Source organism: Orbicella franksi, chromosome 6 (assembly GCF_964199315.1).
Source record: "Orbicella franksi chromosome 6, jaOrbFran1.1, whole genome shotgun sequence".
Classification (NCBI taxonomy): Eukaryota; Metazoa; Cnidaria; class Anthozoa; order Scleractinia; family Merulinidae; genus Orbicella; species Orbicella franksi.
Window position 1 is genome coordinate 3296406 of NC_138150.1, and position 143549 is coordinate 3439954.

At 39.8% G+C, this 143549-nt stretch overlaps 8 protein-coding genes and 1 pseudogene across 10 annotated transcripts; 1 reads left to right on the forward strand and 8 right to left on the reverse strand.

The window, feature by feature from the left end:
• Positions 1-344: 344 nt before the first annotated feature.
• Positions 345-10230, reverse strand: LOC145490210 (sodium-coupled monocarboxylate transporter 1-like). The gene is made up of 14 exons (XM_081469327.1): positions 9188-10230; positions 6321-6386; positions 6007-6058; positions 5630-5697; positions 4560-4714; positions 4337-4477; positions 3651-3869; positions 2908-3020; positions 2733-2803; positions 2263-2349; positions 1485-1675; positions 1265-1365; positions 903-1087; positions 345-431 (listed from the first exon to the last, which is right to left on the reverse strand). Exons 1-14 carry the CDS (start codon positions 9515-9517, stop codon positions 384-386), a joined length of 1827 nt encoding a protein of 608 aa, XP_081325453.1. The 5' UTR covers positions 9518-10230; the 3' UTR covers positions 345-383.
• Positions 10231-12845: 2615 nt separating this feature from the next.
• LOC145490205 (sodium-dependent multivitamin transporter-like) lies at positions 12846-25329 on the reverse strand. The gene is made up of 15 exons (XM_081469324.1): positions 24785-25329; positions 23994-24059; positions 23134-23185; positions 21993-22060; positions 20891-21045; positions 20158-20298; positions 19466-19595; positions 18993-19081; positions 18647-18759; positions 18070-18140; positions 17833-17919; positions 16208-16440; positions 14949-15049; positions 14616-14785; positions 12846-13994 (listed from the first exon to the last, which is right to left on the reverse strand). Exons 1-15 carry the CDS (start codon positions 25133-25135, stop codon positions 13881-13883), a joined length of 1941 nt encoding a protein of 646 aa, XP_081325450.1. The 5' UTR covers positions 25136-25329; the 3' UTR covers positions 12846-13880.
• Positions 25330-27331: 2002 nt separating this feature from the next.
• Positions 27332-40345, forward strand: LOC145490203 (ankyrin repeat and BTB/POZ domain-containing protein 2-like). Of its 2 annotated transcripts, none has more exons than XM_081469321.1 (19): positions 27332-29093; positions 30506-30661; positions 30988-31252; positions 31329-31481; positions 31869-32034; positions 32481-32570; positions 33126-33227; positions 33893-33986; positions 34142-34357; positions 34508-34569; positions 34938-35001; positions 35314-35492; positions 36086-36194; positions 36584-36693; positions 37423-37509; positions 38576-38641; positions 38768-38881; positions 39027-39143; positions 39534-40344. In XM_081469321.1, the coding sequence occupies exons 1-19, from the start codon at positions 28484-28486 to the stop codon at positions 39621-39623; spliced, it is 2850 nt and encodes a 949-aa protein (XP_081325447.1). In that variant the 5' UTR covers positions 27332-28483; the 3' UTR covers positions 39624-40344. The 2 variants fall into 2 exon arrangements, with proteins under 2 accessions (XP_081325447.1, XP_081325448.1); XM_081469322.1 differs by having other exon boundaries at positions 29003-29093; positions 31095-31252; positions 39534-40345.
• Positions 40346-40351: 6 nt separating this feature from the next.
• LOC145490206 (sodium-coupled monocarboxylate transporter 1-like) lies at positions 40352-59429 on the reverse strand (annotated as a pseudogene). Its single transcript, XR_014049674.1, has 14 exons — positions 59085-59429; positions 58187-58252; positions 56411-56462; positions 55655-55722; positions 55186-55340; positions 54233-54373; positions 53018-53147; positions 52385-52473; positions 51307-51416; positions 48380-48450; positions 44458-44544; positions 43872-44107; positions 43020-43120; positions 40352-42486 (listed from the first exon to the last, which is right to left on the reverse strand). The product of XR_014049674.1 is annotated as a sodium-coupled monocarboxylate transporter 1-like (transcript).
• A 1191-nt stretch (positions 59430-60620) lies between these two features.
• LOC145490207 (sodium-coupled monocarboxylate transporter 1-like) lies at positions 60621-69554 on the reverse strand. Its single transcript, XM_081469325.1, has 15 exons — positions 69210-69554; positions 68414-68479; positions 68043-68094; positions 67379-67446; positions 66688-66842; positions 66191-66331; positions 65623-65752; positions 65063-65151; positions 64087-64196; positions 63498-63568; positions 62784-62870; positions 62242-62477; positions 61605-61705; positions 60915-61060; positions 60621-60707 (listed from the first exon to the last, which is right to left on the reverse strand). Exons 1-15 carry the CDS (start codon positions 69552-69554, stop codon positions 60642-60644), a joined length of 1863 nt encoding a protein of 620 aa, XP_081325451.1. The 3' UTR covers positions 60621-60641.
• Positions 69555-70969: 1415 nt separating this feature from the next.
• Positions 70970-82389, reverse strand: LOC145490208 (sodium-coupled monocarboxylate transporter 1-like). Its single transcript, XM_081469326.1, has 15 exons — positions 81656-82389; positions 80123-80188; positions 79488-79539; positions 78629-78696; positions 77884-78038; positions 77582-77722; positions 76549-76678; positions 76184-76272; positions 75782-75891; positions 75407-75477; positions 73998-74084; positions 73085-73320; positions 72711-72811; positions 71819-71949; positions 70970-71352 (listed from the first exon to the last, which is right to left on the reverse strand). Exons 1-15 carry the CDS (start codon positions 81998-82000, stop codon positions 71287-71289), a joined length of 1848 nt encoding a protein of 615 aa, XP_081325452.1. The 5' UTR covers positions 82001-82389; the 3' UTR covers positions 70970-71286.
• An 875-nt stretch (positions 82390-83264) lies between these two features.
• On the reverse strand, positions 83265-98686 carry LOC145489725 (sodium-coupled monocarboxylate transporter 1-like). The gene is made up of 15 exons (XM_081468755.1): positions 97291-98686; positions 96155-96220; positions 94050-94101; positions 93203-93270; positions 92579-92733; positions 91575-91715; positions 90779-90908; positions 90551-90639; positions 89925-90037; positions 88559-88629; positions 88021-88107; positions 87106-87356; positions 85319-85422; positions 84399-84541; positions 83265-84177 (listed from the first exon to the last, which is right to left on the reverse strand). Exons 1-15 carry the CDS (start codon positions 97630-97632, stop codon positions 84070-84072), a joined length of 1920 nt encoding a protein of 639 aa, XP_081324881.1. The 5' UTR covers positions 97633-98686; the 3' UTR covers positions 83265-84069.
• Positions 98687-105407: 6721 nt separating this feature from the next.
• LOC145489536 (uncharacterized) lies at positions 105408-106311 on the reverse strand. The gene is made up of 2 exons (XM_081468519.1): positions 106294-106311; positions 105408-105860 (listed from the first exon to the last, which is right to left on the reverse strand). Exons 1-2 carry the CDS (start codon positions 106309-106311, stop codon positions 105408-105410), a joined length of 471 nt encoding a protein of 156 aa, XP_081324645.1.
• Positions 106312-136987: 30676 nt separating this feature from the next.
• Positions 136988-138522, reverse strand: LOC145491421 (uncharacterized). Its single transcript, XM_081470609.1, has one exon. The coding sequence runs from the start codon at positions 138489-138491 to the stop codon at positions 138126-138128; it is 366 nt and encodes a 121-aa protein (XP_081326735.1). The 5' UTR covers positions 138492-138522; the 3' UTR covers positions 136988-138125.
• Between the last annotated feature and the right edge of the window lie 5027 nt (positions 138523-143549).

Sequence of the window (143549 nt, forward strand, 5' to 3'; positions counted from 1 at the left end):
AGTGAAAGTTATTTTTCCACGCGAGACATATCTGACCACAATTCTAGTTAAATACTTTCTATCAAAACTTTATCTACAATAGTAGTCGAGAACGTCTGTAGAAGGTAACCATGCATGTAGATAGTTCTTGCATCTCTTTTGGAGTCGAGAAACTCTTGCATTTATCCCAAGCGTTGTTTCACACAAGTTTCGGTGATCTTAATGGGATAGCTATCAGCATGCGACGAAGACTAAAGCAACCTAAAGCAACCTTTGAAGTGATTCTTGCGTTTTTGGGAATTCCTGGTAAGGTGATTTGACTCGATAACGTGGTGACTTTTTTGAATCGATTTAACCTTTGCCTTTGCTAGCGTGGTTATCTTTAAGATCTTTTTTGTTCTTTTTCAAGCACAACTTGTTCGCCAGGATTCGCTTGTCCCTGTTCTTGGTAACTGAAAATGAAAACATAATGAATACACGGACAAATAAATGCCGCAAAACTAAAGCATGGTTATCTCATCGGACCAATCACAACAGGCAGAAATATATAATGGAATGAGCCAATCAGAACTGGAAGAAAAAAAACCGTGCCAAGCATGTGTAAAGCGCGGGTAAACTTGGGACCGACGCCAAATGAGAGGAAACGTGAGTGGGAAATCATGACACCTATGTCAAACACGGGAAAAAGTAACTAGTGTATAGTGCGAAGGAAACACGAGACCGCCCAGCAAAACGTAGCTAGTGTACAGCGCGGGAAAACATGGGACCGATGCCAAGTGTGGGAAAACCCGCAAAAAACAGCATGCCTGTTTCGATTGGTTAAAACCAATAACCAATTAGGGAGCTAAGAAAAGAGTTCAACGCTTTGATTTTTCTAACTTACAGACGAAAATTCTAAAAAGCTTTCAGAAGTAGCCGTTTACCTGATCTGCAGACCCCGTCCGCTTTCTCTCCCCAAGCTGTACCCAGTCCTCTTTGTCGTCTGACTGAGGGAGGCCTGTACTCGAATTCCATCTTTCGCGTTGGCTTGGTAACCAGCTTAAGAGCCATAACTTGAGTGGAAATACGAGTTTAGGATCTACGCCTGCTTTCTTTTCGTCTTCGGTTTCTGTTGAGAGAAACTTAAAACTCAAGGTGCCATCCACAGAATTATATTTTCAAAAATTTGCTCATGTTTCTGGGATAACACGACATCAGACTACATCATAATGCCATGGTATTAATCCCAATATTTCACTCCTCCTTTGATATCAATTTGCCATGCCAACATCATGGTATCACTCACCTAGCAACAGACTTGTCAATGTGCCTATCACCATGGTGACTGCCCAACCAATAGCGCAGTACCACAAATACGACGTACTGTAGAATGTGGCCAGTGGATTACTGTAAGAAACGTGGCATAATATCGCGTTAAAAAACGCGTTAACGCGTTAAACGTTAAAAAAAAGTAAGTCAATAACTGAATTATTCACCTCAGTTTAAGCTCAAATATTTTGACTTACACATGATGATGCGTGATGGGATAATGTATTCCAGTGTCGTTGTTCATAGCTGCCTGGGTCTTGTTGAATACGTCAGAGGAGCACCCTGAAATGCACACAGGGCCCCGGTAATCATTTGGCGGGTAGAGCTGGGCACCAGTGAAAAGCCACACTGTCATAGCCAGACCGCTGGCTACTCCAAGGTATGCGCCCTATAGGGGGAGTGAAAATTGTCAATGTTTTAATGATTAAAAAATATTTATGCCAGTAGTTTTCAAAAAACTACAAAAGTAAAAATGACCTTTAAGGCATGTATAGTGTATAGTATAACAATCCAGGTGTGGACCTAGGATAAACGGCGACCGATTTCCGAAACAATGAGCGTCGAAGTTGCAAGCTTCTAGAGGGGTCCGAGGCCGTGGTCCGCAGTATCAGTTTTGGATTTAAACTCCCTAAAGTCCCCTTTCCTGGGTTTCTGAGTCATTATGCAAAATCTGACCGATAATTCCGTAAAACGGTGGAAACCGGTATGGATCCCGGCCTGCGATTATTATTCATAGCGGAGGCATGCAGCCCATGAGAGCTTCGTTCCCCTACCGAGCAAATCAGAGCATTCTGACCGCGCGTAAATTAGGGTGAGAGCAAAAGAAATCGGAGTGGGGCTGGTATAGTTTTCGCACATGATTGACCGGCTGAAAACATTTCTTTATTATGATTAGCAGAGATAGGTGACGAGACTGGAAAGTTAAGGTATAAAAAGCATTTTCAGAAAAAAAAAAAAAAATTAATAGATATTCACCTTGCTGTTAGCTCGTGGAATCAGCAGTCCAAGCATGAAGATGCCGAGTAACGGACCGCCCGTAACATACAGCAAACCAGAGAACACCTAAAAAAATATATAAACAGTTACGATGGAGACGTGCTTTTAAATGAGAAGTACTTACGTAGACAAACATAGACTGAATGACTGCGAGGCAGTGTGGAGGCTCATTGTCGTCTGCAGAGCCTTTTGTACTTTTTTTCAGCGATGTATCGTCTAATAGGAGCCCTGGTTAACGAGAATGATATGAATGATGTACCCAGTCCTCGTTCTTAGGCCTCCCTTGTCGCTGAGGGAGGCAAAGGAGAGAGAACCTTGGAACGAGGTTGGATGTACCCAATATCAGCGTCTCCTCTAACTTGTGGTCGCGGACTAAGGGTAACGTGGGGTCTGAGAGCAAGACCTCTTTACAAATCAACTGAACATCCATAAAAGGAACCTTGACTCACCTGCAATACTACGTCACCCGCATGATGAAGAGCGACCGCGCCTCCGATCACCACACAGCCTATTAACACAGCTGGAGGATATACATTAAGAAAGTGAGTTTACAGATTAACATCACGACTTCTTTCACGCTAGAAACACGACTTTCAGTGTAACAATAACGAAACAATAACTAACTTAACAGTTTGCAGCTTTTCGCGGAATCGAAGTCATCCATCTTTCGTGACATCTTCTTGAGAAAATCTTCTAAAATGACCAGGCACAGAGAGTTCAGTCCGGATGAAATGAAGCTGCGAAACAAAGATCTTGATTGGTCAGAAGCTTTGGAAATGTTAGGAAGAAAATTAAGTTAAAGTAACAGTTTTAAAACAAAGAGAATTTAATCCTCTATAACGCTGTTTGAACTTAGTTTGAATTTCATGCCTCCCAAACTAGTTTGGCAAGCCGACATGTCTAAAACGTTAAAAATCAGTTAACTCTTACGTAATAAGAACGGCATGATAACTTGGTGGTCTTAACTAGAAATCGGTCTAAACGCCTCACGTGAGTGAATATGCCCCAGATAAAACTGGGGAATATGCGAGTAATAACAGCTCACAGTTTTCCTCGAGCTACACTCTTGGAAAACTGTTTGCTTCTCGGAACAGATAATGTCCGCGGACAAATATCCGAGCGTATTTTTGCGCCAAATGGAGGCTATTGATTATTTTATTTATTTTATTTTTTTCATCACAATCTATGGTTAAAAGGCCAAATGATAATCTGTAAGGGAGTCCTAAACCCCATATAAAAACAGATCACCTATGAACTAATATAAATACACAAAAAAATAATAAATTCGAAGAGTACATTAAGATATGAAAGGAGAAAAAATACTAAATACTTAAAAATCGCTGCCATCGAGTTTATTTATACGATACCTCAATGATCCGGCAAATATGCAGGCGCTCATGAATCCCGGCATCCCTTTCAGGTGATGAAGTTTATCTGTGACGTAATACAGCAGCACCTGACCGTTGCGTTGAATTTCTCCCGCTGTCAAGGGATCGCAGTTGGCGTACACCGCGTACAGGACGAGACCGTTCACACACGCTAAGCTAGTCATAACTATCAACACTGGTACACTTATCCATACAGCCCTGAGGGGTTAAATCAGTTATACAGTTACATTTACGAATGGTGTGAGAACTGTTTTATCTTAAGTGTCGTAGAACTAAACTAAGGTAACCGCAAAACCAAACACTTAATGTCAGATTGTATAGTCAACCAGTTACAGCTTGGAGCTGAAGATGTTTCTGTCGCGAAGCGCGAGAAAAATTTAAACCTGTGACAAGAGCGGGGAAATGTATAACTGGTGAGAAGCGAGGGTAAACATCGGCCGGTGGCAAGCGCAGGAAAACACGTAGCCAGTAAATCTAAGGCTGGAAGAACATGGAAATCCCCGCTTTGGCCAGTGCGCGAAAAAGACGTAGGCGCCAGAAAGGGCGAGAAAATCTGTAACCACCGGCAAGCGCGGAAAAACATTAACGGTGACAAGCGTGAAATGAGGAGGGCTCACGATTTTTTCCCTTCTTTGTTTCAATCAGAGGATTTTCCGATAGCTCACCTTCTAGCCAGGTTGACATACTTGATGGAGATATACCGCTGGACAGCTGTCTGGCTGACCGTCCACACAGGCATGGTCGTTATGGCTCCTCCGATGGAAAGAGTCCAGAAGGTGTCCCGGACTGTGGGATTTGGATTGAAGCTATGAAAGGGGATACACAAGGTATTTAGCCAAAAAATTGTATTATTCAGCTTCAAGGAATTAAAATCTTCTCATTACTCACTTGAACATTGTCATCCGTTCTCGGTTTTTATTCACTTCAATCACGTGTCCAAAGCCCCCTGCGGTGTCGATACCCATAATGCACAGCGTGATGAGTCCCGTCAGCATGAGAATGAGGTGAAATGCGTTAGTCCATACGACAGCCTTAAGACCTCCCTGTCATTACAAATAAACAACGGAAAATCAGCAAGCGCAAGCGAACAAAACTGTTATCAATTACACCCGAGAAAGGACAGGAAAAAATGCAAGAACAGACTTAAATGTGAACGTGATTCGAATCTATTCGCACCAGTCCCTTACTAAGCCAGCATAAATAAGAGCATCTCATTTCAGCCCAATTCGTGTAAGAATCCTATGGCTGTTAGCAGCGTCAACATGTTGTCTCCCTTTCTCGCTTGCTCCTAAACGCTAACGCGCTTCTCATTTCTTCTCCCTCCATTTCCCTATCCATTCACACTTCCAACTCGCTCCAGCTAGCGCGGTAACATTTCTCGATCTCTTATTCTGCGAGTGTGAAAGGGACTCTAGCGACTAGTATGCTTCTATTTCCTTGAGGATAAATAAATGATTGATTGATTGGATCCTGTGCTATCTTTGCTATTGAGCCAAAAGGCCACTGGGAGTTGGTTTTATAATTGTTAGTCATATTTGATTAATACGAAGAACAGTCGGTTTCCACAGCTAATTCGCCAGGTTAACGAAAAGTTTGCCCTGTATCCTGCATGTGATCAGTCGCGTTACCATCACGTGTTCTTGGCCAGATTTAGAAAAATAAATCAAGCGTGTCTATAGCCACGCGTCTAATAAAGCCGGAACTGTATAAATAGCTAAATGATGACTTTGTATCCGATCGTGGCTGGCTTATTCCTCAGACTGTCTGTAACGCGACTGCATGAGTTTAAGAAAAAAAAATAACACAGAGAAGATTAGTTGGTCTTATCTGGCTCATGGTGTCTGATCACATGGATCTTAGCCTATAGTCTAGACGTTTTCTTATGCATACATCAAATAAACTTTTGTTTTAAGTGGATGTGAAAAACACACTACGAAAGAAAGGTTAGACAAACTTACCAGCGCGGCGTAAAGAGTACAGACGATTCCAGTGGATACAATACCGACTGCTAAAGGAACACCAGCAACTAATGATGGAGAGAGGAAGAACAACAGTTCAATAAATCATGAGACGACATCATCGCAGGTCACTAATTGCTGAATAAGCCACGCGTTTGTTTTCGTTAGCCGCAAATCGCATTTGTGGTTTTTTTTTTAAGTTTTTTTTTACGTTTTTTTTTTTTAACTTGTCATCAGAAACCAAAAAACTGGCCAAGGTTAATAAATGTTAAGGTTATTATAGTTCTTTTTACACGAAGTATTTCCCAAGTCTAAATTATAAAGAAATCGTGTATCGACAAATTTGCCTTAAATCTTACACCCAGTTGGTATCTTACCTGTATTAATGGCATGTGATGGGATGTAAAGGACGAGGCATAGGTAAAGAATCTAAGCGAAAAAAAAAACAAAACAAAACAAAACAAAACAAAACAAAAGAAATTCAAGATATCAATACGTGCTCTTTCAAGTATCAAGAAGTGCGCGTATTTCGCCTTTTTCCGATTGTCGAAGTTATCGTCCGTCCTTAGTGAAACAAATCGCAATTCGTGCTAATATTTCCCGCTTGGCTTTACCCGTGCAGATTAGTCTCGTCAGAGAATGAAAAAGGTTTTGTCACAAAACAAATAAAAACTCACACAGCAATACTTACATAAGTTACAGTGAAGAGGAGTGATCCAATGTATCGGACGCCAACGGAAAACCTCGCCTCCAGATACTGAAGAGAAGAAACAAACGTTCACAGTTATGTTTTCTAGTTTGTTCATATACCTGGGATTTTAGTATTTTGCTCCCGAGTTTCCTTTGGATGAAGCGACATGGAGAATAACCACTCCCCCCCCCCCCCCGATCTCCCTGGATAGGATGCTAGTCTATCCCCGGTCACCCCTCCCAAACTTTTGCAGACGGCCTCCGATAACAATTTAGTAGAGCCTTTAGGCATCTTTAGAGTAAAGTGTCTTGCCAACAAGGAAACAACAAGGAAAACGGGTTGTTGCCGCTAGAAGCATTGTCAGCAAATAATTTTACCACGCCTCTCACGTGAAACTGAGGGACATTGCGGGATAAAGTTCAGTCTGGATTTATAAAAATCAACAACCACTTTATAACTGCAAAGTAAGCATGGCGGAAATTGTCTGGCTACACCCTCAATACAGCAGGAAATGATGTTTTTAAGTGCTTAATATAGCTGATAATGATGCAATTGGAAGGGAAAGTAACAGACATGATTAGAAGACAAAAGAAATGAAATAATTTGGTATTTGGTACAACGTGTATTTGATAAAGTACGCTGAACAGCTCGAGTATCGTTCTGTTATCGAATTGAAACTTCTGAACGTGTTAGCCCTAATAAAAATGATTGGGTAGCATTTTATTCCAACCTTGTTCAATGTTTACTCTGATTCCGGCTTCTTGATTAAATTTCTTTTTTTTTCTTTGCGGTCGTCTTTAGCATTGCCTAGGTTTGCATTCAATTTGGGGACTTATTCGTTTGTGACCTTCGCCCAAATATTGTGAATATCCACACGTGCAGCGAACCACGGCGCTTTGAAGAGGTATTTGCGCAATAAAAGAAGTTGCGCAATAAAAGAAGGAAGTTATTAAAAAAACATTTATGGTGAAACTCTAGTTTCGATAGGTATCCTCCTACGAAGATATCCTTTTGGTCTTGGTCACGCAATCTTCCCTCCCACAAAAACCGGTTCTGCTCACGAGCCAAAGAGTTTTTGCCTCGGGGGCTTGTTAGAATTCCTCTTCTGCGGAATTTAACTCCATAAAAGGGTGAAAAATAAAACGTGCGTATATGTTAGAAGGTAGTAATAACATATTTTTTTCAAGATTCCTCTCTTAACACTCCACAAACAAAGCCACATGCTTCCAATGATGAGATAAGGGATGAGCCCAAATCAAAAATATCGGAGGCCCGATACCGAGCATAAGAGGTAATCTGTTATGACAGTCTGAAGATTGCAGATAAACAATTTTGACTTTTGTATGAGTCATTGAATCGTTAGCTTATTTATTATAGACACAATTATGCATAAGTCACAGTTGAACCCTACTATCTCGAACTCTCAAGGGAAACACACACACACACACACACACACACACACACACACACACACACACACACACACACACACAAAAAAAAAAAAAATAGTTCCAGATAAAGAGGAATCGAGATGGCCGGTAGCAACAGCTTTAAAACGCGTTATCATGCGGATATGATTTATTGAGCTCGAGATAACGGGCAGTTCAAGATAACCAAGTTCAAGATGAAGACGTTCGACAATGCACATAAATAAACTTTCTTTTGGTATAGAGTACTGGACAACATTCTCCAAAAAAAGAACAGAAAGAAAGAAAACGAAACTACAGTTCATGCTAACAAAAGCATGATATTCGATTGATGTAAAAATTTAGAAAGTGGTCAGAAAGAGACACTGTTTTGTTTTCGCATTCTTCGTAGCATACTGCAAGAATTGCTGAAGCATTCTTAGCTTACTCTTTCTTCGAGTGCTTTTCGATTCATGCCTGAAGAAAGACTTGCAAAGAGCTCAAGTTTTCAATCATTAACAGAAACGAGACATCAGGGATGCGTAAAAATATTGAAGATCCGATACCAGGATTCATTATAAAAGAGGTAAAAAACGTTCTCTGGTAAAATTGTTTAAAGTTGTGAGCTTTCAACAGCCAGTCTGCTGTCTTCGACGGACAAAAATGAAATGATAAAATAGACCTAAACGTTTTTGAATACAACAAGCGAATGGCATATATTAAATAGAATACGTGTGAAAGAATGTGAGAATGCCAAAAGTGTAAAATTAGTGTTTGTTTAAAAGAATGTTATATTGTCCCGGCAGAGGGCACGAATTGTCGTCGGCCTCGACCGTTTTCGCTGTGTGCCAGGATTCCAGCGTCTTTCTATTGCGGCTGTTGCCTTTGTCAATTATCTCAGCATTAGGGATGCGAGTGCAGAAAAAAAAAATATCACTCCACCTGGTGTCACGATGCAAACACATGCTCACATTTTACATGAGCACGTGAAAATGATGACCGAACTTTGGGTTCATCAGTTTCGTTATCGAAAGCAAGTCTGCAGTGTAAGTGGGCAATAATTTCTGAAATTTCCAATATTCGTCACTGGGTAACGTTTTTTTTTTTTCAACCATGAGCACGTGACCACCAATCGACCAATAAAGGCACGCGCTGGATTCAACCTTTTAAAACATCTGATATGTAGAAGGCACATGTCAACCTTATGCCATTGGACATGACAACTGTAATTTTGCGAACAGTGCATATTTCTTTGCTCGGAAACTAATGTTTTTGTTTTCGTTTTAAGCTAGAAAAGATGCTTACATTTAGACCAAACAAAGAAAATTTCGGGTTAAGTTCCCTGACTGTAGTCATGAAATTTTCTAAGAGCCCGGCACTAGCATTAAAGGACGTGTTGTTATTAATCAAGTCTAAACAAAAAAATTTAGACGAAACACAATAAAGAAAAACGCAACTTACCTCGTTTACTGAAGTAATCTTTACTCGATGGAACATGGGAATAAAGATAACATGCGCAATAGCTGCCACAATCCAGTAGGAGAACAACGCAAAAATAATATACTGTACACCATATGTGAACACTTCAGCAGTCGCGCCGAGCAAGAGAACCGATGAGAAATAACTAGCTACAAGTGACAGCGCTATCAGCCAGCTCCTCTGGTTCTTATCAGCCAGGAGAAATTCGGTTGTGGTTTTCTGTCTTCCTCCTTGGCAGGCAAAATAGAATCCAACGGTGATTGGAATTAAAAGAGAGAGAACGAAGACCGCGTAATCCTCGGTGAACTTCATGGCTGGATTCCAGGGTCAGATTGAATAATCAATATACTGAATGTAGATAACTGAACGTCTTACTTGTTTATCCTAACGAATACAAGACCAACGTAAGTGCTTTGACCTTGGTATTCACCAGTACGTAGCCTGCTTTTAAAAAGCGATGTGATACGGAAAATTATTGCATGGTCGGTTGATCCGTACAGCTTGAAAACTGGAAAAACGTGAAGTAACAGCGGAGTCCTTTGTAAGTGAATAAGCGCACATCCGACAGTTACATAACTTGAAATTAATAGAACTGCCCGCGGGTAAAACACCGGAATATAACACAGAGCTGTGGTCTGTGGACTGCAAATATTCTAGAACAATAGCTATTAGCCTGCCAAAACTTAACTGTAGACACACAACGTTGTCAACACGATGCCCTTTGTGTGCCCGTCAAAGCCTTACTCAATAGTTGATTGTTTCGTGATCTTTTGACGTGCTCGATTGTTGCGTTTGGAATGAATAGACTACAGCTCTGGCTTGTGGCCAGCATTGATATTTCAGACGTTCCAAAATAAATACCTCACGCCCTCACTGGCGCTGGATGTGATACATAGCGCCTTTTTGTCATTTGACAAGCACGCGATATTAACATGTCACGTCACTCACTTTCTAGTATTTTCAATTTCAGGAATCAGTGTTACCAGAAAACAAGAGAAATAGAAAGAAATATTTTGGCAAAATTGCTTTAACGAATTTTTCTCTTTACCTTGTTGAGTTGACAGTAGAGTTGATAAGCTCGATCACTCTAATGACTCTGTCGAAAACCCTTCTCTCTAGCTCGATAGAAGTAATAATGATTCCTGCTTTCGATGCATATCTTAATTGCCTCAAAAGTGAAACTTGTTGGAGCACTTTCTAAATATATACAAATTTTTCTTATGCTGAGGTCATCGCCCTGCCTTCATTCTAGTAGGTTACTTTCTACTGTTGCCTGCGTCAGTTCCTGACAAGCGGAGGAAAAGATTAGCCTTCGCGCACTTGAACTGACTTCTCGGCTAAGTACTCCTCAAGTTAATGGCTCACAAACCGCCTCAATCTTTTCTAATCTTAATTAGCCTTGTTTCTTTGAATTGTTAATTTATATTACGTGTTTTTTCTACTACAGTATAATTCTGAGGATTCCGGCTTTCTTTTAAGGCGGGGGTTAACATGAAGGCCATATTTTTGCTGGGTATTATGGTTTGAATGCAAATATCTCGTTCACGTTTCAAGCAGTGAAAAATCTCTCTGCTCATTTCACATAGCTACGTTTTGGGCTGTTTTGTAAATTTTTTGGTGAATTTTGGGTATATTTGGGAATAAATAGTTTTTCTCAAAGGATTAGTAAAATTTATGGAAATAGGAAATTTTGAAGATTTGATGTTGTTTTAAAATTAGAATTTGAAGTTAGAAATTGGCAGACGTACACCAAACAGTTGCCCACCATGCAACCCGGGGTGCCCTTTTTGGGGGCAATCAACTGTCTGGTGGTGTTCCAAACCCCTTTTTATCCTTTTAATCCCTCTTTAAACTTCCTAAAATTTCACTTAAATTCATGTGTACCCCTGCCTTAAATACAATTTTACATGAAACCTTCCATTTCCCCTGGCGAAAAAGATCGCGGCAATATATTGTGACATAATTGCAATATGCTTCCGGCTGAAATTTCAGAAACGATCGGTAATCACTTCTCTTAGCTCACCGAGCGCTAGTAAGGGCGTTGGCCAGTGCTGAAAGGTCAATATTTGCAAGAGTCATGGCCTCGGTCACTCCCTTGATGAGCAATGAAAATGCGTGCTGCTTACCTCGACTTGGGGATTAACCAACACAGCGTAAGTCTACAATTGTTGTTTTTGTAACTACATCGTATTTTGTTTCGATCGCTGAACTTAATTTGATGATCTTACGTGTTTTATTTCTCCTCAAGGTATCACGACTATTGACAACAAAAACTGGAAATGTGTTCAGTCGCGATCGATCTTTGTATTTCTTTCCGTACAGTTCCCGATTATCCTTGAATCATCTTTACTTGAGCAGGCAATTTTATCTTTTCAGCAGGCGCGTGAATTCTAATCAGTGACAATCCGAGTTTTCCATTCCTCTTGGCCTAGTTGTCACGGTGTGTTACGCAGAATGTAAGCATGGAAGATGGAACATAAGTGTCCCAAGGGCTGTTTTCAATATCGACGCTTTATCTCTTCGCAGATGTCATCTCCACTTGGGTATCAGGATATTACTATAAAGTGCTGACAGAAATTGTATCTTGAGTATCGTGGGAACTAACAAAACCGCACCAATGGCTGATCTCGAATGCCGGCTGGAAGAGCACTCATCTTCGCTGATGTCCTATGAACGGAGTCCTACAGATAACCTACAGTGATGATTGAAGACAAAAAAAATACATATAGAGAAACAAACCTTTTATCTCTCTTTCAATTTACTTTGAAGTGATAGTCTGGGAGCATATGCTTTCTCAGCCCCTCAGAGCACAGATATCAAACTAAAGCCTGCTTAGCTCTTGGCAAAGCACTTCTTTGACAGGCTCCAGTGTGAGAACGACCACACCTTGGTACAAAAATTTATTTTTTTAACGAGTGATAGCGTAGCCAGAGAGAGTTACAGCAGTTAGTTGGGGAAGAAATAATTCACTCGCTTGAAAAGTCAGTCATTCAGTAGATGGGTTGTAAACTTTTTTGTATAATTACATAAAAAAGATCATCACCGTTTAACGAAAGAGTTCACACCAATGCAAGACAGTATGATCACAAATTTTATTTCGTCGTTAACCTGAAGTTGCGTATCAACATTTCCTTTCTGACAAAGGTCTGTTGAACGTCGATGTTACAAAAATTATGTTAAATTGAGTACAGCAGTCCACTCGGTAGTGCATCAGTTCAAATATACATATGTGCTTTAAAAACTATGGATTAGGGCCTCACTCTAACAATTTCTAGGAAGTCGTTATAAAAAGAAGCTCTGATTAAACTCGGAAAAGCTGGTAGTTAATTAATTCACACATTTTTCTGAAGTAGCTTCGACCCAATCCTTACTTGCTTTTGAAAACTTGCGGGCCTGGGTCCAAAAGACTCCGACTCTCTTGCAATATATAACGAGAGTTAAACCCGCCACTGAGATTAACGATTTTAAATGTATTTACGACGAAAAACAAACTTTTATCTGTACTACACACAACCTAGCCCAGAGCTATTGTCATAAAACCCCTTAACATTCTCAGATTATTTCCATGAATCTTGATACTAGCTACCGTAAACTTCCGCCTATAAGCTCCCCCCCCCCTCCCCCACGCTTATAAGCCCGGATGTAAGCTTCCCTCTAGCTTTCCTTGTTTTGAATTGTTTTAAAGCTTAATTAAAAACCAGTAAATGAAAAATCTATTTCGATCAACACTGCTATAACTCTTTTTTAAACGGTTTTTCTATTCTGGTGATAAGCCCCTTCGGTATAAGTCCCCCCGTTCACAATCCCACTGATCTTAAAGCCCTTACGAAGTTGTATAAGCCCAGCGCTTAAAAGCGGCAGTTTACGGTATTTGTAACAGTCGGACAGGGATAGCTCTAAAACAGATCCAGACAACACCGTGCATACCACTTTAGGGCATATATTTCTGTTTCAGTACCATGTCAAAGTTCCCGGAATACATGTCAGCAGAACATTTAAAAAGTCTTCCAAACAAATTTAGGAAACTGTCATAAAAAACCCCGTTATATTATGTTGGAATACGTTATAAGCTACACTCTACCCTTGCATTACCGCTTGAAATATAAAGGTGGCATAACATGAAGCAGAAAATACTCTGTAATTGTAAGAAAGCGCTAGCTTTGTGTAGTAAAGAGAAATAGAACTCTTATGAGCAGACCTCCTGGGAAAATTAGTTGGTGTTATCTTTTTTCGAAAATAGATTTTGAGATTACAAGGCGAATAAGGATGATTCACACAGATATTATAATCTCTCCAACTCGCAGTTATGATTTAGGTCGTTGTTGTTTGGAGTTTCCGCCAGACCCCCTCCCCTGACTAAAAGACACCTTGGGCTCTGTAGACTAGAGTGAAAAGAGCGTTTTCACACGACGTCATGGCAGCCATATTGGTGTTCCAAAACAATGAAACGGCGGCCATTTTGGTGTACTAAACCACTCCTGTGAGAGAGAAACTCTTTTCTTATGTAAACGTAACACTTCCGTTTGTTCCAATAAATTTGCATGGCTGCTGGCCGGGTGAGTGAAAACGCTCTATAGTGCGAGGCTAAGCGTTAAGTGACCATCAACGACCTAAATAGCCTGCGGAGCTTCTTAACTGGAAACCTAAAACTTGTGTTAGAAAGAAATCGGTTACATTACAGTTTGGAAGACTGAATAAGATTATCCGTGTACAACTTGCCCATTTCATCTTTCTCGGGCTTGTCACTTGGATCCAATGGCGGAGTTTCGTCCCAGTTAATTTTGATTTCCTGCAACGAGATACAGAGTGCGTCAAGTTGATGGCACTGTAGATAAGACCTGAAAATGAGTGCTATGATTGGCTGAAACCTTTCAAAGGGGTTAGGCCATCCAGTTTTAGGCAATTTCAGCTCTTAGAATTCGCTTAACAGTAACGGCTTAAAACTGTTGACTGATAACTCCAAAGAAACACAGTAAAGCCAAAGAGGGGCATGCATGGGCAAAATGTATGAAGAATTTAACGGTTAAACAACGACCTGGGATTTTTCAAGATTATGCCAACGTTGTTTACAATTCTCAGAAATCATCCTTCAGTCTTTGATATGTGGAAAACATTTTGCCAATAAAAGGCTCGTGGTGCTCAGCTAATTTGACCAAAATGATCTCTCTCAGAGAAGTCGAAAAAACGTCCTTTTCATCGCTTGTCCTCACCCTAAAACGTATATCAAAGAAACTGCTTTTAAGGATTGCAAAGAGCACGCGAAAAAAAACAACAAAAAAAAAAAACAATACAGAACAGTTTGTTTTTCTTTAGAGTTGTAATGTCAGCAGCTAAACCTAACCCTAAAATAACAGCCTATAGGGGTAAACTGTGCAAGATCTTTGAAGATTATCTTTTCTTCTTTCCATACCTCTTGATGAATAGGCTTGCTTTCCTCAAGTTCTTCTGCCCTCAGTTTAGCTTCCTCCTCTTCCACAAAATCCCATTTAAAGCTGTGCCCAGGCAGCCAGGAAAGCAGCCATTCCTTTACCGGGAACAACAGCTTAGGATCAATCACTCTTTCCTTGTCCTCCTTCGTTTCTTCAAAAAAAAGAGGAATTTGTGTCAACAGCCGCAGTTCACAAGGACCTTAGAGTGGTTTTCTCTTGAGTTTTTTTAAGCATCGTTCATGTAGTGACAAAATCAAATATGGTGGGACGGAATGAAATAGGTGTGCAAGATAAATTGTCGGTAGTAAACTTACCAAGAATTAAACTCATTATAATTCCAACAACAAACGATGTTAGAACGGACAGACCACTGAACCAAAGATACGACATGCTGTAGAAATCAGCGATGGGGGCGCTAAAGGTAAACAAAAACAAACAGACGAAAAACATGAACGATTCTTTGCATTACTTGTTTCAGTAGCATGAATTTGTTACGAGTACTGCCACCCCACCCAGGATGGGTTGTCCACTGCAGGCTGCAACCTCGTACCCAGAGTGTTCATTACCATTGATCAGCGGTCGGACCATTGAAAGTCCAAAAACATCAGACAACCGGTTAAATTGCGCATGCCTATAAAATTGACAAACACGTGGCTCAATTGAGACACTTTTTCCTACTTCTGCTGATTTCCATTGTTTTTAAAACCAATCAAAATCCAGCCTGTAACGGAAATCTCCAGAGTCTCTTTTTTCGTCAAGCTAACGCTGTAAGGAACGAAGACTCGACGAGATTGCACAGGCTGCTTCTAGCATTTTGTAAAGTTTCGTCAACAATTTGCCGGTATCTGCCCATATCTTTCCTGACTACATTACAAATAACCCACAAAATAAAAAAAAGAATCCATCCCATGATATCTGTGGCGGCTACGAGACTGATTCATCAACTAATAATATACATAAAAAAATTACTCGATTGTGATTGGCTGAGAGCAGTGCAGTTCAAGTATTACACCAGTTCAAAGAGTGTAACACCAGTTGCAAATTACACATCGTAATTCTGGATTATGATTGGGTGAAAGACAATAGGAAATTTTCTAAGCCAATGAAATCACGTAAAATGATGACTTAAATTGCACTTGCCGAAGCGGCCCGTGCAATTTAAGCTTTTTGAAAAACTCACTCGTGCTAATTAATTCCAAATTGAACTCGAAACGGTATGATTACCGACACAAACCAACAGGCTACAGATAATTAATGAAAAAACCGACAAAAAGTTGGTGAAGCCAGATATAGGACATGCTTGCCTTCGTTTGCTCAATTTTCCCGCGCTGAAAAACCATCCGAAATTCGCTCCGAAAATCACGTGCTGATGACGTCACACCCAGAGACTAGTTTGGTGTCCCTGCGAGGGAATAATTAACTGCTCAGCAACCAATCAAAGGCCATTCAACTGCATAATTGCATAATTACGTAATTATATTGGTTTCGGGTCGTTTGTATGTTTGGTGACCGTAGAGGAAGGATTCAGCTATTGAACTAGAAGATCAGTTTCAAACAAAGAAAGAAATGTTACCTGTGTCCTTTGAAAGGATTCTTGATTATGCCATTTCCCCATTTCTCGAAGACTTCAGCAGTTGCGTTATCGTAGGTGCCATTGTAGAGTTCGGCAGTTCGCGTGGCGTTCGCGTAGAAATCACAGCCCTGAACCGAGCGGAGGCCTGGGTACTTATTGGGTGGATACAACACTGATCCAAGGAATACCCAGGTTGTCAAAGCGGCACCGGTGAATACGCCAAAATATGCGCCCTGAAACAACAGGTGTTATTTCAAAATTACCTTCTCAGTTAAGATAAAAACATTCTACCGGTACCTAAGGCCTATTCTACCGGTATAATTGCTAATGGTATAATATAATTTATAATCCATCAAAGATTTTGGCTCGCGCGCGATTGGCCGAAACGCGTCAAGTGACCGAATATTTCCTAGCTAAAACTGGAGAATATCCGAGGATATTCCCCAATTTTCAAAACCACGCTTGTGGCGAAAAATATTTTAAGGATAATAAACACAATAGTCTCCATTTGGCGCGAAAATATGGTCGGAGATTTGTCTTTGGACATTATCTGTTCTTCGAAACTCACAGTTTTCCTCGAGCTTCGCTCTCGGAAAACTGTTCGCGTCTCGGAACGGATAATGTCCGCGGACAAATATCCGAGCATATTTTCGCGCCAAATGGAGACTATTGTTTATATATTCTACCGGTATAATAAGCTATGAGAGGCTGAGGTGAATCTCGGTTAGACTCGAAACTAGACTAAGAGTAGTCGTTTTTTCGCTTAGTCCGTCGTGCGTGACGGGAAAGAAAACCTCGAGGAAAAAATGGCCGCGTTTGCGGAGCCGTACAGGACTACTCGTTGTTTAACTCGAAACTGATATCAGCCAAAGTTTGGAAGATCAATCGGCATGATCTTTTCAAAACAATAAAAGAGCTAAACCAACGAACTTAAAACAAAGAAAACAAACAATCGCCATGTACCAGAGGAAAGAAAAAACGCTGGTTGCTATAAAAAGCAAATTAAAGTGAGCATCCGTATATTTATGACAAAGAGAAAATTTAGAACTTTAACTTGAATGAGTTCACAGCGATAAAATAAGAAAAAAAGTAAATAAATAAAATGTTCAATTGGAACCTGAAACTAGAATGAACTTCCCTTGGCAGGTTACCCCCAAAAAGAGAAACGACTTTATTAGAAGGGTCTTTCAACTAATAGCTAAGATCTGAGATCAGGAATATACAAATCCAAGAATTTTTTCGCTCGCGGGCGACTGTTCTAAACGCGTCACGTTACTAAATACTGGGGAATATCTGAGTGTTATTCCCCAATTTTAAAACTGCGCGTGTTGCGAAAATTTTTGAAGGATGATAAACGAAGCTGACAGTTCCTCAAAGCTCACAGGTTTCCTCGTGCTAAGCTCTCGGAAACTGTTCGCTTCTCGGAACAGGTAATGTTCGCCGGCAAATTTCCGGGCATATTTTCGCGCCAAATGGAGGCTATTGTTTAACTGATAGCTGAGAAGCCGGTTTAAATTTTAACTGACAGATGAGAAATCGCTGAAAATTGAACTGATAATAACAGAAAGTTCTGATCCAGCTCCCAGAACTTTCATTGGAAATCAATTCTATCTGTTGTACATTACCTTAGAGTTAGCTCGAGGGACAAACATTCCAAGAAAGAAGATTCCCAACAAAGGTCCACCGCAGATTCCGAAAATACTGTACGCCAACTAAAATGAAACAGCAACGTACTTAGTATTTACTGATGTAAAACAGTGATATCCACAACGAGTATTCGCACGACACCAGGAAAGTGGCGACACAAATGCAATCTCCGGCTGCGGAAAAGATTAAAATAAAGGCAAAAAACACAGACCAACCTGTAAAACCATGGTACCCACGTACTTTACGACGAAAGCTCCACCGATAACGACAACACCAAACGACAGGGCTAAAGACGAAGGAACATCGATAAGAAATTTGTAAGGTAGTCCCAGCACTATGTTAAAAGTTGGGCCATTTCCGAATTACCTAGAGACATCTTTCTCAAAGCGAGTCTTGGTGCCCATCTTTTCATACGAAAATAAGATTTCTCTCACATGCAAATTAAATTCATTTTCGTATGAATGGTTGTGCACCAGGCCTCGCTTTGATAGAGAGGTTTAGGTCAACTCGGAAATGGGCCATTGAGACACTTTCGGGGGGTAGAGGTGGGTAGGCTGGACATCTCCAATTAGCGGCGGATTCAGAGGTGCTAAATTAAAAAGCCAGCTTAGCGGGAAGGGACGGTGAAGATTTATTTTTGCTAGAAAAAAGGGACATAGCGGAGTGAAAGTTGGCCCATTCTCACTTCAGAACGAGGGCAAGGGGATTCTTGTGTTTTCAAGCCAGAAAACAGGAGGTCCAACCTAGTGGCCTATACCCTAGGTACGCCACTGTCAAGCGAGCACAACTCACCGATGATCTTGCAAAGCTTGGCAGCATCGGAGTCGGAGATATCCGGGACCTTTTTCTTCACGACATCTTCCAGGCTCACAAGAGCCATGGCATTCAGAGCTGAAGAGGCAGTGCTGTAGGACACGTGCATATTATGTCAGACTCAATAAAGAGGGGGAAGGCAGGGGAGGTCATTGCGCGGGAGGGCTACACAGGCTAACTAAAAACAGGAATCTGTCGGTGAGGATGTCGTTTCACGAGTAAAATCACTGATTTCCCATATCACGCATAAAATCATGTAAAATGAAACATGTTTCCGACTTAAAAGGGAAAAAAGAAGAGGAACTAAAAACTATTCTACTGGTACCTGAGGGCTCCAGCGTAAAGACAAGCCGTAAACATTCCCGGCAGTCCCTTCAGATGTCCAAGTTTGTCGATCACGAAAAATGGGAGAGTCTGTATGAAAAGCAAGCAAACGGACACTTTGGGACGTCACATGAAATTACAAAAGACCCTGCTTTCGAAACGTGTCTTGTTTGCTAGTCGTCATGCAACTGATAAACAAGGTCTAGAACCATGGAGTGCTCTTGGTGCCCGATCCAGACCCTGTGATTTTTCGGCCCAAGACTTCGTCACAGATTACTGCGTATTTAAAAGATTAAAATGGCCGCCACGAAAGCGAAGCGTCGATAGAAGAACATTCAGACAGAGAAAGACCGAATGACGCACAAAACAAATTCCAGCTAATTAAGTGGTAGTAACTTTCAGTTTTAATTTCAGTTCAAAATTTAAAATAACAAACGGGAGAATTAGTTTCGTAATATTTCATGAGCAATTTACCTGGTCATTGCTGGTGATAACCTCTCGGACGCGTAGATCGCAATCGGAGTAAACAGCGAAAATAACAAGGCCATCCAAACAGCAGAGAGTGACAATGATGATCAACCCAGGCACGTTCAACCACACCGCTCTGTTGAAATAAACAAAAAGACAGACAAGCAATAAACAAACAATCCAAGAAACAGCCAATGCAACTAAAGAGGCTGCTCCTTTAGAGTGTGGCGAGGGTGGCGAGGTCAACCAGGATGACTAGCATGGCGAGAGTAGCGAGAGTGGCAAGGGTGGGCAGGATGGCCACGGTAGCCAGCTAGGTTGGCCAGGGTAGCGAGGAGGTGAGTGGGTGGCCAGATTGGCGAGGGTAGCGAGGGCGGAAAGGGTGGTCGGGGCGGACAGGGTGGCCAGAATTGCCAGGGTGGCAAGCGTTGCTAGGGTGGCGATGCTGGCAACAGCGGCAAAAGTAACCAGGATGGCGAGGATGCCAAGGGTTGTGGGAGTGGCCTGAAAAGTGTGGCCAGGGTCGCAATAAAATGTTTGATTGCCAAACATTATGTTAAATGACCGAAATATGGAAATGAATGTAGCCTACTCAGGGAAATTCAAGCATTTACAATTTCTTTGGATTGATTGCAATCTGTGAAAGTTACTAACTTTAATATTTTATTATTTATCTTAACAAAGAGAATTTTTGTTACCTTCTAGCATCCTTGTATGATCTTATGGCAAGGAAACGCTGAACAGCTGTCTGGCTGACAGTCCAGACTGGCATGGCAGTGAATGCACCCCCGAGCGTTAGTGTCCAAAATGTATTGCGGACCTTTGGATCAGGATTAAAGCTAGAAAAATGGATCAAAACTACAGTCACTCAAAGAACTTCACGTACCCGTCTTATTATTACAGTCGAACCTCTATTAAGCGACCAGTTATCAAAGTCCCGAAATTATTGTCAGTAAAATACTGTAAATAAAACGCCTATTAACCGGCCACCTCGAAGCGGCCAGACCACCTTTCGGACGTCCCCATGAGCAAGTTCCCTATGGTTCTTACCCCTACTAAGTGGCCACCCAAAATTTAACGAACGTAGTTTGGCTATGTTTTGGATAAGAAGTTGACAGATAAGAGTCTGAAATGGAATTTAAAGACTGATGAAAAAATTCAAACACACGTTTATTATGATGGTCTCAACGTGATCCTATGTTCAGTATAAAGTAATTGGCCGGATCTAAGTATTAAAATATCCAAATTTAACTACCGGCAATTTAGCGATCACCTCACATTTCCCCGAGGGTAGCCGCTTATTAGGAGTTCGACTGTCACAGTATGTCATGGTTACACATTGTATAAACCGTCCCTTCGACACTGACTGCTAAAGCCAAATACTTATATACAATTTTATTGTATAAATATCCATTTTCTAATTAAACTTACTCAAAGAAATTGAGGCGGTCAAATTGTTTGTTGATTCGCCAGACCTCGCTAAAGCCACCAACTTCAATACTGCCAACAATCACAACCACAATAAGTCCAGAGACCATTATCATGGACTGAAACACATCTGTCCAAATGACAGCCTTAAGACCACCCTGATGGCAGAAAAAGAAAAAGGATACATAATGGAACAATTTCTCCTGCTGCCTTAAACAGTGCATTGGTACTCATTTATATTTTAGGATGGGGAAGGGCACTGTGATTATTGCTAAGCAACGTTTCCTATGTTAGAGATGCAATGACCTATCATGGTTACTACATTGAACGTGCGAGTAACTGGTCTGGGCTTTTGGGGCCTTGCTTGGGTCGTGGTGCTTAAATATTCCCAAAGGAAAACATAAATACTTTAAATATTAGGCGCTGTCTTCGTTATCGCCATCGTATATACGTAAAAGGTCCGTACTCTGTCTTTTGGCAGCTCTGAATATTCGCAAAGCCGGCGTTTTCAAATTCCTCTGAGTTGAAGAGCGTTTACGAGAAGTTCCGTTTCGTGACGGATTAGTGTGGCCGGTAGGCCTAACCGTAGAAATAAAGCTGAATTTAACTATTTCTCCTGCGTAGTGTGGAGGGGGTCTTATTAGCCTGTTAGTGTAAATATTCTTACGTACATACTCAAACTTACGTACGTATTTAAGTCTTATGTAAACATTCAGGGCCACACGTTTGGCATTGAAATATGACAAGCACGGAAGAACGCCATCACCTAAGAGGAAGACCAAGGAATTTTACCTGTAACATACCTACTGCATTTCCCGAAACAAATGCGCGTGGTAGAAAAGGTATGGCATATGACGGAGAAACAAACCCGTTGGCAAAAAGTTACTTCTTAGTAATTTATTCTATTCGGGCAAGAGAATCCCTTGATTCAGGCTATTAACTCCGAGAAAAAGAAAATGTTTGCCACGGTAAATTTTACTGATCCGGTCGGACGAGTACTTTATGGGTTTTACTCGTCCGAGCCAAAAAAATCTGCTCTATAAGACATGCGGACGGGTGAAAGTTTTTGCCTTGTGATGGGAAGTTTTCTTTGCCATATACTTACAAGGCTTGTGTAGAAAGTACAAACTATTCCTGTTGTGAGAATAGAAGCTGACAGTGGAATTCCAGCAACTGAGGAAAAAATATTTATGTATCAATTTCAATTTCTCAACCAGACCAGTCAGCCTGTAAAACTGAAATCATAAAATGTTTTTAAAATAAATCAGCCTCTAGTTAGACCTGAGAGATTTACTATAGGAACACAAAATTTATGTGGTTCCAGGAAATTTCCGAACCCACCCCAAGCTAAGCTATTGGAAATTTCGAGGTGGAGAGTGTTCAAAACCCGAAAGTTTTTGAGGAGAAGTATAAAGCTAAACTGCATTTCCTGGATGTTTGGGGAAGGGGGTTTCCGAAACCATAAAAACTACTGTGGGAGGGGTTTGGATATTCTCTGAAATAAGGGCAAATGACACATTATAAGAAATTAAAGAAAAGCAGCAATAAAATGTGCAATGCCTTCTACCATGGCAATTGCTATGACCACATGGGTCAAAACTGGAGGCACCTTAGCCTGGAAACATTTTCCCTTTTGTTCCACACTATTGTGACACATTAACAGACAGAAATCATCTGCGGGATAGGCTTGAGTTTGCACCCTGGTGGGACAAGGGGACTTCAGGCAGCTCTGTATATAAATTACTTAATTGTGCTTAAATTACCGTTCAACCCCTCTTTACGGGCACCTCTTTATTATATGGCTAGCCCCGTGAGCGGGCAAGATGAAGCGAACCCTGCTTTGTGATTGGCTACCCGAGCGAGCAAGTGTGGCGTTATGTTGCCCGCTCGGGTTTCCCCGCTGTGTCCCGCAAGAAAATCGTGTTTTTCATCCACATAATGAATACTTTCTTGACCAAGCTTGTTCGATGGAGATGGCTGGATATTGAACTCGTTCTTTTTCTGCGTGTTTTTATGGAGGTCCTCTAGGTCCAAAAACACTCAAAAAAGAACTTGGCCAATATCCAGCCATCTTGACCTCACGCTTCGTCAATAACCCATATATATCACCAACAGTCCATTTGTCGCAAACAAACCAGATTTCGTATAATCTTTGAAACAGACATCTCCACAATACAGATTTTTGGTGTGTAGCTATTCAACGAGGTTCAGCACTAAATTTATTTTATTTATAGAGTGAGTCTTACCAGCTTCCAAGGCAAGGGACGGAGCGTAGAGGACAACAAAAAGATATAATGTCTGCAAAACAAATGAAAAAAAAAAAAAAAAAGTCTTAAAATCGTCCCAAGTAAAACAGATGGAAAATATTAAACGGCAGTAGAGCAATCTGATTGGTTGGATTTGGTTATCAGGCGCCTGAACAAACTTAGTTGAACAATGATTTTTCACCAATCTATTTGATTTTCATGGAGAAAGTTACTCTGGTTACCGTGTGGCTCAGACTTTTTGCGGGAGTTTAATTTTGCGGATCGGCGATTTTTTGTATTTTACGGGACTGGTTTTTCTTGCTAGGTCTTTATTTTTTCCGATTTTCAGGAAGTCGCGTTTAATTGAAATTACAATATTTTCGTTTTTTTCTTATTTAGCTACATCCAATCGACAAGTGAAACAACATTAAGAAACGCTAAATACGGTACTCACTTACTCCATTACAATTACATTTTGTCCTAGTGTGGCTGATTGCTTCAGCAATAGCTGAGCGAAAACTGCGCTACCACTTGACGAATATCCCTCGACTTTTATTTCTGAGCTAGAGAAACGCTTTAAATAAACGGGATCAAGATTCTACTTGTGATGTTTGCATGTATAATTTCGCCAGTGGAATAAATTGTTGAGGAAAAAATTTTTGAGGAAACTGTTGTTTCGCGGGAACTCATTTTTTGCGGATCGTGGAAAAAAACACAAAAATCGCGACAGTTAGAGTCTGCAAAAATTTCGTGCCACACCGTAGAGACTAGATGTCAGGTAAATAATGACATTCTGCCAGACTTGTCAACAACATGAAAAATAACATTATGATCACAGGTCATCACAAGAAATTACTTACATATTCCAGAATGAAAAACAGACAGCCAACCATCCTGACTCCAACAGAGAAGCGAAGCTCTAAATACTGAGATAAACGTTTGCAGTTACAAAGGAGTTATTTTCTTTCGAAAGTACAGTCTTCAGCTGAGTCTTTGCCGGTCGAATACGGTCATTGATGAAGAAGCCGGGGATAGTGTTTTCTTTCAGGACATAAGTTTTGTCATCATAGTGAACGTACATTAACATGTACCAAGAAGTTGTATTTTAATTGTACTCTTTTAACTATATTTTCCTTTGAATACACCAGTTATACGCGGAAACGTAAACCATTAGTCAATCAGTGACCCGAACTATTTTAAAACTGGGATAAACATCCGTCTAGTTCTCCAACAAAGTACCAGTAGTCGAATTATAAATGATCTTTCGCTTTCGAAGTCCTTCTAAGCCAGCTCGGCGAAGCTCGCTACACGAGACTGGTGGTACATCATTCTGTAATGTTTCCTGTTGTGATGAAAAGTAAAATGTCCGTTCCCTCACCTCCCCCGAATCGCAGGCATATCATGCAAAGTATCCCCCTCCCCCCTTCCAACCGCCGCCGCTCACCGGTGGAGGAAATATTAAATATAAGAACGATTATTTTGCATTGTATTGCGACGAATATCAAGCGTACAATCCCGGGAGGCCACAAGCATGAAGATGAACGGTTGCGTTTTTTGGGGGGGGCTACAAAACGAACATCGTGAGACTGCAATTAAAGTGAAATTCAATTAAAGTATTAAATTCGTCGTTAGAAAGAAAACCTTAACTTACCTCGTTGGCACAAGTGATATTAACGCGCCTAAACATGGGAACGAACACAACCGCTACAGTGCCGCAGATAATGAAGTATGAAACGATCAGGACATAGTATTGAGCTCCATACGTGTAAATTTCCGATGGAACCCCGAGCAAAGTGATCGCCGACAAATATGACACCAGCAGCGAAATGGCCACTGGAAAATGCCTCATTTTGCGATTCGCCAGGAGATACTCGGCGGTTGTTTTCTGTTTTCCTCCGGGTCCGCAACCGTACCATATTCCGATCAGCGCCGAGATCAGCAGCATGATGGAAAAAACGACGTAGTCGACGATGCTGAATTTATCTCGAGTATCAGTAGCCATGTCTCAGTTGTTTGGAGTTGAGTGGGTAGCAACGCCGGTTAAATCCTAGCTTGCTAAATTCACGCGCTTTAGGCAGGGTGCAAGCAACCCAGAGTAATAAGCCGTGATATGCTAATGCACGCGAAGTGGACAATGAACAATCTCACGATCTATTCTTTCAAATTTGCATGAAACTGCGAAGGACCGGCCGCTACCGCATTCCTCGTGCGACTTAACTGTTTTCCGATTTGTCGATTCAGCCGGCTTATTGACAGGAAACAAGCGTGTTTCATTGGATGTCGTGATCAAGTATTAAATATCGATTTCCGTTCAAGTCACGCAATTTCAAATCACTTAAACTAGACAGGACACTCAGTTGTTGTCTCGACATAAGAATTATGATCGTACTTATTGATTATTCATTAGGTCATTTTCTATCAGCTCAGATTATACCTGCAGAGATTAAAAGTAGTAATCGATGCAGCCGAACTGGTGATCACAAGCGATTGTACGTTCTCACTATATCGATGTATCGTGGCCTGGCAATGTTTGATATTAATTCATGTCATCCGGTCTTCATGACTTGAAAAGACGGGGGACGTCTCACAGCCGCGATCTATGATCTAGGAAGGGGTGGGTCATAAGCTTATTTTTGTTACTTTTTTCAATGGGGGTTTTGTTCAACCATGAAATTGCCACGTTTTTTTTTTTTTCTTTACTTTTTACTCCGTGACTGTTTCTATTTACTATTTTAATTCGAGGTTAGCAAAAGTTCGAGAGCTCATAATTTATTTACAATGAATAGTGGCTTTGAGAGCTGTACTTAAGTACACCGACATAACAATGAAGTTAAAGAGAACGTGACTGAAACTTAACTGGCGGTTTTACAAGAATGCGTACCACGCCAGAGTGATTTTTTGTTCAAAGGCATATTTCGTTGTAGCACGTCTTAGAAAATGCGGATGCTCAAACTTAAGTTAAAATACCAGGTTGACGGCAGTGAGGAACGTGGAGACATTTTTACATTTTAACGTTTGTGGTGAAAAAAAAACTTTCACTTTCTGAGATGAGCGCATGGCACGCAAAGAACTCAGTTGGAAAAAGCGTGACCTGCGAACGTGCGGGAAATCACTACGTGAAACGTGACGAGGACCCCGAAACTTAGCTGAGCCTGAGGAGAGGGGGCTTGGAAGACTACAAGCTGGTCCTCTTTCGCTAAGTGCATCGTGTGTGATGCGAAAGAAAACCGTGAGAAAAACCTGGAGCCGAGAAGCGCTCGCTTCTCGCTCCCAAGAATTCACGCGGTCTCGCTCGAAGGACTAAGCGAAGGAGGGACTATGCATGTTTAGCTATTTTTAACGCAAGGTTAACCAGAGTTCAAGAGCTTATAATTCATTGACAATGGCCCGCGAGTTTACGAACTCATTGCCTGCCCTGTACTTCTCGATAGAATTAAAGAGAACGTGACTGAACCTTACTGCGCCTTTCAGTAACATAGGGAGTCTAAAATTCAAAGCTCAACCGACAAATGCGTTTTTCGCTACTGTCGATCAAATGTTCGGCGACTCCTCCCAGCTTCCGACTACTGCCGAACATTGTTTCGTTGTCTGAACTGTGCTCAACAATTTAATTACCTCGCGCTCGGCAGTAGTCGGAAACTGGGCGGAGCCGCCGAACATTTAATTGACAGTAGCGAAAAACGCATTTCTCGGTTGAGCTTTGAATTTTAGAGTCCACATGTTATTGAAAGGCGCAGTAACTAGCGGTTTTATTTACAAGGACGCGTATAGTGTTCATTGTGCACGCGAGGGTGAGTTTTAGTAGTTATACAAAGCTCTCTCGTAATAATAAATAATAATAATAATTAATAATAATAATTAATATTTTAAGAAGAGACCTCCAATCACCTAGAGGTGTTTTTCAGGGGGTCCTCTAAAAAATAAAAGTCTAAAATATGCATTGAATTAATGTCTAAAATACAGAAGTAATAGAAGCTAAAAACTTAAGACTACAACTAAGGTTTAAAACTAGAACTAAGATTAAAAAATATAAGCACCAACTAAGATTAAAAATGGTTCAGTAAAAACTGTTTCAGTTTGTGTCTCTTGGTATACCATGGAATGTACCAAGCCAGTTTGTATTTTCTTGGTTTACACACGAGCCTTTTTACCAAGAATATACAAGTGACAAGTAAGAAATTCCATGGTATACCACGAGAGACCGTTGCATAACTATTTTATACCATGTCATAGAAAATAAAAGGGCCAACACAGTTATTGCGACACACGCGGGGCGCATGATGGGAAGGTTTGATGTAATACTGTCGAATATACGTACAAAGGCTTTGCTGTATTCTGATTGGGAGAGTAACTGCCCGATGGTAACTTCTTGGGCTCACTCTCTTACCGTTTCAAAAATCTGTACCTCAACGGCCACTGTGTCTTAAGTAAAAATTGTCACAGTTCTCAGTCTTGGTAGGAAACAAAATGAGAAATAAAACCACTCCTCCCCAAAGAATCAATGATGAGTTTGCCCTTAAACTGAAACGCGCTGTTTTTCCTTTATTGAAATGAGGGAAGGGGTGTTCTAAAAGGAGCCCAGTCACGTTATTTTGAGTTATTTTGGACAAGTACAAAATTGCCTTTTAAATTGAAGGGAACCTGAAAATAGTAGTTTACTAAGATAGAACTGAAACTGACCAAAACGAAAATGAACAAGGATGGTTTAGGATGGAGAAGATTGGCACGGATTACAAACGACGAACTTGAAAAATTTTGGCTCAACTTCACCAAGATGCGCAAGCCGTGACGTAGCACCTTTAAATTTCATTCAAATTGACCAAGGTTATGTGCGTGTCGAATCGATCTCTACAAATTACCTGGCAAAATGTTTGTGTGTAGTTTGCCTAGGACCAAAAACGAATTACTCCTTGTCCTGCTAGGAGAAACCGTAGTTCTACAAACTACGGAGAAATTAGAGATATTTAACGGCTGCGCGATACTTCACAAGATTTATACGAAGACTTTGCTGGCTTCGTCACTGAATTTTACCGCCTGTCCCCATCGCGCAACCAACCTTGTTACAAGCGTAATTTCACAAAACACATCACAGACGAGTTTATTTTCAACAAATAAAGGTTTTGTGGTTACTGTTGTGTTTACTCTCAGAACAATGTGATATTTCAATCGTATCACAAAACAATGTCAATCCAACTACAGCTGACGGTGATTCGTGGATACATTACTCTGTTTACTGTTTAATTAGCTCAAATCTCGCCAGTTTACAAACTTAGATTTAATACGTGCGTGCAAGACATGAAGGATTGACAACAGCTAGCTAACTTAAGTGAGTTTTTACAACGGCGACACGATGCAGCAAAGTAACCTCCCGGCAAATTCTCAGTTTCTTAGCCCCGGACCAGCAGAGCTGAACAGCGAGTCACCGAAAAATGGCGGCCGGGCTGTAAATGTGGAAAACGACTGGGATGTCTGGCTACCCATGTTACCTCATCTCGATGAATTGCCATGGACGCTACAAGACATTTCAAAAGTCTTACGACTCGGCAGGACACGCGAGAATTTTCGCGCCATTTCACCGCAGGCTGTGGAACGCGTGTCGTTTCTCTTACAAAGACCGCTATTGCGCATTGTTCGCGAAGCAAAAAGACTCTCTGTTCGATACTCCAAGTGCTCTAGGCAAGAACTTCAAACGAGCATCCGCCTGGTGCTGTCCTTGTCAATGGCTAAAACGTGCGTGACGCTGGCTTCTAAAGCGTTCTCCTTATACTCGATGTCAAGCGACAGATTTCGCCGCTCCAAGAGATCGCGTAGCGGATTGATTTTACCCGTTGGTAGAATGTTCCGTTGGCTTGTGAACATGAAGGTGGCTGGTCGTATCTATGACGCGGCAGCAATTTATCTGAGCGCTACTTTAGAATACATTGCTGAAGAGCTTGTCTTCCGAGCTGTCAACAATTTAGGTAACCTTTGTTATCCGTTAATTAACCATGCTAATCACAGCTGTGAGCATAGTGCCAATAATAATTGTGTTTACTTACGGTCGCTCTTGGTGGTAAATTTGTGGAAACCGAGTTTTGTTGAGGCTTATAAAAAAAATCTATCACCAACTTTAAAGAGCTCATACTCGAGGGTGAAATCTTCCGATTGTGGAAAGTGTTCTTTAAAAAAGAAAAAAAAAAGCGTTGTTTCTGAAGTAGAAGGCTTGACAACAAATAATTTTCGCCAGGATTAAATGCACTATGAAAAACTTGGTTTTGCAGGAGGTGGTCAAGGACAATATTGCTACCTCGTGTTTAGGTTCACTGTTATCTGTTTGAGTCAAACGCGAAAATTGTTTTCGATCTGCACAGTGTTTCATCACTTAGAGGCTTTCATCAGAGGAATGTCAGTAATCTTATTAACAGTGGAACAAGGATATTTGTGTGAAGTTCTTTAAGCTCTTTTGTAATTTGTTAACTTCAACCAGAACAGTTGCGACTGCCAAGAGACTTAATGAGCTAGTGTTATGAACCGACTGGGGCCGCAATTTGGACTGCTAAACAAGTCTCGATTCTTCAAAAGTCAGCGATAATTTCAGCAGCCCACAACTCATATAGAAACTATTGTTCCCCAAAGCTAGCGAACAAAAATTAAAATTAAACAAAGCGAGGATTACGACAAATAAAGAAAAGGAACTTCAGAATTGGATAAAGTGGAGATGGCGGATGCACGTGCAGCTAAGTGATCTAGAGAGCTGTTCCGTAATTTCCTCGTAACTTGAATTCAAGGAGTTTCGTTGAAATATTCGTTATTCTTTGTAAGAGCAAATGCTCGAAGAGGATATAAGTCATCTATGGAAATTCTTTTTTTAAATAAAGAATTTACATGCCTTGTCAGTTGAATATTTATATGAAAGGAAACCTTAAAGGAGCTCAGCCACGGTATTTTGAGTTATTTTGGCCGCGTATAAAATCACCTTTAAATTGAACGAAACGATAGAAAAACACCAAAGAGATATTAATAAACCATAAAGGAACAAGGATGGTTAGGGATGGAGAAGATTGACACGGATTACAAACGACAACCTTGAAAAATTTCGGATTAACTCTTCAAGATGCACAATTCATGACGTAGGTACTTTAAAATACTCGACTAAAAGTGAAAACAGCAAGTATATGGTCAAGAGGGACCATAAAAAATGATTGAAAGATCTACAAACTTAAACAGCCCTTGTAATTAAAAGTTTACAAGATGCGCCAGTTAACGTCATCCGTTCAAAAGTCCATATGAGAATTCCAAAACTGAGAAATCATGAACTGTAAGTTACGTCTCTAACGAGTAGCGTATAATTACAATCAAGGACGTTATTAGCAGAGTTTTGTCTTTTTTTCAGAGGGCGTAGACCAAGTAACTCCAGAGGTGCTGGAAGACTGGATCAACACAGATGCGGACTTGTGGGGAATGTTTCAACCTTATTATCATCTGCTATCCGGTAGAACAGCCTTTGGTTTCACTGACTCCATCGAGATGTACGCTCCTTCTAAAAAAGGTAACTGATTTAGTTTTCATGAACCTAGGGATTCTCAACAGCTGAAACTTATTTCAATTGACAGATTAGTTGAGTCGAAAGTACCAAAGAGGTTGTAATCAAACAAAAAGTGAAAAGAACAAATTTATTAACGCTGGAAAAGTTTGATGCCTCGGTCAACTATCACTCGATAGAAACCGAGAGACTAGATTTTTGAAGTCCTGGCTCCCTCAAAAACAAGCCAGTTCCTTCAGCAATCATTCGAAGAGAAGTAACAGGCAAGGGACGATGATCATCGTCTCTTGTCACAGGCTAATCAATCTTGGAATTTATCTCTTTCGGTTTAGCGCCAAGCAGCCCTAAGGCAGGTTCACCAAGGCGCAGAGGATTGGACAAATGCTTAACCACTACATGTGTGACGTCAGTGGCTGAACTGACCGAGCTTGTTTTGCAGGCTCAACAACGTTTCGCTGAGGTGTACCAGAGTAAAGATAACAAGCTGATATCTCAAGTAGACTGGGCATCAAATGCCTTGCAGACTCTGTATTACTTCATGAAGTGTTCGCACCAGATCGACGAGGACATTTCCGACATTTTGGCGGCAACGAGACGGTAAAACAAATCTATTATTTCGTGTTACAACAAATCAAACCGTAATCTTAAACGTTGAAATTTTTTTTTCTTGCAGAGCGCATTCCCATCTTCCCCCGCTGGTTGAGTGGTTAAGGGTGGCTAGTCTGCACGCCGAACACCGTGTCAGCGGTATGGTCGATGATGATGACGTCAGACAAGCAGCCAGGCTGCTCATGCCGTTTAATGACTGTGAGCCACGAGCTTTGTGGTAAGCGGACACAGTGTGTTTGTCGACTTAATAGTTATCTTTATTTGAAAGCTAAGTGCATGAGGCAGAAGAAGAAAACGAAACGTTTTGTCTTGCATTTGGCAAATGCGAGATTCCAGCAGTTTTTTTAATGCTTTTAAGCGTTATGCGCAAGAAGTTTGTGAGATAATCTGCAAAAAGTACAGCAGCAAACTAAAATGTAAAACGGCAGAACAATACATATTCAGCTTGACGTGCAAGTTTAGACTAAGCAGTAAATTTTGTAACCTTTGGTGTGAAAGTAAAGGTTCTCGCAACTTACAAACAAATACATGGCTTTGGCAAGCAACAAAAAGCTCCATCATAAGGTCACTTTTTTATGATTTCTTTTTAATTTTGTGTTTTCAGTCCTCTTGATTCGTTGTCCGTCTCAAGATCTCTCTCGCCCTCAGCTGCAGCCGTCAGTTTTCAACAGGGCCTGGGCCTGCGCATGCTTTTATGCGGTAGAGTGGACATAATTCCTCAGGCTGTAGCAATGTTGGGACCCGAGAAAGTCAACGCTGTCAACATACAGGTATACAGAATTTAGGTGCCGTGAGTTCACAGTAGAGGTAATAAAAGAAATAAGAGATCAACACAGGAGTTCGTCGCTGCTCTTGGTCGCTGTTTTTTCCGTTGTGTATACTGGTGGCATAGCTGTTATTTCAGTTGCGCTAAGAATACCATATATTCTTTTGTAAGGAGGCATACGAACGAAGCGAGAGGCTAAACACAATATATACAAAATGGCCTTGCTGCTTCGTTTGAGTGTCAAACCGCGCAGAACTGCGGCAACAACAGGTGATACACTAAAATCAAATAGACCGCCAACGTAATTTATATCTAAAAACTTTTACACTATAAAAGGAAATGTTTATTTTAAACCATAAAGAAGTTGAAGTCCCGACAATAGCACAGAAAGTTAGAGAATTTTTTAACAGAGAAATAAGAAGATGCTTTGATGCTGTTCTCTTTGACCAGGGAATGACTCCACTCATGTACGCATGTGCAGATGGAAACGAGGCTCTTGTCAAGACACTGATCGAGCACCACGCGCTACTGGACACTCAGGTACAATTCATCGACTGTTACACTACGAATAACTCGTTGAGTTGAGAAGGATTACTTTTGAAATAAGGCCTGTATGGGGGATTAACTCTCTACCCTTCATCTTGTCTTGTCCTTGAACAGTCACGTTTGCTACACTTTATTTTGTGTGCAAAACAACAAAAACACCATTTCCGTCAAGAAGAGAGCCTACTGCATAGCGTTTTCTCAGCCTTGAATTTATTATTAATCTCAGAAGCATAGAAAATGAAAAATAAACTGAGTAAATCACTTTATTAAAGCATTGAACTGTTAAGCATTACTGGACACTGAAACAAACAAGCGAAAACAGTATTGTAAATTGAACAGAAATTGAACAGCTGACAATTTACAAAGCGTAGAGGAGTTGAATTTGGGACCACCAAACACAAATCCATCTAGTGGCAGGGAGTAAGACTTGAGCTTGGGACCTCCAAAGTCCCAAATCCAGCGCCCTTAATCAATAGGCCACGCTGCCTTGACTTACGGCTGCTCCATGGCCATCTAAGACTGTTTTTTGTTTTGTTGTTTTTGACCAAGGTACCTAACAACAAGCAGATTTATCCACTAGTTAACCTGGATCTCATGTCCTGGACCGCGTTGTCTTTTGCGGCAGTGAAAGGTCACGTGCACGTGTGTCAGGTAAATAACAATTTATCTTTGTGACCATGCAGGGTATGTAGGTAATAAAATAACTAAGCCTTCTCTTCAACAATTCTAGCTGGCTTTCCTGGCCTTTACATTCTTAAAATTATCTGCCGAGTATTTGTTTTCTCAGTAGTGAAATTTGGGCGAGTGGGATCGGAGTGGTAAGGTCTTTTTCAGCTGGGAAAATTAGCCGGTAGCTAGCTTCTAGCTACATTGCTGTAAAAAAATATTGACAATCGAAAAACACTACTGCATGGAAATACTGAAAGAGGAGAAAGAGATGTCCAGTATTGTAAAAAAAAAGATTTAAAATAGGGTTACGAGTGGTCGATTTAATTTGAAAAAGTCCTTTGCAGAATTTTGAGTTGAATTAACGTGCAATGATATATTTGGTATCTCTGACCAGTTTCTGTTGTTGCAAACACTTTTCCTTTCTAATAGCGACGAAACAAAAAAGTCGGTTTATACTGCGCAGTATTAGTATTACCGCCCCCATATTTCGTTTCGTCTTTCTTAGTGTTATAATCATCTGCTGCATTCAGAGCAGAAATTTGCTTAAGAAACCACCTGTTCATAATATTTGACAAGTGAATTGCAATTTAATGTTAAGCCAGGTAATTATGATCTGATGAAATTTGTATCCTTCTCTATGCCCTCAGCTTCTGTTGGATGCCGGAGCCAACCCCAATGGTGCAACAGATCATGGGAGAGATAGCCAAGTGGAGACACCATTACAGATGGCTGCTGCCTCAGGTAATAGTCACTTGTCAACGGTAATTTGATGGTAAGGGTTCACTAAGTCCCTTCACCCTGATACATTGTTAAGTTATATCGCTCCTTGTTGCGCATATGACCATTCATTACAATCGTCATTCTCAATTTCTGATTTTGTTTGCACATTGCACTAGGTAATTACGAGCTAGTCGCTATGCTTCTCAGGAAAACCGCGGATCCTTACATCAGCGTGAATACATCATCGTTCAGTCCTGGATCGCGGGGGTTTGGGAACACCTTTGCAGCTGCGGCTGCTCACGGTCACAAAAACATCCTTAGGAAACTGCTGGAGGAGCCTGGTGCCCGACGGGAAAATGACATGTTGTCACTTGTAGAGATACTCTCCGAAGGTTTGCATTTAGTCTTTATTTATTTTCAAACGTTTGTTGAACGGCTATCAGATAAATTTGGTTATACGGACTGAAAGACTCATGACATAGAAAGGCTGTGAAGATTTATGAAGCTTTACCGACATTTCCGTTTTTCAATGATCAACCCAGGGTCACTCTTGGATGGTGGAGGCGAAAGAAAACTAACAAAGAAAAGAAGCAAAGCTCTTGAGGTAAAGGGCAAAAATTTTACAAAAAAGATGGAATCTAGCCGTGAGGATGTTTATAAAATCCACAGTCTTCTTCGTCCGTCCTTCCTTCAATCGGTTCGTTCGTTCGTTCGTTCGTTCGTTCGTTCGTTCATTTGTTCCTTCTTTCGTTCGTTCGTTCGTTCGTTCGTTGTGCATTTGTTAGTGCGTTCGTTCATTCATTCGTTCATTTATTTACACCTGGGACTGTACACTCATGCGCGGCTCTCTTATTCTCATTATTATTAGGAGTTTAGCACTTCTTGCTTTCGACAATGACTTAGGAGAACGTTAAGTGTTCCAAGAAAACTGGCACAGTTGCAGTCATCTTACGTTTTTTTTTTTTATATTAGGAAGCTCTGTACCACAGCTGTGAGCACGGATTTCTTGACATTACCATGGAATTAAGAAGTTTAGGTATGACATGTCGTTAAATTGCGCGTAATTGGCCATTTTCATATCTGCAATGCATAGGCGTTGCTTGAAGCAACCTTTTGTCTGAGACCAGAAAAATGTCTTTATCAGTATTTCTTGCTTCATCTCGGTAGCTAAATTCTCTCTTTTATTTACGAAGTAAAATTATCGAGTAAGATGTCAACCACTTTTGAAGGGTTAGGAGAGGGGTAAAAAAGAGTTCAGTTCCTCCATCTTTCTTCACCCACCTTTTCAAAGGCAGGCCGGATACCACCTCAAAAACTGTTGTTTGGAAATGAATGTTTCTCCGACCAGGTGTGCCGTGGAATATTCATTGCTGGAGTCAAACTGTAGGTCACGCGTTTGAGCGAGGTCAGAAGTCATTTCTAAGATGCCTGTTGCGTGACTTTCAGTCCATGTCAACCGATGAGTACACAAATGACTTCTGTGACGACGGGCTTGTCATCTTGTTCAATATCTTCAAGGAATGCGAGGTAACTTGTTTCTTTTAATGTTGTTAAAAAAGAGAAATTAGGTTAAAATGTTACATTACCTCACAGCCCCAACGCTTACATTGCATTACATTGTGCGCAGGTGCAGTGTAGCCTCGAATATATTAAAATCAACAAGTACGGGATGTTTTAGTCTTGCGCTCGGAGAGGGCAACAAGGACTGATCTTATTTTTAAAATGACGATTTCCGAGACCAAGGCTTCGTATGTTGGAGGCCAAGTGCCAGCCCTGACTTTTTGGCATCCAAAATGGCTAGCACAATTGATTCCGACTGACATGGCTACATACTGAGGCCTAATTTGCTTAAATGGAGTAGTGTTGGATTTGTACCGACCACTCTATGTCAAGCACACTACAACATCGCAGAATAAGGTATTTGTGGAGAGGGGGAGAGGGCTAATGATTTAACTTAGCCATCCTTACCAGTCTCCCCTGTCCTGACCATGCAGTTTCGATGTCCAATAAGTGGAACATGAGATGTCTTTCTCAGCTTTGGACCCCCTCTTTCACAAGGTTCGCCTTGAATAAAGTTAGTGTTTATCGATTTATGAGACGCTTTCCCTTTGTATTCCTAGGACCAGGCTCTTTCAAAGGAGCTCGCCTCGGTGTTGTCGTGTTGTTTTGGGCATGGAGCCCTGAAGGAGATTGAGGCACTTCCAATAACACAGACATCCATCCGTATCGGTAATGCATTAGATTTACAGTTCTACGATTCATTGGAACCACCATTCATCAATCTGTCGCCAGTCAACGTTGGGTTGTTTGCATTTGCTGAATTTGACAAGATGCTGAAACTTTGATTTTCCTTCACGTTTTATATCAACTATGAATAAATTTGAATAAATTGAACATTTGGTTGCAATTTCCAGAGAGGAAACTACTACCGAGTCGGGAAATGGGACGAGAGGTTAAACGCAAGTAAAAACGTCTTGAAAAGTAAAGAGTAAAATTCTAAATTCTAAGGCTCTTATTTTGAGAGAGCGTTTGCTAATACAGTGTATCTGTGTGAATGGATGTTGACAAATACAGTTAGTGTTTACTGAGTGCATTTTCTGCCTGTTTTCGATGTCCAGGTCCAGATTATATCAACAGCCCAGAAATGTCTGACATCACCTTTCTTGTGGAGGGGCGATCGTTTTACGCACACAAGATCATCCTTGCAACAGCTTCAAAGAGATTCAAGGTACGAAATATGGATAGTCTAGTTTTTTTTTTTTTAAAAAAACAACCATCAAAATAAGGGTTTGTTTGCAGTGGAATAGTGATTGTGTAGCTTTGTCATTGTGCAGGTTTTTAAAAGTATGATTAATAGAAGGGAATGTTTATGAGGTTGGTAAAAATCAAAGGAGCAAAAAAATGCTCAAAAAATAGAGCATGCTAGTGTGGCGACAGTCACAGCCTTAAGGCGTTTCCCTATGCGCATGTTACCTAGCAACATTGGATCAATGATAGCTTTGTGTTATGAATTGCCATAGCTATTAACTGTGTGCTCCTCTTATATTAATATTTTATACCCATATATTAATTTAACTTTTTCAGACCTGCCTTATAGCGTAGTAATAGCGTCTTTTTTTTCCTCCTCTTTTCCTTTCCTTTTATGTGTGCATTTGTGCTATCTTGCTGATCTGTAATATTAATTTTTTTCATTTTGCGCTGATGTCAACTTGCTGCCTGGCTCCGCTAGCCCCTACGGTTATTCCAGGCAGCCAGTACTCTAATTTTATTATCTAAATTTTCTGTAATCAGTTACAAGGCAAAAGAGAGAGTACAAATAGAAATTTGTTGCTGTTGTTGTTGAGTATTACCGGCGCACGTATTCCATGGCAAGATTTTTACATATTTGTAGACTTTAAATGTGTTTCAGGAAAAGCAGTCGGCCTGTATATTCACTGAAGGTGTCCTATCTTTGCAGGCAATGCTGTCAAACAGGCCTGTCGAGGAAAACGATGGGAGCAATCCTTGCATTGAAATAAGCGACATAAAATATGAAATATTTACGGTAAGATATGAAAAAGACAGTTTTCACAGACGTATACTATGATTGCCTCAATTACACCCTGTTCACACCAAATGTTTGAGCGAGGACAATGTCTAAATCAACTGACTCAAGTCAAAGTTCAATCGCATGAAGAAAGTAATATTATTTGAACCCTGTGTGCATGTTGAACTTAAGTTTCAGTACTTTGTCATCGTTTTTCACTTTTTAAAGCTGATTTACTGTTGTGTCAAGTCATGTCATGTCATGTTCCTGACTGACTTGTGACCCTCTTCAGCACTAGAAGAATATGTTTATATAAAAAAACTACAATACACATTCTTTAAGATTTGCGAACAGTTTTAACAAATCTTTCTTTGTTTAGCTAAAGTTCATTTTGTAAGTTTTTCCTTGGGCTTTTAAGGTGGCTCGATCGAAGTTTTGAGTAATGATACCGTTCAACTTTGAGCGACTAGAGCACCATCACTATCAATCCAACAGAAAATCAAACGTAACCGATGTACTAGAGAAAGACGAAAGTTGCAAATGGAGTACATTTAATTTCACCAGGATCTGAGTTAAATAGCGACGAAATGACGCCATACCCCATTTTACATAAGACCGAATAACTTGCCATCAGCGATAATTTTGAAAAATACGACGTCGGGATCTCGGACTTGACTTATTAGTCTTAACGAAAGCAAAATTAAAAAAAAAAAAAAACTATAACAGCGTTTTCGAGAAAATTGCGAGTGAATTTTCAAGATGTCAAAATACAACAAAAAGATCTATGTAAGATTTACCTAATCTGAAACTTTCATCATTCTCTAGCACACCAGTAGCGTTCGATTGCTCAAGAAATGCGATCGAGCCACCTTAACATTCCTACTTAGGTTGACTTCAATAGTGTGAATCTAACCCGCTGATTGAACTGAAGGCCGAAGGTTGTCTGCTTGGACTGTTCAATCAATCATGCTCGTGTTAAAGAAGTACTAGATGAATCATGTTCAAACAAAAAAGATGAGACTTAAGCTAAGGACGTTTTTGTTTTTCCATGTAATGAAATCAAAGAATTATTATTTCTCATCAGCTTGTGATTCAGTTTTTGTATAGCGGAGCGGTGGACGACCCTGTGGATCAAATTAAAATTCTAGAGGTCAGTATGTGCTCACATGTTATTCACCAACAGTCGCTCACCCTTATTTATTTATTTATTTATTTATTTATTTATTCATTTCTTTTACTTATTTACCCTCTTCGCTATTTTGCCCTCTGTTTTTAGTTGTTACAAGCCTCGCAGTTCTTCATGTTAGACTCATTAAAGCGTCACTGTGAGCGTCTTGCCGCTGGCCACCTCAACTGTGAAAATGTCGTAGACACCTGCGCATATGCCAAGGTCAGTATATGCCGAGAGCATGAAAGAGGTGTAGAGTGAAACACGAGCCGTAGACGAATGTTTCTCCATACCTCTGTGAGGGAGAAAATAATAATAATAAAAAAAATGGTGGGAAAATGTCTGACATCGGTTTGTACAATTTCAGTCGTGCGATGCAAAGGAGCTGTTAACCTACTGTGAAGGGTTTATTTTGAAAAATCTTCCTGCCATGATGGACATCAAGAACTTTAGAGACACTTTGTTCAATAACAACAGCAAAGATGTAAGTACAAGACGTTCTTCAACTTCTTTTCCACGAATGGAATGATTAGGAGGAAAATTTCGAGAATATGTTATCCCTGTGAGACTGGGAACCACCCAACCGCATTGGGGTATGGTGTATAAACAACAACCTGTTCAATCTTTTCAGTAAGAGTTTTTCCAAACAAAATATGAAAGCTAGTGAAGGTAGTGATATTTTTAGTTCGTCGTCATACGGAAAAACGAAGTTTGGAAACAACTGAACTAGACCTACAGATTCTCAAGGGATAATAAGCTTAAAAGTCGGTGCAATATTGTGACATAACATTGATGATGTCCTATCGGTTGTTGGAACAGTTCGATGTCGGCGTATAATACTACCGTAGGCATTTAACTTTCCTTTCGTTTGCAGCTGTTACAAGCTTTGAAGTCGTGCTTGGTCCAGCGAATCAAGTGTCACAGTCTGGCGAAGCTACATGGGAAGTCATCTTTCAAAATTTGAATATGTTTCCAACACAGTTACATTATTATGACGAAGGGTGGTCGGGGAGACTATCGTACTCAGTGTACCCAGCAGGCGATCCAAGCTTTTTCAGACGATAGACAATTGAGGCCACAAACCCAGGGAAACATTCTCGGTGCATGGAATTTTCCCAGACTTGCCATGGCCGGTGACGAAACGTTAGAGAAAACGCTAACTGCTCTTGACTCTCGCAGACGATTCTGACACGCTTGTTCAAAAGCAGGTCAATTAATGCTAACCCGCGATTAAAAGTTAACCGAAGTATCAATTTTTTTTGTATAAAAATGTGTTTCACTGCTTATGTTTTGAGTAATTTGAGATTACTCAAGCTCAAAACTCAAGGGCATAAAATATAAACAGAAAACCTCACCGAAAAGTTAAAAAAACTGAAATCAAATTTCTCGCTAATCCTCGGTTAGCCTAATCGGGCTTTGAACAATCCTGCCCTGGCTGCTAAAGAAAGCAGTAATCGCATTGGTTTTAAACCCTATAGCACTGTTCAAGATGTTCCTTCAAAGTAAGTATTAGATTATGTAAATCAAAACAAAAATATAGAAGAGATTAAACACCACCCTTTGTAAAATGTGGCAGCTGAACTGCCATTCTATAGCTCACCATCATTTATGAGATCAAACAAGCACCTTTATTCAACAATCTCGGGATACAATACTATTACAATGGAAAAATGAACTCGTTGACATTTCAGCATTTATCACAAGTCGTCTAGTCAGGCACACAATGTAATTCAGCTGCTATACTATTTTATGAATATAAGTATTTCGTGCGGGTTCTGCTTAGCGGAGATTACGCCAATCAACAAATAATCGAAACTCCTTAATACCATTAGCACTGACTAATAGCGAAGCGCGCGAGTGACGTCATAACTCAGACAAACTCAGACAAACAAAACGGAAAGGTAGAAGATTTGATGCTCTTTCAAGCGCGTAAGCAAGTGTTTCTAAAACAATTTTTAAAACGAAAATTTGGCGTTCATTTTTCTCCTATTTCACTCAGAACACGCTTATGTTGTCTGTCTGTCGCGGGGTTCCAATAATTTGCATTCTATTTTTAGACTTCGCGTACGTGCTTCGTTATTGCATGGCATAAAAATGTTAATACACTAGCTACTTAAGAAACTGATATATTACTGTAAAGATTTGAAAACAATTTGTTTTTTTGAGCGATCTCAAACATTTTATTGTGTAGCTGGCGGTTTCAAATTTGAATTTTACTCGTTGCAAGAGAGAGAAACGCCGGAGCAGCGGGGACTCTGTACTCTTCACTCCTCTCTCGTCTCCGTCCCTCGTTTCTCTCTCGCGCCAGCGAAACGCCAATCAGAAACCACCAGTGTCGTCATTTAACATTTTATTGGAATATATGCTTGCATTTGCTGCTGCTCTTGTAGAAAATTAGATGCTAATCCCCTGAAATGATTTATTCGGTCCAGACACGTTTGATTACAATCTTGTGTCTTCCTTTGTCTGGTCCGGATCGTTCTAAAACAAAGCAGGTAAAAACAAAATTATGCTTGTGACATGTACTACTGTATTAAGTAGACCCCATATTAAGCGGACACTTTCTATTAAGTGGACACCAGCTTGAGTCCCTAAATTTTCATCCCACATTTGCTGTAATATACTTGACTCAGCGGACACCTCTGTTAAGCGGACGCGGACACCAATTTTGAGCCATTTTGTTGCAAAAAACCTGCAATAAGCGGACACTTCAAGGGCTTTTTACTAAAAGCACAGCTCAGACTCCTGCAACATTGTTCAGCGCTGTCGTTTTAATGCTAAGTAGATTATTTCAGATTGATGCATTGACTGACTGAACATTGTGCTATGAGCAGTCTTTGATCATACACTGTTTTACACTGTGTTATAACTGGAAAAGGGTTAAAAACTATTGCTGTACAACATATTACTAGTACCTGTTTTGAGCGGACACCCTGTATCAAGAGGACACTAGTGAGTGCCCCAAGGGTATACGTCCGCTTAATACAGGTTTCACTGTAGAAAAAACAAATAATCTTTTGCAGCATTTTTCAAGCTTTAACTGATACAACAAGTGAGATGAATTTTGTCTCAAGTCCGTTCGGTAACCGAATTTTTTCAATACGAGCATGATCATGTCTAGGCTCGATTTCCACCCCTCTAGATCAGATAGGGCGGTTTTAATTTATACGGGCGCATATAAGAATCTTCACTTCGTTAAGACCAGCATTCTTATCCCAGACGCAACGATCATAGTGTTTCACCAGCTCCAAGAATATACCAAACGGGCAAGTGTCGATTCTTTAAGTATGCGGACAGCCCTATTGAGCAGCCAGTGAAGTTTGAGTGTGTGCAAAGGACTAGAAGTCCTTGTATCGTGGACTTTCCATGTTGGCAACTGCCAGATATTCCACAGTTTGCAATTGTTGGTGCGTACCAAAAGGTAAGTAATTCACACTCCCCTTATTATATGGAGAAATCAAACTCCAATTCAACCTAACGAGACCTCGCGTACTAGGCTGGCCCAGTTTCGCGTATTAAGAGAACATTTTAACTTGGGAATTAGGGGTGAGGTAACATCTTGGCTAACTAAATGTGGGCTGCCCCCCTCCTAAAAACCGAGACTACTGAGAGAGTAACAAACGGTTTGACTAGTTCAGTGTAGTGGTTCAAATTGTTGGGCCTTTCTGTAAGTTGTATTTTTACCTCCATCTCCATTTCATCTTCAACAGCGAGATCGTTTTCTTCGTCCCAGGTAAATTTGTGACCAGGCAAAAATCCACGTAGCCAAGCCTTAAACGGGAAGAGTAATTTAGGATCCACCTCTTTAAGTCGGTCGTCTTTGGTTTCTTGAGTGAGACACAAAAGAAGCAGATAAGCTTTCAGAAACTAATAACCAGACTTGGATCCAGATTCAGGACGGCCTTTTAGATTAAGATGACTCGTTAGCATTGTTCGAACACAAAAGGCTATTGTTACGAAACAAAGCTCAGGATGCATTTTAACTTAGGCCGAAGACCTTCGTAAACTGAGCCCAGTAAGCTTATTCCAAAGCGCGCCATAAAGAGAAGAAACACTCAGTTTATGTAAAAACAACTTCAGTGGAGGATCTGGGCAGTGGTCCCAGAGTAGTCTAACTTTTGCATCAGGCTTTTTAAAGGTTTGGCGGAAAGTGGAGCGCGTTTTTCCCTCTTCCCCTCTCTCCTCCTCTCAGGAAGACCAGATGCTCAGGTTGATCCCAGAGAATCGTAGCCTGTATGGTTCCAAGGGCTGAAAAATCACCTTCCCCCCCTTAACATCCATCCTTTTTAAGCACCTATGAATAATTCATCCCTGAACGTTGGGAATGAAGCATTAAAGCTAGCTAACTGAATCTAATCACCAAGAGCAAAACTTCCGATCACTGTAAAAATCACTGCTGCACCAAAGGACAAGCCAGAAGTCCACAGATATGACAAGCTGTAGAGGTCAGCTATTGGTGTACTGCAAAACAAAAACAGGTGGGTCAGCTGAAGGAGGGTACGGAAACAAAATGTTGGGCTAAAAGAGGGAAAGGGTCAAACGAAACTCGCTCCACACCGCTACACCAGGGTACGGAAATGAAATGTTGGGCAAAAAGAGGGAAAGGGTCAAACGAAACTCGCCCCACACCACCACCAAATATTAAAAGTGTCCTCCTCCCCTCTACTGGAAGGTAATTCACTACTGCTTTGGAGTCGGGATTGACAGTTTGCCGTTTTCCTTGTGTTCTGTTTGGTAAGACCTCACTTGTAACTCACAGTGTGTCTTTAATGTGTATGGTGAATGGATTACAGATATATCTCAAGAAGATGAGGTATAAATGTGTTGAGTGTAAATTGCGAGTAAAGATGATGCCACATATGTTACTCCAACGCTTCCATATGAGTATCCTGCAATGCAGGCGTATTTTGGCGAGCGAGTGCACGCAGTTTGGATTCCCATCTTGGATTCAAACTCGCAAGAGACGAAAAGGGGTCTCAGGGAGTAGGCGTGAGGCTATAGAAGGAGTGACGTAAATCTACTCGGTCGCGAGCTAATACCGATAACTCGTGAACATACGGAAAACGCCTTCACTGCAGGCTACCGTATGAGATAACAGTGGCACCGTCATGCTTCTTGGTATGTGTCCGATTTTCCGTGGATTTGACCGTTAAACCTTCTCGTATATTGTGGTGTTACGGACTTTGCACATTACCTATAGTCTACTTCTAACCTTCTGTGTGGCTTGTAAGGGTTCTTTATCAATCCGTCACCATACTTGGCCAGAATCTCCGTTGAACGGTTGTTACATAGCAATGAGATATTTGCTGCGCAGGCTTGCGCATCCTGATAGAATGAGCATCTCCTGACCGAGCGGACGGCTGGGCTCGTATCAGGCGGATAGAAAAGTGAGCCAAAGAAAACCCATGTAGAAAACGAAACCCCGGCAAAGAATCCAATATAGGCACCCTACGTGAAAAGACATAACACAGCTGTGGTATTCATATCCAAATTTATTAACTTCTGACAACCAATCACAGGAGGCCAAGGTAAATTTTCAGTAGACGCAATCAGGAGACATGAAATTAAAATTTGACTCAGACACCGAAGAACCAGGCCTGATTGTCCATCTCTTTTAGGTAAATCAGCTGAGTTCACGTTAATTAATGTCAGAGAATCCGATTCAGATTCCGTTATTATTTATTTCAAGAGAATTTGCTGCTAGCAGCGATCGCCCCCGCCCCAAGGTTACCGGGCTGAAATTCGCTATGTAATCATCTCTTAATATAGTATATCTCCAAGCAAACAATTCCTGGTACCTTTGAGTTTATCCTTCGCACAAACATTGCAAGGGTACACACAGCTAGCATAGTTCCACCGATGATTCCATTTATACTGTAGGTAAGCTGATAAAAGAAGCGAAATATATTTTAAAATACTGAACAACAAGGTTCGCACTGTGAATACGACGTCAGCATTTGACAAAAGTGAAGCCTTGGAGCCGACTGGCTCATAGCTGCCGAAGCTTATCCCCGTTTCTGTAGCATGAGGCGGCTAGGAGTATTTCTACTCCCCCTGGACGGAATGCTAGTCCATCGCAGGTCACTCCCCCGCAATCTGTTACTGGGTTTCCCCAACAATTCGCTGGTACTCATTTATAATCTTAGGTGGAGAGAAGCACTGTGAGAGTTAAGTGTCTTGCCCAAGAACACAACACAGTGTCCCCTGCCAGGGCTCGAACCTGGACCGCTCGATCCGGGGACAGGCGCACTAACCATGAGGCCACCGCGCCTCATTGAACAAACTGAGCATCAAATATTCTCTATTTTTGAAGTGAGTCTACCCTTACACTTTATTTTAAACGTACTGTTAAAGTAAAATGAATCCACCCTGGTAAAAATGAATTGTTAAAGAATTGGTTCATACTTAGCGTGCGTATATCGAGTTATGGCTGCACGCGAGAAGTTTAGAGAGCAAGCAAGAAGCGTAAGAGTTGCTCGAGGCGATAACTGAGAGTTACTCTAGCTTCTTGAGTGCTCTCCAAACTTCTCAAGTGCATCCATAACTCCATATACGCACAACTGAAAGCATGAACCAATTCCTTTATCACATGGCGACAACAACTTGGGCGTTAAAACATGTTTTATTTGCAATTCACTACAAAGTTCTTACAACGCAAGGTGAAGGAAAGCATGGGTAATTTGGATCCTAATACGCCACATAAAGACGAGTAACGGTTATACGAAAACGTTTAACCTGGTTTCTGAAATGGTCAACGAAAAATTCGCTTCTTCAAATTAATTATGATGAAAATGTAGGCAAACAAAGTCAAAAATACTCGGATCAATATCAGCAGCTGGGTAAACCACATAATATAATTTTACTAAATAAATTTACGTTGATTTGTAAATGTTATCGTCTTTATGAAAACCGCGCTACATAACTCAAGGTAATAAAGTTAACACTTTACCCTAACACTTTAACGTGTGCACAAGTAAAATCTTAAACTGTCATTTTCAAGACCCCGTAGGAATCCCCTTAAAATCGCCACTTTTTAAGACCCGTTCAATGTGAGACGTTAAAAGACGATCACTTTTAAGGCTCCCGGTTAAAAGTCTCACTTTTAAGCCTCCTTAAAAGTCCCACTTTAAGACTCCTTAAAAGGCTCACTTTTTAGACTCCTTGAAAGCCTCGCTTTTAAGACTCCTTAAAAGTCTCATATTTAAGCCTCCTTAAAAGACTCACTTTTTAAACTCCTTAAAAGTCCCACTTTTTAGACTCCTTTTAAAAAAGTCTCACTTATGAGAAAAAGACGAAAAAAGTGACTAAGACATAAAATGTCTAAGACAGAAAATACGTCTAAGACAAATAAAATATTTAAGACGAAAAATAAGTCTAAGACGAATCAAATGTTTAGGACGAATAATACGTCTAACACAAATTAAATGTCTAAGACTAATAAAACGTCTAAGACAAAAAATACGTCTAAGACGAAAGATACGTCGAAGACGAATAAAATGTCTGAGAGAAAAATTACGTCTAGGACGAATAAAATGATTAAGACGAGTAAAATGTCTACGACAAAAAAATACATCTCAGACGAAAGAAATGTCAAAGACGAAAAATACGTCTAAGACATAAAATGTCGAAGACGAAAAATAAGTCTAAGACATATAAAATGTCGAAGACGAATAAAATGTCTAAGACGAAAAAAAAAGACAAAAAAGAAAGTGTCGAAGACGAAAAATACGTCTAAGACGAATAAAATGTTTAAGAGAAAAATACGTCTAAGACGAATAAAATGTCGAAGACAAAAGAAGCGTCTAAGACGAATAAAATGTCGAACACAAAAAATACGTCTAAGACGAATAAAATGTCTAAGACGAAAAATACGTTTAAAACGAATAAAATGTCAAAGACGAATAATACGTCTAAGACGAACAAAATGTCTAAGACTAAAACTACGTCTAAGAAAAATAAAATGTCGACGACGAAAAATACGTCTCAAACGAATAAAATGTCGAAAACGAAAAATACATCTAAGACGAATAAAATGTCGAAGACGGAAAATACGTCGAAGAAGAATAAAAGACTGATAAGTCGTCTTGGACGAGTTATAAGTCGTCTTATAAGTAGTTATTTCCATCTCAAACTTTTTTGGTAAATGTCCTATTGGGGGCTCCGTATAAGAGGAATAAAATTTCTAAGACGAAAACATTGTCTAAGATGAAAAACATGAGGAAGGAATGAAATGTCTAAAACGAATAAAATATCTAAGACGAATAAAATGGTTAAGACGAAAGAATAGCTAAGACGAACGTACAATACGTCTAAGAGGAATAAAATGTCTACGACGAATAAAATATCTCAGACGAAAAAATCTAGCACGAATAAAATGTCTAAGACGAATGAAGTGTCTCAGACGAAACAGTCTAGCACGAATAAAATGTCTAAGACGAATGAAATGTCTCAGACGAAGAAAATATCTAAGACGAATGAAATGTCTAGCACGAATAAAATGTCTAAGACGAGTAAAATATCTGAGGCAAAAAAATGGCTAAGATAAAAATACGTCTAAGACGAATAAAATGTCTAAGATGAACGATACGTCTAAGACGAAGAATAGGTCTAAGACGAATAATACTTCCTAGACGAATAATGCGTTGCCCGGGAACAGAAGGACGTTTGAATCGCTTCCTAGCCATAGTCGTGTAGTTCGGCAGATTTTGTCGAAGTTAATTTCTTGCAGAACTTAATTCAAAAGTTTGATTTAGACGTCGTGCTACCACCATGCTTTCGTCAAACTTCATTTCTGAATTTAGTTCGACACCGCAGAATTACGACCTCTGAACTGGGTCTATTAGAAGAAAGACGGATATTTTCGTCTTAAAAACGAAAATATCCGTCTTTCGTCTCGGACGAAATATCCGTCGAAGACGAATTATTTTTCTAAGACGAAAAATATTTGTCTCCTCTTATCTTTAACAAAATTCTCAATTGTGATTGGTTCTCCGTGCGCGTACTTGTCAGGCAATCGTTGCGCGACTGCGTGGGTGATTAATTCTACGTATCTAATTGGAACTTTTTTAATTAATTAGATACCTGTATTTAGATACCTACTTGTCTCGCACGTCGATTACGCTGACTTTAATTGATTCTTTCTCAGTATTTGCTTCAGTTTTTAAAAATTATTTATAGCCCGGCCTTATTAGTTTTAAATCCCAATGTCTAGTCATTCCTGTTTCAGTGAGTTTCTTTTGGTCATTCGATCACTTTTTGCTCCGTTGAACTAATTTTTACACATGAAATACAAGTATCTTCTTTCAAAAATAAAATTTAGGTATTACGTGACTTTCGGCACCCCTTGAGTTGTTCCGGTTAGGCGGGCCAAAGTGTTACCCCACCTTCCGAGGCGAGACAACTCGTCCACCTGAGTTGACTCGCCCCACGAGACAACTCGGCGACATTCAGATGAACGGTTGTTTGACTTTCGTAGCGACACAGTGCAAAGTTAACTCTCCCAGGATAACTCGGAGGAGGGTTGTCTCAGGCACCCGCTCTACCCACCCGAGAGCATATAAATGGGGCCTTAATGAAGGAAACGACATAAGATATATGTTTTTGGGTAGTCGTGGTGGAGGCAGACCAAGACAAAGAAGATTAAGACAGGACAGCGAAAAGGCTTTTGCTCTCAATGGTTAGATTTTGTAGGGATATTAAAATTTGACAGCAGTTCCTTACCTGCAGCACCATTATACCAGTGTATTTCACAGCAAATGCTCCAGCCATGACTATCCCACCGAATACAACCGCTGACGAGGCAAAACACTTGACTATGATTCAGCCGAATTATAATTATGACTAAATCAGTCAATCAATCAATCAATCAATCAATTAATTAATCAATCAATCAATCAATCAATCAATCAATCAATCAACCTTTATTTATACACGATATCTTATCATAATCAAAGTGGCTATGTGCAACTCAACTTGGAAAATGGATCGTCTGTAAACAGTGACAATTTTGATGCCACAGACTTGAGGTTTTAATCGTAGGTTAAGTAAAGTTAAAGCCTACTGGCAAAACGCAACGGTAACAGAATACAAGAGGAGAGTGGCACCGTTTAAAACATTTATGAAGTTATTGGTGATTCCCGTCCGAGACAGTTATAAAGAAAGTTTGTCTTCTTGTCCGATCAGAACAAAGCAAGTATAACTGGATTCTCACTATCATTCCTATCTTTTTCTATATTATAAAAACGTTCGTGGGAAAATCTATTCAACGTGGATCATTTCTGCGGTAAGATATTGAGTACTTGCGTCAGAAACGCAAAGAATAACTAACTTGATAAGGTGCAATCGACTGTAAAACGGCCTTGGACAGCGAGATGTTCGAAACTCGGAAGGACCTTTTACATGAAAAGGTCGGGGATGCTTGTCGTCTCGGGTATAAATCAAGGATTCTGGTGTCGATGACGACACGTCAACATTATTAGCTGTCAAAGTATCATTAATAAAAGAAACGCTTTCATTTGTTTTCTGCTGATCTCTCGCTTACGCGAGTCGGGTCTATAATTGCGCGCGGGATCCTTTCTTGAACAGTAGCTAGTAATCAAACCTATTCCGTTTTAAGTGGTATCTTTTTGGGGCCTAATGAAACTAGAGCAACGCCCACCTTAGTCCTCTTTAGGAGTTAAATTCAAATTTTCCCACGAGTGTTCCTGACCTTCTTATATGAAAGACCCTCCCCACGGGGTTCCAAATGTCTAACAGGAAGTGAAGGAGTGAAGGAGTGATCGGGTGAAATCGTCTCACCACTACAACTTGGAAAATATTTATATTTTCCAAGTTAAAAATGGTCTTCCTAGGAGTCGTTTGACAAATTACAAAAAATAATGTATTAACTATGTTAACAGGAATACATTAATTAAATTAAGTCCAGTTTATTATTTGTAACCATTTTTAATAGTAACTTAATTAAGTATTTTATTGTAAATAATATCGTATTTTAGCATTTTATTGTAAATAATATATTTTTAGCATTCTAATTATTTTAAGCTGAGGGCCCCAAGTTTATCAGTAACTTAAGTTACTGTCACGGGTCACCCTCATTAAATAAAGTCTTTCACTTCACTTCACTTCACTTCACTAACCACCGCCCCCTCCAAAAAAAAATGAAAAAAAAAAGTCACTAATACATGTATCAATTTCCTTTTCCTCCCGGTCATCATGGCGAAAAAATTATCCCTATAGCTATTTTCGTTAATTTTGTATGAATTTTCAATGTTTGTAAAATTGCCCTTTCCGATGTTGACGACCGAGGAATAGTAGAGAATGGGACGAGTTGGCTTCTAACCTTATCTCGGAAATAACAATATTTTGTTTCTGAGAAGAAGATATAGGGGTATCGAATGGTCCCGTTCAATTTAAAAGTGCTCACAAAATTGGGCCTTTGCTCAAATTGCTCGCGAACATGAGACGAGTGCTCGCTTGCTCGTGCTCGCAAAATATTTGCAACTGCTCGCATGCCCGGATTCTGGAGTCTGGTAGCATTTAGCTTCTTCCCGTGCATAGAAACTGGCTTTAGATCTCCTTGAGCGTTAATCCACTGACTTACGTGAAGCTAAGCGGGGTAATTTGGTATCAAACAAGGCATACTGGTTGTTAGCGCAGTAGGCAGCTGAGATTGCCTGAGCCGCGATAAGATCCTAACATGTTGCCTCTAGCTTTGTGCTTAGTGTCCTGAGTTTGGAAGTGTCAGCCAGATTACTTGGCGCAAAACCACTTTTTCTTTTAATTTAAAAGAATGATTCCAGCTAGCAGAAAATTTACGAAGTGCTCGCTGCTCGCCATCTGTATTTCCTGAAGTGCTTGCTGCTCGCAAGACAAATTTGATCACTGCTCGTGCTCGCAAATATAAACGTACTGCTCGCGTACTCGCAAATGCTCGCAAAGACCATTCGATACCCCTAGATATGCTAGCATGCGATAGTGTGTGTCAAAATCGTTGCAAAATGCAAGGAAGATGTGTTTTTGGAGGCTGTAGCTATACAGGATGTGTAGGATAGAGTATTTCTCTTCATTCAATACCTCGGTCTCGAAACTCGACCAGAAACGAGAAAAAGATCAAAGAAGTGGGCTGATCTGTGCGAAGCTATAGCCGGGAAGCCATCAAGGATTTCTTCGTTCTCGCGTTCGCCGCTTCTGTGAAAACCTGTAAATTGTTCTCTCTCTCTCTCTAGGGGAAAGCTCGAATTTGGGATGAGCTGGAAGCCGTTTGACTATTCCGAGCGCAAACGATCCTTCGAGTCCCAGACGAGACTATTACACGGTAAGTTAAACGCATCGCGTTTTTTGTACTCGAACTAGTATGGGTTTTTTTTACGGACAAAATATCGAACGTGGATGCATCAATGTTTTGTTCAATTACGTTATTGTTATGCGTTATAATACAAGTTGTAAAATAAAATAAATAAATTTCGTCCGGGATACATTTATTTTGGATGTCTGCATCGATGTTGTGTTTGTAAAACTCCGCCTCAGGTACATTGGGGAAAGATTATAATGGATTTTATACGTAATCATAGCCAGTTGTTTTTATTATTAATTGTTTTATTTCCTCAAAATAACAAAACTTAAATAATTATGAAGAAAACATTGCTCACCGAGTATTTTACTGATTCTAGCGGCGTCTGAGTCAGTCAGTGTTGTCTTCTTCTTAATGATGTCCTCCAGTGCCACCAAAGACATGGAATTTAGAGCTGATGATGTAGTGCTGTAAGACAAATATGTATAATCTATGAGCCATTCATCACAATCAATATCTGGTTCCACACTAGTACCCTGACATTAAGTCGTCTAAGAAAAATGAAAGTTTTAGAGTTGAAGAATTATCATCACAGTTTTTTTCTCTCAGTATGCTTTACTCAGCAGCCTGGGTAACTTAATTTTTACTTTTGCGCATATAGCACCCTGCGAAAAAGGACTTAAAGATGTCAGAGAGCGCAGCCAAGAGCTTCTATACTGATAATGCAGTACCTACTGGCCAATAGTATGTTTGACTGATTGATTGATTGATTGATTGATTGATTGATATTTACACGCGTAAAACTATACGGACTGCGCACCGGCGGGCGAGTTCTTAGATAAGTGGCAGTATCGAAGTATTTAGAACATGTAATCTGGGCTCAACATGAGCTGTGTATTTTTCCAGGCTACTGGTCAGCTGTTCGTACCCTTCTCTCCAACCATATTGACATCTCACATGGACATCTACAAGCAGTTTCCAAAAAATTATCAAGCTGTAGACTGCTCGGTACATAAGCTCCAGGACCCGGTTGTTAAAAGCACGATTATGCTAATCTACGATTAGAATCAGTTTTAATTCATGATTTTAATATAATAATAATAATAATACTAATAATAATAATAATAATAATAATAAAAACAACAACAACAACAATAATAATAATAATAATAATAACATAAAAATAATTAAAAAATGTAATTGTAATTTATAATTATAATTTCCGTGACGTGACCTAACCTCAAATTCCAAACTAGAAAGAGCGATGAAAATTACCCTGAGAAAAACCGTAGGAGCAAGGTGTGAACCAAGAAGAAATTCAACCCACGTATGGCAGCGAGCCGAAATCGAACCCGGACCACTTTGGTGACCACATCTTACCATAACTAGCTGACCCCCTTCTCCCCACCCCTATGACTTTAAGAACAAGATTGTACCTGAGAGCGGCGCCGTAAACACAGGCTGTAAACAATCCCGGCAAGCCTTTTAAATGTCCAAGTTTGTTAATGACAAAGTACGGAAGAACCTGAACAAATTATTCAGCACATTATTAATTATCGTCATATTAATTTTCCATAGAAATCTGTTTGTATTCTTGAGCGGACAGGTGAAGAGAATATAAAATAATCATTCAGACTGTCTTCATGTATTACCGAATTCTCTCGGAGTGACGCGGTCGCATAGTTGCAAAATGCTATCAACCTCAGGCTACGACTTCGGCTGATAACACTCACCACGTCCTTGGTTATTAATTTTAGATCACTAAAAATATGACAACGCGAACGTTGAACCAAATCCTGCCCCATGATTGGCTACCTAGATTGGCTGTCTTACCCCGGCCTCGGGAGTGCCTTCTGTTTCCCGCAAGAAAATTTTGTTCTGTATGCTATACAAAAAATTAACAAATTGACGTCAGTTTTTCAAGCGTCCGTCCTGTTATTGATCATGAATTTCGTCGTAACATTGTCACAGTGGATCCGCAGACTACTTTGACAACGTCAGTAACATCAAAATGAAACATTGGCCGCTACTTTCACATGTGCACGTAGTGATTTGGCACCATTTCCTACCTGATCTCCCGTTGTGATCTTTCTTTGTTCTTTCAGATCACAATCGGCGTACGTGGCAAATATCACCATTCCGTCCAGCACGCAAATAGTTACCACGAGAAACAGGCCTGGGAAGTTCAACCACAGTGCTCTATGAAACATGCAAAAGGGAGTTACTGGTTTAAAGTATTCCATTCTTTTTGAGATAAAAACACATAGTTTTAAGTTTGCAAAACATGTTTCGGATGACCAACATCCATCTTGAGTTAAATACAAATGAACCGCTAGTCGGTCTCATGTAAAAGCGAACATTTATAGAATACACGAGTACTAAATAATCGATAAATAACAACATGAATATGAAGCACTAGAAAATACAATGGTCAGAAAACAATGTGTCGTGTAACACGGAAAATTAAAATGAAAGTATTAAATTAACACGAATGACTTGCTTGTTTAATGAGGGTTTTTCCCACCAGATGTATAAGGCCTCCTTGATTTTCAGTTGAGATGAGGTGGAGGCGGTGTCAAGGATTGAGAAGCAATTTTCTGAGCATAAAGCTTTGCATGTTTCTGACTCATTGATGTGCTGAGAGATGTGCGAGTTTCTATCGGATGTTAAATGTTCACGAACACGTGTAGCAAGTCGCCGACATAAGAGGTGCTACAGCCTGCGCAAGAAATTTGTAAACAACACAGGATCGTGATAATTTAGATATGGCATCTTTGGCACTAAATAATTTCCTGATCGATCTTGTATGGAGCAAACACTAACTTGATGTTTAAGTTCTTACAATAGCGTTCGGCTTAGCGCTTGATTCTGTCTTGAACGTTACTCGAGAAAGGGCCAACAAAAGGTAATTTGTAATAGTGCGTGCGACTTTCATTTGATCTAGTTACTGCGGAAGCGAGCAACGTGGAGGCAAAGAATTTGCTGAGGTGTTGTTTGGCAGTTCTGTTCACAAGACTAGATGGAAACTGATTCTTTCCCAGAATATTGGTAATTAAGATCTTTAATTTTGTTGTGGAAGCCAATCCAGGTGTTATTGTGTTATCAAAATAAACGTAATTTTCTTGTTGTTGTTGTTGAAAGTAATTGTACATCGCAAAAATGATCCACATACTCATTCTGGTGGTATCCACCTCCAGTGACAATGGGTGCTTAAATAACAACATAAAAAATTTTACACCAGTGAGAAATGTTTGCCTTTTTGGTGAAAGTTGTTTAAACCTGACCTTCTAGCATCTCTGAGCGTCTTTACTGCAAGATACCGCTGGACAAAAATCTGAGCGATAGCCCAGATTGGAAGTACACCGAGAGCCCCTCCTATGGTAATTGTCCAAAATGTGTTGCGAACCCGGGGGTCTGGGTTAAAGCTGAAGAAAGAAAGAGTGAAACGTTAATTATAGAAATCCATATTCATACATGATATGCGAGCAGTTTGGCTTCGTTTTGGAGAAGGCGTCCGCGGATAAGAGTCCGAAATAGATTGAAACTGAAGACTGATAAAAACATTCAAACCACACGTTTATAATGATTGCCGTAGCGTGATTCCACCTTCACTAAGTAACAGCACCCGACAAATAAGCCTCATTCTCATTCTTGACGAACGTCTCTTAAGCAACCAACCCCTAAATTGAGTTCACCTCCTATTTCTCCGAAGGTTTCCACTTAATAGAAGATCGACTGTAGATTCCATGCCGGCCATGCGTCTGTCCAGTAATAAATCACAGATGACGTCAAATTGCGGTAAGTACAAATATTTAGATGTTTTTACTACAATTTGACGTCTTCTCATTTTTGACGTCTTCCCTCTCCAAGAAGAAGGGTTCAATCTCGATCCAGTTAACTATTTTCTTCGCATTATTTTGCTATGAAGCAGTTGCTGGGGAATGTCAACTATGTGTAGCACTAATCTCGAATGGATATATGCAGTATACGCAATCTGACAAAGTCATCTGCCAGACGTTTTCACTGTGATGTCACATTTTAGTGCCAGTGTAACTCAGTATAAGCCCCCTTTATAACTTCAGTGCCCTTATGTTACTAGTAATGTCTGACTAAAAATACGCCATTATTTTTATAATTTCATGAATAAAGACTCGGATTTGACTTTTCAAAGTTATCACCTTCGTGATAGTGCCCTCTTTAGCTGGAGCTCATGATTTGGGAAGTAATTTATACTTACTCGAAAAAGTTAATTCGTCCGTGCTCCTTGTTAATATCTCAGACTTCCCTCAGACTGCCAACTTCTACTACTCCTCCGACAGCTATAATGACGAGACCCGCCAGAATAATCACCGACTGAAACACGTCTGTCCACACCACTGCTCTCAGGCCACCCTGGAGAACAAACAATTCAGATACCACTTGGATCCGATATATCCCCTAGAGTACTTCCTTGGAGGGGTCAGAATGCATTTTGCTGAGTTTGGTTTTAGGTGTTTCAGTCAACTGATGACGGTTAGCATTTTTGAACCATTTCAATCTTCAACCTTGTAGCATACGCCAAGAATCTGCAGTGATTTTAAGCCATGAATAGGGTACGTACCCGATGGTTGCATTTTGCCTCAGTTTTTGAATTCGTTCTGGTCCTGGAGCAAAACTAAGACTCACCCCACGAAAGCATTTGCTAAATAAATACCTCTTATACGTACCAGAGATGTATAAAAAACGCAAACCACACCAGTGGCCAAGATAGAAACTGTCAGAGGGATGCCTGCAACTGCGGTGAAAGACCAGCAAGTTAATGGCATACGAGTGAAAAGCGAGAAGATATTATTTTCAAATGCAGCAAGCAAACGTAACTACACTGGTATAACGTCTGTTTATAGTAATTTAAGCGTTGAAAAGCGCAGACAGATATCCAAAGGAAAAGTGTTTCAGAAACTCCCACGGGATATTGCCAGAAAAATTGGCTGGGGTTGTGCGGTCCGCTTCCTAGAAATAACCCTTTTTATATTATGACGTGACCAAAAAATTGATACCCAACAATATATTTAGGACCTGACCGTTCAGAATCAATAACCTGTTTCAGACCTGCATTAGCTTATAACTAGTTCCCTTGTTCAGACTGATCTTAAAGGCTTTTGTTGATGTGAAGGGCTTTTGTTGATGGTCTTATTGATAATGATGAAAAAGTAGCTTCTTCTAAAAAACATACCCGATTAGTAGACTAGAGTGTAAAAACCAATATGACAAAAAACGATACCCTATTTCGAGTCGCACATACCTATATATATATAACCCAAATAAGGAAATACTCCCCTTCCCTCGTCCCGGGCTCCTTCCCGACATCGGAGCTATCAGGCCACCCCGGCTAACTTCAAAGGCATTCCCCAGCCCAACGGACCGATATATTTATCGACGTGTTTGTTGTTCAGTAATTTGCTCTCCCATTACCGTTCACTCACCAGCTTCCAGTGCCAGCGATGGAGCGAACAGCGCCACGAACAGGTACAGAGTCTGGGTGAGAAAAATAAAGTTGAGACAGGCATTATATGCGCCTAAGAAAAACTTCTTCACAATACAGCAGAACACAGAATGCTGAATACATGAAGGCAAAACGTTGTAACTCCATTCCAACCCTGGAATGGTCGGACTGACACTTTAATTCTGTAGTAGTTATGTCTCAACTAGGAGACTATGTTTTCCTTGAAATGATACTAATTTAATTACTTTGCGAGTAACGTTTCTTACCTAAAAACATTGTAATTAACACTTTGACCAGTTGAGGTGTATAAAAACTGCCCCAAAATAAAAATGCAATTGAGGGCAGGCTTTCCTGACTGCAGCAACAAATGGGTTTGTACACTCCATCAGCTCTAATTTGGGTTCCCCATTTGTCGGCATAGGTTCACCAAATCTATTAGACTACGAGTAGTCCCTCTTTCGCTTAGTCCGTCATGCGTGACGCGAAACGAAACCGCGAGAAAAAAATGGCCGCGCGAAATCCTGGAGGCGAGGAGCGCGCGAAAGGAGGGACCTTTGCCTAAGCCCAAGCAACGCAAAAATATGAGTGGCTCATGTTAAGGGCGTTGACACCGTGTTGTCAACATTCGAGATATGTGTGACGTCTTGCAGGAATGTTTCGGAACCGGAGAAAATCGAAGCGGTACCAATTTGAAAGAAAATCGAAGCGTTGGAATCGCGCTTCGCAAGCCGTGATGTTCTTGCGAATCTGTCAACAGGCTTTGGAAAGATTTGAATTTATCCAGTATTTTGTTTGGCAAAGCTTTCCCCCTCCAAGCCGACTGCGAGCGTGTTACTGATTTCGCCGCTCAGCAGCATCGTCCAAGTCAGCGAATATAATTATAAAGTTCAATAAGCTTGGCCTTTCTGCTGTCCATTTGACAGATTGAACCAGACTTTCACTTGAAACCGGACATTTACCTGAAAGTTTCCACTGCTATCGGCAAACATTTCACCGCAGTTGGATGATCTCGTATGTCAAATACATAACGTAAATTCTCGGTTGAAACTCTGCATTTGAAATTTTCGCAATGACTTTTAGATTTACACCTACAGACACAGCGAAAATCGTTACAAGGATACCTCATTCGCCGTCTTCTTTTCAAAACTTCTTTGGCAGTTTCGCTGAACGAACGTTGAACGAAGATATACTTCTCACGGCATATGTTTTTGCCTGGTTACTTGAAGAGTAGAGTAGAGTAGAGCAATTTTATTCAGGATATCTCCGGGGGTTATTGACAACAGGCGATAATAAGAGGAGGTCAAGATGAGAAATCCTACACCGAAAAATCACTCGGCCGTGAAAGGGCTTAGGCTGTAGTCCCTCCTTTCGCACGCTCCTCGCCCCCAGGATTTCGCGCTGCTATTTTTTTCGCGTCACGCACGACGGACTAAGCGAAAGAGGGACTACTCGTAGTTTACAAATCTATAACAAGGTAAATTTGGTAAATTCCCCCTTTGGAACGAAGTAGTTTGTGTAATAACTTTACAACATAGCGAAAAACGTCCGTTTTTATATGTCTTAGTCTAAAAGTCGTAGAGGTAGTATTCGTTCTTCGCCAATCAGAATTTTTTTTTTTCCAAATTGAGCTACGATTACCATTTAATTACATTGCTCATGAAGCTGTCCAAATTACAAAATGAAGATTAAAAACTTAACAAAAATAAATAAATAAATAAATAAATAAATAAATAAATAATTCAGGTCAGATACTTACAGATGCAACTATGAAGGAAAAGCAACCCACCATTCTCATGCCAAGAGAAAAACGTCTTTCAAGGTACTAATCGGTATATAAAAAAAAAAAAAAAAAAAAAAACAGATAAAGCGTAAAACTAGGGCAGCAAAGTCCTAAAAGGGACAATTTAATTTTGATTATTATGTGACTAGTTAAGATGACCCAAATCCTTGCCTGAAATAAAACCCTTGGTTAAAAAGCACAGAAGCATTTTCTGAAGTCACGAATCTGACCTCCTTTCAAACAACTCGCCCGTGCACATCTATTAAGCTTGCGGAAATTCTTCTGAAATAACTTGGGTAATCAAATAATAACTTCTGTGAGTTTTTGGAAAAATAAAATGGAATTATTTGTGTAACCGTTTTCTATTTTTTGAATTTCAGATTTTGATCATAAAATAATTAATTGGAGCAAATTTAGGTAACTCCTGCCAGACGCTGCCCCACAGATTTACCTATCCTAACTGGAATTAGTATAACGGTTTGAGTCAATTTTATTATTTATTTCGACGGTTTTAATTAGTTCACATCGCATTATCCGGCGTTGGAGCGGCCGCTGAATCTTCAGATCTATGGGCACTGAACGTAAAGGCTAAGTTACATGCGCTAAGATATCGGCACAGCACCTCATATTTTTCGGAACCGTCCAGACAATAAGACAGAGGTTTTTTTCTTACTGGGCATGATTCCAATTTATCGGTAGCCCTAATATCTATCTATCTGTTTTTTGTTTTGTTTTGTTTTGTTTTTCGAAAAATTATACAAAAACGTTTCTTTGTAATTATAATTGTTGCCATGTTGTTAGTGATAGGGTATGGTATGTCGTCTCAACCTCATGAGAAGTCCCCAGTAATAGGGGCGAACGAAATGTAGCTTACCTCATTTACAGATGTGATCTTGATCCGTCTAAACATAGGAATATACACGGTGCTTACGGCTGCATAAACCAAAACGTAGCTTAAGATAACAACATAAAACTGGGTTCCATAAGTGTATATCTCTCCCGGCAAGCCCAGTATAGTTATGGCTGAGAGGGACGACACCAGAAGAGATATCGCGACTGGCCACTTTTTCATTTGTCGGTCTCCCAGGAGATATTCAGCAGTTGTCTTCTGTTTTCCACCAGGTCCGCAGCCGTACCATACTCCGATCAGCGCCGAGATCAGCAACATGATGGAGAAAACCACATAGTCAACAGCACTGAATCGATCATCGACAGCCATACCTTCGATTAAACACTATCGACCAAAGGTAGACCACTGATTATAGCTTAAACTCTATTTTAATGGAGTTTAAAGTAGTAGCCGGAAATTTATTTTTTAGACTTTAGACATTCGATTCCAGGCTTTCCTGACAGCCCCTCTGGGTTACCGGTGTCCAATTGGATCGATTTCAATTACATCATCGTAAATCAACCCTTGAGGGAAGCAACTCTCAAAAGAAATCAATTAATGCCTCATGTATTCATTTCCGTTTGTTCTATAATGTCTATAATGAAAGATTTCGATGTAATTGACGAAATTATTATGGCCAATACCAGTAGGAGTCGATAAAAGCCGGAATAGAATATCAGAGATCAGATAAAACGGGATATCGAGTGGGAAAATCGTAAATTTTTGCAATTGAAATTAACGGGATACGGGATATTTGGGCCAACAATTAACAGGATGTGGGATACTCACAGCAAACCATCTCCCTTCCCCAATGGGGCCTCATTAATGATCAGTACAGCTCTATGCAATACAAAGAACATTTAATTCAATACCGGGTAATGAATGATTATAATCTTTTAAACGAAAAACATGCGTTGTTATGTTTCTATAATGCACCTACTTCGAGAACACCATATACTGCAAATATTTGATAATTTGGTTACTCTACTAAGCTTTTTCGAATATCACAGACTGGCATTTCGCAAGAGAGGATAATCTCTCCTACGTTTCATGAGATGTGTTCAATATCTGTGGCATGCTTTTGTATTGGCGCGTGAGTACATCAACTTCTCTCAAGCCCCGTCCAAAGTACGCCGGAGGGATTTGAAAAAGGAGTTTTCACTCTAGATTTTTACTCTGAAAAAGTATCATGTTTTCCGTTCACACTAGGCCGGAGGAATTTAAAAACGCAACATTCACTGGTCATTTCGGATTTGTGTTTGAGGAAAACTCTGTCAGGGGAATCACATGTTTATCTAGAGGCCATCGTTTTCGAAAAGCTCCGTTTTCAAAATGTTTTCGGTCCACACGCAAACGAAAAGCCGACGTTTTCAAATTCCTCAGGTTTAAGGAGCGTTTTCGAAATTAAAAGCTCCGTTTTCGTGACAGATTAGTGTGGACGGTAGGCCTAACCTTAGAAACAAATCTCCAATTTTCAATTTCCTCTGGCGTAGTGTGGACCTGGCCTCAGACTGTCAACGATATGCATGATAATACACTGTATCACAATTTTGTGTCCTGGTTTGACTGGTTATCGTTCATTTGGTCATCTGGTACTTTGTCTGGGTCCTAAAGTAGATCAGAATTAATTAATGACGAAATAATAATAATAATAATAATAATAATAATAATAATAATAATAAATGATTACATTTGATCCATATAGTTTGAGGTGCTGCTACCTAATTTAGTCGAGTTACCTTACTGCTTATGATCACTTATTGCACAATTAAGCACTATGTCAGCACCTATTTAAATATACAACAATAATTTTACCTTTTTCTCGACGTCATTTTCATCGCTGAAATTATTAGCTTCATCTTCCCAAGTGAATTTGTAACCAGGCAAAAATCCACGTAACCAAGCCTTTGTCGGGAAGAGTAACATGGGATCCACTTTCTTGAGTCGGTCTTGTTTAGTTTCTTTAATGGGACGGACACAAAAGGAATAGTTAACATTAATAATATATATTGATGTGAAGTATATATGAAATAATTCATATTTGAACTGCGGTAGTAGATGAAAGTGAAGTATGATCATCGCAGTAAATTTTCCAATTTAAGCAACTGGAAAGAAGAAGCCTGAAAAACTCATCGGGACTTTGATTACTGGCCGCCAAATAGGGGTGGCCGTTTAATAGGAAGCCGCTTTATAGGAGTTCGACTGTATAACTAAATATTCTTGGCATTTGATTGTAACTAACTTGAAATGGAGGCTGACGCATGCAGGGGGTATCGTGAAACAGTCATCCATTTGCATTTCAGAAGCCAATTGCAGGCTAGTGCCAATCTCATACCGAGAATACGAACATGAATGCACATCAGTGATTGCCATGGAGTTCAACTCTGGACCGGATCAGATAACGGGTGTATAGTACATGCAGCCAACTCCACAGCATCCCACAACCAAGTAAAATGGGGTTCATTGGACACAGTCAGTATTGAATAATTAGTAGCATATAACTACCCAGAGCGAAACTCGCGATCACTCCAACAACAATTGCCGCACCAAACGACAAGCCAGAAATCCACAGATATGACAAGCTGTAGAGGTCGGCTATTGGTTTACTGTAAAACAAAACAAATATCGTAATGTTCATTAGTACTTATGAGACTAGTTATCGCTCGAGTCGTGTGTTCTTGGACAGCGTCTTAGCACAATATATGTTATGGAGAAACTTAAACAGATGAGAGGCTGAACTTTTTCATGAGGCACACCACAAATAGAAGAGAGAATTTCCATTTGGGGAACAGGGATGGCCGGGCGGCGCTGTGGTGAGAACGCTCTCCTCCCGCCAATGTGGCCCGGGTTCGATTCCGACCCAGCGCCATATGTGAGTTGAGTTTGTTGTTGGTTCTCGCCTTGCTCCGATGGTGTTCCCCTGTTCCTCCGATTTACCTCCCTCCACAAAACTAACATCGCTAAATTCCAATTCGATCAGGATAGAGGAACCACATGAAAACCAGAAAACATATCTTTTACTTTAGCTTACGTGCAGCCCATATTGCTTCTCACTGGTGGTCTAGAGGAAAACTGACCTCGAATGCTGGACTGTTTTTCTAATTGGGTTTTATGAAGAGGCTAACGTAGTCTAGTTTCTTACTTTGTATATGGCTTGTACAGGTTTCTAACCAATCCGTCATCATACTTGGCCAGAATCCCCATTGAACGGTTGTTGCACGGCAAAGTGATATTTGCTGCGCAGGCTTGCGCATCCAGATAGAACTGGCATCCTCTGACCGAGCGCTCCGCTGGGTTCGTATCAGGCGGATAGAAAACGGAACCAATGAACACCCACAAGGATAGTGCAAACCCAGCAAACACTCCCAGGTACACGCCCTGTATGAAAAGTCATAACAAAGCTGCAATGTTAGCTGGATGTCGGGAGAATTTTTAAGTATGGAAGTACGCAGTCAAATCAGCAATTTTTGATCTGTGTGTTGTCGATAATCCAGTTATATTCAGGCTCGTTGACGCGAGTAAAGTAACCTAACAATGAAAATTTCGCTAAACAGTCGTCACAAACACTGCCATCAAAACCGCCACTAATATATACCGCTAGCCATATCTTACACTGTCTACGAATCTCATGTTCTCATCTATAGATCTGACTATGAATGAAAATCGAGATAATGGTCCCTGTACCTTTGAGTTAACCCTTGGCACAAACATTCCGAGTGTGATCGCTGCAAGTAAGGCTCCGCCGCAGATACCCGCATTGCTGTAGGCAAGCTAACGGAAGAGGAAACGGCATATTTACAAGTTGTAGACAACAAACTATCGAACCAGTAGACTGTGTAGATGCCTTTATGTGTTTTTGAATCTAGCACAGTTATGCTCATAGGCCATATTCGTATTCTAAAAATTAATAATAATAATAATAATAATAATAATAATAATAAATCACTGTTTAAGTGTCAAAGTCTTTAGCACTACTGTATTAATTGAGGACACTGAAATGAGCAAACAAATATTGTAAAAATTCCAAATGGCGGGAGACTGACCAGTTGGCTATTTACAAAGCGTGGAGGAGTCGAATCTAAGACCACCAAACACAAATTCATCCAGTGGCAGGGAGGAGGATTTGAACCCAGGACCTCCGGATTACAAATCCAGTTCCTCAACCACTAGGCCACGCTGTCCTTGTCTGTGTATTCTCGGTATTGGATTAGAACTAGAAGATTGCAACTGATACTTTTTTGATGATTTTCTCCGTTGCAAACTAGCCTCCCAGTCCAGTCCAACTCCGAGAATACAGATAAGGTCTATTGCGAACACGGTTAATCAACAAATAAAAGCAGGACTCACTGTGTGACAATGGATGCATAGCATTCGCTTATTTTACAGCCGTGTCCTTACCTGTAGCACCATTGTACCAGTGTATTTTACAGCAAATGCTCCAGCCATTACTATTCCACCAAATGTAACCGCTGACGGAGAAGCAAAACATATCATAATGAGAGAAGGCCTTTATGGGGGATTACTTCTCTAACCTTAATCTTTTCTTGATCATCATCAATCGAGAGTTAACCTCAATTGTTATAAATCTAGTACAAGCATTATAACACGAATGCCATCCTCTGATTGGCTACGCTACTCATCATCTATAGCTATTCTGTGTATTCTTTGAGTAGCGTGGCAGCGTGCGGTTGTTAACAAAATGGCGGTCGCATCTTTCCGATTTCGAAGTATCTGTGAAGAGGATTTAGATAAAATTTTGAGTAACTAGAAGACTTATACTAAAAAAATTTGATTATTCTCTCTGAGTGTCTATGCGTGATAGCTGACTTGAACTGTGCGATTGAAATCTCGAGCTCATAATCTATAATTGTTAAATATCAAGTGCGTCATCTTGGATTTCATGAGAAAATACTTGAACAGTTCAACGTAGAGATGTAACACTCGCTTAACAAGAATTAACTAACATTTGAATATGATTGGCGCTCACCCACGACTTTGCTGATTTTAGTGGCCTGTGCGTCAGTTAGAGGTATCTTCTTCTTAATGATGTCCTCTAGAGTCACTAAAGACATCGCATTCAGGGCAGATGATATTGTGCTGTGAGATAAATGTTTGGTAGTTTGAACAAGTACAAGTCGCGTCACGTTCAATTCACGGACCAGTCTTCCTTTTGACTTCAAAGACACTAAATTTTTATCTATGTTTAAAACGAAACTGAATACTTTCTAATTACTAATTGTAATGGATTTGCAGCTTGTACATTTTGTGTAGTTAGCTATTTATATTAGGCTGGTTTTAAATTAGTTAATTAATTAATTTAATTTTCTTTGAAGACCCTACTGAAAATCTCCATGGGGAGTTGGGTTCTCTCGTTACATGTTATTATTATTATTATTATTATTATTGTTACTATTACTATTACTATTATTATTATTATTATTATTATTATTACTATTTCGTGTTTTTCTAGTTGATAATTACTCTAAAGATTACGGAGAGTTAAAGGAGCTCAGTCAGAGTGTTTTGTCTTTTTTTTGGCCACGTACAAAATCTCCTGAAAATGATAGTTTACTAGGATAGAAAAACATCAAAGAGATAATAATAAACCATAAAGGAACAAGGATGAGCAAGGATGGCGAAGATTGACACGGATTGCAAACGACGAATTTGAAAAATTTAGGCTAAACTTTTCAAACCGTGACTGAGCTGCTTTAAGACTGATAGAAAACTTTCAAAACGTCAAAATTTCTTAGCCCTTTCCCGGGGAAACCTATACTTTATACTCCGTAACTTATTAGCCTTATTAACCTGTGTAAATATACGTATTAGCTCAACCGAAGCGTTAATGGTACGTCGATTTAGATTATATGTTTGCGGCTAGAGTTTCATTAAATTTCTTCCACCGCTAGGCCTTGAAGTTTAGGTGTCACCTACTCAGTGTCAAGACACTAATTCAACTGTACCTGAGGGCAGCACCATAAAGACAGGCAGTAAACATTCCCGGAAGGCCTTTCAGGTGTCCAAGTTTGTTGATAACGAAATATGGCAGAACCTGATGTCAACAAAGAATGAACAACATTAAGTTGAAATTTACAATGTCAAGCAAACGGGAGAATGAATCGAGTAACAAAGACTGACATTTAACACTCACCCCCTCCCTAACCAAGTCAAACTTCGTGCTAGTTAAGGGAGAGACCCCGGGGAGTGACTGTTTATTATGCCGTACAAGGTGGTACTTAGTTTCAAGTCTGTGTATGTAGCCCTAGTGTGTGACCATCATATTCAATTGAAAGCTATTGAGCAGTACATGTGGTGCTGTTTATTATGCTGTACGATATGGTTTCGAACTTTTAGTCCGTGAATTTTTAGTGTGTAACATTGAAATGAAACTTTGGCCTCTACTTCATGTAGGGATTACGTAAAGTGACATCGTCCATTTGGAACTTAGCCTATGTTGGGAGTGAAAACGTAAACTACTTAAGGTCCTAAAAGTCCAAACTACCAAGTCGCCCCCATTCTCTACCTGGTCTCCTCTAGTGATCTCTCGTTGTTCTCTAAGATCACAGTCAGCGTAAGTGGCAAATATCACCATTCCGTCCAGCACGCAGATAGTTACCACGAGAAACAGGCCTGGGATGTTCAACCACAGCGCTCTACGAAACAAACGGAGCCTTGCGTTAGAATTACTAAAGTAACACCCCTCGCCCCCACCTCCAGGGTGCAGACTCCCATGTGAAAAGGTCGGGGATGCCCGTCGAGGCACCACTTTAGAACGAATATAACAGCGTTTGTTTAATATTTGTTTGTGTGGAGCTTTGACGGCTAAAATAGTACGTTTCTTCCTGAATACCCCAAGTGGGATCATAGTCGGCCGGTGATTACGCGAGACGACGGGCATTCACGGCCTAAGGGAAATTTTTTATGGGAGTTCCCCGAGGGGTAAAACTTTCTTCACTGTATACGATAAACATATATTGCGAGAACTATATTGTTAAGCCAGAAGATAAAAGATCCTAGTTAATAAACAATAAACGCATAAAATGTGTACGCAGAGCAGTGAGAAACCGCGAGGCATGTTGTTTGAGCCTGACCTTCTAGCATCCCTGAGCGTCTTCACCGCAAGATATCGCTGAACAAAATGCTGAGTCACAGCCCAACCTGGCAACAGAGCAATAGTCCCTCCCATGGTGAGTGTCCAAAAGGTGTTTCGAACCCTGGGGTCTGGGTTGAAGCTGCGAATAGAAAATAGAATGCCGTTTAAACATTCCGGGAAGCTACACATACCAGTAATGCAACACCTTAACTTAGCATACCATGAAATATCCCCGGGCACTCGTCACTTGTACTTTATTCCATGTCATAGAAAATACAGTGACCAGCACAATCTATGCGGCATACCCGAAATGTACGATGGAAAGATCGGCTGTAAACAACGGCTTTACTTTATCCTGATTGGCTGTGTTTACTATGGCACGATGTAAAAACTAGTAGATCCAACGGAACGCTTCTGCCGCTAACTATAGTCCTCGTTCAATGAAAACAATATATAAAATGCCACGAAAAGTTTCGACAGTTATGTTAAACATACTCAAAAAAGTGGATTCGTCCATGTTTTTGATTGATTTCCCAGACTTTTTGGAGACCTCCGACCTCTATGCTTCCCGTAACGGCGACAATGACGAGACCTGCCAGCATAATCACCGACTGAAACACATCTGTCCATACCACGGCCTTCAGACCACCCTGGAGAATAAACACATTTGCAACTGGTGGAGCTGTCACTTGGTCTCACAAAATGAAGATGGCCCTGGTTCAATTGTTCTACTGCAGTATGATATCACAGTATTGGGGCAGTCATGCCGCGACCCAAGAGATCAGTTACAGACTCTAAAGCTACTCACGTTCACATTCGCCTCACAGTCAGGAGAGGATGCAGGGTATAGAGTTCATCCCTTACAGGCCTTATTCCCAAGGTAATCTCCTCAAGTTATTATTTTCAGTAAAAGATGATACCCAGTTGTTCCGCAATGCGCGTTCCACCATTGCTTTTCTGGAGGTTAAAACAGCTGGGCCGGTCTAAAACTACTTAGACTGCAGACGGTAGTAAAATGCAATTGACTATTCCAAGTCCCTCTAACCTGCGATCAGGCGTTTCTTTGTTTCGAAAAAAAAGACACTCCTAAAATTTCTGGAGCCGGGAGCTTGAGATGAATTATCGTTTCTTGTCGCAATAAAATATAGCGCTGTCTAAGCCTAACCCCCGTTTAAATCTCTCTCACCAGAGATGTGTAAAACGTACAAACAGCGCCAGTGGCCAGGATAGAAACTGTCAGAGGGATGCCTGCAACTGCAATGAAAGAACAGTAAACTGAAATCATACGAATCATCTGTCTTACCGACAACAATTTCATTCACTATCGCAGCAAAAGTTGGGTTAAGTTTTCTTCTAATTCAACTTTTAAATACAATTCTGAAGATGACTTTCGCTCAGGTTGTCGAAATGGCAGTGTCCAGCAACAGTTTTTTTCTAGCAGAACTACCCTGGCTTCACTCGGACGATCAAGCTATACGAACTACTAAAGTCGAATCAGTCAAGATAGTTGAACTGTTAATATTAGAAGCTGACGTTTTTGTTGTGATGTGTTGTGTTTGATTATGATCAAGAGAAAAACGACTTATCCGACACATAAACCTTAAGTAGCCTATTGCAGTGGATTTACTTGGTCAGTTTAACGTCTCTACCCCGCCCTTCGTGGGAGGTGCATTGGTCCTTATGGTTAGTGCGGTGGACTGTATGCGGGCTGAGCTCCAGGGTTAGAGCTCTGGCCGAGGTCACTATGTTGAAACTGAGGCCGTTTATTCCCATAATGACCCAAATTGACCCTAGGTTTGCAAACTGTGAAGTCCTGTTGGTAATTTTACCTCCAGGCAATCCTCACTTACCAGCTTCCAGTGCCAGCGATGGAGCAAACAGTGCCACGAACAGGTACAACGTCTGCGTTATAATGAGTAAAAGTTAAAAAAAAAGTCACGGAATGCAACACAAATTGGGCACGATTAATTATACACGCTACTAGCTAGTTCCAGACTCTTGTGAGCAAGAAGAAAGAACTCTCCCCAGTCCACCATATGTATTTATTGTTTCATGATCTTCCGGTCATAATTTGTGTGAATTGTTACATAAACGCCCAAAATCTCCTGTTTGTGTCTTCTACTGCACTAAGTGGCTGTTTTCGAAGGTATGTTCGTTGTATAACGATTCTACTGCAAAGATGGAAAAGCAATTCAGAGCTTGACGGCATGTACATACTTACTATGGAAAGTATGAAGAAACCGCTGCCCAGCATTCTAACTCCAAAAGAAAAACGTCTTTCAAGGTACTAGAAAAAATAATAAATAATGATATGGTAATTACAGATAATTGCAGCATATGAAGAGTTCTTCAATAGACAGTTAGGCCCAGGTCAAACGTCGAACTTCATATGAGACGAACAAATAAGTTGCAATTTGAGTCAATCCGAACGGGTAACGCTCCTTGGGCTCGTCGCGCGTTCTCCTTCGCAGGGGAAGAAAGATTGCGTGACGAGCCCAGTGTGCTCTGCTCCGACGACGTCACTGATGAGCAGTCTGTCCTTCGCGCAAAATCCTGGGGGCGAGAAGCGCAATAGGGTACAGTGTTCCACTCTTTTCAGACTAAAAAAACTGAGGGATTTCGACCATTTTGATCTGAAATGGGGATTGTTAAGCACCCTGACAAGGATTTGGTGAAGCCCTTCTCAAATATTTACGCAAGTGCGATCCATTCGTGATCATTCCTGCGTAGCTAAGATCATGTAGTATACATGTAAAACACATGTTCTCAAGTTTATAAACTGAATGTTTCGTTTAAGTCCGGGTCAGCATATAGGGTATGAAAAGTCACATATTGCTGTTGTCTCATATATGCTGGCTTGGCTTTTCCAGAGGAGGGCGCGTTCACTGATCAAATATTACAGGACGTAAACTCGACCCTTCCCGACTATAGAAATGATTCATTCTTCCTTACTTTTTTAGGTTGAAATTTTGGCGCTCCGGTAGGCGTTTTAGCCTAGCGATCGCAACGAAACTTACCTCGTTAACAGAAGTGATCTTGATCCGTCTAAACATTGGAATGTACACAGTACTTACGGCTGTGCAAACCAAAACGTAGCTCAAAATCACAACATAAAACTGAGTTCCATAAGTGTATATCTCTCCCGGCAAGCCCAGTAGAGATATTGCTGAGAGAAAAGACACCAGGATAGATATAGCGATTGGCCAGCTTTTCATTTGGCGGTCTCCCAGAAGATATTCCGCGGTGGTGTTTTGTCTTCCACCAGGTCCGCAGCCGTACCATATTCCGATCAGCGCCGAGAGCAGTAACATGACGGCGAACACCACATAGTCGACAACACTGAAGCGTTGGTCTACAGCCATTCTTTTAGCTCAATGACTGTCGTTTGCAGTGACTGTCTTGACAATTTGATCAAAGCAGACGTTTCTCACTTCCTCTCGAAATTTGAATCGCCGGTTCACACGGGTGACGTTGTTGCTCTGTCAATATTTTTCGTTGTTTGAATTTCCACCCACTTGCACTTGCGCTGCGTGACATAAAAATGGCGACTAGGTACGTCAAAAGACGACTTACTTAAATCAACAGTCCTTGCATAAGTCGAATTTCTGGAGCTCTACTCTATTAATAACTGTTGGGTTTAAAGGCAAAACTCAATGACTGATGTTTCTGTTCTTTTACGACAGCCATCCGGGGCACACCAACATGGCGTCTCCAGTCAAAGCTCTATAAATTTGGGTAAAAAATTTCTCCGAATAACGCGCGTATGAAAAACTGCACAGATCTAAATCTTGGAGAATTTGTTTATATATCAATCATCTATCATATCCCAGATTGTTTACTTTATTTAAGGATTAGTTGTGACTTCTATTTCATGACAACATTAGTACACCCACCTAAGATGCATGTAAACGATCCATTGTTAAGGGATTATGTAAAGATTAATGGTTTAAAAAGGTCAAATTGTCGCAAATAATAACAACACCGATAGTCATTAGAAATATAATTCTAACTACCTTGGGGTAGGACGTGTTAGAAGACCCTTGGCAGACGTGACCATTGTCTCACTTCCGGCAATTTTTTGGCCCCTTTTGAGATATGTGCCAGAGAAATTCAATGCAAACGGCCTTTAACATCACTCTGACAGTAGTTATCGACGTCCTCTATCGCCTAGATTAATTATGTTCAAACAAAAAAAGTGTGAGATTTAATCTAAGGTCATTTTCTTATTTTCTTGGGAAAAAAACATCAGCTTGTGATTCAGTTATTGGCCAGCGGAGTGGTGGACGACCCTGGTGATCAAATTCAAATTCTGGAGGTCAGTAAGTGCCCACATATTACTAACTAAGAGTCGCTCAACTTAACTTATTCACCCTCTGTTACAAGCCTCGTACTTCTTCGTGTTAGACTCATTAAAGCGTCCTTGCGAGTGTCTTACCGCTGGCCAGCTCGGATTGTGAAAATGTCGTGGACACCTGCGCTACGCCAAGGTCAGTATATCTATATGTTCTGCGAGGGAGAAACTAATTCAGTCAGACGAGATTTAGCTGGCACGTAAAGGTGGCAAACAAGCAGAAAAGAACTTGGCCAATATCCAGTCATTTTGACCTCACGCGTGGTCAATAACCCACATCTAATTATTTATTTAAAATTCATCTACTTACAGTCAAGTAGTAACTTGCTATGAACTCTACTGTAACGATAAATGACTACTAGCTTAGATTTCTGCCATTAGAAATCACTACGTTTTATACAGTACGAAAACGAATCTAGTCTGAATTTCAGCCGTCTCTCCCATTTATCCACGAGGGGATCGCGCGAGAGAGCGACGTGTCTCTCTCCCGCGCCCCCCTTGCGGGTAAAGGGAATTGAAGAGACGGCTGAAATTCAGAGTAATATGGATCATGACTGATTATATTATTTTTTAACGAAAGACATGAGTTTAGTTGTTATGTTTCGATAGTACATCTGCGTCAAGATCACACTAAGCTTTTTCGAATATCACAGATTGGTGTTTCGCAACAGCGAGTGATCCTCTCTTGCGTTTCATGAAATGTGGTCAATATCTGCGGCGTGCATTCATGGTTACACGCTGTATCACAATATTGTCTCCTGGTTTGACTGGATGTTTTCCTTTTCTTCATCTGGTACTTTGTCTGGGTCCTAAAGCAGATCAGATTAATAATCAAATTATAAAAAAAAAAAAAACAAAAAAAAAACTGATAAGGCTATAAAATTAGTTTGAGCTATATAATTCTAGGTGATGCTCTCCAACTTAGAGGAATTGCCCTAACTACTTATCAGCCGAGAATGAGGTCTTTACGGGAAAATCTCAAACCGAGACCTTGCGGTATTGACCCAGCGATAGCGAGGTCAATACGGTAAGAACGGGATTGGAGATTTTCCAGTTAAGGCCAAACGTAATAAGTTCTTTATTATATGGCTTTGTGCTTTGTTTTTGCGGGCCTGCAATCGGCCCGTGGGCATCACGGGAAAATAATGGCCTTGAATCAGTCAAACAGAGCGCACGTTTTATCGGCTACAAACACAAGCCATATAATAATGTTGTTTACTGCACAGTCATACTACAGCGTCCGCACCTATTAAGATATACAACAGTAATTTTTACCTCTTTCTCGACATCAATTTCATCCATGAATTCCCAAGTGAATTTAGAACCAGGCAAAAATCCACGTAACCAAGCCTTCAGCGGGAATATTAACATGGGATCCACTTTCTTGAATCGGTCTTGTTTAGTTTCTATAATAGAAATAATAATAATAATGTTAGTAATCGGACAAAATATTCGGAGTGAAGCCATATTCTGAGGCCGGAAAGATGTGACTTAAAAATGAGGGATTTTGTTTTAAAAGGGACTTAACTCCCTAGGCACCTTGGAATCAATCCGTTCGTCTTCCTGTCTGCTGTTTTTTTGTCTGTCTATCTGTTAGTTTGTCAGCCTATCTGTCTGTCTGTCAGCCTATCTGTCTGTCTGTCTATATCTATGACTGTAAATCTCAGTTCTGTCTGCCAGTCTGCCTGCCTGTCTGCCTGTCTGTCTGTCCGTCTGTTTGTCTGTTTGTCTGTTTGTCTGTTTGTCTGTTTATTTGTCTGTGAATAAACAAATCGATAAGAAAGAAAGAAAGCGAGAAAGAGAGAAGTAAAAATATGTTAACACTTCGCGTATTCTCGGTATTGAATTGGAACTAACTTGAAATGGAGGCTAAAGCAGGGGTATCATGAAATAGCCATACTATTTGCATTTGAGAAGATTTTTCCACATATATAAACCTCAATTGCAGGCTCATTCCAATCTCATGCCAGGAATACAAACTTGGCCACGCATCAGTGATGGCCGTGTAGTTCAAATCGGGACGACAGATTACAGGTGTATGGTACATGCAATCCTGCAAACCGGCTCCATGAGCTCCCAATGCGGTCAACTCCATAGGGTTTCACAGCAAAGTAAATTGGCATTATTGGGCACGGTCAATAATGATTAATTAATCACATGTAATTACCAAGAGCGAAACTTGCGATCACTCCAACAAGGATTGCCGCACCAAACGACAAGCCAGAAATCCACAGATATGACAAACTGTAGAGGTCAGCTATTGGCGTACTGTAAATAAAACAAATATCGTAATTTGAAAATATAAATTAAAACAAATATCGGAAAATTTGCACAGATGCGGGAAATCTGAATTATCATACAGGGGCACTCAACAAATAGATAGGACAATGCCCTTTTTAAGTATATTTCTTTTACATTAGCTTATGGGCAGCCTCTATTGATTCTCACTGGTGGTCTAGAGGAAACAAAATGACCTCTAGAATGCTGGACCATTTTCTCGATTAGTTTTATCAAAAGAGACTGCCGTAGTCTATTTTTTACCTTGTGTATGGTTTGTAAGGGTTTCTAATCAATCCGTCATCATACTTAATCAGAATCTCCTTCGAACTGTTATTGCATGGCAAAGTGATATTTGCTGCGCAGGCTTGCGCATCCAGATAGAACGGGCATCCTTGAACCGAGCGAACGGCTGGGTTTGTATCAGGCGGATAGAAAACGGATCCAATGAACACCCACGCGGACAGCGAAAACCCAGCAAACACTCCCAGGTACACGCCCTGTGTGAAAAGTTATGACAGGGCTGCAAAATTAGTGATTTTTCGTGAAAATTTTCCGGCTTTGCCGGCTCTTGCTACTGAAACCGGAGATCCAATCATCGAAGTTACCACCACCACCAAATCCACCACAAACAAAATACAGGTGGATTTTCACTGGCGAGGTATTTTACGCGCGTACACGGGCATGAACGTTAATGGCTTTACGTGCGTAAAATAAAATAGGGAAAATGTTTAAGCCGTTCGCATCTACAGAAAACGTTGAATGTGATTCAACTTGTTCCGAAACCGTCGATAAGCCATAAAGATTCAGTCTTGTCGACGCGTAACGTTACAGTGCAAATCTCACTTAATAATCATTGCAAATACTACCATCAACACCGACAGCACTATCTACCGCTAGCCATATCTTACACCATATTACGGTGTGTTCCTTTGGGGTGATCTGGATTAGGATCAATAATCCCACATCGCTCGGATCATGGTGCATCAAAAAAACACCGATTAATTTCCTTGCCTAGAGTGGATTCATCGGTTCCTTTGATGTACCATGATCCGGGCGATTTAATTTGGATCATTGATACTGATCCAGATCATCCCAAACGAACGCACCCTAAGAACCTTATGACACTATCTATAAATCTGACGTTGCGTGAATTTCGAGAAAAATGTCCCTGTACCTTTGAGTTAACCCTTGGCACAAACATTCCAAGTGTGATCGCTGCAAGCAAGGCTCCACCACAGATCCCAGTAATACTGTAGGCAAGCTAAAAGAGGAATGGAATTATGGAAATAAACTACAATAATTCTATTATTTTATCACACTATATTTTTAGCTCATCAATAACCTCAGTTAGGGATTTTAGTGACCTCGTCGCGCTCTTCCACTTGCTGTATTTGTAATTTAACATTTTGTTACCAAGACAAAGAGGTCACGTGACCTACTACGCCGAGTGGCCTTTTGCCACCAAACTATCGAACCGATACACTGTGTAGTTGTTTTTACTTAAGTGTCGTTGAATCTTGATGTACTAATTGCGGACACTGTTAATCAACAAACAAATGTAGGACTTACTGAATCTTACTGAGTGGTAGCGGATGCATAACATCCATTTATTTTTTTCTCAGTTCGTGAGAGGACGGAATTAAAAAAAATCCTGCAATCTAATTGGCTCCGGGGCGGGCGCAATTCCGCTCACGACGGGTGGAATCATCATGTTGATCTATCAGTTCGCGAACGAATTAGCGATAATCGTCAATCTTTTGCATTTTTTATACTTCTGTTGACCATTAATCAACGCAAGTTTCTCTATAGTCACTTGTAAATGACAGGAAAGTCACTGTAAATAAATTCAATTGAGTGTTTTAACGTTGTGGGAGTTTGTTTGTTTGTTTGTTTATTTGGCTGTTTGTAGCTCGGCGCTGTAATGGCGCGTAATCCTGTGTTTCTCTCGCCTTAAAATTTTACGTAAAAAAATGAATCAATTTCAGTCGAGTTTACCTCCCTGATCGTTGCATTGTTGTTTTTAAGAAAATTTCTGTGTAATACGCTTAACGAATTTCATCGCTTTCTGCTATTCAATTCAGGGTAGAAAAGCTGAGAAAAGCCTGATTTTAAGTGATTTGCAACGACTGACAGATATTGTTTTCCTAGCACAACTTCAAACTTTCACACCGGAAAAACGGTTTTGAAGAACTTAAGTGGTGAACTAAATGCAACTAACATGAAGTAGTTCGAAATAAACCTGTTCTCATTTTTAATGCATTTTCTTTGTTTAGTATCTGAGTTACTCGCTGGTTGCGAAAATGTTTTCCAAATCGTTAGTAGATGGCACGCAAGCCGATTCAATGCCAAAGTTGTGTAACCAAACCCATTTGTAATTAAAACAAATTTACCGCAGGAAAAAAAAAAAAAAACAATGTTATTTTCCGGCTTAGGGTCGCTCCGTATCTTGAAAAACTGTGACCTCGAGCTCGGGCTTGAAAACGCTGCCCTCGGCCTGCGGTCCCGGACAGCATTTTCAAGACCTCGGTCACAGTTTTTCCTGACGGCAACTAACATAAATTTATTTTGCGGCCGTGTCCTTACCTGTAGCACCATTGTACCAGTGTATTTCACAGCAAATGCTCCAGCCATGACTATTCCACCAAATATAACCGCTGACCGAGAGCAAAACGTAACGTAATTAAACGAATATTTTAATCATTATATAATATTAATAATAATAATAGTAACGATAACGATAACGATAACGATAACGATAACGATAGCGATAACGATGGCGATGACAATAACGACGACGACGATAATGATAATGATATGATAATATTATTGACAGGGTTTGACCACATTTCCAAACTCCTCGAAGTTCGTGACGAAAAATACTTTTCTCGGTGCTTGGAGTTGTGGTTAAACACGGTCTTTCTTGCTTGATATATTATTTAAAACATGATTGGCGCTCACCCACGACTTTGCCGATTTTAGTGGCTTCTCTGTCAGTCAAAGTTACCTTCTTCTTAATGAGGTCTTCTAGAATCACTAAAGACATCGCATTCAGTGCAGATGATATTGTGCTGTGAGATAAATGTATGGTAGTTTGAACAAGTACAAGTCAGGTTCATTTCGTGATTTTCTAGTTGAAAATAAATTTGATGATTACGGAGAGTTTAAAAGACTGAAAGCTAATTTTACTTTATGTAACGTAACTTATTAACCTGATTAAATGGGCGTATTAGCTCACCCGTTGCATAAACAATACGTCGATTTAGACTATTCTTTCTTTCCTATTCGTTTCTTGCACGGCTAAATATTACAGAGTCAGGTGTTACCTACTCTGTCAAGTCACCATTTGAATGTTAACTGTACCTGAGGGCAGCGCCGTAAAGACAGGCGGTAAACATTCCCGGCAGGCCTTTTAGGTGTCCGAGTTTGTTGATGACGAAATATGGCAGAACCTGGCGTTAGTTAAGCATAGAATGAACAACGCTTAGTTGCTACTTACATTGCAAATGCACAGAGGCAACGAGAAGAAATATTAATCATCGATTAACAAGAAGATTGTGCCCCGATATATAAGCAAATCTATTGAGCAATGCTTTTATGTGGAACTGTTCGTTATGCTGTACAGGTTGGTTCTAACATTTAAGTTTTGGGTGAAACCCCAACGTGTAACATGAAAATGAAACCTTGGCCGCTACTTTCATGTAGTAATATTTCGCACCATTCTCTACCTGGTCTCCCCTTGTGATCTTTCCTTGTTCTTTCAGATCACAATCGGCGTAAGTGGCAAATATGACCATTCCGTCCAGTGTGCAGATAGTTACCACGAGAATCAGGCCCGGAACATTCAACCACAGCGCTCTATGAGACATGAAACAAACAAACAAAGCGTTTGGTTAGAATTACTAAATTTATAAAAGTACCCCGCTCCCTTCACCCATGGGGGCAGACTGCCATGCGAAAAGGTCAGGGATGTTCGTCGCGACATTATAATTAAACCCCTCATAGCCCATTGCAAAAACGTGAGAGGACTGGGAGAGTATGGTTGTTTTCCGTTTGTTTGAAAAACTAAGATATTTAAATGAAAGATCGACTAAATTTGAGAGTCTTAAGCAAGAATAGAAGTATTTAGAGGAGGAAAATGGCAAAATGATAGCTATTCAAATATCACCTAAAATAGAGAGTTTGTATGGATTGGGTTGACAGGCCACAAAATTGTCAGGGTTTGTATGGAATTTTGCAACTTTTGCAAGGCTCCCATTTGGGCAATTTTCCGCTGAAAACTCTCAAACTTGATTGAGTAACTTTTCGTTTAGTAAAATTTTTATTTCAGTTGAAATGTTTAGATTTCCAATCAATATAAGAAACTCGTCCCAGTCCTATCACGTTTTTGCAATGGGCTATGGAGACCAATGTGGGCGTGTCTCGAGCTTTATTAATATATTTGACTCCTCAAAGATACCGCTTTGTGACGGACATGACCGCATTTGTTTAATATTTGCTTGTGTGTAGCTTTGATGGCTAAAATAGTACGCTTCGTCGTGAACACCCTGAGTGAGACCATAGTCAGTGTTTTACACCCCTAAGCGGCCAGCTAACTGGACTGTTTACATGGGAGTTCCCCCGAGGAGTAAATCGTTCTTTGGGATAAACGATAAACATAAATTGTAATAATTAAATTGTTAAGCCAGAAGATAAAAGTGCCTGGTTAATAAACAATAAAATCATAAATGTATACAGCAGTAAGAAACTGCGTAGCCTGACCTTTTAGCTTCTCTGAGCGTCTTCACCGCAAGATATCGCTGAACAAAATACTGAGTCGTGGCCCAAACCGGCAACAGAGCGATAGTCCCTCCCATGGTGAGAGTCCAGAACGTGTTTCGAATCCTGGGGTCTGGGTTGAAGCTGCGAATAGAAAATAAAATAGCGAAAAACTAGTTAATCTTTCCGTTTCAACATTGCGGGAAACTATACAAACAAGTAAATTAAACGAAACACTTCTACCAATGATTGCGGTGTGTCTGAACATCCTCGTTCGATTAATAAAGATCTGCCACGATACATACTCAAAAAAGTTGATTCGTCCATGTTCTCGATTGATTTCCCAGACTTTTTGGAGACCTCCTACTTCTATGCTTCCCGTAACGGCAACAATGACAAGACCCGCCAGCATAATCACCGACTGAAACACGTCTGTCCAGACCACGGCCTTTAAACCACCCTGGAGAGTAAACACGCCCATATTTGAGAAGGCTGTGCAGTCATTACTTGGTCTCACAAAATAAAGATGGCGCCATGTTTCAAGCGTGTTACTGCTGTAGTATCGCCGTTTTGTCGCAGTTATGCAGTGACACAAGAGACAACAGACTACTAAGGCTGTGGAGTTGGAGGTTTGAAAATGGGTCTAAGACCGCTTACACTGCACACGTGAGTAAGATGTGTGTCATATGATTGGCTACCGATCGCTGCCGGGAGTGATCTAGATTTGAAAGGGATTACCTTAGGAATTACACCTATATCAGGGATTTACTCTCTTCATACTCCCTTGTCATAGTAAAATAGTAAGGCTAACACTAGACTGCGAGCAGTCTCTCTTTTCCTCGAAAATCCGTGGGGAAGAACGAAAAACAAGCAAGCGTGCGAGCATGCTGTGAGCGTGACGGCTCGAGGCATCGCCGCTCGCATGTCACGCTCACAGTCACGCTCGCACGCTTACTTGTTTTTCGTTGTTCTCCATTTATTTTCGAGGAATAGAGAGACTGCTCGCAGTCTAGGCCAACGCAGCCTAAACTACATGTAAATTTCTCTCACCAGAGATGTGTAAAAAGTGCAAACAGCGCCAGTGGCCAGAATAGAAACTGTCAGAGGGATGCCTGCAACTGCAATGAAAGAACAGTAAACTAAAACCCTACGAGTCATCAGTCTTGCCAACAACAATTTCATTTGTTATCGCAGTAAAAGTTTCAACCGGTTTTTGTTTTTAATTCAACGTTTTTAAAGTACTACTACGCATAAAATAGCAAAGAAGTTGAATTAGTCAAGAAAGCTAAACTGTTAACATTAGTCACATATTAGAGCCCCGTACTAATTTTAAAGGTCTGAAATGGGGTTGGGAAAATAAAAGATTTTGGTCTAAGCTATAGGATACAGGTTTCAAGATTAGGGCTGCACACCCCCACCAAAAGCTTAGAGGAGTACCATTCCCTGGTTCAATTTATGACAAAACCTTTTATACCCCACCCTTCTTGTGGGGTGCATTGGCCCAAATGGTTAGTGCAGTGGACTGAATGCGAGCTCAACGCCCGGGTTCGAGCTCTGGCCAGAGTCACTATAATGTGAAAACTCTGAATTCTTGTCGACAATTTTACCTCCAGTTTAGCCTAAGTTCATTTCCAAAAGCACAAAGGGAACAAAACTGCGAGGGAGTGCGAAACAATAAGGAGCAAGGGGAGGAAGTGGGGCATAAAATGAATGGATTCCTTTCCTCCCCATCCCCTCCCCCTTCTCCTACTCCTCCTAGTTTTGTTCACCCCCTCCCCACTTCTCTCCACTTTTTGCTCACCCCTGGCGCGCTCGCTTGCATTGCTCGCTCGCTTACTCGATCTACCCGCATGGAAAATGGAAGGAAAATGTCTGCTATGCAGGCTACCTCCATTCGATCCTCACTTACCAGCTTCCAATGCCAGCGATGGAGCAAACAGTGCCACGAACAGGTACAGAGTCTGCAATATAATGAGTAAAAGTCAAAAAAAGACACGGTATGCAATATAAACGGGGTACGATTCTGCACACTGCATTTACTAGCGAGTTCCAGTTTACAACAAGCACGAATGGGGAAGTCTTCCCCAGGCCACAATATGTATTTCTTATTTCACTCATCCGCCGGTCTTAATTTGGGAAAATTGTTACATAAACGCGCAACATCTCCTGTATGAAACTACGAGCAGTCTCTCTTTTCCTCGAAAATTCAAGAGGTAGAACGCAAAACAAGTGAGCGTGACGTGTGAGTGGCGAGCGGCGATGCGGCGAGCCGCTAGTAGTGCGGGCGTCGGAAGACGAGCGAAAAGCTATACCAGTGGCTCGCAGGGCTCGCACTTCACGCTCACAGTCATGCTCGCAAGCTTTCTTGTTTTGCGCTCTTCCTCACGGATTTTCGAAGAAAAGAGAGACTGCTCAGAGCCTACTCCGATCCTGAATGTGTCGTGTACTGCACTAAGTGGTTGTCCTAATGGGCACGTAACGACTCCACGGCTGCAATGACAGTGGAGCAATTCAGAGCTTGCATACATAAGCTTATATACTTACCACGGAAAGAATGAAGAAACCGCTGCCCAGTATCCTAACGCCGAAAGAAAAGCGTCTTTCAAGGTACTAGAAAAATAAATAATGATATGGTACTTACAAAGACTATCTACTGATCAATCTTCGACACTTAATGATGATTGAAACCGGGGTCAAAAGACAGTGGGATTTAGAAAAAATATAACAAAGGAATTGCTACGCTATTTTCGTTTAAAAGCATAGAAATTAAGAACCATGCATCGGTGAAAAATAATAGCTGAGACCTGTTTTAAGGCTTGTGAAAATATAAAGTCACAGGTTCATTAGCTCCTCCCTAGATCTCGGGAAAACCAAATGTCCTTTTTTCTATTCCTATCTCGTTTTTGTTATTACAGCCACCCTGGGGCTGCTTTATGTTTATTAATAACGATGGTACCTCGTCGCAGACTTTCCCGGGGGTGAGAGGATATAAAAGGAGATATAAAAGCAGAAACCGACCCAACGTAGGGTGATTTTTTTTAAGGTGTACTATATTTCGGCTGGCCAAACCAGCCTTCTTTAGGTACAATGAGAATTTTACATTAGGACATGTTTTTATGTAGTATATTAAAGTAATACCACAAATACGTAAAACTAATTGACAGTGTAAATTAAAGATAAGCATATGGTAAAATAAAGTAATAAAATAATGAAAGGAAACAATTAATTTGTTTCTTCGCAGATGTTCAGACCATCTGGATCAATTGTTCTGCCCTTTTGAATTAAAAATAAAAAAGCTTCCCTGACCTTACGGATAGAGTCTCCCTACCCATTTCACCCTGCGCTCCAACCTCGCCCCGAGCTGCGCGCTGTATGAAGTTGCAAGAAGACGACTGGGGGCAAGTCAGACCCTGGCATTGATTTGGTGAAGCCTATCTCTCAACTTCACAATTGTTTACGCTAGTGAAAACCATCCTAGCCTCCTACGCAGACAGTCTTCAGGCTCGTTATGCAAGAGGAAGATTGCGTGACGAGCTTAAAGAGCGTCTGCATGCACTAGCCTGCGTACCAGTCTTTTCCGTTTTCTTTCAGGCAAGCGGGAGTCGCGCGAGGGCACGGAGACAGGGGTAACAAAAAATTAGTGGCAGGGGGGAGGGGCACTACCCACCATTACCCATCCCCCCTCCCCCCGTTCCTAACGTTTTGCTCTCGCCCCACGCATTCGCGCGACTTGCCCTTGGCTCTCGCTTTCTCCCACTAAGAGGAAACGGAAAAGACTGCACAGGACGCTAAACCCATTCTAATTACAGGGTATTGAGTTCAAGGTCAGTGTCAACATATCGCGCTTTCAATTGTTGCTGTCTGATTTTGGTTGGCTTAGTCTTTCGGGGCTTTTCCAGAGGACCACTCGTTCCGGATCCCTCAAATATTACAAAACACAAACTCGCCCCTTCCCTTCGAAAGAAACATTAATTCTTCCTTAGTTTTTGCGTCACTTTTTTTAAGATTGAAATTTAATTTGGAGCTCTTTGGGCGTTTTAGCCTATCGATCGCAACGAAACCTGTAGATTTTCTTACCTCGTTAACAGAAGTGATCTTGATCCGTCTAAACATTGGAATGTACACGGTGCTTGTTGCCGTACAAATCAAAACGTAGCTCAAGACAACAACGTAAAACTGGGTTCCATAAGTGTAGATCTCTCCTGGCAAGCCCAGTAGGGATATTGCTGAGAGAAAAGACACCAGGATAGATATAGCAATTGGCCAGCTTTTCATTTGGCGGTCTCCCAGAAGATATTCAGCAGTGGTGTTTTGTTTTCCTCCAGGTCCGCAGCCGTACCATATTCCGATCAGCGCCGAGAGCAGTAACATGACGGAGAATACCACATAGTCGACAACACTGAAGCGTTCGTCGACAGCCATTCTTTTAGCTCAATCACTGTCGTTTTACGCGCAGCAATTGCAGCGAATGTCTTGATAAATTGATCAAAGCAGAAGTCTGGTTAAGTAGTAACAAGACACTTACGTCTCACTTCCTCTCGAAATTTGAATTATAGGTTCTCATATGACGCTGTCACACTGTCATTATTTTACCTCCCCCTGAGGGGCACCAACATAGCGTCTCCAGACAAAGCTCTAGAAATTTGGGTGAAACATTTATTTCTCCGAATAACGCGCGAATGAAAAACTGCTCAGATCTCAATCTTGATGAGATTGTTTCTTATCAATTATCTATCATATCCCAGATTCTTGACTTTAATGGTCTTGAATTATGGATTAGTTGTCATTTCCATATTTGATGGCACGACGATATCGGGTCGGGGGGGGAGGGGAGGTGGCAGTCTACAAAGTTCTATACAGAGAGGCTTCACCCCTAGGTCCAACTCCTTTTGTATGCCATTTTGGCAGAAAAGGTACTCCTTTCTTATATCTTTAATTGAAAATATGTAGGTACCCCTTGTACTTTCATTTATTATGAATAAATCGCCAAAATGGGAGTCTTCTTGCTAATTTCAATTTCATGTAGTTGTGCCCAATAACTGAAATGATACAGCCATAAGGTGCGTCTGTTGGAAATATTTTAATTAAAGGCCATTTAAAATAACTAAATGACAGATTTCCCAACCCTTTCACACATCTCAACTTGTGAAATCCCTACCCTTCTATATACCTGAAGGCTGAAAGAGATATTCCTTTCGCGTGGAGCCTCTCTGTATAGGCCATTATAACGAGTCCCCCTCCTCCCGGGTGAAGTAGATCCACCTATATAAGCTTAAAGTTAACTGTATTTGACCGATTGCAATGATTCATTGTTCAGAGATTATGTAAGGATTGATGGTTTCAGAAAGGTCAAAGTGTCGCAAAGAATAACACCGATAGTCATTAGGAATCTAATACTTGTTGCCTAAGGGTATGATGTGTTAGAAGACCCTTAGCAGACGCGACCATCTCGTCTCGCGCCAGACAATTTTTCATCCCCTAAGAAATCCAATTTAAACCGGTATTTACAACACTCTAACAGTTGTTATCAGCATCGTCCGTGGCCTTTTCCAAAATGTTCGAAAGTTTTTTTGTTATTTTTTTGGCGGGAGATTTAACTCTAATTAAAAAGTTATTTTAAACTTCCTTAAAAAAGCAAACAAACAGCAGCAAAAAAAACAAAAACATCCGTTTAATATTGAGTGACAAAAAATAGACCATGGGTTTTTATTACGTTCCATGAAAAAGGCACACGATTTTTTAGTCATTTATTACATTGCTAGGGGCTGCTCACACCTCCCCTGTCTCAAATATTTCACTCATTCATATAAAGATCGTGTTGTTATGTCACAATGCAAGCGAGCGCGCGAGATCAGTTTCGGTACAAGGAACCTAGGTGCTCGCTAAGTCCTTGTAGGAGCCATAACACAGTTTGCGCATCTCGAAAAGTTTAGCCTAAATTTTTCAGGTTCGTCGTTCGCAATCCGTGTTAAATTTCACCATCCTTGTTCCTTATCATTATTATTATCTCTTTGGTGTTTTTCTATCTTCGTAAACTAGTATTTTCAGATTTTCTTTCAATTTTGTACCTGGCCAAATGATAATTTCAAATACCATGACTTGAGTAGCGGAAAAAAGTGACTGCTTTCATGCATGGAAGAGAGTTTATGCTGCCTTAATAGCAAAGAAATCAATGTTTTTATTCATACAGCAAATTTAAACATTACAGTATATATTTAACAGCCTACAAATGGCCCAGTCGCAAAACAATTCATCCTCTTCCGAAGAATAAAGGAAAGAGCGCACACTTGAAAAAATCACACTTGTATTACCGTATAAAAAACGTCAACCTTCCCATAACACAACCAAATCGAGTGCCTGCATAACATATTTACTAAATGAAAATCAGGATTAAAAATGTTATATAGCAAATGTAGAGAAGTCACTATGCGTAAGAATCTTTTCTAAAGCCTTCGAGGGAGGCGAGGAGTACTTAATTTCAGTTGAAACATTCAGAACACTGTTTCGCTATGTTCGGTTACTTCCTCATCCAGGATACTGTGCCCGCGGTGTTTTCTAAGCTTTCCATAGTCATCCTCATCAGCGCCAACTACGATTTCCTAACAAAACAAATGAACAAGGGAATAAATACAAAGGTAACAAAACAATTTTATTTTCTGGTGTACTAGCTTACAAAAAAAAAAAAAAAAAAAAGAAGAAAAAAAAAACATATAAAAAGCTAACTAAGTAAGAGGGTGTCGAGGAGATTTAATTTTCTGGTTGCTGAGAATTGGCTAAAAGTCGTATTGCCAGCTGATAATATATATACAGTGTATAGTACCCTGTGAGCAAAATCCTTCAGTTCAGGTTGACTTTCATCAATTTCCCAGGAGAACTTGTGATCTGGCAAAAACCCATATAACCACTCCTTCAGCGGGAAAAGTAGCCTGGGATCGATTTCTCTAGCGCGGTCTTCTTTGGTTTCTAAGGAGGGAAAAATAGCGTAAAATATTCGTATCTAAGGAATTGTTCGCACCAATTTAATTCAAAATTAATAATTGATCAATCCTTGTATAAATCGCTGCGCCCGCAGTACGAGAGCGGCAGTCAAAACCGAGCTGTCCTACCTAAACGAAACGATAATAGTCTTTTTTCTTAAGGCAGCTAAAAAAATAATTAAAGACAATGCTAAAGTTGCTTTGGTCTCTCCTAATACTTAACTCCACAATTCTGGGTTTAATTTGACGAGCAACAACACATTTTGTTCAAACTAACACAACTATTATCCTACTTGGCGGCACTCGATAGACTACGAGCTAATTGCCGGAAGCGGACGACCCATTTTGGCGTCAAATTACATGTAAAAGCTTGAATATTTTTCACATTATACAATTTGATATGGTTTCTGAAATTATAAATCCCTTTTCGTGAATATGCAATGCCGTCTCCAGTGAGAAAAGTTGCCCGACTTCAATGCCTTTCCTGTTGACATATATTGACGTCAAGACAGAACATTTTTTCCCGCCTGCTGAACCCTGATTGCTCAATTCAAATTTCAGGCGCACCAGCCGTATGCAAGGTGTTATTTTGCAAAAATAATAGCAAACCAAACAAGGAGTAGAGAAAATAACCCGACAAAATGACCCGGACCAGCGCTCCAACTTGGAACACTTGAGAGTTAAACGCACCTACCATTGTTCACCGGTAGGTAAAATCTATAATATATAAATCTATAATATCTATAAAATTTTGCGTACTTACCAAAAGCAAAGCTCACCAAGATTCCCACGACAAATGACGTCAGTACAGAAATAGCACTGAACCACAGGTACGAGATGTGATAAAAATCATCTGCGATAGCAACACTGTGGAGAGAATATTGAAATAGAGAGCTTTTCAGTTCGGCGTAGTGTGGGTATTGTCACAACAAATCACAACATAAGAAACAACACAGTCTCAATGAACCAACAAGAACGCGAAGCAAATGCACGTAACCGGTGCCAAGGGCAGAAAAATGCACCTAGCGAAGTCGTAATTAGTTTTGGTCTTGCATCTGATTGTTTGAATAAGTGAAGCCGGAGAGATTTTTACATAACCGTCAAGTCATAACCGTATGATAGAGCGGGGTTTTCAATGGACCTTTCGGCGATACGGCGGCCATTGTGAATTCTGCTGATTCAAATAGCTATTATGAGATGCTCAGGGGCCAAATTAGTTGTGTTTGTCTCCTAAGCATCCCATAATAGCTATTTGAAACAATAGAATTCAAAATGGCCGCCGAATCGCCGAAAAGGTTCACTGAGTGTCGATTACTTTGATTTTGTGGACTGCGCAATAACTACCTGGAAGGAAGGGGGGGAGGGGGGGGGAGGGGGGGGGGGAGGCTGGGAAATGGGTGAAATATGCCCCAAAACTAAGTCATACCCCGCTCTTCTTAAACATAAATTAATTTCAACCTCTCCCCCTCACATAATGATAATATTAAGGCTAACACCTCCGCTTTGAAAAAAGTCTCCTCCCACTGATTCCCTCATACCTAGTTCACTTGTTGGAGTTCTTCCTCCGGTACAAACATCACTTCAAATGACTCTTCGATGTATGTCAAAGAGTCATTTGAAGAGTCATCAGAATCGCTGGACTCTGAGCTTGTGTCGTCTTCGCATGAACTGGGAGATTCCTCATCTTCTACAGCATCTCTGGCACTTAAGTTCCCACGTGCGTGGGTGAGAACTCGATCAATCAACTCAGTCTTGCTTCCACTTATCTTAAGACCTTTTTGCTTTAGATACATTTTCAGCTGCTTGTTGGTAAGTGCTTTTACATGTTTTTCAACTGTCCAAGAAATAAGCGGAAGAGTCTTCCTTTCTCTTACTCTTTTTTTTGGCTTTTGCATCATGGAATTCAAGGTGCTGTACATAACTTTTACATGCAGTCTCGTCCACGTTGTACTGGGAACACACCTCTGGCAAAGACCTCTCTTCAGAAGAGGGCAATTTTCCCTCATTGAACAATCTCTTTATCTGGAGACTTGGGAGAAACTTGTCGATCTGGTCTCCAGTGGACGTTACCGTAGTGAATGGTAAGTACTTTCCAGGCGAAGTAGCATCTAGGGTTGGAACTGGAGAACGTTGGTCAGGAACACCTCTTGTCCAACCTTCATTAAGTCATCTATCGCACGTTGGAGTGCAGGAAAACTTAAGTTACTCAAGGAAGTACTGCCCCTGACGAACATGGTCTTCTTTTAATTTCTGAAGCTTTTCAAACAAGGCATTCCCACACATATTAAATTTTACATCCAATCCCCCTCTCTCTCTCGTCTACCCCCCCCCCCCTCTAATTTTCCAACCCCCTCCCCCATCCAGGTAATTATTGCACAGTCCCTTGGTTTTGAATTTACTACGGTTTGAGATTGGCTGAGTAGTCTCAGTAGTAAGTAATTAGTCTTACGACACTCGATTGAAGGACGCTCTAACAGACCAAACTAAACTCCATTTAGTCCTATCACCAATGCTTACCACCTGCATTATTTTAAGAACGACGTTTCTCACCCATGAGGCTCATGAGGATTGTAGATGTATCCATCTCCATACTCGTCAAGGATTTCCATCGAGTAGTTGTATTGTTTTGCAGTGACGTTGACACCTGCCGAAGCGTTCGTGGTGTAATAGACAGCATCCTTATAAAACTGGCAGTCCCTAACCGAGGTGGTGCCAGGGTATTTATTGGGAGGGTAGAAAACCGAACCCAAGAACACCCAGGAGGTCAGCGCCGCTCCAGTGAAAACACCAGCGTACGCACCCTGTGGCAGAGTTGTTGAAAAGTAGACATCCTGTTAGCTTGGCATGAGTGCAAAAGACGAAAAACTCAAAGCTCTTACGGATATCCGTTAAGATTCTCTGATTGGATGTTGCTCGCGTTTCAATTTTCGCGCGCAAGTAGTAACCAATCAGAGACGCTATACAGATCTTTGAGGAGTTACGTCATCAGTATGTCTTTTTTTGGTCAAATTCCAGACGTCTCTAGCCTCCTTTCCAGGCGTTCTGATTGCTCGTCACGTACTCCGCGCCAACCTCAGGGAAAAAAGATTGCGTGACGAACCCGTAGAGCGTCTGCACAAGAGACTAAGACGGTTCTCGAGTGGGCAAATATTAAACACGTGAGAAGAGTTTAAAATGGCTAACATCGTATGTAAGAGGATTTAAACCGAAAATTCACAGTATTTGGAGCTTTTCCAAATCTCTTGACCGCGTTTCAACTTTTCGTTGTTTCAATGAAGTAAATTCCTAGCGCCAAACGATAACAGGGACACATTTAAAATAGCACGCTTAAGCATCAAGATGAGCTTAAGGATCCGCAATAACAGCGGGGTTTGCATATCGTCGTTTTGTTATTCGTTATTTCTGGTTTAATATCTCGATGCCTCAGATGTTTTCGAATAACAACTCTACCTCACATCCACTCACCTTTGCATTTGCTCGGCGCACAAACATTCCCAGCAGAAAAATGCCAAGTAATGGCCCACCACAGATCCCGAAAATACTGTAGGCAAGCTAACGAGGTAATCAAAGAAACAATTTCACTTTCAGTCAGTATATACGGAGCGACTTTTTTTCAATGACTTAATGGCCTCGGGTGGAAATCCCAAAGAAGTACAGTTTGGATTTCCGATAATTGTGAAATTTTTGGCATAAAGGTTCCTAAAAATAAATGAAATGCAGTAATGTTTTTGTGCAAAGTCTTTTATTAAAGTACTCTGGCAAAGAAGGCAAGAAATTCATAAGTATAGTCAGAACGCGTTGCGCTGCGCTGCTCTGCTCTGCTCCGCTCTACTCTGCTCCGTTTTGCTTGCTTTGCCACACCAGCACACATGCACTGTAGTACGTTTAGTAATTGATCAATCCTCTTTGGTTAACATTCCGAAGTGCCGTGAGACTTCAAGTGAAATCAAACTTTTTTTTTATTTTTATGAATAGCTACATGTTAATAGAAATCAACGCTTACCTGCAAAACCATAGTTCCAACATACTTGACTACAAACGCTCCAGCGATCACGATCACACCAAATGCCAACGCTTGAAAAAAAAAATTAAACGTCAAACATCCATTTAGATTGCGATTGCCCTATAGAAATCGTCGCTATAACAATCTGTGTTGGTTACATGTTTCACAGTTACATAATTTCCCCGTAAATCCTCGAATTAGCGCCCCCCCCCCCCCTTCGAGTAAGCGCCCTTCAAATAAGCGTCCCTCCTATCAGTCAAAATTAAAACAAGCGACGCCCCACCCTCCCCGTCGAATAAGCGCCCCCTGCCATCTCCTCATTTTGTGGACGAGTAATGAGACAACAAAGGATGTATAGTTTTGGTCTTGTAGAATTAGATATGTACAATGTTTTAGTTTGTGAACACGTTAAGTTTGGAAAAAAATCACAAGTACTAACGGTGCCGCGATTTAATTTTAAGATCAGATTTTCATGTCGATAAACAGGCTATGTTGGTGATTATGCGCAGATGATTAAGCACACCCTCCCCCCGTCTTCTCGTAAATTTGAAATAAGCGCTCCGGGCGCTAATTCGAGGATTTACGGTGCATATATCTGCGCGACCTCGAAGAAAACATGCCCTCTAGGCTTTTACTTAGACTCGCTTAGCCAGCTCTCTAAAACCTAACGAGACTCCGTCAAGGCCGGGCTGGGGGGAAATGGCACTGGCCAAACTACTGGTGGTTTGCTCCATAGCGGCCAGCGGCCAAAAGAAGGACGATGGTATGGTGACTTTTAGTGACACCTTTACTTAGCCAAACTTGCGTTTTTAGTGCTAAATAACATTGATTCTAACTATGTGGCTGGGCACTGCTCAGTTGTTGAATACTGCCTAAGGTTCTGTATTGGGAGGGACCCTGCTGGAGAGGCATATGCCAAGTAGTGCGTGACGGGCCAATCTCCTTGCCGTTGTCTTGAGTTCTCTGCGGGCATGTTTTTGCGAATACGGTCAGATATACACTAAAGAGGAAACTAGACAAAATCTAATATAAATTGCTATAGTGAAAAACGAGTTTGTTTTGCGTAAAAGCCAACACCCAAGTAAAGCAGACTAGCGAACGAACGATTACTCATATGGCCTCGTCGTGAGGCAAGGGCTGTGAGGCAGAGGCCCAAAGAAACCAAGAAATGGCCCCTTGAAATTACAGACAACAAAGAGTTTAAGTTAGTCAGTAAATAAACCATTCTTTTGCGTCGTGCAGCCTGCATTCTTGTAACTCGGTGTTGTTTACCCGAGGTTTGTTTGTTACTGGTTTGTCGTTCAATGTTTGTAAACTTATTATTTCACTTAACTCAGTTATGCTACACAGGCGCTAGGTGACTAACCGATGATCTTGCAAATTTTAGCGGCATCCGAGTCGGTCAGATCTTTCATTCTCTTCTTGATGATGTCCTCTAGAACCACCAGTGACATGGCATTAAGAGCCGATGATCCCGTGCTTTGGGATAAACAAAATTATATAACTCCATTCAGGTTTGAGTGTTGATTCCTTTAGCCAGTTATTTTTATTTATTTGGCCCAGTGGTTAGGGCGTCGGACCTAAAATCTTGAGGTCGCAGGTTCAAGTCCCCCTCTGACCACTTAGCTGGAGTTGTTTCTCGGTAGACCCTGGTTCAACTCCTCGGTCACGCATGTAAATAACCAACTGGTCTTCCTCCTGCCAGCTAGGATTTTTAAGCCTATTATGCCTACCTAAAATATTTGATTTCGTTTTTCATCTAAGTGGCATGCCTGAGAATTAGCTCCCTTAGTAGGGTGGGGAAGAGAGATCCTTACAATAGGAGTTGGAAGCATGTATTTCCAGGACTTATCCAGAAAAGAATTTTACCGCCCTCCTTCGTTCCTTAAACTTTTCCAAGCGATCATGTTTCTAAATCCTCCTAGGAACACTTCCGATTTGGACTCGTCTTCCATTAGCCCACCCCCCACCCCCACTACACAGATACGTTACCTTAGAGCCCCTGCATACAAACAGGCCGTGAACATTCCCGGCAGACCCTTCAGGTTGTGAAGCTTGTTGATTACAAAGTATGGCAGCGTCTGTGATGAGAAAGGCATGAGGAAAACGTGAATATTACAGAACGGTTCTTACGTAAATCGTTAGAGAACAATCCAAATTTGTGTCATTTTACAGCTTTTGGGTGAATGGCATTGATATATAGTGCTATGGTATTTTTACCTGGTCATTGCTGGTAATTTTGCCAGACTTTATAAGGTCACACCCCGAGTACACAGCGAAAATAACGAGTCCGTCCAAACAACATAGGGTGACGATGACAATAAGACCAGGAACGTTCATCCACACGGCCCTTTAAAAAAAAAAAAAAACTGAGTACAAGAGAGATTGAAGGGAATAAGGTTAAATCGTAAATCATTATATTCTCATCGAAAATATGGTAATTCACTGCCCAGACAAGGCTAAGATATTGCTGGGAAGATTAAGCCTGGTTTGGAGGGGGGGGGGGGGGGGGCAATCGCACAACAGAGATACCGTATTTATTCGATTAGCCGCCCTGGGCGCTTATTAAATTTTTGGACATTGCAATTGAGAGTGGGCGCTTATTCGAGGTGTGCGCTTATTGGAAGCTAGGCGCTGATTAAATTTTCAAACACTTAATACAACTTATCACTGTGTAGCTTGCCGAAAGCGGCAGAAAACCTGGTCAAAAGCACAAATATAGTCAAGGTAGGTCCCCTCAGGACTTACGGGTAATCGAAGTCTATTCATTGGGGCAATAGAGGATGATAGCATTGCGTATGAACGCGTTTTGTGGACATTTCAGCAGTTAGAATACCCTACTTTATTCCTAGTGTAAATTGCAAGTAGGTAAAAAACAAATTAAAATACTTAATTGTTAACAAAAATATTTCCGTTATCACTCGAAGCACCCACTGAGGAGGGGCAAGAGTAAAGGAAGATAAACCTTGTTTCCAATTGGAAAGGCTGAACAGTATTCATTTAATTTGTTCGTTACCATTTCGCGTCTTTCAAGGATCTTATGGCGAGAAAACGCTGGACTGCCGTCTGACTTACAGTCCACACAGGCATGGCAGTGAAGGCTCCACCAATAGTTAATGTCCAAAACGTGTTTCGCACCTTGGGGTCTGGATTAAAGCTGGAACGATATAAACGCACACTTAACAAATGAACGAATCAATCAATCGATCGATCAGTTAAGCGATCAATCAATTAATCAAGCGACAATTAACTTATAATTAGGACGCCTAAGATTGGGGACCGACTCTGTGGGTAAACAGCGCACACTCCCCAAAGTTTTTGGCCGGGGTGTCAGGCTCGAACCTTGAAACCTGGGGGGGTTTCTCGTAGGAGCCGTAAAGTTTTCGCACCCGGAAAGTCATGGCAAAATCTCAAACCTTATGATTACAGAGCTGTTTTATTCACAGATTCTTAATATGAACAGAGGTTCTCTTCATACAAGGAGTTTTTAGGTACAGATGAACTAAAAATGGCTTTACGGGCCCGAAACGTTCCCGGTGCTTTCGAGAAACAGGCCTCTGTACCCTGTTTCGGACCAAAACCTGTGACTTTCCCTAACCTATTTCAGACCTGAGCTAAAAGCCGACACCCCATTTCAGACCTCCCAAATTAGTGCACGGCTCCATTGTATGAAGGCAGCGAACCAGGCATGGTTTCCATTTACATGAGCATTTGAGAGGGACTACAAATTTGCCAATGTTAATGCGGAAAAAATAGTTCCTCGTGAGCAAAAAACACAATGCTAAGCCAGAGTGAAAAGATACCTTATTTCAGACCAAAATGGGAAAAATCTATGCCCTTTCTCAGGCCATAACTGCTCAAAAGCCACACCCTTTGGGGCCGCACCTGCCTATATAGTCCATATAAGGGGTTACGGAGGGGGGGGGGGGGGGGACAAAATCAGCAAACTGGTGTGAACGGGGGTACAGATAGGATTGACACTGAGTAATGCTAATGAACTAAATAACAAGTTGTACTTACTCGAAAAACGTGGTCCTATTAAAGTGCTCGTTGATTTCCCACACTTTACTCAAACCTCCGACTTCAACACTGCCGATGACTGCAACTGTAATGAGACCTCCGACCATCACTGCGGACTGAAACACGTCAGTCCACACTACGGCTTTCAGTCCACCCTGAAGGAAAATCAGAAAGAGGGCGTTTATTGGAATAAAGGCGCTAAATAGAATCATTGCAGTAAGTGTTTAACTTAACGAACCATACTCAAATATAAATAAATATATAATTTAACCGTTGCGTTAATTGGGAACAGTCTGTAAATAATTAGACAAATCTTGCAAATATATCATAAACTATAAAGAAAAAAAAATATTTCAAATGGAACATAAAATACTAATTATAAGAACCCCAATTGGTGGGAGGTTGACCAGTTGGCTATTTACACAACTTGGTCGAGGAGTTGAACACAAGACTACCGAGAGAAAATACAAATGACGGTCGGTAGGGTGAAGACTGTGAATTGAACCAGGGACCTCCAGAGCTCAAATCCAGCGCCCTAAACCACTCGGCAACGTCGTGACAAACTCTTAGTTTGCATGCGCGCTTTCATTAACTGATAAGTTGTGTTGTCAAACGCTTACTCACCAGACTGGTGTAAAAAGTACAAACGACCCCAGTGGTGAGGATAGAAGCGGTCAGTGGAATACCAGCAACTGCAAAAGAGAAAGAAACCGAGCGTGTGAGAAAACCTACTTTCCTGTGTTTCACATGATACCGATTCTCAAAAATGAAATTAAAAGAAATGATGTATAGCAATCTGTTAAGAAAATGACTTGGATAAAAATGCCAATCATTAACAAGCGTTTTAACTTAACATGGATTGTACACATGGGAGAGCTTTGGTGGTATACTGGTTTATAAACGCGCTGGAAGTCATGATTAAGCAGCTTGGGTTCGAGCCTTGGTCGGAATCACTCTGTTGTGCTTTGGGCAAGACACTTAAATCTAACCGTGCCCTGCTAAAGTGCATAAACAGATACCGGCGAATTTAATACCGGGTGGGGGGACGGGTATAATTCCATTCAGGAAGGAGTAGAAATACTACCCAGAAGAAACCCAAGTCTCTTCCTGCCATTCAGGCCTGCACGACAAAGAGAGTAGAGGACTTTTTTACATTTAAATATTTTATGTGACTCAGTTGATAGTATCACTGTTATACTTGTAAACATGCAGGCCTGCACGACAAAGAGAGTAGAAGACTTTTTTTACATTTAAATATTTTATGTGACTCAATTGATAGTACCACTGTTATATTTATAAATTACTGTACTTTAGATAATTTAAGATTGTAAAATGTACTCGTTCATTCAGTTGTTTTACGAGAGTTTTAATAAACTACTTTACCCACAAACACCTTAACAAGTATGTAACGGTGGAATGCAATAATTGGCACGATGCATACTTTAATTTCAGTCTAAACATAAGAACTTACCAGCCTCTAAAGCAAGCGAAGGTGCGTAGAGGACCACGAATAAATAAAGGGTCTACCAAAACAAGACAGAACATGGCTTAGACTTATCATCGTTGCTGTTCATTATGGTAAATTACTACCTCTTACTAGCCACTCAGCTGTGTTCCATTAAAAATCCACGAATCTGATTGTTTCTCTTGATGACAAATTCGCTCTTCGCCGGTCGCGCGTTTGCTCCCAACGTGAGCCTGCTCGCAGGCTACAATTTAACAATCGCTATTGGTATCGACGGACAAAAATCTCTAAAAATCGATAATTCCTGTCTCAATAAAATCATCGCAGACAAATGTTGTTAATCATTTTGTCAGTGTAACTTGAAAAAGGACAAAAGTTTCCGATAACAATCTATGAATCTATCGTTGTCGATTTCAATCGGCAATCGGTAACAAATATACAACTTTTGTTCTTCATCGACGTTCATTGATTGACTACGCCTGGAGATAGAAAACGATCGCGCGCATTGGGCTTAAAGGAGCTAATTCACGGTTTGCGCATATTGAAAAGTTCAGCCTCAATTTTTCAAATTCGTCGTTTGTAATCCGTGTTAATCTCCTCCATCCTTAGCCATCCTTGTTCCTTTATGGTTTATCATTATCCCTTTGGTGTTTTTCTATCTTATTAAACTGTCATTTTCAGGTTTCCTACCATTTAAAGGAAATTTTGTACTTCGCCAAAATAACTCAAAATACCGCGAATGAGCTCGTTTAAAAATACCCCAAATCGTAAGTTTATGGAGTAATTATTTTAAGTGTCTACTGACATAAAACAATTATACTACTAGCCCTCGTTTTCCATGAGCGAATAGTCAGCTAGGCTGGGCGTCGTTGACTATACGCTCATAGAAAACGAGGACTCGTAGTCCAATCGTTAATTAGGAGGGGGACATGGGGAGGTTCTGAACACCGCAACACCGCAAAAAAAAAATTAACGAACACCGCATCACCGCAAGAAAAGTCAACAAAACACCGTCACCGCAACACGTATTTTTAGCACCGTGATGCGAGTCTACACTGAAGATAATACCTTTATACTTCAACAATTTTCCACAAAATAAGCACATCACAACGCTTTTCATTGCACATATGTCGATACTGCTGATGCCTGTAAATCCGCTTTCTTGCTCTTGTGAAGAAACCTTGCGCTAAGCTAGGAAGCGCACGAAGAAAAAAGAGCGGAGCCTCGAGAGTTACCCCAGATCCCTCTCTTCTTCTACTTCGCTCACAGTTTCTTGGTGTATAAACCCACTGATTGAAGCCCCATCTGGACTGAAAGTATTGCTTTCCGGAGTTAGCTGCGTTTGCGCTCGATATCGATAATCGAAGGTCAAGAAAGTCGCAGGACCTTGGAGCGGGTATAAACCGGTATCAGAATGACCTCTAGACGAAGTCGAATAGCAAAAGGAAAAAAATTGTAAACGTGTGTAAGTTACAACGCTTCCTTAGCTTAGAAAGACTTCTTTCTTCCCTGCCGACACGACATCTGAATATATTTTGTGGCCGGTAGTTTTCGCCGCCTTTTCCTTTTTTCGTAAGAAGAAGCTGTCCGGTCAATAATACATTATATTCGGCCTTGGCGTTTCCAGAATTTCCAGGATTGCTTCTGTCCTCGCTCCTCCACGTGTCTACCGAACACTGAGCTCCGGGTGGCAGAGGTCGAGTTACTTGACAAGTTACGTATAAATAAAAACAGCTTCGGATTGGCAGCCGAAGCACATTGAAGATTGCCTGGAAAGTGATGGTCTGTATTTGGTTACAAATTATTAACCTCAGTGGTACGTGTTTGTCATAAATTAGCATGGGTTAACGAAGTTTACATGCTACATTTAGGTCAAATTTAGGTTTGAGAAAGGTTAATCAAAACACCCCAGCACCGCAAACAATTTCATTTCACCGAACACCGCAGCGTGAAAAACACAAACATCGCACACCGTAGGGTTTGAGATCACCGCAACACCGCAAGTTGAGATTCTATTCACCGCATCACCGCATTAAAAAATTATCAACACCGCAACACCGCAAATCCTCACGTCCCCCTCAATTAGAAATCCAAGAAGTTTCAATACTTACGTATTCTAATATGAAGAACACACAACCCACCATCCTTACCCCAACGCTGAACCTCCTTTCGAGGTACTGTCAACAAAAGAGGAAAAAATAAATGTATACATTAATTGTTAAGGATCCTTTATTTGTTCCAATTTCCCCGCACGAGAGAGGTAAGATCGAACAGAGGACAATTAAGAACCTTTAACCGTAACTGAAAACCGTTCAAGAAAAGCCTCTTGAGTTTCATTTCCACCTGTAGTTTTGTTTTTGTTACAGCTCGCAGGCACTAGTCACGCAATCGCTAATCCTGGATTCTATAGGAAGGAAGATTGCGTGACAAGTTAAAAGACGGTCTGCGTTGGAAGCTACAGCTGTGTAAATCAGTTCGTGTAAATGTTTGTTTCCGAATCCTTTTGGTTTGTTTGTTACGAGACAAGCAATTACTAAACATCTCTAATATGTCACTTCGCCTTCCCGTCTCCTAATCTGCCCTAGAGGCACGCGCAGAACAAGAGACAAATCCTATTGAAACTGAAAACAAACAAATTGCCCATTGTATTCTAATATCCGTTCAGCAGGAATTCAATTACCTTCTTATCTACACAAATATTTCACGTCCTAGTCCATAAATAAAATAAACTTTTAAACATTTAAAAGTACTAAGCTAAAACAGAACTAAACTTATAAAACTTGAGATAAGGTAACGTTCCCCAGATCAAAAGGTTTTCTTTCTTTTCTTTTCCCAAATTCCGGCGACGGTGAACATGCAGCGTGTAAATATTTTCACACTGTGAAGTAAACGTTTTGGAAACGCGTAATTCTCTAGCGAAATTACGGCGATAGGGAAATCGGTGAAGCAATGAAATGTCCTGATGCACCACTCGTCTTTCCAAGTGTGGACCTCGACAGAAACTCGCGCGTTGGCGCGTAATCTATCCTGATGTTGGCACCTAAATAGATTTATTTTTGCCTCTACAAGCACATGTGCGGGACAGGCGATGTTCCGGTATTTCGGTAACTCGCGAGGACATATCTTCTCTCAAAACTTTTGTTTTGCATCGGGATAACCGCCTTATCGCTCACCGAAACGCCCTCACTGCAAGTCAGCTGCATAATCGCGCGCTCAACTCGTGTTCTTTTACATTTTACAGACTAACCTCATTAGCACAGGTGATATTCACTCTCCTGAACATCGGCACGAAAATGACGGCCACGGTAAAGCAGATGATAAAGTAAGAGATGATAAGTACATAGTACTGGGCTCCATAGGTGTAAATCTCGGACGGTACCCCGAGAAGCGTTATGGCCGAGAGATACGACACCAGAAGGGATATCGCGACAGGCCAGTTTTTCATTTGTCGGTCTCCCAGAAGATATTCAGCAGTTGTCTTCTGTTTCCCTCCAGGTCCGCAACCATACCATACTCCGATTAGCGCCGAAATCAGCAACATCACGGAGAAAACAACATAGTCGATAATGCTGAAGCGTTCGTCAGCCATTGTGTCCTATATTGCCGCTCTTTGAAGAACGACTGGAGATTAAATTGACTTTGACTAATCTGCACTTCGTCCAGAAACGTTCACGACACAGAGTCCTACGCGGACTGCAAAAAAGACGGTCTGCAACGTGATTTTGATCTACAAACTAGGCTGGTATGCACAAAGCTGGCTAGATAATCGGTGATTCTACTCCAACTGCAACAACATTCGACGTCTGCACAAGTGTCACCGAATCTGGCAGGTGTCAAATTTAACATTTCTTTGTCACATAGCTAATAACAAACGCTGGAGAAGAGCACCTGCAGAGGTGGGGCAGGTCAGATATTTGGCCAATTACAAAACTGAACCCAAAAACTTGAATTAACTGTAGAGAAGCAAAACTGCAGGCGTATTTTAATGTCACTTTTATTTTACTGTATACTTTTTGCAAAACTCTCTCAGAGTACAGATAATGTTTACCGCAACAAGTCTACAACAATCATATACATCCATTGCAGTCATTGTTCGGATTGTCACGCAACGCAAAAAGAAGAGTGTTGCGTGACAGCTAAATATCACGCTACTATGAAATACCTGTGACTTGTCAATTACACCAGAGGCGTTGCAATTTCTGTAAATATTTTCAGTTCTCTATTTTATGCCCTTATATTTACATGGAATTTGAGAACTTTCTGTTGTTCCTCGTCGTCCTATTTACTAAAAGATGCAGCTGAGTACATATTCTTAGCGACTCTTATAAATACGGGCCTTGCCTGGAATGAAAAAGTCTTGGCATTTAAAATATATATCCAATAAATACAGGCCGGATATTATCACCTATGATCGTGAGAGTACAAAGTCGTCAGATTTTTCGAGGACCTTCGTCTGAGTTTAACTGACCAATCACAGCAAAGGGCCAATGGGTGCTTACCATTTAGCCAAAAAAATCCGGAAATTTCGGTTGAAAGTAAAACGAAACAGTAATTGTCCGTAAAATCCGTTGGGAAATTATAGACTACCTTAGTCATCTTTTTCCGTTCGGAACGTAACGGCTGAAATTTCCTAGCCATTTTGCTTATTTTTTTTTTATTTTCCAGTCTCTAATCAGCCAAAAACAATACCTGGACATAGAATTGTAAATTGTAAGCGCCATCTCGATCGGTTGGTTTGCTGATTTTCGAAAACCCTTACCATAATTCAAATCCATCACGGCAACTGGTTTATTCTGACAAATGGTAAGCACCCAGTAAAAACTGAAAGTAAAAAACAAAGGAACCCGGCGCAAATTGCTGGAAAACACGCAAATGACGCCAGCCTTCCGAACTGTTAGGAAATAGTTAATTCGGGGGGGGGGGGGGGGCGAACTCCCATATAAAAAGGACAGCGGTGCTCATCGCAAATTTTAATGAAAGAGGTACCGTGAAAGCTCCCGCTGTGAACCTTTTCAAGCTGAATACCCCAAGAGTTAACAAAACTTATATTTGTTTGTTTTTTGTTTTTGTTTTTGTTTTTGTTTTTGTTTTTTTTACCCCTAAAAGGTACAACGAGCAGCCCCGTTCCTTATATACGGGAGTACCCCTCCCCCGGGCAGTTACTGTGCATATAGCCTTTTACATTTACGATGACTAAAAGTTGGCATCCGCCGGTGGACGCCAAGTCCACGAAATAAAGTCAGTGTCTGTCTTGCTCTGGATCAAGCACAGCTGCAACCTTGCACGACTGTTTGCCTGGTGCTGGGAAAATACGTTCTGCTCTCTGCGCAAAGGGTGGTGGTATATGTTTGTACATTTTGGAAGCATCCCGTGGTAGTACTCTGCAAACACTCCACAGAAAATGTCGCCGAGTTATCAGCTAGCCTGATGCTTTTGAACGAGCCAGGCTTATAACATGGATTGCTGCTGAGGTCTCTCTTTATCCTCTGAAGATGATGATACTTCATTGCCTTGTCTAGTGTGGCTTTTGTTCCATCGCGTGACATCATCTGCACGTGTCTCTTGTGCCTGCGCGCGCTCAGTCCAAAGAAGTAGTCACTCAATCCTTCGTCATTTTTGTTTGAAAGTCTCTCTGCGAGGCGAGGTCTTCCAAGAACAAGGGTCGATACCAGGTATTGGATAAGAGCGGTGGTAACTAAAATCTAAATAGAAAATACGAAAAAAGATTAACACAAGTTGTTTGATCTTAAGATCTTTTTGGCAACATTACTGAACTTTTTTCGATTAAGTGAATGTAGTACCCTTAACGCGGAGTGTTTAGACGAGAAAATTAGCCGCCACACTAGCTGGTGCTAAATGGCTTTGAAACAGTTTGTAAGAGTTCGAAGCGAAAAGTGTAGGTTGCTTATAAGACAATGCGGCAAAAATGGCAGTTTTCACCATCGACGCGATGAATGTGATGTTTGACACTGTACAATGATTACTAAATTTTCCATACATCCTCGACGTAAGAAGCTTACTTCTGCGGTAAACAACTTGCGCTTTGTCTTGAAAAGAAAATTTTGCAAATTTGAGACTTTGGCAACGACAATTTTGGCGGGAACTGTGCGCTAGCTTGTTTCGCTGTTGTGAACTCGCACCTCGTGTCCTCGGCAAACTCAGTCAGCGTTAGATTGTGACAAAATTTGTATCCTTAGACATCAGAGAAGTACCATTCCCCATTGTTAAGTATAGTGCCTCAAGACTGAGACTACAGAATCATCTGTGTACAGCTCACAGCTATTGAACTTGTTTTTGAAACATTTCTTGGAAATAACAAAACTAGTTGTCTGCTCCACTGATGGCACCGTATAACCAACTTTGGGCCTGGGATAAAAAACGGTTCATGAAAGCACGGAGTGGATCTACCAAGCCAATTTAAATTTTTACGATAACTGCAGAAATTCTCGCGTGCTCATTGGCTAATTGCGGGCATTCATATGAATTTATAATTTATGCGTCGCGTCAACAAGCGAGAGCGGACAATTTGACAATTTGTTATCGTAAAAAGAGAAATTGAAGTCAGTTTTTAATGCGTCTGTCCTATTATTGACGATGAATTTCACCATAACATTGTCAAAGTAACTCTGCGGATCGACGAGGCGATAGCCGAGTGTATCCACAGCTACTTTGACAATGTTATGACGAAATTCATGATCAATAGCAGGACAGACGCATGAAAAACTGACGTCAATTTGTTAAGTGGTCAGTCATTTGCTGATACTAATCTGCTTTAAGTTTTGCACGCCCTTCTTTATGGATCTTGCTGTCCTAAGCTCAAAATATATTCTCTCACCCTGTTTATTTTATGTACCGTGCCCCCCGGGTTTGCCCCAGGGCTTCCGACTCGTTATCACGCAGCTTAACGCCAAATACATTGTGTGAAAAATCCTTCTATTTCTTTTGCGTAAAGTTTTTGGTGACATGGACATGATAATTAAAAAGTAAAGGTTATGTCACAGCCAAAACAAAATAAAAAGGAAGAGCAGAACATAATAAAAACAACGACGACGACGATGACAAAAAGATATCTAGTTACATGGAATTCTATATTTTTTATGTGGTCTTCAAAAAAGAGTTTCCCATTTCTTTTCCTTTTTTAAAAAATTATTTCAGTCTTGTTTATACTCTTCCGCATAAGAAACTTAACTGAGAAGGCGGGAAAACAAAGTCACGTACTACGTCCAATTTTACCAACTTGGTTATGATCAATTTCACGTCAACCATTTCCTTAAACATCACTACTTCCTCACTGCCATCTCCCGGGGTACCATCTCGACATCTTTAGTAACCTCTCTGTTTCTCAATGGTTGTACCTATCAAATTACAGAACCACCAAAATGACCACGAGCCTTGGCATTTTCTGTGTCAATCGAAAGAAATGTCAGGAGGAAGTAGAGAACTTTGGAAAAAAAGAATGAAAAACCCAATGCTCTTGAAATGAAGGATTTAATTTGTGCAAAATTGACAAGTGCAGAATTTATTTTCATGCGTCGTACAAACCCTTTTTCAAGTGACTAGCAAGCTAACAGTGACTAAGAAAGTGTGATAACACGTTACGTTTACGGCGAATGACAAAAATTGCTTCTGATTTGTTTTCCTATTTTTTTCCAATACTTGGATAAATCTAACATGAACAAAAATAGGGAAAAAATATGATATTCGCAGCCAATACACAAATTCGGCTTATCCTATTTAGTTAAGTACCTATATTAGTTTCAAAGGTTAAAGTTTAAACGCACGAAAATGTCGAGGAATTGAATCATGAACCGTGTAAAATTCCAAATTTTCTTCAGACGTACCTGTATTAATGAAGTCATGGTCTGTTCACAAGTTTGAATCCAGTTCACTATTGTTGCTAGATAAAGTTTGAGTTAACTTAGAAAAAATTGCACGCTCCGTTGGAGTTTACGCTGTCCCGGGACAATGATGTCGCGTTTAAGTACAATCAGTTGAAATCGCCGATGATCAAACTCGTAAGCACAGGAGGGTAGATATGGCCGATTTCAGAATGGGCAAGCTGCTGTTCTGTATCCTAAACTGCTTGGAGGATAATGGAGTATGTTCCACTGAAACCTCTTCTTAAATAACACTCGGAGCGTACCGATTACGTAACGTTATTGCTTGAGAACAACTTCCGGACATCTGATCGGTTCAGTCCGTAATTTCTTAATTTTTAGTTGCTCTACGTAGCTCTCCAAACCAATAAAATGATTACACTTGCTACCATCCCTAGCCACAATTTTTGGATCAAATTTTAAGCGAGATCACCTGAACTTCCTCAAATGTTGTTCCCCCAAGGAAATGATTATTTTGCCAGCGTAAATAATTCGAAAAGGCTTGCATTCATTTCCTTGTTTTATTTCTGTTTCCGGCGCCGCTGTTTGAGCTCAAATAAACCTTGGTTTTATTCTTTTTCAGATCCTGCGCCTCTTTTATATAGCTCTAATGGTATTAGCCTCTGCTTTATAATCATTGAGGGAGAAGGGGGGTGGAGGGGCGGGATGTAAAAGGGCTGGCACTCCTGAGTTCAGGTGAAACAATGCAAATTTTGTTTAATTGCTTAAAACTTACTACGTAAAAAACCCGCTTCCCTGTTCATTATCCAGTTCTTATTGAGGTAAAGGTCCATTTTGTTTTACGTAGATACAAACCGTTAGTATCAAGTCATCCCTTCCCCTCTCCTCTCGCGTTTTTAGTAATGACACTTCCACCGTGTACATGACATGCTAAGTCACGGAAATGAGAAGTGGACGAAATATTCACATGTACAAATATGTTTAAGTTAACAAGGTTATTTCCTTTTTTAGCTTACGTACATCTTTTAACCCTGTTTGCCTGAGAATCTGGTGAGTTTTGGTCTCTTGCAAGCGCTCAATTTCAGGGTCAGCCTCGGATTTTTTGTAGATTTTACCAGCTTTTCGGTAATTCTTAACACATACGTGTTTCAACTCCTTTGGAAGTACTTCATTCTGTACGTGCATAACAGGTAGGAGGTCACTAAAAGTTGAACGAGGTCGTTCCTTTCATAGAAATTAGCTGGGACATGTTCGCTTCCTGTTTACAATTATAGCTACTTGATGCGTTCATCTGTCATTCCAATCAATGCTTGGAATGCCCTTCATGTAACGATAAGAAACCGGAAGAAGTTTAATTCACGTAAATTTAGCACAAATTGTTTGGTTTTGTGTTAAAAAACCATTGCTTATACCATGTTTTGTGTTTCAAACCAGCAAAGAATCGAAAAACAAAAAGATCTGTAATGACAAGATCTTTGCTGACCTCAGTGTTTACATTTTGCACTCATTAGCATACGAATTTGCGTAAAGAAGGCATCATGTTAGGTTTGGAATCACTCTAAACAGTTAAAGAGGAATTGAAACCTAGTACACGGTGAAACTTTAAGCTCTTTGGATTCACTATTAGAGGAGATAATAGGTTTCAAAAACTTCGAAATCTATTGGTGACAAAAGGGCTAATTTGTCCATACATTTACATTCTTTGTAACTTTTGAGTTTGTAACGTACACGCATCTCACGAAAAGCATTTGGAACACCGGGCTAACTTCATTGATACAGTTAGTTGTGGTATGACCTTTCAATATCCACCACTAATATTTTGTAGCTAGAGGCAACTGAATCGCTTGATTAAGCTAATGAGGGAAATATTTTAGACGAGGATTCCCCCCATATCAGCATTTCATCTAATTCTTTTATCACGTTTAACAGTGAGAGTGCGAAGGGAATTAGAAAACTTCTTTCATCAAAATCTGCTACTTCGTGCCTGTGCCTGTCTCTACATATATTCCCAAGGAAAGGGGAGGGATAGAAGCTTGAAAGTCGAAGTGCTTTTTGTGTCTTAAGTTTGGGACTCGCTCATTAGAAGTTTACAAAGCATGTAACTGTCACAGGAGTGCTTGTCACGCCTCATGCACGGAGCTTTTGTATGACATTACATAGTTTTACTGGAGCATGGTGTTTTTTAATGCAGAAGAAGCAATTTTTTTGTAACTTAAATTAGTGGAGTCTGCATGCTATTACTTCCTTATATTCTTGTTCGTATCCGTAATTTTGTTTGTACATGTTAATCATATTTGTTTTACGTACACTCGCGGCCCTTATCAAAAAAAAACTACATCCGCTGTAAGCTAATCTTTCTGCCGAAGTCACGAAATTGTTGAACTTCTTGATACTTTATACCATTTACTCAAGAGCTAATAAAGCTACCAGCTCTGAAGATTGACGTAAAATGAGACGCGTTCTTAGAGTAAGCATAAATGTATATGGGAATAGATATTTGTTAATTATGAGATTTCGACCGTGCAGCAAAGAGAGATTTCCGACCCGAGCAAACTTCTTGCTAAAGACAGACAGACATATAAATATTGGGAAGGTAATAAATTTGTCGTCCTCCCCCCTCCCCCTAACCCTTACCCCTCCTCCCGATCCCTCCCTTCCCTTCCCCTTCCCATTGTTGACTTTTTATATATATTTTTTGATTTCATTAAGTTTTATTCATCTCAAGTTACTTACAATTGTTCACCTTTTAGCAATTTCACTGATAGCTTTGCAAACTCACGGCCCAAACATTACTAACTTGGAAAGAAGTTCACATGAAATTTGTGAACGGTTTTTACTCTGCTGAATGTAAGTAATGACGCGTTATTTATCACGTTTCCAAATACTCTTGTCTTTACTAGGGCTGTAGCTGACCTTCATGTTCTTTAATTCATCTCAGTCAAAAATCTGCTTTGAAGTAATTCTTCTTTTGTTCTTTTCGCATGGTATCAATTTCTTTCAATCTACTGTGGCCCCATGGAACCTTAACACACAGGGAATTGACCCACCCAGAAATTTCCTTTTCACAGACGCCAAAAAGGCAGCATGAAATGGCAACACTGACTTTGTCGAGCAGACAAGAGAAATCAGTTTGCCTCGCTGCGTAAGTGTCCCGATTTAGAGAAATTAAAACTCACGTTGCAAACCTGGGAATGAAAGAGAACCTTAACATGGAATCCTGAGGAAGTTAGGAAATGTCTGACGACATTTGCTTGTGCAATATAAAGTCAGACAGTAACAAAGAATGATTTCAAGAGACACTCTCCTCGTGCTGTCAGATCATATCAATGCATCTCCAGTTCTTTTACTGTCTCTGAGTCGAGTTTATTTTCAAAATTTCCTTATCCTTAAAACAGACCAGCTGTTTACAATATCCGCAGAAATATATATAGTACTTGTCTAAGCCTGAAAAAGGCTGTATGTACAGTGTTGATTAATCAGTTACTAGTAAAAATGATATAGGAAGACAGTTTCTGTCAAAGTTAATTTAAGAGGCACACCGACAATTTATCGGCAATGCAGAACATTTGTTCACAAACTTAGCATTTCTGAATCCGTACACTGTGTGGCACTTAGGCGCTCTGTGTATAGGTATCACATAATTACAGGCTGGATGTCTCCCTTTACATTCTACCTTATCAACCCAGAGATTTCTACACGAATCGAAATCTCTCACAACTTTTGAAACACAAGGGTGAGCATTCCTGGCAATACGATTATGCGCAGTTGGACTTTCCAGGATCCCATTTCCATCACTTGTGTGGTTACTCTCTTGACTTTTGTTATCTTCTGATTCAATGGCATGGACCACAGGCTGGGAGTTTTGACCTTGTGAATGTTGATTGAAGGCCCGACCGCGAAGGAATGGCTTCTCCAAGAAAAGAGGTTTTGCACACACCACGTTGAAATAGGCGAAGACTAACGCCATAGATAGAATTATCTATGCAAACACAAAAACAACCAAAAACATTGAACGTAAATCAAAACGTTGTAGGCACAGCATGCAACACGTTTGTCTACATTCTGTTATCCCTTGCATGAGTAAAGTCTGTTAGATATTGTCATTAAAAGATCTTTCTGAAAACGTTTCTCGTGCATTATAAACTAGCTATCCACGAACGTTGCCCACTAATAGGTTTGTAACATCAGAACACAGACAAATAAACACATCCTTGTTAAAAAAAAAAAAATCCTTGAGCTTTTCACATTTTATAAAGTTTAATGATGTCTTTTTATTGGGTAGTCGGTGACTGAGCCTTTAAAAAGTTATATGCATTTGAAAAGTCTTAAAAGTTTCCCTCCAGCATAGTTTACATTACCATATACATTACAGGTGACTGGTCTAATTAATTGACTGAATTATATTTACTTACTTTTACTGCAAAGTTCATCCTGTAATTCAACTGATTAAAGATATTGTCAGTTTACTTGGGTTCTGTGTACTCCTACAATGTTATAGACGCTGTATGGCTAGGGGTGAAGAGAAATGATGCTTATATAAGTACAGAAAAACCTTAAAAAAGTCAGACAAGAACTGCATTTTCCCCATTTCATTGCTTAAACATTCCAAAATAGATCTCACTGTGTTATCACCATTTCCAATCCGTGTCAGTAACACTGTCGTTATCAGTTAGATGCAAGGGAATAGAAACTTATAAAGTCTTCACATCGCAGAATATACTGAGTCAGAGACAACAACTTGGAATTACTTCCAGAGGTTTTGGAACTTCTTAACTTAAAATTGCTAGGTTTTATAAGGAACAGTTCTTAAAGTGATTGATGTATTTTCCGTTACAATAATTATTCACTAAAAGCTGCGCTGATAAGGAAATCATGTGAATACCACTCGAACGGTACGAAACTCAGTTTTATCTCATAAAATCGTTTTTGAGATCACGGCTGGTTGGTAGCAACGCTATTTTACGTGAATGACTTGAAATGTTTGTTCCACAAAATTGTTAAATGTATAAAAAGTGAAACAAATAATAAAATGTCAGCTTGAAAATCCTCAACAACATAAAATAAGCAGTAATTTTAGTGCGAAAGGGGGAAATTAAACCATCATACACAATATCTTAATTCTTATTCAGACCATCCATAAGACGTTCTGCCTATATATCAAGTGATATGTTCTCACGATTCGAGAAAAAACGTTAAATCGAGGCACTTTAAACCAGTAGTTAAGTTTAAGAAAAGAAAATACCAAGATAAATACAAAATTGAAAAAGATCAAGAATTTGGCGAATTTGTCGATAGGCGAGAAAGAAAATTAGATAGAGAAACCTGATGGAAACGTTAGGCTAAATTTTCGATAGAAGACGCCCAACTTGAACTGTGACTGTATTTCTCTAAACATCTTGCTTAACTTACCTGTAAAGTCGAAGAATAAAGTTCATTTACCGTATTGTGGTTCACCTTGAAGTATTGAACTCAACACATAGCGTTTATCCCAATGGAAGGGGATTTTTATACTTTTTCATTCTTCTTTACGTAGACCCCACCTACGTACATGAACGGAAGTTTAATCAATTCTCTCCTATTTTTAACTGCTCAGAGTAATTTCGTTCATATGCACACCACTTGAACAAGGGGCCATGCCAATTGCCCGTGTGTGCATCAAATTTCATGACATCATTGGACAAATATGTTATGCCACCTTAAAGCATTATGTTTAACAAAGTGTAACATCTTTCCTTTGTGTGGCAGAAATTTTAAGCTCTTCTTTTTAGAACACTTGGAAATATTTTGGAAGAGAAAAGACAACTTGTTCGATTTCATTGATCAAGAAATTGTGAAAAACAATCTTCCTTTTTCTGTTAAGAAAAAGATTCAACGTTAACCAAATACTAGAATGGAGGCTAGACTCCCTCTTGAATCAGTGATGTAATCTATCTTTTGAGTGGAAAGGGCTTTGCGATTCCAACTGATGTAAACTTTGCACGCTTTTCAACAATAAATATCAAATTGCTTGCTACTATCGCTGCAAGTGAAGAAATCCCTCAAGGCCCATTTATTTTATTAGAACATGTGATTTGTTATGGTGTGCTTTTCGCGGTTTTCGTATTCAATTTTTGAATTACTACAGACATGAGGCTGAAACGATATGAAACGTGTACAAGATTTTCCCTTGGTAGGCAAATACTCCCCCAGCCTCTGGCTGGCTTACTTTACTACAAAAAGCTCCCGTGGGTGGTAACACACTCATTAAAATAGAAAAAAAGTGCTAAAAACCTTCTATATTGAAACTCATCTCTTCATTTTACATGCGCGTGTGCATACGAAAATAGCTCCTTGCCTCGCAACGCGGGGGAAGTGACTCGAACAGAAGCTAACATTTGCTATCGTGCCTAACTGTTTGTCCCCAAATGAAAATTTTCTGACAAATCGCAGGATAAATTAGACCAGACTTTATACTTGCTGTGTAAGCACACCCACGAAGCATTTGCTTTGGCGAACTTTCATATGTTCTGTGTGGGATCTAATAAGGCAATATTCATTTGGCTTGAGATAAGCTCGTCGAATTTTTTTGGACCTAAAAATTCTAGCATTCAATAAAATAAACGTTATATCAGGGAACTTGGTGAAGGTTTTTAGTTTATTCTGTTGTCTTTTTCCAAAGAAAGGGTTTTTTTTTTTTTTGATGTTTCACACAGCGGGCAAAAATGGCCGAATATATGACATCATGAGATATTTACGGCTGCCAAGGCGGATGCTGTGTCAAGCCATTACTGAATTTACTGAGTCGCGAATGTTTGCCGGAATGGATAATGAAACAGCCGGCTTGCTGCAATATACTTACACACGTAAAATTGATTTATCAGCGACAGAGCTTTCTAATTATGTCAAACTTAGCAAACTTTAATTTAAAGGTTTGCAATGTAAACCTGCTTTTACAATCTTTTACCTTAAAGCGATTTCAAAGTCGAAATCAAGATTCTGCCCTATTTTGTCCTGTGTACCTTCCGTTTGATAGACAATATAACTAAGCAAATTATTTTCCATAATTTTATGTTTAATTTACCGTTTTCTCAATTTGCGAGATTAATTATAACGTCAACAAACACCCTGAGAAAAACAAACAGGCACACGAAACTAAATTTGAATAATCAACGAAAACAGTTAAGTGGCAGTCTCTCTAAAAGCGGTCCACTGCATTTCTGGTCGCAAAAAAGTTTTCCCTGAAACTTTTCTCGGTGAACTATCTTGGGTCATAAGTAAATGCAAAGACTTTAGTTTTCGCAAATACGTCAAAATAATTTTTTTAGAGTTCACAACAATCATAGCCGGAAAACGCCTAAATTTGAGCGTTCCAAGGACGGAAAAATTCCTAAATTGACAAGCTCGCTGCTCAAAGACCACCAAACGTGATAAAAAATTGTTACTATCCCTACATTAAGTGATCCTTCAAGGGTAAGAAATGCACGTTACTTTTGATATATTTTGTTTTGGGGGATCCTGAAAATTTATCTATTACCACTCGTTATATTACTTTCTGAAAACCTGCGAAAGTAGCTTGTCTTCGCTGGCGTTTATTTCCCAAGTCCAGACCCGGCCGCTCAAAGCTCCAACTGAATTCTGCTAAACAAGGGTTAGGAAACATAGAAATGTAAAAACACCTTGCGCTTTTTATCTTTCTTTCCCAGAGCGACTTCGAACTTTCTGTGCTTTGTGTGAATCTCACAGTTCATTATGCAAATTAGGTTGTCACGCAAGTTCACATTCAAAACGCTTTAACATTGTTACATTTCACCTTAAGTCTAAAATAAAAACGATTACACAAAAATAAAAATTACTAACGGCTTAAGTAGCTGAAAGTGGTGACTTATTTTTTCCCTTGTACCGTGCCGTGAGGAAATCGCTGGGAAATGATGTGGTGGCTCCAAAGTATCATGCAAATTTGGTTGCCTGTAAAACTTGGTCTATATAATCGGGAAACTTTTTCATGTTTTTGAATCTAGCTATTCTTCTATTGATGATTTAAAAAAGAAATATGCGTAATTCAATGTTTGCATGCACTTAGGGTTCTAATACTTAAACATGTAAAATTCAGCTTTTACTACGTGTGAAAGGCTTCTACAATGAATACTGAAATCGACAATTTGTGACCAATGCATTCAATTGAATTAGCTCCCATTCTGTTTATTATCTTCTATTCGGCAACCGAAACTTGAAAGGCGACATGGTTTAGCTTTGTAGGTTTTCGTGGATTAGTATATCCGTATCATTTATGAGCGAAGTTGAATATTTAGTAAATTGAAATAGTTTGCGCGGCTAGAATTTATATCAAAAGATCAATTTTGGCTTTTTTTTACTACCCGTTGAAGCGACCGCCCAACAACAGGAATAGGCAATTTTATAACTAATTTTTGGTGGCCTCGTTTAGTATCAATTTTGTAATTTAATTTTAGGGGCATTTTTGGCAAGAAATTTCAGTGCTAGTTGTGTAGTGTTTTGGCTAAAGCCTAGCTTACATGATTAAATTTTACCACCAGGTCTGACAAATCAGATTAAACAAAATGTCGTGCTTTTTATCGCGCACGTGTACAGACCGTTGTGGGATTCAATAGGACCATCGGGTATCATTAGCTTACTTCAATGCAATGACTTCATAGAAAGTCACCTTGCTTCCATCCATTTGTCACGAGAGACCATATTACAGAGGGACAGGTTATCTTGGCAAGGTCTGGCCTTTTTGAGTTAGACGAGTCGCTTGTCGCGCAAATGTCCGTATGCGCCAAGCACAGGCACACGTATAGGAAGTTCTGGCGACCCAGAACAGCCTGTCAGTATCCAGCACATCAAGGGCGTCCTGGTAGGAACCAGAAAGCGGCAAAGAGTTGATATTCAGTGAATCTTGAAATGGCTAAAGCCATCAAATGTATGGTGTTCTTGTTCAAGTCGGCTCAGGTGCGCACAACAAATTGTAACTTTCTTACACACCTTTTGTTACATAACACAGTCGTTAAAACATTTTGTTTTATCCGGCTGTAATGTATTGACAGCAGTTTCAGAGGTAATAGGGGCACTGCTCCATAGAGAAAAGGTCAAATTAGCTGCCCCTGAGAGGGATCTGAGTTCACATAGCTGTTAGGTCAGGACATCCTCACCACAACACAACCCGTCCTCATCCTCGTGTTTACTTTTTGATCATCCTGATTCTCGCTCTTCTGGAGTATAGTAAAACATATGAGAGTCATCTGAGTGATTTGGTCACGAAAACGTTATTAAATAAGGAAGTACTAACTTAGTTAGGAGAACAATAATTGTCCACCAAGTCGATGCTCATTTTGAAGTGTTTTCAAAATTTCATTATGACCAAAGAGCAAGCAAGGTTTCATTGTAAGATAATGAGTATTGCTAAAGCGAATACACACTGTACGAACCTGTACACATTGGTTGACTTTGCAGTGTCTGGAGCAGATAAGGAGGTAAAATCTTTGTGGCTTGTGCAACACAGCTGAGATTACGAAGGTCACGATGTTGTCGATTTCAGTTACAGCGTTCTGTCAAGATTTGATATCAATTTTCAACTTTTAACATCGGCCAAATAGTACGGTTCACTTTAGAAATATCAGCAGAAAATGGAAAGAAAGAGTCAAAACACTAGAAAAGTTTTGCAAACTGACCGGTCTATAAACAGGACTAACAGAAGTAATGGACCGTGACTAAATTTGCAAATATTCCGGCCACGTTTTCCTGACTTTTCCACAAAGCGTCTGGAGATCACTGCTAATAATTCAGCAATGCTACCTATTTAAACCGTTTCTGAGTTTTAGTTTTTGTTGGATCCCTGTATCTTAAACGTGGCATGATTAATTAAAACAATGTGAGAGCGTTTTGATTGAAATAATCTGAATTAGCGTGACAACGTAATTTGCATAATGAAGTGTGAGAATCGCACAAAGCACAGAAAGTTCGAAGTCGCACTGGGAAAGAAAGATAAAAAGCGCAAGGTATTTTGACATTTCTATGCTTCCCAACCCTTGCTTAACAGAATTCAGTTGGAGTTTTGAGCGGCCGGGTCTGGACTTGGGAAATAAACGCCAGCGAAGACAAGCTACTTTCGCAGGTTTTCAGAAAGTGATATAACGGATGGTAAAAGATAAATTTTCAGGATCTCCGAAAACAAAATATATCAAAAGTAACGTGCATTTCTTACCCTTGAAGGATCACTTAATGTAGGGATAATAACAATTTTTTGTTATGTTTGGTGGTCTTTGAGCAGCAAGCTTGTCGATCTAGGAAATTTTCCGTCATTGGAACGCTCAAATTTAGGCGTTTTCCGTTTTCCGTTTGCATTTACTTATGACCCAAGATAGTTCACTGAGAAAAGTTTGAGGGAAAACGTTTTTCCGACCAGAAATGCAGTGGACCGCTTTTAGAGAGACTGTCACTTAAACGGTTTGATCACCTCTCTTTCTGGTCTATACTTAACTGACCTTGGTGGACATATTATTTCCAATTTTCCGCGTTTATAAACTGGGATTAAGAGCCTTTAGCAGCTATAAGGATATAATTTAAAAAATCAATTTTGGCCAGCTTTTAACGAAGGATGACGAAAACCGTAATATGTCCTCAATTCAGTTTACCATTTATAATACTCAGCCAGTGTTTATCGCTAAATGACGTCATGGTTCCCGTTTTATCTTGCCTGCTGGAACAGAGCTATTAATATCCGACAAACTTTTACGTTTTGGTGGAAAGGTATCTGTCGTTGTAGGGACCGAGAAACGGCGTAAGTTCAGCTGATCAGTTTTAATTTTGCTTGAACATGCATTATATATGATTGTCAATCATTTTTCATCGAAAGCATTAGGCTACCTTCATTTCTAAACATGCTCCTCGACCTCTTCGGGTATATCTTGTACAAGCACTGACGTAATGAAAACGAGAAAATTGTTTTAATTGTAACAACTCCTAGCCGAGAAAGATATGCTGCAGAACTACTGCGTCCTTCGGTATTTTCTTAACTGATTGACGACGCCATTTTTCTTTCCGCATGAAGATAACCGAACATTCATACACCTCAACAATGTGTGACGAGACTATCTCCTTATGCGCACGTAAATGACACGAACTGCGCGCGTCTCAAGACTGCGGATTCAGCTATGTCGACTTGTTTGCATCAATATATAATGGCTGTATGTTAACGCACGTGAGCTTTTTATAGGAAATTACGCAAAGCAGGCGGAAGGAAATATTATTAACAAGTCAGTTTTGATGACCAGTGAGAAGTCCAGTACGCTTTATAACTTTTTAGTCCTGTGTCTGGTGCAGATTTCAAAGCGTACGAAAAAAAAGAAATTATGGAAAAAAAAGCAGTAACATTTTTCATTCCATCTCACTTTCACCGAGAGCAGCTACAAACAAGTTACTCTAGCTATTAAAAAAGCAGTTCTCAAGTCACATGCAACTTGACCACAGAATTAAAGTTGCTTTCCACTCATAAGATAACCAATTTGATTTGGAATCAGGTGTCTATTTTCGTAGCTCCAGACTTATTCAGATGAAAAAAAAACAAACAAAAACAAAAAAAGAAAAAAAGAAAGTAAGAAAGAAAAAGAAAAAGAAAAACAGTCAGAACTATTTGTTCAAACTTTTGTTGTTCAGCAAAACCAAAACCCACCTCATATCTCGCTCTAAAGATTTTTTAATGTTTTTAAACGAAGAATTTTAGAGGTGCTCACCATTTTGTCTGAATAAACCGGTTGTGATGACCATTGAATAATGGTAAGTAAACCAAGCGAAAGGTATGGCGCTTACCATTTGCATTCGATTTCCCGGCGTAATTGTTTTCGGCTGATGAGAGACTGGAAACTGGAAAATTTAGCAACTGGTAGCTAGGGAAATTTCCGCCGTTCCGTTCCGAACGGAAAAGAAGGATTACCTCTGGAGGTAGCCTATAATTTCCGCAAAATTACTTTTCCATTTGACTTTCAACCGAAATTTAATTTCCGGGTTGTTGTTGTTGTTGTTGTTTTCTTGCTAAATGGTATAGCACCCTAGAATCTCTGTTTAACAAAGCAATAATGCCACACAATGAAAATCAAATCATAATTTTACTGCGGCTGAAATCTCATTTCTCAATTGATGTCATGGAACCAACTGTACACCTGGGTGAGGTGCATCCCCTTGCTTAAGCGGTGTGGATACTAAGGAAATTCAACTGAGCAGTTAAAAATGGCGCGGAATGCGTTAAACTTCCGTTCATGTAGGAGTCTCCTGGACTGAAATGCAACAATAAAATATGACTTGATATATCAGGTAGAAATGACACAACTCCTTAATTTTCGCTAAAATATAACTTCCTTTGAGTAATCTCCGGGAACAAATGGGCTCAAATAATAGAAATGCCAGGGACGAACAAGAAGGAAAATACTTAACAAAGGCTTTTCTACACAACACTGAGTTTCGAACCTTTTGCACTGTAACTATATCTTTACTTCTTTATAGAGCGATATAACATCACGTCACGGCAACCATATTGGTAGTATCCCTAAACAACGAAATCGCGGCCAAGTTGCTATACCAAACCAATCCTGTGGGAGTTGAACTATTTCCTTATGTAAACACTTTCTTTTGCTCCAAAACATTTGCATGGCTGCTGCCACGTGAATGAAAACGCGTTATTTTACCTGAAAGAAAGCGTACATAAAACACAATTAGTTAAGGAAGCGTTACTTTGCAATCGACTGTAGGGATAAAAAATTTCGTTAACTGAGAGGATATAGTACATATACTCTGCTTAATTTCAGAAGCATCTGGTGATATCAGTTTATCCAGTCAAAGTGCGAAAGTGTTTCTGACACGGTTTGAAAAGCTTGCTTCAACACGGACCTATTTTTGAATAGGAAGTTAACTAAATGAGGACAAGTTTAAGCTAATTTCATTCTATATACACAGCAACATTTTTCCTCTCGGATCATAAAACATCGTTGGTGCTACAGTAACAAAGTGATTTACTTCAAGGACACGAGGTCTTGAATTTGCAGGACGAGTATTGTTGTACATGATGTGAAAGTAAGTATCGACTTCAATTAATACGCCAGACTAACCGAGATAGACTGAAAAACAGTCGTATATTTTATGAACTTGCGCACTTTTCGAAGAAAAGGTAATGTGTAGGGTTCTTGAATCGACTGGGAAAGCGAGAGAAACCTGGACAGGCTTCGCTCCGATATAAAGTATTGAACTCAACTTATTCATTTATTGTATTTTCTTTCACCCGCAGATACCATTTCTTTGCGGCCAGGCCTTCAATCAGCATTCGTAAGGTCTAGAGTCCCAGGCATTAAGCGACGCCATTGAACCAAAAGAGAGTATCAGTCAAGAGAGTAACATAACGAGTAATGGAAATGGGTTCCTGGAAAACCCAACTGCGCATAATCGCATTGCCAGGAATGCTCATCCTTGTGTTTTAAACGTTGTGAGAGAGTTCGATTCCTGTAGAAATCTCTGGGTTGAATACTCATCCTTGTGTTTCAAGAGTTGCAAGAGAGTTTGATTCGTGTAGAAATCCCCGGGTTGACAAAGTACAGTGTAAAAGAAGTCATCCTACCTGTAGTCACGTGGTAAGGACACACGGAACACCAAAGTGCCAACCAGTGTACGGCTTCAGCAATGCTACGTTCGTTACCAAATGTCCTTCGTTACCAATAGATTGTCAATGTGCTGTATAAATACAAATGTACTACGTCCTTAACAGATAATGCTGACGTGCCTCTTGCACTGGCAACTGTGTGCAAATAACATTTTAAAACGGCATCTGATATGTAAAAAATTTTATAAATAACCCTATTTAATTTGTACTTGATAAAAAAAAGCTACAGTCAATAAATGAAGCCAGGTTAATTCAGGCTTCAAAGTGAATTACTTAGATTGTTGGCTTTTTCTGCTGATCAATTAGTGTGTGGAAATAAATTTTTTTCTGAGTTAGAGATCTCTGATCTAGTGAGCAGTGATCTTTCCTCAGTTAATTTAGGCTGATTACATAATCCTTGTTCTTTTGTGGTTTATTGTTATCTTTTTGGTGTTTTTCTGTCTTAGTAAAACATTATCTTCAGGATTCCTTAATTTAAGGACGTTCGCGCGAAAATTTTCCAGTCAATAGATTTTTTAATTTTTTTTTTTTTACTGCAGTCAGGTAATGAGTTACTTGTGCCAGAAATGCAAAAAGATTGGGGGTCACCGACTTCGTTTCAGCCTAAAGAGTGTGAAAAACTACCCTGATTTTGAAAAATTGGCGCAACTTATTCAGCATGGTCTACAGGGTTTATAGTTAAAAATATCGAAGGTGAGTCAACAGAGGCAAACGGTCTTAGTCATATATTGTAGAAGTGGGTCTGTTGGGTAAATAGTTCCAAATGTTGCCAACGTTTTCACAAAACATTACCCTTCAAGAGGCATTTGAAACTGCCGCACAAATAAACGAAGAGCTAAAAAGAACGGAATTCGATGGTGCTCTTTCCAAAAAAATCAAACTTCTAATCGATAGATTTTCTTCATTTTTTCGCTAAACGCAGACATTCGTTGGAGGAAAAATCGGGGTCACCGAACGTCCAAGATCGTTAAATCCAAGAAAAGCTATAACAATGGCCATCTGCCCTATTATTGTTTAATTAATTACTTAGCGCGCGCTCGATTCATGACGTGAAGTGTGAATTTGCGTGCGCAGTAAGGATGCGCAGAAACAATTAGAGCGAATGTCCTTAAAGGTAGTTTTGTACGTGGCCAAAATGGAAGCTAACCGGGGCTAACCGTTACATTACTTCCATTGGAAGGCGGAAGTGTAAACGATATTTCAGACTGAAGGGGTCGTACGCGTATAGCACATGAGAAAACGAAACACTATCTAATAACATCAGAATAGACTGCTGTTTTTGTCGGTCTTTTGTTTTAACTGAAGGCGTGTGCGATTCGAAGATAAATTGCCTTGCAAACTGGTTATTTTTGTTTTTAAAAAAAGGAACAACTTGTTCTATAATTTAACCGGACATTACGTAACTAATTACAGATAAATCGTTGTTTATTCCTATGACCTATCTAATGTAATCGAACCCAAACAGAATTGTAATTGCAAAATTTCTCACGTTGCATATGGAAGATTCAAAGATCACATATCGCGAATTTTTTGCTCGTTATCTAATTATTTTGTGGCAATTTTGGCAAATTGGAAAGACCGTTGAAGATTTCTGGTTAGGGTGTTTTCCAATTTATATCCAACATTGATTGTGCTTCAGCGACAGAGTGAAAAGTTGACGTGAAAAGCAACAAAAACCCCGAAAGGTTTTCCACTGTAGAATACTGTCTCCCTCGCAGTCGCTACTCGTTTACATAGTCACACAGTAGCGTTACTTTTGGCCCAAATAACGACGACAATTTTAATCAACACGTCTGTAATTGCAGTAAATATATGAAGGAATGAAGTTTCTTTGAAGTTTCTATATCTTCGACTAGCTAAAATATTTTGATGTAATATATCAAACACGAGAGACAGTGTTTCATCAGGATATCCAAACACCGAGAAGAGAGTTGGGAATAAAACTCGCAACCGAGAACTTTTAACGATGAAACACTGTCTCGAGTGTTTGATATATCTTCTCGATCGAAACAAAAACTAAGGAGTAAACGGTTGCGATTTTTTTTGCTTTAACTTGCTAAATTATTAGTGAGTTTGAGAAGTAATGTTGTTGCATTCAAACTTTTTAGAGCATACAGAATTCACGATTTGCATTCTTTGGTTTTGTTTTCTTTTTTCTTTGATGAAAGGACTTCAATAGTTTATTGAATTAATAGTTTACATCGCAAAATTCAATGACACAAAAGGAAGATTTGAAGAGTTGCTCCCCTCCCTGCTATTACATCATATTAATTCATCTCCCGCAGTTCATTTACTGTCTCTTAAATCAAGTTTGTTTTTAAAACTTCCTTATCATTAAAACACACCAGCTGTTTACAATATCCGTAGAAATATGTACATATATAGTACTTCTCTAAGCCTTACAAAGGCTTTATGTACAGCACAGTGTTGTTTAATCTCTTACTAATAAAAAAGGTAATACAAAATAAAATTACGTTGATACATAACATTTTCTGTCAAAGTTAATTTAAGAGGCACATTGACAATCTATTGGCAATGCAGAACATTTGTTCATGAACGTAGCATTTCTGAAGCCGTACACTGTGTGGCACTTAGGTGCTCTATGTATAGGTATTACAAAATTGCAGGCTACATGTCTCCCTTTACATTCTACCTTATCAACCCAGAGATTTCTACACGAATCGAACTCTCTCACAACGTTTGAAACACAAGGGTGAGCATTCCTGGCTATGCGGTCATGCGCAGTTGGACTTTCCAGGCACCCATTTCCGTCACTCGTATGGTTACTGTCTTGACTTATGTTCTCTTCGGGTTCAATAACGTCGCTTAATGGCTGGGAGTCTTGACCTTGTGAATGCTGATTGAAGGCCTGGCTGCCAAGAAATGACTTCTCCGAGAAAAGAGGTTTTCCACACACCACGCCGAAATAGGCGAAGACAAAAACCATGGATAGAATCATCTATGCAAACACGAAAACAACCAAAAACATTGAACGTAAAATAAAACGTTGAACGCAATAAGCAACACGTACTTTTGTATACATTCTGTTAATTCTCGTATAAAAAAGTATGATACGACTTGTCGTTAAGATATCTATCCACGAACTTTGCCCACTATTTAGTTTGTAACTTCAGAACACTGGCAAACATATAAAACAAATCTTTGTTGAAATAAAAACGTTCAGCTTTTCACGACATTTACATAAAGTTTACGTTCTTACTAGCCATATATTAATCAGTTTATTGTTATAAGCTAATCGAGGATAGAGTCTTAGAAAAATTAAATGCATTTGCTGCAGCATAGTTTTACATTGTCCATAGCTTGCAGATGACTGGTCTTGAAATATTTACTTACTTTTACCGCAAAGTTCATCCTGCAATTCCACTGAAAGAAGATCTTGCCTCGTAACTTTTCAGTTTACTTAGGTTCTGTGGATTCCTGCAATGTTTAGACACTGTATAACTAGGAGTAAAAAGAAATGATGCTTATATAAGTACAGAAAAAACTTAAAAAGATTCAGACAAGAACTACAATTTCCCCATTTCATTGCTTAAACATTCCAAAATAGATCTCACTGTGTTATCATCCGTGTCAGTGACACTTTTGTTATCAGCTAGGTGCAAGGGAAAAAAAAACTTATGAAGTCTTCACATCGCAGAATATACTGAGTCAGCGACAACAACGTAGAATTACTTTCAAAAGTTTTTGGAATTTCTCAACATAAAATCGCTACATTTTATAAGGAACAATTCTTAAGTGATTGATGTATTTTCCGTTACAAAAATTCTTCACTTAAAGTTGGACTGATAAGGAAATCGAGTGAAAACCACTCGAACGGTACGAAACTCAGTTTTATGACGTAAAATCGTTTTTGAGATTACAGCTTGTTGGTAGCATCGCTATTTTAAGTGAATGACTTGAAATGTTTGTTCCACGAAATTATTAAATGTATAAAAAAATTTGAAACAAATGATAAAATATCAGCTTGAAAATCCTCAAAAACATAAAGTAAGTGATAATTTTAGTGAATCGAATTGAGGAAATTCAACTGAGCAGTTGAAAATAGCGCAGAATTCATTAAACTTCCCTTTCTTGTAGGAGGCTCCTGGACTGAAATCCAAAAGTAAAAAATGACTTGATATGTCAGGTAGGAAAGACACACCTCAGTTTTCGTTAACTATTACTTCCTTTGAGTAATCTCCTGGAACAAAAAGGGGCTCAAATAATAGAAATGCCAGGGACAAACAAGAACAAAATACTTAAAAGACTCTTTTCTGCACAACATCGAGTTTCGGACCCTTTGTACTGTAGCTCTATCTTGATCTATCTTGCTCTATCTTCATTAAACAATGAGACGGCGGCCATGTTGGTGTACCAAACAAATCCTAAGGGAATTGAACTATTTTCTTATGTAAACACTTTCCTTTACACTTTCTTTAGCTCCAAAACATTTGCATGGCTGCTGGCCACGTGAGTGAAAACACTTAAATTCACTTTTAGGCATGCGTACATGAAACACCAATTAGTTTAGGAAGTGATCCATTGCAATTGAATGTATCGATAAAGAAGTCCCTTCACTGAGAGGATATAGTACATATACTGTGCTTAATTTCACAAGCATCTGATGATATCAGCTTATCTAGTCAAAGCACCAAAGTGTTTCTGACACGGTTTGAAAAGCTTGCTTTAACACCGACCTATTTTCGAATAAGAAATTAACGAAACGAGGAAACGTTTAAGCTATCTCATTCCATATAAACAGCAGCGTTTTCCTCTCTGATCATGAAACATTGTTGGTGTTACAGTAACAGGGTGAAATACTTCATGGACACGAGCTTCAATCAAATGAATTTGCAAGATAAATATTGACGTGTAAGCAAAAGTAAGTATTGATGGCCTCAATTAATACGCCAGACTAACTGAGATAGACTTCAAAACAGTCGTATATTTTCCAAACGTGCGTGGTCTTCTAGCAAAAGGTGTAGGGCTGTTCAATCAACCGGAAAAGCGAGGAATACCTTGACAGGCTTCGCCTGGGTTCAACTCCAATATAAAGTATTTAACTCATTTCTTTTTTTTCAATTTGTTGTATTTTAATCTTTTTTTTTTATTTTAAGGTGATACTATCTATGCCGTTTGTCTTAAGCTATTTTAACCTGGTTTTTGCAAAGCCCCTTTACCTGGAAATGCCATTTCTTTGCAGCCAGGTCTTCAATCAGCATTCAAAAGATGAAGACCGTACCAGCCAATGAGAAAGATGAAGACTACCAGCCAATAAGAAAGATGAAGACTACCAGCCAATAAGCGACGCCATTGAACCAAAAGAGAACATTAGTCAAGAGAATAACATCACGATTGATAGAAATGGGTTCCTGGAAAGCTCAACTGCGCATAATCGCATTTCCAGGAATACTCACCCTTGTGTTTCAAGAGTTGTGAGAGAGTTCGATGCGTGTAGAAATTTCTGGGTTGACAAGGTACAGTGTAAAAAACGACATCCCACCATTAGTCACGTGGTAAGCACACACGAAACACCAAAGTGCCAACCAGTGTGCGGCTTCAGAAATGCTACGTTCGTTACCAAATGTCCGATGTTTCGTTACCAAACGATTGTCAATGTGCTGTATAAATACAAATGCACTACGTCCTTGACAGATTTTGTGAACGTGCCACTTGAAGCAACTATGTATAAATAATATTTTATAACGGCAGAATTAATATGTAATAACTTTTATATATAACTTTTGTTAATTGTTACTTGATAGAAAAGCTACTGTAAATAAATGAAGTCAAGTTGATTAAGGCTTAAAAGGGAATTACGTAAATTGTTGGTTTGTTCTGATGATCAAGTTTTATGAGGAAATAATTTCATTCAGAGTTTGAAATTTCTGATCTAGTGGGCAGTGATCTTTCCTCAGTTAGTTCGGGGTCATTATTCACAATTTCTGTAAGGCTCCTTATTTACCGTATTCAACAACAAATATAATTTAGAGCACGCGACAAAGGAAGTCTAAACCCTGCGATTAAATCAAGCTTGATTCCAACCAGAACTAAAATGTCTTTCGCTAGGAGTTTAGGCTCTCGACCAGCTGAGGCGGTGGAATTGATATATCAGCGACAGATCAATCAAATTCTTCCAAAGGGTTCGTTTCTTTAAGACAATCAAAGATTGGATTCTTAATAGGCGCCCTCTGTTAATTTCAACTATGGTCATTTGGACCAGAAAAAATCAAATTCCTCAAACTTTCTCAGATGAATGGTCTAGATAAGTGATTCACAAAAATAGAACTTTCAGTTCAATTCGATTCGTATTTTAGCGCTGGGACCACCATCCTGGTTTTGCCCCTCTGAGAAGGCTTTTAGCGGCCATTTTAGGGCACATTTTTAACAATTTGCCATACAAAGAAAACGATATAAATCCGGGTGAAAACCCTTTATTCGAGACAAGCAAATGTTTCTTGTTACGTTGAGAGGTTGTTTTGGCAATTTGATCATCATCTGATTTTTTTTACAGAATTTTAAATTTCTTCCCTTTCGGACTACTCATAAAGCGCCATAAAAAAGGCGAAATTTAAAGGAAAATATCGCCAAAAGTACATCACTTGAGATCCCAAAACTACCCTCCACTTAAAGAGCAATGTCTCACCTATAACAATATGCAATAAAAATTTTGGGGCAGTCAAAACTGTAAAATGTCACAAGAAGAAATTTAAGCTGTGCTTTTGTCAACAAAGACCGCCGTCCTAATTAACATAATAACGTGAAAATAACGATGCACAGAGAAAATAATGATATATTCCACTTACCTCGCGACATATCGACAACTGGATGTTCCACGATACCTCGTGTTATATTATCAGTAGGTTTTAGCCACATTTTCGCTGATTAGTGTACGAAATCACTCTGAGACATCACAACGGTTAAGCAGATTTCAACTCTCCGAAGCCCTCTTCATAACATCTATCAATATTATTTGGCTTTCGCCTCATAAGCCGCCGTTTACAAGAAGTTTAACAGTTTGCTGAGATTCTAACTGACCCAGACGTCGGTTAGCAGCCTTTAAAATCCTTCTCTTAATCAAGTATTCTCATCAAGAACTTGTTTAAGCTCAGTTCTGTTTCGATCTGTTGTGCACCCGCCATTATTCCACAGATTGCATTACATTTGACAAGTGCACATTCCAACGGGTAGGGGTAGGGTGGGTAGGAAGTGAAAATGTAACCGACATTTTAGGGCCTGTTTACAAGGAGGAAGGGTTACCCTAGCAAGCGGGTTAACCTTAGCTGGAGGGCAAGATAGCCCGGGTTTGCAAGCAAAATTTTACAGATAACGTAACCCTACAAACCGGGACAACTTAATTCGCGTTTACACTCAAAGGGTCTGGAAACAATTAAAAAGTTAACCCGGGTAGGCGGGTTAACCCTACCTGGAAAGTTTACAAGGGAAAAAGTTAACCTGTCTGCCAGAGTAATCCTAGCACGCAGATAGGGTAACCCGCCTGCCGGGATAACCCTGGCTGCCTTGTAAACACGACAAAGAAAGAAAGAGGAAATATGTGGGAACTAGGGTAACCAGCTTGCTAGGATAACCCTCTCTCCTTGTAAGCAGGCCCTTAAGCCATTTTACGCATTTCTGTGGCTGAACTAGTAACTGGCTTCCCAGAATGATTCGAACATGAGCTTCTGCATGGAAATTTGAGGCATTTTCTAGGTTATGTTTCGTGGAATGGGTGGGGGGGGGGGGGGGAGGGTATGCATTGTATAAAAAAAAAACGATAGACAGTATCAGGTTCTTGATCAGGTGCTCCAGTTCATCACTGAGGCCCTATTAGGGGTTTTCAGGATACTGGATATTTGGGTAACAAATTAATAGGTTACAAAAAATTTAGGGGGAAAATTAATGGGGTAGAGCATATTTAGATCAGATAAAGCGGAACACTTGTGTCTTTCGCTGCCGGAAGTGCCATCAAATTTAGCGAAAGGCAACAGACTGACGAATAGTGTGCAGGAAATAATGGTAAGCGGCGTTTTATTGAAACTCCTTTTATTTTCTTAGCCGTTACACTTTTACATCAGAAAAGGAAATTCTCAGAAAATTACTGAAGAGCAGTTAAGGACGGTGCCTTTTTTTGTGGGCACACAGTCTGTGTATCACGTAAGGCATGGTTTAAACGCCAGGCGCGCGCTTGGGTTGGAATTGACGTAATTGACTACCCTACCAAGCGCGCAACTTAAAAAAATCCTATTGTGGCCGAAACAAGTTTCGCACTGAAATTACGAGCCTGTACTAAAACCAGGATTACCAGAAAAGCAGCATATCGCTAACCACTAACTGTGAACGGCTTTCTGACTGAAAACCTAACTTTTCTCATATCCGTAAAAAAAAAAAAAATCAAACTGAAATCCAACTGTAGATGGCATAATGCGCGCGCAAAGCAACTGCGAGAGACGTCAATGTTTAACTTACTTTGGAAGTAACAGAAAAAAATGTAACAGACACCGACAAAGTTTTCGAAAGGATGAAGCCACTCATTTAACTTTTGAAAAGGAGTGAAAACAGCTACATTTTGTGTTGTGAAATGGATGTGGCAAGCCTATTCAACAAGTCATTAGTTTTTGGCTGTGAGGAAAAGCTATCGGTGTAGACTGTATTTTGACAGAGGAGTGCTGTCCAGGGACGCTAAAAGCGCTGTTGCGACGATTTTGTTATTAAAACATATCAAAAGGGGTTTTTATGTTACCGCTTACCATGTAGTTTAAAGACGTTTATTAATGTGTTTAGTTTTCTGCATGTAAAGGCTAACTCTAGGAAAATTTGTGAAGTAATATCTTTACCCTTTTTTTTTTTCAGAAAAATGCTAGCGTCAACAGTTTTCTTCGAGACTCAAGGCTAATTATCTCGGAAAAATTAATGACTACCCCTAGTTTTCTTTGTGGATTCCAATAACCCTGGCTAAGATCTACTTTTCCAACGTTTTCTTAATCTTGCGGAAACACGTCCGTATTTGGAAGGTACCATTCGTTACTGTTCGTTAGCCTGAGACACCCCACAGCAGCTGATGTCGTTCACTTCTGTGATGGAGCACAGCTGCATGCCTACACAAGACTAGTTTTCAACTCTATGTAGGGCGCTTTAAAATACCCGCATATATCAAGCGAAGCACTTAGCTTTTTAAAGACATTATAGATGTGTTTAAGGCACACAAGTTGAATGATTCATAAGCAGTTGGATGAGTTAACTGACACTTGTCTTAAACACCTGCAGCTTGATTCTCAGCAGCGCATAGCGTATTCTATTTGTAATAAATGAAAATTCTCGTCAAAAACTGATGACTGTCAATGAAATTAGGATAGTTGTTTACAAAATATATTGTGGGATGTTGTGCCTCGATCTCTTTGCAGACACAAAGGTTGTCATGTAAGAAATTCGTGTTCAACGGTACAGAATTCGGGACACATTTAATTCTCTGTTTATTTCTCTAGCCCCGTCTTTATCTATCTAATCAGGGTAACAAGTGTGGACTTCGAAATTACCAACAAGGAGCTGCGTTACCTAACCTCAAAACAACTAAAATCTGATACAGAACTTTCATATTCCACCGTGTACTAAGAGTCCAGAATAAATAATTATAGTAGTTGGCATACTTTTATTTTATCCTAAATAGCAGACCATCGTTGCAGCCCCATAGTGAGAAGGGGGGGGGGGGGAGGGGGGTGTCGGTGTATCCCTTATCCTAACCTATAGCTGGTTTTCACATGACGTCACTAAAATTCGAACTACAAAACTATTGATCTTCCTGAGATTTTACTTAAATAATGTATTAGAGCAGCTAGAAGCTAATATTCATACAAATTTTCGCTCCGAATGGTTTCTTGGTTTTGTGATACACTACGCTTGGATTTTTACGCGACATTTACATGACGGCCTACTGAGAGCTGTCATGATGGTTAAAAAAGTGACTTATTTCGGGGAACTTGGCTATCTGAACAGTTCATGTCTTAGAAAAAGTATTATTTTAATGTTTTAGAGTTCCTTGAGGGATAAATTCACGCTTTTGTAGCAAAACTCAGTGACAGATGTTTCTGTTGGTTTCCGGCCGCCATGTTGGTGCCCATACGGATGGGCACCAGCATGGCGTCTCCATACAAATCTCTATAAATTTGGGTGAAAAATTTCTCCGCATATCTCGCATAAGAAAAATTGCTCTGACCAGAATTTTGGCGAGAGTCTTTGCATATTTACCTTCTTTCATTTTCCAGATTCTGGACTTTATCTATTGACTGGTTTTGATTTTTATTTTGTTCTATTTTGAATTGCGTGACACTGAAAACCAGCAATTAACTTTTGTCCTAAATATCTTGTATCCTGTTGCATCCAGCTGAACGATTTCGTACTTAATTAATGTCCTGTTTTATCTCATCTAAACATGATCTACCCCATTAATTTTTCCCCTAAATTTCGTGTATCCTCTCAACTATTTACCCAAATATCCAGTATCCTGAAAACCCCTAATAGGGCCTCAGTGATGAACTGATAAAGCTGATCAAGAGATTATACACAGATCATAATCTTTTGACCTGATACTGTCTATCAGTTACTTTACTTCTTCTTCTTTCTTTTTTCAATACAATTCGCGTCCCTCCCTCCCCCCCCCCCCCCCCAACCTACCCTGCAAAAAATAACCTAGAAAATTCCTCAAATTTCCAAGCGAAAGCTCATGTTTAAATTATTCTGGGAAAGCCATTTACTAGTTTAGCCAAAGAAATGCGTAAAATGGCTTTAAAGTCGGCTACAGTTTCACTTCCTACCCACCCTACCCACCCTACCCCTACCCGTTGGAATGTGCACTTGTCAAATGTAACGCAATCTGTGGAGTAATGGCGGATGCACAACAGATCGAAACAGAACTGAGCTTAAACGAGTTCTTGATGAGAATACTTGATTAAGAGGAGGATTTTAAAGGCTGCTAACAGACGTCTGGGTCAGTTAGAATCTCAGCAAACTGTTAAACTTCTTGTAAACGGCGGCTTATGAGGCGAAAGACAAATAATATTGATAGATGTTATGAAGAGGCTTCAGAGAGTTGAAATCTGCTTAACCGTTGTGATGTCTCAGAGTGATTTCGTACACTAATCAGCGAAAATGTGGCTAAAACCTACTGATAATATAACACGAGGTATCGTGGAACATCCAGTTGTCGACATGTCGCGAGGTAAGTGGAATATATCATTATTTTCTCTGTGCATCGTTATTTTCACGTTATTATGCTAATTAGGACGGCGGTCTTTGTTGACAAAAGCACAGCTTAAACTTCTTCTTCTAACATTTTACAGTTTTGACTGCCCCAAAATTTTATTGCATGTTTTCACAGGTGAGACATTGCTCTTTAAGTGGAGGGTAGTTTTGGGATCTCAAGTGATGTACTTTTGGCGATATTTTCCTTTAAATTTCGCCTTTTTTATGGCGCTTCATGAGTAGTCCGAAAGGGAAGAAATTTAAAATTCTGTAAAAAAATCAGATGATGATCAAATTGCCAAAACAGCCTCTCAACGTAACAAAAAACATTTGCTTGTCTCGAATAAAGGGTTTTCACCCGGATTTATATCGTTTTCTTTGTACGGCAAATTGTTAAAAAGGTGCCCTAAAATGGCCGCTAAAAGCCCTCTCAGAGGGGCAAAACCAAGATGGTGGCCCCAGCGCTAAAATACGACTCGAATTGAACTGAAAGTTCTATTTTTGTGAATCACTTATCTAGACCATTCATCTGAGAAAGTTTGAGGAATCTGATTTTTTCTGGTCCAAATGACCATAGTTGAAATTTTCAGAGGGCACCTCTTAAATCTGAAAACGGATTTTCGTTTCTCTTCGAAACAGATTAATCCAAGATTTCAAGGATCATGGTGCGTCAAAGGAACCGAAGAATTCACTCTGGGCTAGGATTCTTTGGTTCCTTTGACGCTCTATGATCCGAGTGATCTTGAATTGATCTGTTGAGTAAAGAAACGCAAAATCCGTTTTAGGATTCAGGAATCCAACTTGATTTTCTTAAAAAGAAACGCACCCTACTTTAATTTAAAATTTTTTCTTTCAAAGCTGCTTTTACAATCTTTTGTCGTAAAGCAATTTCAGGAAAGTCTAAAACGAAATTCTGCCAATTTCATCCTGATTTTGTTTATAGACTGATATAAAACCGAATTTCTTCGGTCGAAACGTCTTTTTAGTGTTTTCAACAATACGTTTGTTTCAAAGTTTTTGAGACTGTGTCAAACTCATTTTTATATATTATTACGAATTCTGGCTGCAATTTTTATTTTGAGCAATTTCACCCATAGCTTTGCAACGTCACGGCCCAAACATGACTTACTTGGAAAGAAGTTCACATAAAATTTGTGAATGGTAACCGTTTTCACTCTGCTGAATGTAAGTAACAAGGCGTTTATTTATAACGTTTCCAAGTACGCTTGTCTTGACTCGGGTTGTAGCTGACCTTCATGTTCCTCAATTCATCTCATGTCAAAAATCTGCTTTGAAGAATTATTTCTTATGTTCTCTTCGCATGGTATCAATTTCTTTCAATCTACTGTGACCCATGGAGCCTTAATGCACAGGGAATTGACACCTCAAGTTTATTAACCCTTTGGAGCCCGGTGTCCGATATATCGGACAGCAGAGTAGCCTGCACTTCCTTTAACCAGCAGTCTCCCTCTTAGTCATTACCAGTTCCCAAACGGCCAAGTTAGACAAAACACTCATGGAGACGCCATTTCGGTCCGATTAGAGTTGTTTTCATCGAGTTTTTTCGTAATTTTTTTCTTTTAATTGTCGACAAGACACGATTTAAAGACCACTTGTAAACACGAGCAGGAGGTCTGTGAGGTATAGCACTCGAAAAATACTTGATTATTTTCATGGAAACTTCGCTATTGCAGACAATGGTTTTGAATTCGAATCTGACATCGAAGGATTCGAAAGTGACAATGACGATGATTTAACGCATAAATGCCGCGTCAAGAGCCATATTTATTTGAGCATTGTCAGTATCGAGGATGAAGAAGCAGAGGAGCCAGATATTTTCGATCCAAGAGCAGCAGCGAAGCCAAATGACTATTTCGATGGTTCCGAGTGGACAAAACATTTAACCCAGCTCAGGTTCACGAACAATGAGATTCAGTAACATCTGTTAAGACTAAGTGATTTGTCACACAAGTACCCAGTTTTGTGAAATCAGGCATACGAAGTCTCACAGTTGAGTGAATATGTCAAGTCAGGTATCAAAATAATCCTTGATAGTTATTCTATCATTCTGTGTAGTTATCAGAGTTTTCCTTTTCATTTTTTGACCCTCATCGTTAATAACTTTTTTTATTTTGAGTATGGCGTGACACAATTGTTAATAATTAAACTCATAATGGTTTCACGTTACATCAAACACCTTACTAATTGCCCTCAAAATAAAATGTAATTATTAAGGATCGTAACGCTTTTTGCAGAACCTGATTATGTTAAAAAGGTAAAAAAACTTATGAAGTTTTAAATTATCTGGGTCTAAATTTTCTGAAATCCTTAAAAGTAAATTTGGGATCATCTAGAAATTTGCTTGTCACAGACTCCCAAAAGCCTACATGAAATGGCAAGACAGCTTTATCAAGCAGACAAGAGAAATCAGTTTGCCTTGTTGCTTAAGTGTCCCGATTTACAGAAATTAAAACTCACGTTTCAAACCTGGGAATGAAAAAGAAGCTTAACATGGAATCTTGAGGAAATTAACAAAGTCTGACGACATATCCTTGTGCACAATAAAAAAAGACAATGACAAGGATAATTTCAAGAGTTTCTCCCTCATGCTGTTAGATCATATCATCTCCAGTCCTTTTATTGTCTCTGAGTCAAGTTTATTTTCAAAATTTCCTTAGCATTAAAACAGACCAGCTGTTTACAATATCCGCAGAAGTATATATAGTACTTGTCTAAGCCTTAAAAAGGCTTTATGTACAGTGTTGTTAAATCTGTTACTAACAAAAATGATAAATACAAAATACAATTACGTTGATGTACCGGTATATAGGGTAACATTCTCTCAAAGTTAATTTAAGAGGCACATTGACAATCTATTGGTAATGCAGAACATTTGTTCACGAACGTAGCATTTCTGAAGCCGTAAACTGTGTGGCACTTAGGTACTTTGTATATAGGTATCACATAATTACAGGCTGGATGTCTCCCTTTACATTCTACCTTGTCAACCCAGAGATTTCTACACGAATCGAACTTTCTCACAACTTTTGAAATACAAGGGTGAGCATTCCTGGCAATGCGGTCATGCGCAGTTGGACTTTCCAGGAACCCATTTCCATCACTCGTGTGATTCCTCTCTTGACGTATGCTCTCTTCTAGTTCAATGGCGTCGCTTAATGGCTGGGAGTCTTGACCTTGTGAATGCTGATTGAAGGCATGGATGCGAAGAAATGGCTTCTCCAAGAAAAGGGGTTTTGCACACACCACGTTGAAATAGGCGAAGACAAACGCCATAAATAGATTTATCTATCCAAACACAAAAACAACCAAAAACATTCAACCGGTAAATCAAACGTTGAACACAACATATAACACTTTCTCCATTCAATTAATTCTTGCATGACTGAAGTCTGTTAAAACTTGTCTTTAAAATATCTTTCCACAAACGTTGCCCATGTACTGTAAAATATCTATTCACGAACGTTGCCCACTAATAGGATTGAAACTGTAGAACACAGACAAATAAACACATCCTAGTTAAAATAAAAGCTTTCAGCTTTTATCAACATTTTTATAAAGAACTTTTATTAGCAGTAGTGGTATAAGGACTTTATTTCAGCGTCGAGGTGTTTAGCTTTTACAAACTAATTGCAAGTGAGGACACTAATAAAATTTTAAGTCGAGAATAACTGAGCCTTAAAACAAGTTTTATGCATTTGAAAGGTTTTGAAACTTTTCTTGCAGCATAGTTTTACATTAACCATAGATTACAGGTGACTGGTCTAATTAATCGACTGAGTTGTTTACTTACTTTTGCCGCAAAGTTCATCCTGTAATTCAACTGATTGAAGATCTTGTCAGTTTACTTGGGTTCTGTGGACTCCTGCAATGTTATAGACACTGTATAACTAGGAGTGAAAAGAAATAATGCTTATATAAGTACAGAAAAACCTTAAAAAGTCAGACAAGAACTACAATTTCCCCATTTCATTGCTTAAACATTCCAAAATAGATCTCACGGTGTTATCACCATTTCCTATCCGTGTCAGTGACACTTTTGTTATCAGATAGATGCAAGGAAATAAAAACTTATAAAGTCTTCACATCGCAGAATATACTGAATCAGCGACAACAACTTGGAATTACTTTCAGAAGTTTTGGAATTTCTTAACTGAAAATTGCTACATTTTATAAGGAACAGTCCTTAAAATGATTGATGTATTTTCCGTTAGAATAATTCTTCACTGAAAGCTGCGCTGATAAGAAAATCATGTGAAAACCACTCGAACGGTACGAAACTAAGCTTTGTGACATAAAATCGTTTTTGAGATTACAGCTTGTTGGTAGCATCGCTATTTTAAGTGAATGACTTGAAATGTTTGTTCCACGAAATTGTTAAAAGTATAAAAAGTGAAACAAATAATAAATGTCAGCTTGAAAATCCTCAACAGCATAAAATAAGCAGTAATTTTAGTGCAAAACGGGAAATTAAAGCATCATACACAATATCTCAATTCTTATTCAGACCATCCATAAGACGTTCCGCCTATTTATCATACGTGATATGTTCTTACGATTTGAGAAATAACGTTAAATAGGGGAACTTCAAACCAGTAGTTAAGTTTAAGAAAAGAAAATACCAAAGATAAATACAAAGTTGAAAAAGACCAAGAACTTGGCGAATTTGTAAATAAGTGAGAAAGAAAATTGGAAAGAGAAACCTGATGGAAACGTTAGGCTAAATTTTCGATAGAAGACGCCCAACTTGCCCTGTGACTGTATTTCTCTAAACATCTTGCTTAACTTACCTGTAAAGTCGAAGAATGAAGTTACTTTACTGTATTGTGGTTCACCTTGAAGTACTGAACTTAACACATAGCGTTTATCCCAATGGAAGGGGATTTTTATACTCTTTAATTTTAATTTATTCTTATCCATTACTGAACGATGCGTGTTGTAGACCCCACCTACACGAACGGAAGTTGAATCAACTCTCTCCTATTTTTAACTGCTCAGAGTAATTCGTTCATATGCACGCCACTTGAACAAGGAGCCATGCCAATCGCCCGTGTGCGCATCAAATTTCATGACATGACGTGAAATATTAAGCTCTTCTTTTTAGACCGTTGGAAATAGTCTGGAAGAGAAAAGACAGCTTGTTCGATTTCGTTGATCAAGAAATTGTGAAACACAGTCTTTCTTTTTCTGTTAGGAAAAAGTTTCAACGTTGACCATATACTAGAATGGAGGCTAGACTCCCTCATTAATCAGTGATGTAATCTATCTTTTGAGTGGAAAGGGCTTTGCGATTCAAACTGATCTAAACTTTGCACGCTTTTCAACAATAAATATCGTATTGCTTGCCACTATCACTGCAAGTGAAGAAATCCCTGAAGACCCATTTATTTTATTAGAACAGGTGATTTTGTTATGGTGCCTTTTTCGGTTTTTGTATTCAAGTTTGGAATTGCTACTGACTGCTGAAACGATATGAACTGCGTATAAGATTTGCCCTTGGTAGGCAAATACTCTCCCAGCCTCTGGCTTGCTTACTTTACTATGAAAAGTTCCCGTGGGTGGTAACACACTGATTAAAATACAAAAAAAGAGCTAAAAACCTATATTGAGACTCATCTCTTCATTTTACATGCACGTGCGCATGCGAAAATAACTCCTTGCCCCGCAACGCGGGGGAAGTGACTCAAACGGAAGCTAAACTTTGCTATCGTACCTAACTGTCCGTCTCCAAATGACATTTTTCTGACGAATCACAGATTAAAATTTGGCCAGACTTTATACTTGTTGTGTAAGCACATCTATGAAGCATTTACTTTGGCGAACTTTCATATGTTCTGTCTGGGATCTAACAAGGCAATATTCTGTTGGTTAGGGATAAACTTAGTCGGATGTTTTTGATGCTGACGTTTAATAAATAAAATTTTATATCAGAAAACACGGTGCAGGTTTTCAGTTTATTCTGGTGTCTCTTTTCAAAGAAAGGATCTTTTCTTGATGTTTCAAACAACGGGCAAAAAAAGGCGGAATATGTGACATCATAAGATATTTACGGCAGCTAAGGCGGATGCTGTGTCAATCCATTACTAAATTCACTGAGTCGCGAATGTTTGCCGGAATGAATAATGAAACACCCGGCTTGCTGCAATATACTTATGCATGTGAAATTGATACATCAGCGACAGAGCTTTCAAATTATGTCAAACTTAACAAAGTTTAATTTAAATGTTTGCCATGCAAAGCCGCTTTTCCAAAATTCATTAAAGCGATTTCAAAGAAGTACAAATCAAGATTCTGCCATATTTTGTCTTGTGCACCCTTCGTTTGATAGACAATAAAAGCCACATAACTAAGCAAATTATTTTCCGTAATTTTATGTTTAATTTACCGGTTTCTAAATTTGTGAGATTAATTACAACGTCAACAACTCCCTGAAAAAACAAACAGACACCCGAAAATAAATTTGAATAATTAACCAAAACAAACGGTACTGATCACCTTCCTTTATGGTCTATACTTAACTGACCTCGGTGGAAAATTGATTTCCCGTTTTCCGCGTTTATAGCGGACTGGGATTAAGAGCATTTAGCATCTGTCTCTAAGGATATAATGAGAAAATCAATTTTGCGTCTCTCGGTGTCTTAATTCATTAATTCGAAAATGCGCAATATGTCTTCAATTCAGTTGACCAGTTACAATACTCAGCCGGTATTAGCGTCATCTAGCTAAGTACTTATCGCTAAATGACGTCATAGTTCCTACCTTTTTGTGCCTGTCACGACAGAGCTATTAATATCCGAACAAACTTTTACATTTTGGAAGAAAGGTACTTGTCGCTGTAGGGAACCGATCGAGAAACAGCGTCACTCCTGATCAGTTTTAATGTTGCATCAACGTGCATTACAGTTTGATTCTCAATAATTTTCACCGAAAGTGGTAGGTTGCCTTGATTTCTGTACATGCACTGACGTTATGAAAAGCAGGAAAGTTATTTTAATTGTAACAATTTTTAGATGTACTGCAAAATTTAACAGTATCTAATCATCAATTGCGTCCATCGCTATTTTCTTTAACCGATAGACGACGCCATTTTTCTTTCTACATTTAGGTAACCTAGCATTCAAACATCTCAGCAATGCGGGGAGAGACCATCTCTGTATGCGCATGCGAATGTGACAAGAACTGCGCACGCGTCAAGAACTACCCATTCATCAGCATATAGCTTTGGCTTGCTTGCATAAATATAATGGCTGCAGGTTAACCCAAGGGGAGATTTAATGACAAATTATACAAAGAAGGCAGGGGCAGAAGAAATTATCATTTACAAGAGCGCTTTTGATTACCAATGGCTAGACCAATACGCTTTATAACATTTTATTTCTGTATCTGGTGCAGTTTTCAAAAAAATACGATCGAAGGAAAGAACTTATGAAAAAAAACTGTAGTGAAACTGTTGTGTCATTTCATTTCACTTCCACTGATAGCAGTGACAAAAACGTTGTCATTACAGAAGCAGTTCAGGCTCAAGTCACATCCAATTTGAGCTCAAAAGTTCATTTCCATTCATAAGATAACCAGTTTGGTTAGGATTCGGGTCTTTATATCCGGAGATTTAGACTTTTTCATGTACAAAACCAGTCAGAACTATATTTGTTCAAAATATGTCGTTCAACAAAACCAAACACCACTGCCAATATCTCTGTTAAAAAGTATTTTTTTGTTTTTTTTATTGTCCTGAAACGAAGAAATTTAAGAATCTATGTTTCGCATAGTAAAAGAATGTCACAAAATCAAAAGCAAATGGTAGTTTTATGGCGGCATTCCATTTCTCAAATGATGTCATGGAACCAAACTACACCTGGGTGGAAGGTGCATCCCCTTGCTTAAGCAGTGTGGATATTGAGGAAATTCAACTGAGCAGTTAAAAATAGCACAGAATGCATTAAACTTCCGTTCATGTAGGAGGCTCCTGGACTGAAATGCAACAATAAAATATAACTTGATATATCAAGTAGCCTGACACAACTCCTTAATTTTCGCTAACTATCATAATATAATTGCCTTTGAGTAATCTCCTGGAACAAATGGGCTAAAAAAATAATAGAAATGCCAGGGACAAACAAAAAGGAAAATACTTAACAAAGGCTTTTCTACACAACACTGAGTTTCGAACCTTTTGTACTGCAGCTCTATATATCTTGACTTCATTATAGAGCGATATAACATGACACCACGGCAGCCATATTAGTGATATCCCTAAACAATGAAATAGCGGCCATGTTTTTGTCTCAAACCAATCCTGTGGGAGTTGAACTATTTTCTTATGCAAACACTTTCTCTTGCTCCAAAACATTTCCATGGCTGCTGCAACGTGGGTGAAAACGCTATATTTCACCTGAAAGCAAGCGTACATAAAACACCAATTACTTTAGGAAGTGTTCCTGCGCAATCGAATGTATGGATAAGAAAGTCCCTTAACTGAGAGGATATAATACATATACTGTGCCAAATTGCCGAGCTTATTTTCACATGCATTTGATGATATCAGCAGCTTATCCAGACAAAGTGCCAAAGTGTTTCTGACACAGTTCCAAAAGCTTGCTTTAACACCGACCCGGCTATTTTCGAATAAAAAATTAACGAAATGAGGAAACGTCTAAGTTATCTCATTCTATACAAGCAGCAGCATTTTCCCTCTCTAATCATAAAGCATTGTTGGTGCTACAGTAACAGACTAATATACTTCAAGGACACGAGCTCTTAAATTTGCAGGATGAATATTGTTGTACATGATGTAAAGAAAGTATTGACTTCAATTAACATGCCAGACTAACCAAGACTAACATGCCAGACTAACCCACTGCAAAACAGTCGTATATTTTATCAACGCGCGCAGTTTTCCAACAAATTAAAAGGTGATATGTAGAGCTCTTGAATCGACTGGAAAAGTGAGAAAAACCTGAACAGGCCTCGCTTGGATTCAACCCCAACCTAAAGTATTTAACTAAATTTATTCATTTATTGTATTTTTTTTTTTTTTTAAATGTTAAGGTGCTCCTATCTATGGTGTTTATCTTCAGCTATTTCAACCTGGTTTTTTCAAAAGCCCCTTACCCGGAGGTACTATTTTTTCGCACACAGGCCTTCAACCAGCATTCACAAGGTCAAGACTACCAGCTATTAAGTGGCGCCATTGAACCTGAAGAGAGCATTAGTCAAGAGAGTAACACCACAAGAGATGGGAATGGGTTCCTTGAAAGTCCAACAGCGCGTGATCACATTGCCAGGAATACTCACCCTTGTGTTTCAAGAGTTGTGAGAGAGTTCGATTCGTGTAGAAATCTCTGGGTTGACAAGGTACAGTGTAAAAGAAGACATCCAACCTGTAGTCACGTTGTAAGCACACACAAAACACTAAAGTGCCAACCAGTGTACGGCTTGAGAAATTGTACGCTCGTTACCAAATTTCCGATGTTTCGTTACCAATAGATTGTCAATGTGCTGTATAAATACAAATGTACCGGTACGTCCTTAACAGGTATTGCAAACGTGCCACTTGAAGCAATTCTGTGTAAATAACATTTTATAACTGCACAGTATGTAACAATTTTATATATAAGTTTATTTAATTTGTACTTGAAAAAAAGCTAATGCAAATAAATGAAGCCAGGTTGATTCAGGCTTAAAAGTGAATTACGTAGATTGTTGGTTTGTCCTAATGATCAAGTAATGTGAGGAAATAAATTTCTTTCTGAGTTAGAGATCTTTGATCTAGTAAGCAGTGATCTTTCCTCAGTTAATTTAGGCTGATTACATATTATAGTTTCTGTGACGTTCCTTGTTGACCGAATTCAGCGACAAATACATATAGTTTTAAAAAATGGGGCAACAGAAGTTTAAGAACTTCCCAGATGACTTCTGACAGTTTTGAACGAGGGATTTAGTCAGTTGGTCTTGGTGCCACAAGTTTTACAAAAAATAAATGATTTACCTAACCCTTATGAGAAAACTAAACACCATCTAATAACGTCAGAATCGACTGTTTTTGTCGGTCTTTTGTTTTAATTGAAGGACGCGAAATTGTTAGACTTTTGATACTTATAGTGTTTACTCAAGAGCTAATGAAGCTACCAGATTGTAAACTGATGAAAATGAGGGACGATCTTTAAGCATAACCACAGTCGAAGCTCTCGAAAGGGATCATCTCGGAATTCGAAAAGTGGTCGTAACCAGAGCTGGTCGCTTACAAGAATGAGCTCTCGTGAGTGACTGCATGGTAAAACAATAGAGGGTGGTCGCTTACGAGAGCATCAGAAACTCATTAATAATTATAAAGAAACGCCATGGAAATCAGGACCTTGAACTTTTACAAATATAATAACGCACTGTACAAGATCGGCGGACTATTAGGGCACTGTGCAGTTCAATTTAAGTATTGATTAAAGACTTGTGCGTGCCTACCAAAACAAAAATGGTGAAATATATTGCTATTTTCGGATTCGACAGTTTATTAACTGTACAATGATATATAGTTTACCGAGGTTTTCTGTAAAGTAGCGCGCAAAGAAAGTGTATCCCGGAAGGCACCCCTGAAAGTCTACAGTAACCTTAAAACTGAACTTTTCGTATACGTCCAAGGTTATAGAAACGAAATAAAGGTCAGCCGTCCACACTATTCTTAGTTTGAGCTTTTCCCGTCAATAGGGTGTCATTTTTCGGGTTTGGGCCTTAAATAGCGTGTCATTTTTCGGGTTTGGGCCATATATAGGGTGTTATTTTTCATGTCCTTCATTCTTAAATAGGGTCAGCGTTTAAGACCCTCCGCAGCATGCACATCTATTCAAACTTTACGTATCCCCCTCGGGCCGAATTACCTTTGACCTTCAGTTGAAAACCGCTCCAAGTAATGTAATCAATCATTTTGCTTGAGATTTCCAACACTGAATGAAATTTATTTCCAAGAACTATTCAATCGTTAGAACAACATTAACTACTCTATCTTCTTTATTATTTTGCATTACTTACAGAGCTTACATTAGTATTATAACAAACCAACCATCTCAATAATACGCTCTAAAATAAACTTTAACCCGGATCGACCTGGCCTCATCATTTATTTACAGTGGCTTTTTATCTCCTTCTTGTATAAATTAGATCAGAAACTACAGTATGTAAATGTTGTCACGTATTCTGCCGGTACAAAATATACAGCATATATTTCCAGAATTGCTTCAAGCGGCGCGTTTGCAATGTCTGTTGGTAGCGAAGGACATTTTATTATATTGCACATTGACAATCTATTGGTAACGAAGGACATTTGGTAACGAACGTAGCATTTCTGAAGCCGTACACTGGTTAGCACTTTGGTGTTCCGTGTGTGCTTACCACGTGACTACAGGCGGGATGACTTCTTTTGCACTGTACTTTGTCAACCCAGAGATTTCTACACGAATCGAACTCTCTCACAACTCCTGAAACACAAGGGTGAGTATTCCTGGCAATGCGGTCATGTGCAGTTGGAGTTTCCAGAAACCCATTTCCATCACTTGTCATGTTACTCTCTAATTGACTAATGTTCTCTTCTGGTTCAATAGCGTCCCTTAATGGCTGGTAGTCTTGACCTTGTGAATGCTGATTGAAGTCCTGGCTGCGAGGAGATGGCATCTCCGGGTAAACGGGTTTTGCAAAAACTACGTTGATGTAGCTGAAGACAAACGCCATAGACAGAAGCACCTTTAAGATAAACAAAAGGAAAAACTGATACAACAAATAAAAGATTGAAATACAATAAATAAAAACAACGAATTTAGTGCTGAACAAGCAAACAAATATGTAAAGGATGACAATGTTTCGTCTACAACAGTTCTTACATGAGTAAGTTGGTACAACTCTCGTTTAACTTTACGATTTAAACTGTTTTGAAGTACATTTTACGTCTGATGTGTTTTATTGAGCTTGGTACTTACCTTTAGTGTACTGCAATATTCATCCTGCAAATTCAACCTAATAAAGGCTGTGTCCTTGAAGTATTTGACACTGTTACTTTCGTCGTAGCACTAACATTGTTTTATGATCAGAGAGGGAAAATACAGCAGCTTAGATAGAATGAAAACGTAAATTTTTCCTTATTCGTTACTTTTTTAATTCGAAAATAGATCAGGGTTATCGACCGATCTTCAGTCCGTGTCAGAAAAAGCTTGGCGAAAACTGAATGAGCAGCGATATCAGCTGTAGATCAGATACTTCTGGAAGTAAGCTCAGTAATTTTGTACGGTATATGTGCTACATCCTCTGTCGGAATCAGAAGCTTAGTTAAGACAGCTAAGGGACTATTTCTTATCCCTATATTCGATTGCAAGGGCGGAAACACTTCTTTGGTGTTTTATGTTCACATGCCTTCAAGTGTTTATAATGCCGGAAGTCATAGAATACTACAAAAAGGTTCGAAACTCAGCCGGTGTTTCGTCGAAAAGCGGTTTTAGAGTGTTTTATATCTCTTGTTTGTGCCTGACTTCTACATTTTAATCCCGTTTGTTCCAGGAGATTGTATGAAGGAAATAATAGTTAGAATAGCTTACTTTTTGTCTTCGACCAATATTTTCTCAGGGAAAGCCAAGTTAAAAAATAAATGGGGAGTTGCATCGCTACTACTGACATGACATTCCTCGTCATTTTATAGCGATGTACGAAATTACCTTCAAATGAAAGAAAAAATCAAATACATTCTCAGAGAAGGAAAAAGATGAAAGACCTAATAACTTTAACTCGAAATGAAACAAGGTTCATTTTGAGGGAGAGGGATTTGTAAAACGTAAGCCAAACTAATCTGCGGTGCATCGTATGTACATGCCGAACGTATCAAGGTTTCAGCAGAGTTTCTGATAGTTTTACTAGTTCCTCTTCATCTAATTTATGGTGAAGCTTTCTCTCTTGTAGTTCACCTTGGATGATTTTATTCAGCCCTGCTTTGAGCCGCTTTAAAGATAACTTTATAACTTTCCTTTCTTTATTTAGTTCACTCCATTGCATGTTGCATATTTATTCCACTCCATGTTGGATGGCATCCTTGGTTTGTGAAACAGAGATTTTAAAATTCTTCGTTTTAAACCAAAAAAAGAAAGCTATTGGCGGTGCTTTTTAGTTTTGTTTAAACAACAGATTTTGAAAAAAGTTCTGAATTTTCGGGAATTGAAAAAGTCTGAATCTTAACGAAATAAAGACTCTAGTGGAATCCAACTCAGCTATCAGTTATGAATGCAATAGAGATTTAGGACTCAAATTGAATACAACGTTATAATTAGATCTTCTCCTTTCGCCGGAATGCGTATTTTCATTGCGAAATGTTTTTTATAGTTGTTGACAGTTAGAAATGTCGGAGTACGTCAAAGGTTTAAAGCATTCTTTTAATTGGTCGATTGGGTCAGTGTAAAGATTCGTATGTTGGGATCGTATTTTGTGTCGAGTTCTTAATAACAAGTAATCTGTTCAGTATTTTCCCGAGTTGTCGAAACAACTCATAACTGACGGCATAGCTTTTATGACTGAAGTACTTGGGTGCAGAAAATAGCCGTTACCCCGAAACCTGTTGGATATAAACTAAAACCGACCTACCCAGAAATCTTAAACAGTCCATCCAATTGGCCAAAAATTCCAAATTCCATTAAAACACGAGAAAAAAATCCATGCCATATGATCAAAGCTTTATGCGTCCCATGGCGTGCTATGGAATGATGGTGATGATGAGATGATCTTTGAATCTTCCTTGCGCAAGCCCTATGTTGCGTGGGAAAGGGAGAGTTCAAATACTGGACTAGTACGCTGAATACTCTACAAAGTTTGAAGTAATAATAATTCATCAAAATATTTTAGCTAGTCGAAGATGAGAGCTTAAAAGAAACTTCAGTCTCTTATGTACTTACTGCAATTCCAGTATCAATTAAAATTGGCGTTAAATTTAATTATTTAGGTCTCTAATCAAAGTTACTGCGTAAATGCTTATAGCGGCTGCAAGGAAGACAGATTTCTACATGCAGTGCGAAACCTTTCTGAGCTTTTCTCGCTTTTCGCGTTGATTCTTGTTCCCACGGCTTTTGTTCGAAAACTGCAAGCGTTCGTAAAATATACAGCTTTTTAGCAGTCTATCTCAGTTAGTGTTAATTAAACTCAATACTCACTTTTACATGTACAACAATGGTCATCTTGCAAATTCAATGAATTGTCCTTGAAGTATTTCACTCTGTTGCTGAAGCAGCGTTGGATATAAACTGGAAAACAACCCGCAGCTACCCAGAAATCTCAGGCAAACTGGCCACAAAATAATTAGATAACGAGCAAAAAATCACGATATGTGATCTGTGAACCTTCTTTATGCAACGTGATGAGGTCTGAAACTACAAATTCTATTTGAGTTCCGATTACATCAGATAAGTCTCAGGATAAAACAACGATTTATCTGTAATTATATTAGTAGGGTAATCCCCATGCAGTGAAATTATAGAACAAGTCGTTGTTCCTTGAAAAAATACCAGTTTACAGGACTATCTGGCTTTGCAATGCATACTCCTTCAATTAATACGATAGACCAACAAAAAACAGCAGTTGATTCTACAGTTACCAGATATTGTTTAGTTTTCTCATATTATGCTACGCGTATGACGTTGTTTTCAACGACGACCCTTTTAGTCTGGAATATCGTTTACAGTTCCGCCTTCCGAGGGAAGTAATGTAACGGAGAGGCGCTAGACTGTAACATATCAGTGAAGCCCGACAGTTTTCAGGCTTGATTTGAAGAACTTCATTCATGGTATTTTGAGTACTTTTAGCCACAGAAAAAATTACCTTTAACATCAGGTGAATATCTGATAATGAAATCGAAAGTTTACCAAGATGGAAAAACACCTAAGACATAACAATAATCCATAAGGGAGCAAGGTTGGCTAAGGATGGAAAAGATTAACACGGATTACAAACGAAGTGAGTAGCGAGTAGCGTTGCCAATCAGAGGACGGCAATCGTGATAAAATGCTTGTAGATTTATACTAATGGGGGTTAAATCTCGATTTATTATGATCAAGCGAACGTCAAGATAAGGGAGTTAATCCCCCATACAGGCCTTGTTGAGGCTTGGCGGTGTCATGGTCAATGCGCTTGTCTCCGGAATGAGCGGTCCGGGTTCAAGCTCTGGCCGGGTACATCACGTTGAGTTCTTGGGCAAGACACTTCACTCTCACAGTGCCTCTCTCCACCCAGGTGTGTTAATGGGTACAGGCAAACTTAATGCTGGGGATAACCCAGCGATGGACTAGCATCCCATCCTGAAGGGGGCAGTAGCAATGCTCCTAGTCGCTTCATTCTACAAAAACCGCGATAAGCTCCGGCCTCAAGGTTCACTTGGCTCGTATGCACACTTTACCTTTACTTCAGTTTACCTTTCGAACGAAGAACTTGAAAACTTTTGGCCAAACTTTTCAAGACGTGCAAGCCATGGGAGTAGCTCCTTTAAGGGAAGGGGGAAGGAAGGCTGCTCAACCATTGTCATAAAACTGGTCAATACATCTATTTGTACATGTGTTAAAGTTAGTTCATTAGGGTGGGGCAAATCGTTTATTCTTAATAAAACGGCTTGAACCGAGAATAAACTACTCATGTTTAGTAATCAGAGTAACAAGTTAGCTCTAAATTAACCTCACTTCCAGGCTCTCTCTCCTTTGTTTTCTTCGTAACCAGAAGGGAGGCAAAGGAAAGAGAGCATGGGAACGAGGCTGGGTCTAAACCCTTTGTTCAGAACTGTCAGAAGTCTTTTCGGAATTCTGATTTATGCTTTAGGTTCTTGTCGTATTGTTTATGTTGGTTTTCGCTTGGTTCACCATCAGAACTGTCCATTATTTTGTAATGAAGGGCAGTGTGTCTTACTAGTTGTATCCAGATTGTATTTCAAACGATCGATCAACACAACAACACATTAATCAACTTAACCGGTACCGGCGCTCATCCAAGACTTTCAGAAAATGTTTGGTTTGCGCTCAAAGCTATTCGGTTTGGATTCAGTTTCTTTTCTCGCCCCAGCTGGCCGAGAGCTTAGCTAAACACGCTTGAGTTCTGGCTGCAAAATTGTATCTTTTAAGGACACAATTTGCGCTGGAATCAAGCTTGTTTTCAACGCAACGCTTAGACTTTTTTGACGCATGTTTTGAATTTACATTTGAATATCTGAATTCGGTCAGTAAGGACGTTACAGAAACTATACGCATGTCATGCGCCAGAACTAACTGAGGAAAGGTCACTGTTCACTAGAGCAGAGATCTCTAACTTTGAATGAAATATATGTCCATACACTACTTGATCATTAGAAAAACCATCAACCTACGTAATTCACCTTTAAGCCTGAATCAACATGGCTTCATTTATTTACAGTGGCCTTTTTTTCAAGTGCAAATTAAATAAAGCTATATATAAAGTTGTTACATATTCTGCCGTTATAAAATGATATGTACAGAGTTTTTTCAAGTGGCACGTTTGCAATATCTGTTAAAGACTTAATACATTTGTATTTATACAGCACATTGGCAATCTGTTGGTAACGAAGGACATTTGGCTACGAAAGTAGCATTTCTGAAACCGTACACTGGTTGGCATTTTGGTGTTCCGTGTGTCCTTACCACGTGACTACAGGTGGGGTGACGTCTTTTACACTGCACCTTGTCAACCAGGTGCTTTCTACACGCATCGAACTCTCTCACAACTCTCTTAACACAAGGGTGGGTATTTCTGGCAATCCGA

Excerpts from the sequence above, each read along its gene's own strand:
- LOC145490207 (XM_081469325.1), bottom strand. The coding sequence starts at position 69,554 with ATGGCTGTAGACCAACGCTTCAGTGTTGTCGACTATGTGGTGTTCGCC. Across the intron at positions 68,480-69,209 it reads AGATCACTTCTGTTAACGAG|TACCTTGAAAGACGTTTTTC; the intron begins GTAAGTTTCGTT and ends TATTTTTTCTAG. Across the intron at positions 68,095-68,413 it reads GTTTCTTCATACTTTCCATA|ACGTTGTACCTGTTCGTGGC; the intron begins GTAAGTATGTAC and ends ATTATAACGCAG.
- LOC145490210 (XM_081469327.1), bottom strand. The coding sequence starts at position 9,517 with ATGAAGTTCACCGAGGATTACGCGGTCTTCGTTCTCTCTCTTTTAATT. Across the intron at positions 6,387-9,187 it reads AGATTACTTCAGTAAACGAG|TATCTGGAGGCGAGGTTTTC; the intron begins GTAAGTTGCGTT and ends TCTTCTCTTCAG. Across the intron at positions 4,715-5,629 it reads GTACTCTTTACGCCGCGCTG|GGAGGTCTTAAGGCTGTCGT; the intron begins GTAAGTTTGTCT and ends TTGTAATGACAG.
- LOC145490203 (XM_081469321.1), top strand. The coding sequence starts at position 28,484 with ATGCAGCAAAGTAACCTCCCGGCAAATTCTCAGTTTCTTAGCCCCGGA. Across the intron at positions 29,094-30,505 it reads CCGAGCTGTCAACAATTTAG|AGGGCGTAGACCAAGTAACT; the intron begins GTAACCTTTGTT and ends TCTTTTTTTCAG. Across the intron at positions 38,882-39,026 it reads ACACCTGCGCATATGCCAAG|TCGTGCGATGCAAAGGAGCT; the intron begins GTCAGTATATGC and ends GTACAATTTCAG.
- LOC145491421 (XM_081470609.1), bottom strand. The coding sequence starts at position 138,491 with ATGGCGTTTGTCTTCAGCTACATCAACGTAGTTTTTGCAAAACCCGTT.
- LOC145489725 (XM_081468755.1), bottom strand. The coding sequence starts at position 97,632 with ATGGCTGACGAACGCTTCAGCATTATCGACTATGTTGTTTTCTCCGTG. Across the intron at positions 90,909-91,574 it reads TCCTTGAAAGACGCGAAATG|GGCCGTGTGGATGAACGTTC; the intron begins GTAACGAACAAA and ends TTTTTTTTAAAG. Across the intron at positions 88,108-88,558 it reads TTGGAACTATGGTTTTGCAG|CTTGCCTACAGTATTTTCGG; the intron begins GTAAGCGTTGAT and ends TTACCTCGTTAG.
- LOC145490205 (XM_081469324.1), bottom strand. The coding sequence starts at position 25,135 with ATGGCTACTGATACTCGAGATAAATTCAGCATCGTCGACTACGTCGTT. Across the intron at positions 22,061-23,133 it reads GTCCCTTGCCTTGGAAGCTG|TTGCTGGAATTCCACTGTCA; the intron begins GTAAGACTCACT and ends TTTTTTCCTCAG. Across the intron at positions 14,786-14,948 it reads TATAATGAGTTTAATTCTTG|AAACGAAGGAGGACAAGGAA; the intron begins GTAAGTTTACTA and ends TTTTTTTTGAAG.
- LOC145490208 (XM_081469326.1), bottom strand. The coding sequence starts at position 82,000 with ATGGCTGTCGACGAACGCTTCAGTGTTGTCGACTATGTGGTATTCTCC. Across the intron at positions 80,189-81,655 it reads AGATCACTTCTGTTAACGAG|TACCTTGAAAGACGCTTTTC; the intron begins GTAAGAAAATCT and ends TTATTTTTCTAG. Across the intron at positions 79,540-80,122 it reads GTTTCTTCATTCTTTCCGTG|ACTCTGTACCTGTTCGTGGC; the intron begins GTAAGTATATAA and ends ATTATATTGCAG.